Raw genomic sequence first — 117736 nt, forward strand, 5'->3', positions numbered from 1 at the left:
ATAAGAAATAGGAGCAGGAGTGGGCCATCTGGCCTGTCGAGCCTGCTCCACTATTCAATAAGATCATGGCTGATCTGGCCATGGACTCATCTCCACCTACCCGTCTATTCCCCATAGGCCTTAATGCCCCTATTGTGCAAAATTCTGCCTGTTTCTTAATATATTTGATGAGGTAGCCTCTACTGCTTCCTTGAGTAGAGAATTCCTCAGATTCTCTACTCTCTGGGAAAAGCAGTTTCTCCTCATCTCCATCCTAAATCTATTCCCATGAATCTTGAGGCCATGTCCCCTAGTTCTAATCCTACTCATCAGTGGAAATGGCTTCCTATCTTTATCTTATCTATCCCTTTCATAATTTTACATGTTTCTGTAAGATTCCCTGTCATTTTTCTGAATTGAGTATAGTCCCAGGTGACCCTGTCTCTCCTTGTAGGCTAATCCCCTCATCTCTGGAATCAACCTGGTGAAACTCCTCTGCACCACCTCCAAGTAAGGAGACCAGAACTGCACGCAGTACTCCAGGTGTGGCCTCACCAGTACCCTATATAGTTGCAGCATAACCTCACTGATCTTAAGTTCAATCCCTCTAGCAATGAAGGCCAGCATTACATTTGCTTTCTTGATAACCCCTTGCACCTGTAAACCAACCTTGTGATTCATGCACAAGCACTCCCAAGTCCCTCTGCTCAACAGCTTGCTGCAGTTCCTCACCATTTAAATAATCTGATGTTCTACCTTTCCTTCCAAAGTGGATGATCTCACATTTACCAACATTGTACTCCATCTGCCAGACGCTTGCCCACTCGCTTCACCTACCTCTGTTACTCTGCAGACCCTCAGCATCCTCTGCACACCTTGCTTTTCAATTTAGTGTCATCAGACTTGCATACATAAACTTTCAAATCGTTAATGCATATTGTGAACAGTTACAGGTACAGCACCAACTCCTGTGGCACTCCACTCACTACTGATTCCCAACCAAAGGAACAGCCATTCACCTATCTCACCTATAACTACTCATCTTTTTCCTACATCCTTTTTAAAATAGTGGCATGACATTCACTGACTTCTGATCCACCAAGACATGCTTGGAGTCCAGAGGATTTTGGTAAATTGTCAAAAACGCACCTAATCTAACATCCGTCATTTTTTTCAGTATGCTGGGGTGCATCCCCTCAGAACATGGAGACGTGTCTACCTTTAGACACTAGTTTGCTCAGCACTAATGACAGTCATTGTATCAATGGCCTCCCTTTCTATCTCATCGATAACATCTCTCTTTGGCATGTTAGATGTGTCCTCAACTTTGAAGACTGACAGAAAATAGTCATTCATGGTCTCATCCATTTTTGTATTACCCAATATCAATTCCCCATTCTCACCTTCCAAGGGATCTACATTAAGTTTAGCCACCCTTTTATATTTTATATCATTATCAAAACCTTTACCATCTGTTTTTATATTTTCTGCTAGTTTTCTTTAAAATCTATCTTCCCTTTCCTTATTGCTTGCTTAGTGGTTCTTGGTTGCTTTTTAAAGCTTTCCCAATCTTCCAGTTTTCCTCTACTCTTGGTGACTTTGTATGCATAAGATTTTAGTTTGATGGCTGCTTTTATTTTCTTAGTTATCCAAAGCTAGCTCCCCCACCCTTACTGTCCGAAACCGAAATATACCTTTGTTGAGCATGTGAATAACCTCTTTGAAAGTCTTCCACTGTTCCTCAACTGTCCCACTATATAGCTTGTGTTCCCAGCTTACACTATCTCCTCACTCATCCCATTGTAGTCTCCCTTGTTTAGGCATAAAACACCGGTTTAAGATCAAACTATCACACCCTTCATTTGTATGAGAAATTCAGTCATACTGTGGTCACCCTTTCCAAGAGGATCCTTAATTACAGGATTGTTAATTTTATCTGTCTCATAGCCTATGACCAGATATAAGGTAGTATTTTCCCATGTAGGTTCACGAGCAAGCTGTTCAAGCACATTATCACAGATGAAGACTGCCACGACAAACTTAATTCACCCAATCTATGGGCAAGTTAATTTCCCCATGACAACTTCCATTCCGTTCTTACATGCATCAGATCTTTCTTGGTTTATTGCTTGTGCCAATGTACTGATACTATTCGGTGGCTTATAATAACATTACAGAGGCATAAGCGATATATAGACAAAAATATCGAAATTCAAAGTAAATTTATTATCAAAGCCCATATATGTTACCATATACTACCTTGAATTCATTTTCTTGCAGGCATTTATAGGGAAAAAAAAAGAAACAGAACAGAATTTCATGAAAAACTGCACTTAAACAAAGACTGACGAGCAAGCAATGTGCTAAATAAGACAAATGTGAAAATTTTAAAAAGTACGGACAAGAAGAGAAATATCTGATGCATGGGGATAGTGCAAGAAAATGGCTTGCAGTCATTAAAGATAAATGGTGAAGGAAGTTAGAAAGGCCAAACGGCCTACTACTCTAGCCATTATTTCTTACATTCTTAGCACTGTAATAAATTGACTAATGCATTAGAAAAGACAGGTGTGAACTTTAATTTTGTAGTTTGGTCTTGGTCAGGGGTATTTTGATTGACATTGGACGTCTTTGTTCTTTAGGTAAATGTCATGGTTCTTAATCTGGACACTAGGTGGAGCACACGAGCAGCCGAGCAATTGGTGATAGCAGAACTTTGAGGGAAAAGCAGTTGGGTCTACCATTTGGTGCTTCTCAGTTAACACAGGTGCTTGCAGAGTAATGCAAAGGTTAACTGCACACTAGCAGTGCATTAAATTTGCTGGAGCCGTGCATGTGTTAATTCAGCAATGGCCAATATTGCATGAAATGTCATGGAGATGTCAATGAAGATGCATGGACTACAGCTCAGCATTCAACACTATTGTCCCCTTGAAACTCATCACTGAGCTCCAAGACCTGGGCCTCAATACCTCCCTGTGCACTGGAGTGCATCTTTGATTTCCTCACTGCCAGACCCCAGTTAGTATTGGTTGGCAACATCTCCCCCACACTCAACATCAGTACCCAGCTGTGTGCTTAGCCCCCTGCTTTATGCACTTTATACCTATTACCGTGGAGCTAAAATATTACTGTTGTATATTTGGTGACCAGGGTCTTGAAATGGACCACCAGGCACATCTTTCCCTCCCCTCCCCCACCTTCCACAGGGATCGCTCCCTATGCGACCCCCTTGCCATTCGTCACTCCCCACTGATCTCCCCTCTGGTACTTATCCTTGCAAGCAGAACAAATGCCACACCTGCCCCCTCACTACCATTCAGGGCCTCAAATAGTCCTTCCAGGTGAGGGAACACTTCACCAGTCGGTCTGTTGGGGTCTCTACTGTATCCGATGCTCCCAGTCTGACATACTGTATATCGGTGAGCAAATGGAAAAGTTCTAATCTGGAAGATTTACAAACTAATCCTTTGAGTGGGAGATAAGAATAAAGATTTCCTTTCAATAAACACTCTTTATTCAGTTTAAGACATGGGTCCAAATGAAACAATCAAGACTGGTTATATGCTACCGGTTTTAGTGTTTTTAAAAAAAGAGCTGAAGATGGTAAGTACATGATAGGCTAGTATCTGGAAGGCCACATGTCTTCAGTACACAGTCTGTTTCTCACATTGTACTGAACAGCTAGCGCACAAGGAAGGTCAGCTACGAGTTCTGCAGATAGAAGCAATGCCTTCTGAAATAGATACTGGAAATAGTCTTCCCACACCGACATCAGTCATTTAAGTAGCAATGTGTTCAACTCTGGACCTTCTGTTCTTCTGAGACAGGACCCTGCATGAATGCATACATTTTGAAATTACGTTGTTCAGTACGGGGAAGAAAATGGAAGCATATTAGTAACAAACTGTACAATTTTGAACAATTGCATTATCCATGCTTTAATAATAATTTATCGTGACCTAAGATTATAAGGGGGTTGATGGAGAGGCAGAGGGAAGGATAAAGTAGTTTGAGTTATCACTTACGTCATCCAATTTTATCCAACTCCAGTCCTACATCTCCAGTCCTGCAACCTATTCACACACACCCATCAACATCTGTTTGATCCTTTCTGTCACTACACCACAGTCAATTTATACTCACCGATTAACTTTTGCTCGAACGAAGTTTCACCTCTTGGTGATGATGGGGCCGGGAGTTGGGTGACTGAGCAACTTAAGTTCCCTGATTTCATGGCATTATCATCGCTGAGGCCTGACCTGGTTATTCTGTCCAAAACCTCAAAGCAGGTGGTCATGATAGAACTGACAGTGCTTTGGGAAGACCAGATTGAGGAGGTGTTCGGGTGTAAGAGAGCCAAATACCAGGAGCTGGTAGAGGAGTGCCAAAGAGAGGGGAGGAGGCCATGATGTGAGTTTATAGAGGTGGGGGTAGAGGATTTGCTGGCTGCTCACCCTGTAGAACCTACTCTCTCCTGGGCATTATGGGGGTTGCAAAGAAAAGAGCATCGGACCATCACAGAGGCTGCTGAGCGAGCCTCCAGATGGCTGTGCATCAAGAGGTGTGACCTGTGGACCAATGCTGCTGGGTTACAAGCCGGGGCCTGATCAACCCTGGCTGGGTCACCTGGGTGAGGGTATCCGATGTTGAAAGACCTGAAACGTGGTGATACCAGGTTACGTCACAGATGATGTGTCCCAGCACATCCTACAATGCATCTCAGCATCTAATGTAGCCAAGCGTCCAACTGTTTCAAAACCTATCTTCAAACTATAGATTTTAGTGGAACAAAAATGTCTGGGTTCTCCAAACAGTGGATAATTCACTTTGCCAGATTATAGTCCAGTTGATCTGAAATGATTATCAGTATACCTGGGACCCAGCCTCTGGGATTTATAATTCCCTGTTAGTAGGAGCTTTGCCACCCGGATGATATATCGGCTGTGGCCATGCACCCTCGATGACCTGCTGTGGGTTCACACTGTTGACATTGATGGACGTGGAGACGACTTCCAGTGACCTGATGGAATGGCTGGCAGCCAACAACCCCATCCTGACACACGTGTGGGTCTCCTGCCCTGTCAGGATGCCCGCAATTAGTCCAGCAGCAAAACTGTAAGGAAAAGCAGAACATTATTCAGCAAATGTCAAAAAACTATTTGAGTTGATTGGTAACTTGCCAAGAGCCACAGACCTGGAGGATGACTCCTGGTTGAAATGAATAATGATATTTCAAATGTCAGCTACCTGCTGTACTGTATGTGAGAGTTTCACAAAGTCACGCTCTGGTTGTGAATTTATGCACAAGGGTCACCATATCATGAATAAGAAGGTGTGAGAGATGCATCGTCTGCAAAGGAAGGCAGGTTAACCTTGGGGCAGATGAGCTTAATAAGGCACCAGAAATGGTCAAAAGATTCAAGAACTTTTGATGCACGTATAATGCAAGTCGAAAGAACAGAGGGAGTTGCTATTGGTGAGGGAATGTCTGGAGCTTAAATGATTAAATTGGGTCCTGCAGCATCTGTTAATCATAACAAGAAGAGATGGGATTTGTGCTCCCATACAGGGCTCCTTCTCTGAGGCACACCAGTAGATGGGTGGGGGTTGGAGAGGGTGTCGGGGTCGTGGTTGGAGAGGGTGTCAGGGTTGTGGTTGGAGAGGGCTGTCAGGGTGGGTCCTGACATATCAATTCCCTTCTGTTAACAACACACATTGAATGCATAAACTCTTCAGGAAGAGATGTGCTGTTGCTGGTGATGCTGATGTGGTAGCCTTTTATAGCCTGTAAACCCTGCTACAACTGATGGCTGTGGTAGCACACACCGTTGGAAATACTTACACAGTAATAGTAACTAACGGGAATGGTGTACTTATAGTACACCTTCATTAAAATGTATCAGAATGCTTCAGAATGTGCCATTAAGCAAATTGACATCTAATGCTGTGACTTTCAAGGATTTTGGACTGGTACACTGAGGTCCCTCTGTTCTTCAGCACTCCCTAGGACCGTTTCACTCCTGCTGCATGTGCTAACCTCTTTGATAATCCCAAAATGCATCACTTCCCATTCAGGGATTAAACATTATTTCCCTTTTCTCAGCAACACACGCACACAAAATGCTGGAGGAACCTGGCAGGCCAGGTAGCATCTATGGAAAAGAGTATATAGTTGAGTCCCCCCGGCATTTTCTGTGTGTTGCTCAGATTTCCAGCATCTGCAGATTTGCTCGTCTTCAGCCCACTTCACCATCACATCAATATCACTCTGTAGCTAGAGACTGCACCCTGTCAACATCTCCATCAAGCTTTGGGCCAATTTTTAAAATAGTGAACCATGTTTTTGGTTTCTCTACAAGAGGAAACATCATCCGCACATGCACTCTATGACAACCCCTGAGGATCTTAGCGAGGACCTGGACAGAGACGAGTGGAAACAAAAGGGATACCACAGTGGAGAGAGACCAACAGATAGTTGACTGATGGGCGGGGAGCAGGCAGAAGCAACTGAGGAAGGTGAACAGGTGATTCAAAAAACCAACAATCGAAGTATTCCAGGGAACTCCTGAGAGATGGGCAAGGGTGGAAAGAATGTGATGTTGAGGAGGTAAATAGCTGCACATTCCCCCACCTGATGATACCAAATGGCTGCTTCTTTAAGCTCATCTGTGGAAACAGCTTAAATTCCTCTCTCTAACGTCTCTTTTTTCTTCTTCAAGGTGGCTGGGGTTCTGTCGGTCCACAACAGCAACAGCACTCAAACTACAGTTTTACATGGCAAATGAGTTTCTGCACCTGGAGCTCACTGCCTGGCCATTTCCCAAGTGGCCTAAAAGAGGCGCCCCTCTGGGGTGTGGCCCTGTGGACGACTGATCGCAGGCCAGTGTCACTAGTTGAGGCATCGCGGGGGAGGGAACATGATGATCTCACGGTGGCGGATGCAGGTCTCTGTTGTTGAGCAATCAGTCTCTCTCTCCCCTTTCTCTCAATGATGGGGAGAGCTTGCTGCCGATTCTCAAGTCAGAGAATCTCAGAATAAAACGTGATGCGGCAGATTGTAACACCATAACAGTGACTGTTCACCAGTCTCTTCTTTCGCTGTGAAATGGATGATATCTCTCTGTCTTGAGAGAGTGAGAGCGCGAGCCTATGGCAAGTTGAACTGTTGGGTAAACAGCAACTTTTGTTGACTGCAGATCACGATCTCCCTTTGGGGGCTTTGCTGCTGTGTGTGTGGTCGAGGGGGAGAGGGGGCTTTGGGGTTCTAAAGTGTTTCTGTCATTCGTTCTTTGGGGTTTTTCCTCTGTTTCTGTGGATGTCTGCAAAGAGTAAGAATTTCAGGTTGTATACTGTATACATTCTCTGTTATTAAAATGGAGCAGATGGAGTTTAATGCAGACAAGTGTGAGGTATTGCATGTTGGAAGGACAAACCAAGGTAGAACATACAGAGTTAATGGTAAGGCACTGAGGAGTGCAGTAGAACAGAGGGATCTGGGAATACAGATACAAAATTCCCTATAAGTGGCGTCACGGGTAGATAGGGTCGTAAAGAGAGCTTTTGGTACATTGGCCTTTATTAATCAAAGTATTGAGTATAAGAGCTGGAGTGTTATGATGAGGTTGTATAAGGCACTGGTGAGGCCGAATCCGGAGTATTGTGTTCAGTTTTGGTCACCAAATTATAGGAAGGATATAAGTAAGGTTGAAAGAGTGCAGAGAAGGTTTACAAGGATGTTGCCGGGATTTGAGAAACTCAGTTACAGAGAAAGGTTGAATAGGTTAGGACTTAATTCCCTGGAGTGTAGAAGAATGAGGGGAGATTTGATAGAGGTATATAAAATTATGATGGGTATAGATAGAGTGAATGCAAGCAGGCTTTTTCCACTGAGGCAAGGGGAGAAAAAAATCAGAGGACATGGGTTAAGGGTGAGGGGGGAAAAGTTTAAAGGGAACATTAGGGGGAGCTTCTTCACACAGAGGGTGGTGGGAGTATGGAATGAGCTGCCAGACGAGGTGGTAAATGCGGGTTCTTTTTTAACACTTAAGAATAAATTGGACAGATACATGGATGGGACGTGTATGGAGGGATATGGTCCGTGTGCAGGTCAGTGGGACTAGGCAGAAAATGGTTCGGCACAGCCAAGAAGGGCCAGAAGGCCTGTTTCTGTGCTGTAGTTTCTATGGTTCTGTGGTTCTAACTATTTGAACCATATGAAACTCAATGAATACTAACTTAATAAAAGCCTTTGCCTTGTTATTTTTCACATAGTCTCTAATGTTGAATTTTACATACCTAGGAACTGAAGAAGAAGCATTTTATAAACTTTCAATATTGTATTTTACAAAATGCTGTTTTATTAATAATTGCAAGATACTTAAATTTCTGAAAATGAGAAAACTAGCTGGACATCAGTACCAGGTATTAAAATATTGCTTTCCCCAGTGGTGCGGAGGCTACTGATCTGAGATTATTGTCTGAGGATTTAACAAATGTATGCATAAATCACGCTGACTTTCATACTTTTGAAACCACAGGTATATTAGTTTCCAGTGAATAAGTTCAGGTTGATTGGAGCGATTAACTAAAATTGCAGGCTTAATCAGAGCAAACTCCGTTGCTATTGCTGCAAAGACAAACAGTGCAAAATATTAGCCATAATAAGAGAGGAGACATCAAAAAAATGCCTTTGAGGGAATTAAAGAGGAGAAATGTACAGGGAGGAAAAAAAAACAGAGGACTTAAGGCATGCAACCAGAAATGTTCTTGTCTTATTCCTTATCATTGCTGCCTAAGTATGCCTAAATGACTAAGATGAAAATATGTGGTCACTGCAATTCAATTTTAAGTGTTTAATTCTATGTTTCATGAATTAGTGAATAGACATTACATGTATCAAAAGTTCAGACATCATTAAAAATGTAATTAACATTCAATTTATTTGTCCTAAATTGCAAAACTGCTACCTGGGCAACTTGTTGCAGTTTGGCCAACTTGGGTCCATTTGTTTTGAGAGTATTCTGGGGTGCAAACCACCGACTGGCTTGTACCAAACAATCGTGTCATTAACTGAAGAAAGGGGAGATGGTGAATAAACAAACTGGGCAGCAGAGATGAAATTTCCAATGTGCTGGGTATTAGGTCTGACCAACCCCATACGTCGTTCACCAGAGGTAAAGCAATGTGGCTTAATACCAGGCTTAAGGACAGCTTCTGTCTCCCTATTTTAAGACTACTGAACAGTTCCTTAGTACAATACTCTTCACCTGTTATCCACACGCACCGCAATTTCTTCGTTACTGTAACACTCCGTTCTGTATCCCGTGTTTGTTTAAGTTGGTACTACTTCAATTCATTGTTGTAATAAATTGTTCTGTATGAACAGCATGCTGATCTTTCACCATAACTCAGTGCATGGCAATAATCAGAATCAGAATCAGGTTTACAGGTTTCCCCCGCCATCCGAAGGTGGAGCGTTCCTGTAAGCCAGAATGTCGTAAAGTGAAGAAGCAATTACCATTTATTTATATGGGAAAAATTTGTGAGCTTTCGCAGACCAAAAAATAACCTACAAAATCATGCCAAATAACACATAAAACCTAAAATAACAGTAACATATAATAAAAGCAGGAATGATATAATAAATACACAGCCTACATAAATTAGAAATACTTCAACAATTGTTTGCACTGTCCACCGTAGCGAAAATCTCACACAAGCGCTCTCCAGTAACCTTTAAGCTATGAAGCTGCCAAATCATACCAAATAACACCTAAAAATACACTGCCTATATAAAGTAGAAATAATGTATGTACAGTGTAGTTTCACTTACTGGAATTGGGACAGTGCCAAACACACTGATGATGGTGTGTTAGGCTGAGTTGGAGGTTGGGGTGGGGCAGTAGCCCCCACCCTCCGGGCAGCGACCCGATACCGATCCGCGAAGAATGCAGCAGTCCAGCGGTAGCCGGGACGCATCCACACATCTTTAAGAAAAAGGCCGAAATAAACAAGCTAATTGATTAGGTACCGCCCGGCATGTAAATGTTGGCCCAGATCAGAGGCAATTGCCGATTACGTAGAGCAAGTGAAATCGGCAATCGCTTCTGATCTGGGCCGACATTTACGTGCCGGGTGGCACCTAATTAATTAGCTTGTTTATTTCATCTTTTTTCTTAAAAACGTGCTGGGTGCCTCCCGGCTACTGCTGGACCGCTGCATTCTCCGCGAATTGGTATCTGTCCACGGCCCGGAGTTTGGGGTGGTGGGACACTGAGGTTTTGATTGTTATCCTTTCTTCTTCCAATTGCATCAGCTCTTCATCTATCAGTTCTTGGTCATGGGATGCCAAAACCTCTTCAACATCATCTTCATCAACTTCCACAAGCCAAACTCACTTTGTCCTTATTTCGTTCACCACGATCAGAACGCTTAATTATGTCTAGTTTTATGCTAAGTGTAACACTCTTACGAGCTCTTTTAGGCTTTTCCGATACCTAGAACTCATCTTGCTAACGGCTGCTCACAGGCACGTGTTTAAGCAATGCCGGTGAGAATACCGTTCCTGGGGAGAGCGGCTGCTCGGGGCGCGCGCTGATTTTTATTGCACGCTGCTTTTTTCATAACAGTGAAAACACCTTCTGTTAGCCGAAACAGGGAGCTAATGTAGGTCTTTCGTAACAGTGAGGTTTCGTAAAGCGAACGTTCGAAAAGCGGGGGACACCTGTATTATCACCGGCATGTGACATGAAATTTGTTAACTTAGTAGCAGCAGTTCAATGCAATACATAATATAGAAGAAAAAAATTAAAATAATAATAATAAATAAATAAGTATATCAATTACATAATACATATATTGAATAGATTAAAAACGTGCAAAAAACAGAAATACTGTATATTTTAAAAAGTGAGGTAGTGTCCAAGGGTTCAATGTCCATTTAGGAATCGGATGGCAGAGGGGAAGAAGCTGTTCCTGAATCGTTGAGTGTGTGCCTTCAGGCTTCTGTACCTCCTCCCTGATGGCAACAGTGAGGAAAGGGCATGCCCTGGGTGCTGGAGGTCCTTAATAATGGATGCTGCCATTCTGAGACAATGCTTCCTGAAGATGTCCTGGGTACTTTGTAGACTCATACCCAAGATGGAGCTGACTAGATTTACAACTCTCTGCAGCTTCTTTCAGTCCCGTGCAGTAGCCCCTCCATACCAGACAGTGATGCAGCCTGTCAGAATGCTCTCCACGGTACAGCTGTAGAAGTTTTTGAGTGTATTTTTTGGCATACCAAATCTCTTCAAAGTCCTAATAAAGTATAGCCGCTGTCTTGCCTTCTTTATAACTGCATCGATATGTTGGGGCAAGGTTAGATCCTCAGAGATCTTGACACCCAGGAACTTGAAACTGCTCACTCTCTCCACTTCTGATCCCTCTATGAGGATTGGTATGTGTTCCTTCATCTTACCCTTCCTGAAGTCCACAATCAGCTCTTTTGTCTTACTGACGTTGAGTGCCAGGTTGTTGCTGCGACACCACTCCACTAGTTGGTATATATCATTCCTGTACGCCCTCCAGTCACCACCTGAGATTCTACCAACAATGGTTGTATCATCAGCAAATTTATAGATGGTATTTGAGCTATGCCTAGTCACACAGTCATGGGTATAGAGAGAGTAGAGCAGTGGGCTAAGCTCACACCCCTGGGGTGCGCCAGTGTTGATTGTCAACGAGGAGGAGATGTTATCACCAATCTGCACAGATTATGGTCTTCCGGTTAGGAAGTCGAGGATCCAATTGCAGAGGGAGGTACAGAGGCCCAGGTTCTACAACTTTGCAATCAGGATTGTGCAAATGATGGTATTAAATGCTGAGCTGTAGTCGATGAACAGCATCCTGACGTAGGTGTTTGTGTTGTCCAGGTGGTCTAAAGCCATGTGGAGAGCCATTGAGATTGTGTCTGCCGTTGACCTGTTGTGGCGATAGGCAAGTTGCAATGGGTCCAGGTCCTTGCTGAGGCAGGAGTTCAGTCTAGTCATAACCAACCTCTCAAAGCATTTCATCACTGTCGATGTGAGTACTACTGGGCGATAGTCATTAGGGCAGCCCACATTATTCTTCCTAGGCACTGGCATAATTCTTGCCTTTTTGAAGCAAGTGGGACCGTCCGACCGTAGCAGTAAAAGGTTGAAAATATCCTTGAATACTCCCGCTAGTTGGTTGGCACAGGTTTTCAGAGCCTTACCAGGTACTCCATCAGGACCTTCCACCTTGCGAGGGTTCACTGTCTTTAAAGACAGGCTAACATCGGCCTCTGAGACAGAGATCACTGGTGATCAGGTGCAGCAGGGATCTTCACAGCTGTAGTTGTGTTCTCCCTTTCAAAACGGGCATAGAAGGCATTGAGTTCATCTGGTGGTGAAGCATCGCTGCCATTCATGCTATTGGGTTTCGCTTTGTAGGAAGTAATGTCTTGCAACCCTGCCAGGGTCGCTGTGCATCCGATGTCACCTCCAACCTCGTTCGAAATTGTCTCTTCACCCTTGAAATAGCCCTCCGCAAATCATACCTGTTCACCCAAATTTACCCATTTTAATACCGGATACTAGTTTTAGACAGAATACAAGCGATTTATTTTAGTATTGTTTAGTTATATGCAGCCCACCTTTGAATATGCTAATGATTGCACCGCTAATGAGCTGCATGGACTGTACAGCTCTCATTAATGGAGAAGCCATGTGGTCTCGAGGAGGTGACACAGTATACCCTCCTCAGCAGGCAGATGGAACTGCCACGCCACACCCATGCCCCCAACAATACTTCACCGGGGAGCACAAACCCAGACCGCTAAATCACAGTAGTATGACGTCAGATGTGGAAAGCGCTAATGGACTTTGCAGCACTGCACACAGGCCAAGGCAGAAACAGCAAAGCTACTGAATGCTCAGGGTATCTGTCAGCGCAAACTTCCTTTTCCTTAACTCAGTGCAGTCATGAACTTCCTGGAAACAGGTGGTGGGAGGATCTGCCCGGGTAGACTGCCTGGCAATGTTTAAGGGGTATGCACGTGCCCAGGTTAATATTGAAAAGGAACACGTGGGCCGGCTGCTGGCGCAATGACATCAGTGCCGGGCTCTGGAATGGAGGTTCCCGGGTTCGAACCCAGCCAGGTCCACCCCCGAGAATGCTTTCCATCCATGCCGGGTTGAGTGTCGAGATCGCAACTCGACCTCATAAAATAAAGGGAAAAATACTGCGAAATGTCTGTGTCTGGAGTGGCACACCACACAGTCTTTCTCTCTCACTCCGTGCCTTGTAAAGGCATGAAAAAGACATCGTCCCGCCAACATCGCACACGCACAGACGCATGCACACGCACACGCCAAAAAAAAGGTACACGCGCAGTCCACGGGGACCTTAAAGGCATTCCGGGGCCGTTGGGCTTTGCGGGGTGTAATTGCCATCATCGATAGAGATGGAAGCATTTTGGTTTAATTTGTATTGTCTATTTGTAGTGAAGTAATTGTGTTAGTCATTGTTTTGTATATACTGTACAGCACCAAATTTGTAATAAAGAAAACTTTGTAACAAAAAAAGGAGATAAATGGGTAATGAGTGGAACTTTTGCTTTTTCCAACGCACCACTAGGTTCTTCACATTGAGAGTAAACCTCAGTCAAGTCTGCCCCACCAGACACCTACCAATTATCACAGAGAGGTACTTGCTCACTCTATTCTCTGACACTTTTGCAAATGACTCCTGATAAATGGCCTTGTGGATCTTCTCAAATACAGTGCCTATAAAAAGTATTCACATCCCCCCCACCCCCCCTCCACCTCACCCGGAGGTTTTCATGTTTTACCATATTGAATTACAGTGGATTTAATTTGGCTTTTTCGACACAGATCAACAGAAAAAGACCCTTTCGTGTCAAAGTGAAAATAGATCTCTACAAAGTGATCTAAATTAATTACAAATATAAAACACAAAATAATTGATTGCATAAGTATTCACTCCCCTTTAATATGACACACCAAATCATCACTGATGCAGCCAACTGGTTTTAGAAATCATATAAATAGTTAAATAGATATATTTATGGAGACCTGTGTGTAGTCAAGGTGTTTCAATTGACTGTAGTAAAAATACACCTGTATCTGGAAGGTCCAACTACTGGTGAGTCAGTATCTTGGCAAAAGTTACATCATGAAGACAAAAGAACACTCCAAGCAACTCTGCGAAAAAGGTTATTGAAAAGCACAAGTCAGGAGATGGGTACAAGAAAATTTCCAAGTCACTTGGAGTACAGTTAAGTCAATCATCAAGGAACGGAAAGAATATGGCACAGCTGTAAATCTGTCTAGAGCAGGCTGTCCTCAAAAACTGAGAGTGATCGTACCAGAAGGGGCTAGTGAGGGAGGCCACCAAGAGATCTATAGATGAGTTACAAGCTTCAATGGCTGAGATGGGAGAGATTGTGCATACAACAACTGTTGCCTGGGCAGCTTTATGGGAGAGTGGCAAAGGGAAAGCCACTGTTGAAACAAACTCACGTGAAATTTAGTTAGAATTTGCCAGAAGGCATGTGGGAGACTCTGAAGTCAGCTGAAAGAAGTTTCTATTGTCTGATGGAACCAAAATTGAGCTTTTTGGCCATCAGACTAAACACTAGATTTGGCATAAGTCAAACATCGCACAACATCAAAAACACACCATCCCTACCATGAAGCATGGCTGCTTACTGTGGGGATGCTTCACTGCAACAGGCCTTGGAAGGTTTGTGAAGGTAGAGGGTAAAATGAATGCAGCAAATCACAGGGTAATCCTGGAGGAAAACCTGTTGCAGTCTGCAAGAGAACTGAAACTTGGGAGATGAATTGTTTTCAGCAAGACAATGGCCCCAATCATGAAGCCAAAGCTGCACAGGAATGACTTGGCCACAGGAGTCCAGACCTCAATCCAATTGAGAATTTGTGGCTGAACTTGAAAAAGACTGTTCACTTATGGTCTGCATGCAATCTGACATAGCCTGAGCAGTTTTGTAAAGAGGAATGGGAAAAGATTGCAGTGTCGTGATACGCAAAGCTGATGGAGACCTATCTACACAGAATCAAGGCTGTAACTGCTGTCAAAGGTGCAGCTACTAAATACTGACTTGAAGGGGGTGAAGATTTATGCAATCAATTATTTTGTGTTTTATATTTGTAATTACTTTAGATCATTTTGTAGGGATCTGCTTCACTTTGACACGATGGAATCTTTTTCTGCCGATTAGTATCAAAAAAGCCAAACTCTGATTCAAAGTTGTAAAACAATAAAACATGAAGACTTCCAAGGGGAGTGAATACTTTTTATAGGCACTTCAGACAGAAACTTAATAAGATGTAAGGTGTTACATTTGCTCTAGTTCATTTGTAATAATTCACCCAGAAATGCAGTGGAAAGACAAAACTTATGGATACATAATGTTTTTAATAAAAGGAAAACCACTCCTATCTAATCAATCTAGGTACAGGAATGGTATCACCAAAAGAGCTCATTTCATGTACTGAGAAGAGGAAGACTGATAATTGAACCTGCATTACACTAGCCCCATAACAAGACTGATGCAAAATAACTGGAGAAGTGTCTCACATTTGCCGTGTATGTAGATTAATCTCTCTTGCACTGGCTTCTAAAGTGCACTGAATATGCTGGAAGCATTAATGTCCAGTTAAATTTTGACTTAAGTTTGCAGGAATATTTCGCAGGTTTGGAACAAGTTCATGAAATGATTCTGTGAAGTGTCTAGTGCCTGTGCTGGCCCTTGGAAACAGCTAATCAAATTAGCACTGTTCCTTTGTCCATTCTCACTAACATAGCAAAAGTTTCCCACTCTCAATATCCAAGAAACCCCACCAATGAAGTAAAGTTCTGCAACACTATAACAAAATTATGAAGTACATATGTCCTGTGTGCCAAAATGGAGCAATGCTTGTGCACGTTTTGGGAGTCATTTGTCAAATTGAGCCTGTTCGGTAAGATGTGCCTTAAATTCCTTATATATAAGCTGAGAAATAAATCTCCCTTCTTCCCTTCCCTCCAATTCTTCAAGGTGGGAATTCCCAATCTGAAACAGATCAAATTGGTTAACCTAGCAGTTACTTGGCTTGTTCAACAACATTACAATTCAGTACAAAAGCCATTTAGTTTAATTCTTCATGAGAGTAGTAGGAAAAGAAAATCTGTCCTCCTGGGAGAGGACAACAGAATGAAATCTATCCAATCAATTGATTAGTGATTACACCACACATACAGAGGGGTGAGTTGGATGTTGGCGGAGTCGGGAAAGAAAATGCCCTACGATGAGAAAGATAGATGGGCACTCCCATAAGTTGAGCAAGAGGAAGATTCCTTTCAAGGGTGCGCTGGCAGTCCGTGATCAAAGTCGGAGGTTGCCACGCAATCTCCTTGCTACTAACGCAGCAGACATGAAAGAACAGGCTTGCAGTGAACAGCCTGGATGGCACGCACACGAGGTTGACAAGTTTCTGCCGTACACAGCGGCAGCCTTACACCTTTGAAGACAACTAATCCAGAAATGTGGACAAAAACTACCTTTGGCTTGGCCATGCTTCTTGTCGTCTATGATTGACAATCTAAGTAGCTCGTTAAACGATTCTCTGTTCATTTATTCTTGTACAGCATCGTCCTTCGCATATTTTGTTAATTCACCAGTTCTGCACTAATCTGCACCATCAAAGGGAATGCCTTGATTTTTAGCACTAATCCTTTCAAACTGTCGCTATTGTGTGATTAGGGTGGGCAGATGATAGATTCGGCTGCCACAGAATGGGGTGAGATTAGAGGGCAGGTTAAGGATTTTCACCTTCTCTTTGAGTATGCTTATATGCAGTATTTCTCTTCATGCTTCAAGGAGTTTCCACAAATGCAAAATCTAAGAATCCTGCATTACAGTATGCGGTTTCAAGGCTTGTGGAGAATCTCACTTGTTCCACTATGAGACTTGATAGTGTCGTTTCAACTGATCTGCCTTGGCTCAGAGTGACTGCTCCAATCAGAACGTGCAACAAATGAAAGATGTGCCGCTGTCTGCAGTACGATGACAAAGAATGCAATTATTAACGTAGTCCGGAGCCCAATCATTATTTCCTAGCTTTACTCTATTTGTGGGGATTTGCTGAAATACCTACTGTTGATGATCACTTTTTTCCAGTGTCCCGGTTCAGTCGGTCCTTTGAAATCCTTACTCTGTGATTAATTATGCTATTTTCACATATTCTCCCAGCCCACCATAATACAAAGAGGCTGTTACCGTGATTCGGCAAGAACCTGTTCACTTCTGGACCATCTTGAGCAGGGGTCCCCAACCTTTTTTGCACCATGGACCGGTTTAATATTGACAATATTCTTACGGACCGGACAATCGGCGGGGGGGGGGGCTGGTGTTCAAGTAGGATTAAACTCACCTCAACGTGTCTTTTACAGTTAGGGTTGCCAACTTTCTCACTCCCAAATAAGGGACAAAAGTAGCAGTCAAATACGGGACACTTGGGTTTATCCTGAGAAAGACTACCATGACCATGAAGCCTTGCGCGGGCACCTCTGTGCGCATGCGCGTACGTGCCGATTTTTTTCCACAAATCGGTTTTGGTTTAATCTTCCCAACTACACTGTACACACATTATTTCTACTTTATATAGGCAGTGTATTTATCATATCATTCCTGCTTTTACTATATGTTAGTGTTATTTTAGGTTTTACGTGTTATTTGGTATGATTTGGTAGGTTTTTTTTGGGTCTGGGAACGCTCAAAAATTTTTCCCATATAAATTAATGGTATTTGCTTCTTTGCTTTACGCCATTTTGGCACGAAAGGTTTCATAGGAACGCTCTACCTTAGTGGGGGAAATACGGGACAAACCAATTTAGCCCAATATACGGGATGTCCTGGCAAATATGGGACAGTTGGCAACCCTATGTTCAAGTTCAACAGTGCGTGACAGGGAATGAGGAAAGGTGCAGCTGACTCATATCGTTTCCTCACGGCCTGGTAGCACATGTTTTGTGGCCCGGTACCAGTCTTGAGGTCAATTTCACTAGCATAGTCAAGAGATTAACTCCAAGATTCCCTCAAATACGACTTAGTTATCTGAACAGCTGGAAGAAATACAAATATTGTTCAGTCACACACCTCTTGGAGGAAGTAGCTGAACTGTGATGGTCACAGGGAGCAAACAATGTTCATAAATTTGTTTCCAGCGCCTGGAAGTCAATGCCGCAACATGAGGTGCTGATGGGACCAAACACAACCAAAGCAGGTTGATCAATGCAATTGGCCTGAGCAGACGGAATTCATCTTCCTGAGTTGGACCTGACAATGATTTGAGGCTTTGTTCATTGGCCAGTGTTCCTATTGTCAGGTTGCACAGATCTGGGTAAAGTCAGTGCAGCTCTCTTACCTGTCACCAGCTCCAGACACGTTCAGCATTTCTTCTGGTCTGATACTAATGGCAGGGTAGTGGATGGCACAAAGATCACTGGGTGACATCTGGGAGAGAGTAAAAATGATCAAGTAGGTTAATATAATCAGAGAAACAAAAGGCGCTCGTGGAACTCAGTGGGTCAGGCAGGAACAAAGGAGTGCAATGGACAGGCAGTGTTTTAGGCTGAGGCCCTTCCTCTGGACTGGAAAAAGAGAGCAGAGATTGCCAGTATAGAAAGGTGGAAGGAAAGGGGTTGAGCAAGAGCTGGCAGGAGATAGATGGATCCAGGTGAGAGAGGGGGGAATTGCAGGTCATTTGAGAAGCTGGGGGGTGGGAGATAGGAAGTGACAAAGGGCTGAAGGAGCTGGAATTTGATAAAAGAGGGCAGTGGAGCATGGAATAAAGGGAAGGAAGTGGGGTTGGGAATCAGTGTGTGGAATGTGTCTGGGTGATGGGCAGATGCAGATGGTGGGGAAAGAGTAAACATGGTAATGAAGGCCATGGGATCAGAAGTAAATATAGAAGTTGGGGGGGCGGGGAGTGGGGGGGAGGGACAGACAGGAGTGGTTATCAGACACTAAAGAATTTGATGTGTATGTTGTCGGGCTGGAGTTGTTTTGCCTTGCTAGAAGAGTTCCAACATCTCCAGTCTCTACTCTCCTGTCAGCCACGATCTGGAGGAACTGGGCAGACATTACAATCTTCACAGAGGAGAAGCAGATCAGAGGATGAGGTAAACCGCAGCCATACTCTCCCTGTTTCACTAACGCGATCCCAGCCCTGTGTCTGACATTTCCCAGCAGCTTGTATTGTAACAGAATGGCATTCTTTGGAAGGGAAAGTGTTGAAGCTGTAAGCATGCTTGAGAAAGCAGATATCTGTTGGTGGGAACAGGAACCTACAAAAACTACAAACCTGCAATGGTGGTGGAAGTGGGGGGAAGTGAGAGAGGAACCCAGTGGGGCCAGGTACCAGTAGAGAGTGAAATCTGGAGAGTGTGAGAAGTCCTGAGGATGAGAGGAGGACCCACAGTGAGGAGAGGAAGAGGGGAACTCAATGTAGGTGACCTAGTGTGTGAGCAGAGATCCTAAGATCGAAAGGGTCTTTTGAAGACCCTGACCTGGAGTTACACTCTGACTTTGGTTCTTTGCGGGAATGGGTCCCGCCCTGAGGGCCTCACGACCAGCCACTTTTTGATATCCCAAGGATGTGGCCTGGAAGACAAGAGTGCCTTCAGGGCTCTGGGATTTCCTGGCTCTGAGGACATGCTGATTCTAGGCTGCTGCCTCTGACTGAAGCGTCACGGGAGAACACGGACCATCGGGAGCAGCAGGTTAGATGCCAGGGGTTGTGTGTCCCGAGAGCAGTGCCTTTCTGGTGCCAACTCTCTGGGCACAGAGCTTGGAAAAAGCGACGCAACAGACTTTTAACGTCGTAAATCAGTGAGTTGTTTGTTATGTCTCCCCTCTCACTGTGAAACGGGGACACCTCTTTTTCCTCATTAGGGAGAGAGAGAGCCTGTGGTATGTTGAATACCTGGTGAACGAGTAGTTTTTGGCTACTGCAAGTCTATGTCTTTATTGATGCTTTGTTGCACGCTTGAGGGCTCGGTGGAGGGTGCTGTTGCTTTTTTGCTGCTGGGGGAAGGGGGTCTTTGCCTTGCTGCTGCTTGTGCATGGGAGGGGGAACTGGGGGAGGACTTTGGGGTTCTAACGTTTAACTGTCATTCATTTTTAGGGGCACTGTATTTTTGTGGATGTTTGCAAAGAAAAGAATTTCAGGACGTATATTGTATACATTTCTCTGGTGTTAAATGTACCTATTGATGCAGGGATGGGAGAAGGAGCTTGAACACCTGCCAAGAGTACAGAGTTGACATTGTGAAGCTGAGTTCTTGGCTGGGTGCTTGTTGCAGTCTCGTCAAGGTTAAGCTGGAGTAGACAAGTGAAGGAGTTGAAAGGATTGGAAACAGGAAGGGTGAATGTAATTATAACTATTCACTCACAGCACGGGATGTTTGGGCCAAATGTGGGAGAACCTCAAAGCCAGGCTCCACTGTGCACCAGTGGCTGAAGACGTAGCAAAGACTGAAAACTCATCGTGTGGAAAATTATCAAGGTCCTAACCTGCAGTGAACCACACAGTGACTTCATCCAAAGAGCTGGACAGTTATCTGCTTAGTTTGGTGGTAAAAGGGGACAATGAGAGACTTTAGAAGCTGGAAGCTTGACATTCGATGGTGGCCGAGAGTTTCATGCTGACCTGAGAGGCTTTCCTTGGCTGAAGAGAGATTTCTCCGTCTTCACATCTGCTGCAAAGGAGCACGCCGTGCCTTCCCAGAGTGACGATCACACACTGCAAGTGTTTCAACAACGGCCGTGACATTCTCAATGCAACCTCAACAACTTCATCCACCACGGAAGGCAGCTCTGCAGTTAAGGAAGAGTAGTGTTAGTGCTACAGGCGTCAACTTGAGTTTAAAATGAACATGGGTGCTAAGTGTTATAGGTCACACCTCTGTCACCTCACACTGACAAATAATCCTCTCTATGAGACTCTGTGTCTGCACTGCTGGATAAAAGAACACTTCATTTTTGGTGAGCAACAGACACAAAAATGCTGGAGGAACTCAGCACATTAGGCAGCATCTATGGAAATGAATAAATCGTCGACGTTTCAGGCCGAGACCCTTCTTCAGGGAGCAAAAGGAAGGGGAAGAAGCCAGAATTAAAAGGAGGATGGAGGGGAAGGAGGCTAGCTGGAAGGCGTTCGGTGAAGCCTGGCGAGGAAGGAATCTGATCGGAGAGGAGAGTGGACCGGAGGAGAAATGGAAGGAGGATGGGACCCGGGGGAAGTGATGGGCAGGTTAGAAAAGGCCAGCGAGGGGAACAGAAGAAGAGAGGAAGGGGAGGGGAAGGGTTTTTTTCCCCGGAAGAAGAAATCGATAATCATGTCATTGAGTTGGAGGCTACCCAGATGGAATATGAAGTGTTGCTCCTCCACCCTGAGGGTGGCCTTGTCGTAGCACAAGAGGAGGCCATGGACCGACACGATGGAAGGGAAATGGGAATCGGAATTAAAATGCTTGGCTACCGGGAAGTTCTGCTTTTGGCGGATGGAGTAGAGGTCCTCGATGAAGCAGTCCCCCAGTTCCTGTCCGGGCCCTGGGATTCTGCATTCAGATGCAAATGCTCCTGAGCAGCAGGGCAGGACAGGAATCTTAGACTGACTCCTGGTTCAGGAATGGAAACCTAGATATGGGACAAAGATCCTCCATTTCAAGAGAGGAACGTTTTCTTCATCTGTTCAGTCTGACAGACACAGTCACAGTTCCCAGTGGCAAGCTGGGAGGATCAGTCATTTCTGGGCTACCGATAACTGTGTGGCAAGTACTTACACAGCATTCATTCAAATCAAGCTTCACTTAATTGGAACATCCCAGTGTTCCTGTTTGGTTGAACCCCAAATCGTACCAACCCTAGACGTGTATTGCCTATGAAGGGTGGCCTTTTCACCACCAGGTCACGTGGCTGTCAGCAGAGTCGGCTAACAAGCCAAGTTGGTGTAGGAGCCCCGGTGAGAGAGTTGCACAAGTATAATTTGATATTAATTCAATCCTTAAGAGGATTCATCCATTGAAACTTGCTTGACATATGTTACAAAGTACACTGCAGGAAACGTTTACCTGTGGGTACTGGTAATCCAAGTGCCTGGTTCATTGCCCACAGTTCCATCAGGTTGGGTGACGTGTACGTTAGAGATTTCCAGCTTTCTGTCTTGAAAGGTTTGCAAGCACTGGAGAAGTCTGCGGGCTCGAACAACACTGCAAACAAACCAATGGATAAACAATGTGGCTACCTTTCTTTGGAATATCTCATCCCTGCGCAAATGAAATTGTGGGCACTGCTCCCGTTGCATGTACAGATTTAGCTGCCGGCACTGAAGCTCATGTAGGTAGCATTGCCTCGTTAGCCCTGGTGAAGCAGTGGGTATACACTCTTTCGTCTCTGCGCCCCAACGGGCTGCACGAAGGATGGATTCCAAACTAAGCGTAGCACCGTTTCACTGGGAAACACTGAGAGCACGGCTGCTGTAGCTGCACAGTGTGGTCACCAGCAGATCAAAGAGGGTAATAGTACTGATTAGCCAAGTTTTATCCTGAAATGTGTTGGTCTGCCCGATGCAGTCTGTTACCTGGAACACTGCGCTCTTTCGCAACATTGCAGACGTAATGGATGGTCGATGCGGGAATATTCCCATCCAGGCACACGAATGAGGCTGACCGGATTTGCTCCTCAAACTTGGAAACCTAACAAAAGACAAGCAGTCCAGAGGATTGCGTTGAGGGAAGCATGATGAGGCCCTCCACGGGAAAGGGAAAACAGAGTTATAGTCTCACAGAAATTATTCTAGTTCTTAGTGCTGAGCATATAAGGGGCAGGCAGGCAAAAATGCTTACCTATTAATCCTGATTTTAACTTAAGGTGACCAACGGGAACCAGTTAACTCCGGCCACATCAATTTCTCTAACTGTTGATAATTTCTCCCCTCTTGCCATTCTCTCTTTTCTCTATTCCCCATTCTGCCTCCCCTCTTACTCTTTCTCTCACCTGCCTACCACCTCCTTCTGTTCCTCCTCCTTCCCTTTCCCCCACGGTCCACTCCTCTCCTATCAGATCCCTTCTTCTTCAGCCCTTTATCTTTTCCACTTATTGCCTGCCAGCTTCTCACTTCATCCCCTTCCCCCACCCACCCACCTTCCCCTCATCTGTCAGCTTGTACTCGTTCCCTTCAAACCCACCCACCCACTTTCTTATTCTGGCTTCTTCCGCCTTCCTTTCAAGTCTTGATGAAGGGTCCTCGGCCCGAAACGTTGGCTCTTTATTCCTTTCCATAGATACTGCCTGACCTCCAGCACTTCACATGCATTGTCCTTTTTAACCTCTGCTTAGCTGAACAGACGTGATTGGACAACATTGAGCGGGAACCAGGCTGGGGCCTTCAGAGCTCAGTTCTGGGCCGCATTATCGTCTAAAATTATACCCTCGATTAAATTACTTTCATTCTCCCTCTATCAACTGTGCAGTTGAAGAGTTAGTCTGAAGCGCTGAGAATCAGGAGCCTGGTTTAAGGATCTCTATCACCCAGGACATGCCCTCTTCTCATCGCTACCATCAGGAAGGCAGAGGAGCCTGAGGCCTCAAGGTTCAGGAACATCTTCTTCCCTTCAGCCATCAGATTTCTGAAAGGACATTGAACCCATGAACACTACCTCACTGCTTCTTTTTCTCTTTTTGAACTACTTATTTAATTTAACTTTAAAATACAAATATAGATACTGTATATATACTTCTTACTGTAATGTACAATTTTAATTATGCATCGCATGTACTGCTGCCACATAACAACAAATTTCATGACATATGCCTGTGATATTAAACTTCTTTCTGATTCCTTACATACTGCGCTGTTATCTGCAGGTGAATGTCCATGTCTCCAAGGCCCAGATTCAGCTCTCCTGAAGGTGCAATGACTGCACAGTACACGGCTGTGTTATGCTCCTGTAATATTGCCACACCGCTGGTATCCTGGAAAAAGGGATTGAAGTTCTTTAAAATGAGCACAGCCTGGTAACAATGCACAAAATATAGTTGGCAACACATTCTTCTGCAGCAGCACAGACATGTATAGCAGGTGAAGTGGAATGGGCAAAGCAAACTTTGCAAGATTCAACTGCACCCTTGCCCCAAGTGGGTGCGAGCAGTAGCCCAGACCCTGCACACTTAGCGTGCAGAATTAGCCCCACCACCGCGGATCTCGGCAGTGTTCAACAGCGGCTCACGATGAAGAGCCGCAGGGTGAAGTCTGGTGGCAGGTACAGTTGTGGCTTTCAGCTGATGGCGAGAGGGTGGAGTTGGGATCTCAGCTAGCTTCATGTAAATTGGGGTCACATTCGCGGGGAATCGGCGTCATTTATGTCCAGTCTTACAGATATAATTCTATCTGCTAGTGAGGCCGAAGATTGTATGCACAATAGAATGCCTAGGTCATATCCACATGTGGACTGAAGACCCATACTTTCAACCTACCACCAGACGGTCAGGGGCCAGTCATCCATTGTGGATCAGTTCCACTGAAAGAACAGGCAGTTTTCAACCCACACTCAATGCCCTCTTTGCTCAAAGTAGAGACACCTGGCAAATATAACCTGGCAACAAGCACTATGCAACAATATTAAGTGATCCCTGATGCACAATTACATGTACAAAGTACAGCAATCCCATTGAAAATACAAATAAATTATGGGTCAGGAACAACAGCCAATGGGCTCCCTCCTTTCACACCTCCGGCATCGGAAGGAAATGTAGCATCCCACGCTGTGAAGCTCATGGGTCAACAATTGGGACTGGTGTATTTATAGCACAAGCTATTTCTAATAAACAAGGTGGAACAAAACCAACACAGGCTTCACTGATTCACACTCTTCATGGACTGGCCATGAGTTGTGCAAAATGTGTGTTCAGCCCACCAGGCTGCTGGGATGGCTTCTGCTCACCACATTTAGACCCAGTCACAATGGGGAGATTTTGAGAAAGTGTCAGAGTCTTGAGTAAAGAGTGGAAAAAAGTTTTAAAAAAACATTTTAAACTCAATAGAATCTGCAGATGCTGGAAATCAGAGCAAAATGCTGGAGGAACTCAGCAGTTCAGGCAGCATCTATGGAGATGAATAAACAGTTGATATTTCAGGCCGAGACCTTCATAAAGACTCGCGGTCGAAATGTTGACAGTTTATTCGTTTCCACAGACGCTGGCTGACCAGCTGAGTTGCTCCAGCATTTTCTGAGTGTTGTTAGAAAGACATTTATTCGTTTTTGGGATCTGGACACCTGTGTTAATGCCAGCATTTGTTGCCCATCCTGAAATGCCCCCAAGAAGGTGGTGGTGAACTGCCGTAGTCAGCAGCTGAAGGCACTTCCCCAATGTTGTTGGGAAGGGTTTGGACCCAGCAAGGCTGAGGTGTTTCCAGGTCAGGATGCTGCTTGTCTTGGGCTGGAATCGGCATTTGAAGCTGCTTTCCACATGCCTGCCGCTCTTTCCTTCTAGGTGACCGACGCTGAGGGTTTGGGAGTGTCCGAGGTGCGTATCGGAGGACATTCAGTGGATGGTAACAACCGTGGTCACGATGCACACAGACCACGATGCGGCAATGTTGTGCTTCCGCGCCACCTGCTGGTGGCTTTTCATCTTGCATCTGCTCAGCTGAGGTTTGGCCATGCTCAGCAGGTAGAAAAAGACTCCTTTACTGAAAGGAAACTTTGCGGTCAAAAGGCAACCCAGAACAGTAAAATTATTTTACTCATCACTTCTAACTAAACATAAAACTTAATAGTTTACCATGTGACCACAAAAGTGTCGAATTGTCTCCCCATTGATATCAGTTCCGATGGCTGAGATGAACAATGGATTCATGTCCAGGCGGCTCAGGCAGTCTGAAGAACAGATAAAGCACGCATAGTAAATGTGCAGTATACCTTTCTTCACCATTACTGAGAGATAGTTAGTTAATGCCAATATTTAGATTAGATTAGATTAGATTATGAGGACACTCAGTCCTCGTTTACTGTCATTTAGAAATGCATGCATTAAAAAATGTAAGGTTTGCATGAAGCTTAAAGTAGGGTCAATATACTGTGGAAGCAAATACGCTTAATTGACAATTTTGACCAAGTTTTTGCTTTCTTTAAATTTGACAAATAGAATGATATGAGTGGAAAATACATTCTGCATGAAGAAAATGGAGAAACCATGAATGCAAGGGTTAACATGTGATGGTTCTTCAAAATAAAGTCATCACAACTAGAAGATAATGCTACCATTAAAGGAAGGAGACATGTCTTCTTTTAGAAATAGAAATAATTGCTTCATCATTCTTCACACGGAAGAAATCAAATAATTTCTTTTGAATCACAAGTGATTTGTATTGATGAATCCATCAAAATGCCTAGTTTAGCAACCTTATATTTTCTCATAGTTGCCATTTTTAACTTCAGTGCCATGTGACATTTGCTCTCTATCTCACAATGGATTAAAAAAATTATAATTCTGAAGAGTAATGTCAACAAATGTGGTCAGAAGAGCGTTAATAACTTCCATATATCATCACAGATGATCAGATTTCTGTCTGCTTTTTGTGTAATTTGTGTCTTATTGCTCCCAGATGCTCAATCCTAAATGACGATATGCTGAAAGATCTACTCACCAGCCAGGTTTCTGCCAACACCCCCTATTGACTGACGTACAATGCTGCGGTTTGTGGGGCCACCAAACTACATGTAAGAAACAGCAAAGAGTATACTTCAATAACAAACATCATTGTTCCAATTTCAGGGGTCAACCTTGCTATGTGGAAGACGGATTAGCCAGCAACTGCAGTCTGTGCACTCAAACACCAGCACCCAACCTGAGCAGAGTCTTCTGGACCGACACTGTGTGAGGCATGAGAGAAGTAAATAATTCTGCCCATCATCCTACAAAGACCAGAGAAGACCTTCAAGTGAAATGGCCAATAATTTTCACTTAAGGAACACAGGAGGTGATTATCAAGTCCTTTTCTGATGACAACATTACAATTAAAGAACTTAATTGGCTGTAAATCTTACTTAAAAATCTTGAGATTATGAAAAATACTATTTAAATGCAATCTTTCTCTCTCTTGTTACTATTGTGTTAGTCTCAATATGAGACCTTGACGTAACTAGTGAACCTGTATTCTACACTCCACTGTTCACCAAGACAGTCTGCCCGCCTCCCACTATTCACTGAGACTGTAATCTGCCCCTCACTGTTCACTGAGACTGAAATCTGCCCCCTACAGTTTACTGAGACTGTAATCTGCCCCCACTGTTCACTGAGACTGTAATCTGCCCCCTCAATGTTCACTGAGACTGTAATCTCCCCTCACTTTTCACTGAGACCGTAATCTTCACCCACTGTTCACTCACTGAGACTGTACCCTGTTCCTCTTTGCAGCCAGTGAGTGTGCAGCCTACTGTCTGTCTGCACCCCACATCAGATATCGTTGGTGCTGACCGACTTTCTCAGCATAAGTAGCGTCTGACTGAGGCAGCTAGGACTGACTGGCAGTGTCTTTCTAAACTGGACGAAGTGAAACACTGGGGCCACCTTCTCACAGTGCTGTTCAAATTCGTGTCCTCATGGTGTGGAAGTCTCTCTGGAGGAACCGCTGGTGGAGGTGAAGTTTGTGGAGGGTGTAACCTGCAGCCATGATGGCTGGAATAAATGCGGACATGGGGACTTTATAGCATGCCACCACCATCTTAACTGTTCACTTAAACAGTTAAACATCGCAGCCTTGCAAAGCCAAAACTGCCTACCCCTAAATACCTTTAACACAATGCCAGAAGTTTACCTCGCACCTCTGCAGTCCCTCCTGTGGAGTCCCCTCACAGTGCTGTTGGGGGTGGGGTGGTGCACCAGAATTTAGACACAGTGACAGCGAAGCAATGACAATGTAATTCAGGATGGGGCAAGTGCAGGTGGACTGTGTGACGAGACCTTTTGCTGTCGTCCTTGGTGGGCAAAGTCATAGGTTACTGACCTGCGGTTCCAGTAACTGCAGTCTATTTCATTGATGGCAAGCACTATAACCGCTACAGTAAAGGGAATGAACCTTTAGGGTGGAGAACAGGGTATCAAATCAGTGAGTTACATTTTTCCAACAGTGTAAAAGGCCAGAGTGGTTTGGGGAGTCGGAAGGTTAGCCAGTCACTGAAGGTGCCCAGCTTCCAATCTAATTTTACAGTCACAGTACATATGTACATGGGCCTTGTCCAGGTAAGTTCTGGTCAAAGTATCTGTCATATTGATAATGGTGGGAGATTCTGTAATAGTAATGCCATTGAACGCTGAGGGTAGATGGTTAGGTTCCTCTACCTGACGCCTACCAAGTGGGGGAGGAGGGAGGAGTGGACAGTGTTCTGTACAACCTCATAAATAAATATCTTTTGGCATCTTCATCCAATTAATCTGTGCTTCAAAAAAATTCTCATATTTGACAAGTCATGTTTTTGATTAATCTATGTGTCTTGCAAAAAGTTTAAGTTTTACCCAGCACCATATTCGAAATGAGTATAATTTAATAGTTTACAGAGTACAGAGTCACTCCCTGAACCTCACTCCTGCTGGTAGTTTTGTACATATAACCCCCGAATGCACATCCAAATTTAGCCGGCTATAGATTCCCAGGATAGATAGAAACTCTCCACACAATTACACTGCAGATAATTAGAAGGAAAATACTTGAAACTGTGGAAATCAAAATGCAAACCATTATCATATTTTTTGGGAATGCCCCGTTATCAAAGACTATTGGAGTGGGATACATAATGCCCTACAAGACAGCTTTAAATGTGAAATACCCTTAGAGAGTAAAACCATATATTTTGGATATATACCTCAAGAATGGCTAAAGAGAGATAAATATTTAATGAATATACTGCTGGTGGCTGGTAAAAAGACCCTTACCAGGAAATGGTTATCACAGGAGAGCCCAACTTTAAATGTATGGATGGAAATTACAATGGACATTTACAAAATGGAGAAGATAACAGCATCTGTTAATCATAAGTTGGAACAATGTTTTTCATACTGGAAAAATGGTTTAACTATATAACACCTCATAGACCTGATTTTATTCTCACAAGTCAATGAATATGTTGTAAAGAAAATCACTCCCTACTCTGTATATAGTTTTCTTCTTTCGATTGTTCTTTCTTTCCTCTCCTTTCTATAAGTGTATACCTCAGATAAATATTATGTGGAGATTTGTGACAAAATATGATTATATGATATATATATATATACAGTTTCTGGTATACATCTTATGGAAATGTTTGTTTGATGATGAAATTCAATAAAAAATAAATTACAAAAAAAAAGGAAAATTCTTCCACTTTCATTTAAAAACCATCAAGTCGAAATGCAGCTATTGATCAAGATTTCCTGTTGCCGAAAACTTTGCACTTTTATTCGAGCTCTGGCTTGGTTTCAATTTAGTGGTGAAGTATTCAGTTAGTGAGAGGTAATGCTGACTCCAAACGGCAACAGACTGGGATGCAAAGGATCAAATGCCTTTTCAAGCAATTCCTCCCACACTGGATTGATTATCAATGTACGGTTCTATCTCGGAAGGGTGCTGCAGATTTCAGATACTTCTTTGTAATTGCAAAAGCAGTGAACTCTCAGGAGTATGGTTGTCTTTTTAAAAACTTCTGCTAATATCATTCAAGTTAACAAATTTATCCAGAGAGTTTCCTTCTATGCCATAAAAAATACAGATGGTTATCCACCCATAATACATATCTGAGGAGGGAGGAAGGAAGAGAGTAATCTCAGCAATATTTTTGCAAATTATTAATAATGGGTTAAAGAGCTAAATGTTATAGAGAATCATTGCTGTCAAAAATAAAGCAATATCCAAGTACAGGTTGTTGAACATTTGCACAGTTTTATTGCAGTGCTCACCTACCATCATATCGCCATGTTCCACCTTGATAACATAATCAATATTGCAGCCACCAATCACGACCTGTGGAAATGGAAAATAGGAAACGGGAACAGGTGAGGAAAATGTGATCAATTCATTCAGGAAAAAAGGATTTGGCTTTCGTTTGATGACAGCTGAATTTTTTGCATTGCTGTTCCTGATACCTTTATTTTACGCTAAGTTGATTGTTGCAATGACACAAATCAAACGGAACTAATGAACCCAACAAGAACCTCACAATTTTAGGTTCTTTTTGTTTTCTCTATGAAAATAGACCAAATGCTCAATCCATTTTTCCAGCACAAGTTGTTTCCTTGACTTCAGGGGGAAGAATGTTTCTGCCAAATCTGAAGGCACCTAGATGGCAAAGGCCATAAAATGATAAGATATAGGAGCAGAATTAGGCCATTCGGCCCATCGATTCCACTCCGCCATTTCATCATGGTGGATCCATTTTCCCACTCAGCCCCAATCTCCTGCCTTCTCCCCATTATCTTTCATGGCTCGACTAATCAAGAATCTAACAACCTCTGCCTTAATTATACCCAATGACTTGGCTTCTACAGCCACCTGTCACAACGAATTCCACAGATTCACCACTCTCTGGCTAAAGACATTCCTCATCTCCATTCTAAATGGATATCCCTCTATCCTGAGGCTGTGTCCTCTGGTCTTAGACTCCCCCATCATAGGAAACACCTTCTCCACATCCACTCTATTAAGACCTTTCGACCTTTGATAGGTTTCAATGAGATTCCCCCCTCATTCTTCTCAATTCCAGTGAGTCCAGGTCCAGAGTCATCAAACACTCCTCATATGAAAAGCCTTTCAGTCCTGGAATCATTTTTGTGAACTCTCCAATGTCAGCACATCCTTTCTTAGGTAAGGGGCCCAAAACTGCTCACAATACTCCAAGTGAGGCCTCACCAGTGCTTTATAAAGCCTCAACATTACGTCCTTGCTTTTATATTCTATTCCTCTCGAAATGAATGCTAACGTCGAATTTGCCTTCCTCATCACAGACTCAACCCGCAACTTAATCTTCAGGGAATCCTGCACAATGACTCCCAACTCCCAAATACCACAAAGGGCAGAGCAGGCAAACAGGAAGTGCATCAGAAACCAGACATAATAATATCTCACTGCTCCAGCGAGTCAGGTGCAATCCTGACCTCCTGTGTGGAGTCTGCACGTCCTCCCTGTAATCGTCTGTTTCCCACATCCCAAAGACATGCTTGCACATTGGCTGACTGCTGTAAACTGCCCCTGGTGTAGGCTAATGGCAGGAGAATCATGGGGAGGAGTGGGGAGGGAAACAGATGAGTAACTGAGAGAGGAAAAGCTACAGGGAAATAAATGATATTGGATTGATTGGATTGGATTGGTCTGCACTGAGAGTCAGCACAAACTTGATGGGGCAAAGGGTCTCTTCACACATGAGAAATTTGAGGATTTGGGATTGCTGTTCCAGACCAGAGACAAAATGGTAAACAGAATTACAAGTATATTACCATCTTACATGGCACATTGACAGCATTTTAACCGGTGCTTTGCAACCTCAATGATTTACAGCCTGAACATGCTCCAAATATGGCTTAGCACATTAAAGTTTTCAGTGAGAAGTGTACTGCTTTATTTTCAAACATAATACAGTCTCGAAGTTCTCTCCAAGTCTCTTACTGTACTGTTACTCCCCTGGGCTTCTACTGTGCCAGCCTCCGACACTTTCTCGAATGTGATAAGGGGTCTCCTGATGAGTTTCAATAACATCAACTCATGGCTTCATTTCATGTATGCATGTCACAATGCATATAAATATAAGACCATAAGAGATAGGAGCAGAATTAGGCCATTTGGCCTATCACCTGCTCTGCCATTTCATCATGCCTGATCCATTTTCCCTCCCAGACCCAATTTCCTGCCTTCTTCCCGTATCCCTTCATGTCCCGACTGATCGAGAATCTATCAACCTCTGCCTTAAATATACATAAAGACCTGGCCTCAATGGCTGCCTGTGGCAAAGAATTCCACAGATTCACCACTCTCTTGCTAAAGAAATTCCTCCACAATACCGTTCTAAAAGGACGCCCCTCTATTGTGAGGCTGTGTCCTCTGGTCTTAGACTCTCCCACCACAGGAAACATCCACTCCACCTCCACTCTATCAAGGCCTTTCACCATTCGATAGGTTTCAATCAGGTCACCCCTCATTCTTCTGAATTCCAGTGAATACAGGCCCAGATCCATCAAATGCTCTTCATATGACAAGTCATTCAATCCTGAAATAATTTTCATGAACCTCCTTTGAATCCTTTCCAGTTTCAGTACATCCTTTGTAAGATAAGGGGCCCAAATCTGATCACAACACTCCAAGTGAGGCCTCACCAGTGCTTTATGAAGTTTCAACATTACACCATTGCTTTCATATTCTAGTCCTCTTGAAATGAATGCTAACATCGCATTTGTCTTCCTCACCACAGACTCAATCTGTAAATTAACCTTTAGGGAATCCTGCACAAGGACTTCATATATTAATATATGGTGTTTTAATGTAGCAAAATGTCTGAATGTGCTCAATCAAAGGGATATCATTAAAAAAGAATATGACACTTAGCTACAAGAGAAATTAGAACAATTAGTTGGTCAAAGAGAAGGGTTTTTCTTTCTATTCTTTTTAAATCTTTTTATTAATTTTCAAAATTATAAACACCGTAACAAAGTTGATACAAAGAGATTGGAATAATCTTAATAAGGATTTTAAGTAACATAGGTATAATAGACTTCCAAACTCATAATGAAATTAGTCATCAGGAAAAAAAGAAATAAAAAGAAAAAAATATATATAAACAAAGAAAGACCCCCAAAAGAAAAAGAAAAAAAACCCCAAAAAACAGAACAAAACAGGGCTAGACCAATATCTTGAATCAGACATGTTCAGTAATGCCGTCAACTCCGCTCCTTTATTCATATAATTTAAGTTAATAAAAAAAAGATTTGGAAAGGTCAAATTACATCATATGAAAATGTTGCATAAAAGGTTTCCAAGTTTCTTCAACTTTAACCAAAGGATCAAAAATATCACTTCTAATTTTTTCTAAATTTAAACTTAATATAGTTTGAAAAAACCATTGGAATGTAGTAGGAGGATTGATTTCCTTCCAGTTCAACAAAATAGATCTTCTAGCCATTAAAGTAACAAATGCTATCATCTAACAGGCTGAAGAAGACAAAGATCTATGTTCTACCATTGGCAATCCAAAAATTGCCGTAATAGGATGGGGTTTTAAATCAAAACATAGAACTGTTGAAATAATATCAAAAATATCTTTCCAATATTTTTCCAAAAGAGGACAGGACCAAAACATATGAGTTAAAGAAGCCACCTCAGAGTGACATCTATCACAAATAGGGTTTATGTGGGAATAAAAACGGGCTAATTTATCTTTGGACATATGGGCTCTATGCACTATTTTAAATTGTATTAATGTATGTTTAGCACATATAGAAGAAGTACTAACTAATTGAAAAATTTTATCCCATTTCTCTATAGGCAGGGAAAGTTGAAGTTCCCTTTCCCATTCATTTTTAATTTTATCAGATATACCTGGCTGTAATTTCATAATTATATCATAGATAATTGCTATTAATCCCCTCTGAAAAGGATTCAAACCTAAAATTTTATCAATAATATCAACAGGATTTGAAATCGGAAAGGTAGGCAACGTAGTATTTTAAAAATTTCTTATTTGTAAGTATCTAAAAAAATGGGATCTAATCAAATCAAATTTCTTAGATAACTGCTCAAAAGACATGAAACAGTTATCTAGAAATAAGTCACGAAAACATATTATACCTTTCGTTTTCCATATCAAAAAAGCTTGGCCCATAACTGAGGGTTGAAAAAAGAAATTAGATATAATAGAACTTGATAACATAAATTCATTCAGGCCAAAAAATTTACGAAATTGAAACCATATTCGCAATGTATGTTTAACTATAGGGTTAAACATTTGTTTATTCAATTTAGATAGTGCAAAAGGCAGTGAAGTTCCTAAAATGGAAGCTAAAGAAAACCCTTGTACAGAATGGCCTTCAAGGTTTACCCAATATGGGCTTGGAGTTATATTCCAATCTTGCGTCCAAAATATTAAATATCGAATATTAATATTTAGTTTGATATTTATTTCCTGGATTAAACTGATATACTTTACCCCTTTGGCCTCGGTATTTACTAACAATCAAAGATCCCCTTTTTTTCATTTATTCCGTGCTACTAGGCAGGGTTGCCCTCTTAGTCCACTACTATTTGATATTGCCTTGGAACCTCTAGCTATTACCATTCGTGACTCCCCTAATATATTTGGTATTACCCGTGGAAATGAGACTCATAAATTATTGCTATATGCAGATGATCTACTATTATATATTTCTAACCCAGGACAATCTATTCCGGCAGTATTAACTTTGCTTGCTCAGTTTAGTAGTTTTTCTGGTTATAAACTGAACCTAGGTAAGAGTGAACTCTTTCCATTAAATATGCAGGTTTCCATTTATAGAAGCTCTCCATTTAGAGTGACTACTGACTATTTTACTTATCTAGGAGTTAAAATTACTAAGAGACATAAGGATCTATTCAATTTCAACCTTTTTACCGTTAATTAATCAGGTTAAATAACTGATTACTAAGTGGTCCCCATTGTCTCTATCATCGATTGGCCGAATCAATGCTATTAAAATGGTTACTTTACCTAAATTTTTATATTTATTTCAAACAATACCAATTTTTATTCCTAAACCCTTTTTTGATACTATTGATTCTAAAATTTCCTCTTATATATGGCAAAAAAAATCCCAGATTAAGTAAAAAATACTTACAAGAAAGAGGGTGGTTTGGTATTGCCTAACCTAAGATTTTATTATTGGGTAATTAATATTTGATGGTTTTTTTCAAGAGTATCTAAAGAGAGTGAGTCATTCAGAGGGAGAGAGGTTTCAGAAAGGATTCATAGTCAGATTTATTTCTCACATGTACATTGAAGCATATAATGAAATGTTCTGTTTGCGTTAACAACCAAAACTCCCAAGGATATGCTGGGGGCAGCCAACGAGTGTTGGAGACATAGCATGCCCACTTATGTTCAGCGGAACAAAGCAATAACAATAAAACAAGCCCCTTTCCCACCCTCCCGCCCACCCCCTCACAAACACAGACAGGCTTCCCACCACAAGGCAGGCCACCTCAAGATCCCCAGAGCTTAGGGCCAATGAATGGCGAACTGAAGCAGCCCAGAGCATTGTGGGACAGGAGCTGATTATGGAGTCAGGGAGTGCTGAGGCTCTGGAGGGTCAGGATGCAAATTTTAAAGTGAGACACTGTAGCACTGAAGGCCAGTATCAGTCAGGAAGCACAGGGTGATGGATAGATGAGACCATGTGAATTAAAATACAGGTAGAGATGTTGGAGTGGAGGTGGAGTTTATGAGAGGTGGAATCTGCCAGTCAGAAGATCACTGCAATAGTCGAACGCTACCATGGCAGGAGAAGGTACTTTAGAAGTGGCAATGGGGAAGAAACTTATATCTGAAGAACCATCTCAGCGTCAGATACAACAGTGTGGTTCAGCATCAGATAATTACCGACATAAAGTGCTGCCCCGTTGTTGTGCTGGCCAAAGCAAGTGGCTTCAGTCTTCCCAACATTTAGGTGGAAAGATTTTTATTCATCTGGAACTGTGAGTTGGTCAAGCATTTGGTAAATAGGAAACAATAAGGAACCGACTATCTCGGAATTGGAAGAATAGGGAATTTCCTCTCCTCATCTACGTTTCCTTGCATGGCCTGCAGCTGTGGACATGACCGTCTCCAAGTCTCCATCAAGGCACTTGTGAACCAAGTGGAGATCCTGTTGGTAAGAACAGGAAGCAGTGTTTACTCTTCTGAGACTAAGAAAGAAAATGGGATTGCTTCTTCATCTCATTTTTGTCTCCTTTCTCACTGATGAGCACATCCCTACTCTACAGCAACATGGGGAGAAATGTAAAGATGCAGCTCCCATCACAAGTCATTAAGACTACACACTCTTTCAAAATTATTTTTACTTCTCAGGGATGTCACAAGCCAGTCAGCATGTATTGTCTATCCCCAACGTCCTTGCATCGTGGCTTAAAGTCTTGAACACTGCAGCCGGGGTGATACAGGTACGTCCACAGCACTGTTAGGCAAGCAGCTACAGAATTTAGATGCAGTGACAGCAAAGGAACGTGAGCTGACCCACATTTTATGTCGTGTTAGTTGGAAGGCAGCTTCATATACTGTATGAGATCATGGGCTTGAATAGTGTTACCAAATATTTCTGAGCAACCTCACTGAAACTATTATTGATGTACATATGCAGATGTCACATTTATCTTTTACAAATCAAAACTACAGAATTGAATCTTTTTCAAATATTTTGTTCCATTCGAGAAGAAATCCTTTCTAAGTGCTGTCCATCTTAGAAATGCCTTCTCTGTTAGGACTGCAAACTACAGATGACCGCCTCATGAACTAATACTAAAATTTCGACACAATATACTCAGGCTAGAGGGTCCAATTTTCCCAGGATGTACCGTGGAGAAGGTCCAATGCCTTCATCTTGCAAATGGAGGGAAACACAGCTGCAACTTAAGAATCCTCCTTTGCATATGAGCTGTGTCATTTTTGGCTGAAATGCACACTGCTATGTTTGGATAAAAATGGGCACTGCACACCAACACCAAAACCTCTATCCAGCTGTGAAGTATGGTGGAAGGAGCATCATGGTTTGGGGATGCTTTGCTGCCTCAGGGCCTGGACAGCTTGCAATCGTTAAAGGAACAATGAATTCAAAATTGTATCATGACATTTTACAGGAGGATGTTAGAGTAGCAGTCCGTCACCTGAAGCTTAATAGAAGGTGGATAATGCAACAAGTCAGTGATCTGAAAGACAAGAGGAAATCAACAACAGAATGGTTTAAAAAGAAGAAAATTCATGTTTTGGAATGGCCGAGTCAAAATCCTGACCTTAATCCTGTAGAAATGTTGGGGAATTTCTGAAGAAAGTTGTTCATGCAAGGAAACCCACCAACATCCCAGAGATGAGGCAGTTTTGTAAGGAGGAATGGCTTAAAATTCCCCCAAGCCAATGTACAGGACTGATCAACAGTTGCCGAAAACATTTGGTTGAAGTTATTGCTGTACAAGGGGGTCACACCAGTTATGAAAAGCAAAGGTTCACATACTTTTTCCAACAAATACATGTAATATTGGATCATTTTTATCAATAAATAAATGAACAAGTATAATTTTTTGTGTTATTTATTTAATTGTGTTCTCTTTGTCTAGTTTTAGAACTCACATGAAGATCTGATCACATTTTAGGTCATATTTCTGCAGAAGTAGAGAAAGTTCTACAGGGTTCACAAACTTTCTAGCGCCACTGTACTGCTGAGTTCCTTCAGCATTTTGCTTGTTACAATACATTATGGATGCCACTTACTGGCTTAGCAGGAGCTCTGTCCTTCTCTTCAGATGGTTGTGATGGAGGGTTGTATCTGCGTGTCTTCTGCCTGGCCAGTGCACATGCTATACGACTGCCCACCTTTGCATTGGTTTTGATGAGAGCAATATCTTTGTCAAAGTTAAGGATTAGGAGTGAGTCAAAGATTGGCAAATCTAAGACTGAAGTATGAGTGATCCAGCCATTTTCTTCACACTATGGATCTGCCCAAACCATGACGCACAATAAGATGACTAAACAGATGAGAAACCTGTACAATGTTCATGACCACAAACAAATAGACATTTGCAAAGCTTATCTACAATTACAGTTCTGACTAGGTACATTCCATTGGTTGTTTAATCATTGCCCCAACAACATAGAAACTGCGGCATTTCATTTAAATGGAGCTTCTTCCCACGGTCCAAAGATGTACATTTAGGAGGTTCATTGGTCTTTGTCAATTGCCGTGTGATTAGACTAGTGTTGAATAGGTGGGTTGCTGGACGATGTGGCTAATTGGATCAAAAGGGCCTGTTCCACGTTGTGTCTCTAGATAGTTAGATAAATAATCATATTAAAAGGCCCCAGCAAGGAGTCTGAAAGTTTGCAGGCCATCACTCTGTGAAGGGAAATTCCAAAAAACTCTGAACTTGAGAACAGTACACTTCATCAAGTACCTCACCTTCCAGATGTTAATAGAATTCCAGAATGGGAAACTAGTGCACATTATCCCTTCTTCACTGTATCCTGAGATCAGGTCAACCTGTAGCAAAAGGAAGTCTGTTCCCTTCTGCTCAAAGAAAGAGTGATGGAATCCAATGTCTGAATTACATCAACATACATCAAAGTTGCTGGTGAACGCAGCAGGCCAAGCAGCATCTACAGGAAGAGGCACAGTCGACATTTCAGGCCGAAGAAGGGTCTCGGCCTGAAACGTCGACTGCGCCTCTTCCTATAGTTGCTGCTTGGCCTGCTGCGTTCACCAGCAACTTTGATGTATGTTGCTTGAATTTCTAGCATCTGCAGAATTCCTGTTGTTTGCGTCTGAATTACATAATCATCTGAGGGATTCATCTGCCAAACTAATTCAGCAGGGTGAGAAAAACTTCTTCCAGGAAAAGGGTTGCCCATGTTTGGAGTTTGCAACAGGGAACTAGAATGACTCAGCTGACCCTAATAAATGAACCCCTTAGGAGAATAGCTTGAATAGTGAGGTAAAGAAGGTGATATTTGAAATACATACCATTTTGGTATGTATTCCCTCATCCCACTCCCAGCTCCAGTAACCCAATCCAGACAGGAATTCATTCCGGTCTCACAAATATTCTTCAGCAGTATGACAATAATGCAGCTGCTGTTTGCACAGTGGGTAGCTGTTCAAAGTGTTGGTACCAATTCATGAGTACTAATCTGCTACTACCAACACGTTGGGGGGGAAGACTATATGGCAATTTAATCTTCTAAACCATCAACTGGTCTTGCTAGACCTGCTTAGTTCCTCTGTTCTCACATTCTTGTCCATTTGAAATTCGATTTAAAGTGAGCTACAGATACAATATGGTCCATATATGAAGGATACTGGCAGTCAAGGAAACTCCTCGTGTGAGCTCATAAACTCGTGCTAGAATAAAGGGAGTGACATTCTTGCCCCGGATACCTTTAACCCTGATGGAGGAAAAATAAGGAAAGTCACATCATATTTAGTTCATTCCTCCAAATCAGAGACATCCAAACACATGGTTTCATGGCCATACCAATGGGCACACTTGCAGGTTTAACCTCCTGCTCCCATTTATTAGCATATCTCCTGTCGCTAACTCCCAACACATAAGGCAGCAGTCTTTTCAAGTCTGACCACAGTTAATCAAGACCGTAAGACATAGGAACAGAATTCGGCCGTTCAGCTCACCGAGTCTGCTCCACCATTTCATCATGGCTCATTCATTTCGCCCTCAACCCCATTCCCCTGCCTTCTTCCCGTAACCTTTCACGCCCCAACTAATCAAGAACCTATCAGTCCAGCTGACTTATCTACCTTCAGACCTTTTAGTTTCCCCAGCACCTTCTCCCTAATAATAGCAACTGCACTCACTTCAGTCCCCTGACACTCAAATTTCCAGCATATTGCCAGTATCTTCCACAGAGGGATGCAAAATACTTATTCAGCTCGTCCACCATTTTTCTTGTCCCCCATTACTACCTCTCCAGCATCATTTTCCAGTGGTCCGACATCTACTCTCACCTCTCTTTTACTCTTTATATATCTGATAAAACGTTTAGTATCCTCTTTTGATATTGTTGGCTAGCTTACCTTCATATTTCATCTTCTGCCTCCCTCCCCCCCATTATGGCTTTTTAGTTGCCTTCTGATTGTTTTTAAAAGCTTCCCAATCCTCTATTATATGCCCTCCCTTTTGCTTTTATGTTAGCTTTCACTTCCCTCATCAGCCATGGTTGCATCATCCTGCAATTAGAACATTTCTTCTTTGGGATGTATCTATCCTGCCCCTTCCAAGTTGCTCCCAGAAACCCCAGCCATACTGCTCTTCTGCCGTCATCCCTGCTAGTGTTCCCTTCCAATCAACTTTGGCCAGCTCCTTTGTCATGCCTCTGTAATTCCCTTTACTCCATTGTAATACTGATACATCTGACTTAAGCTTCTCCCTCTCAAATTGCAGGGTGAATTCAATCATATCATGATCACTACCTCCATATTATTTTAAGCTCCTTAATCAAATCCTGTGTTGCCCTTAAGGCATTTATTTGACTTTGTTGGGTCTACGCTTTAAATGATTTGTTTGTAACTATTTTCTAGTTAAAGTTAAAGGTTGATAACTATGTTACAGTTTAACAAAGGTAAATTCATTGTCTATGGTATAGCCCACATCCTGGCTACTGTTCAGGGGCCCATCAGGGTCTTTTTACCTTTGCAATTTCTTAACTCTATCCACAAGGATTCTACATCTTCTAATCCTATGTCACCTCTATCTAAGGATTTGATTTCATTTTTTACCTACAGGGAAGATGTAAACAAAGTTGAAAGAATGCAGAGAAAATTTACAAGGATGTTGCCAGGTCTGGAGGACCTGAGTGATAAGGAAAGATTGAATAGGTTAGGACTGTATTCTTTAGAACATAGAAGATTGAGGGGAGGTTTGATAGAGGTATAAAAAATTATGAAGGGTATAGATAGGCTAAGTGCAAGCAGGCTTTTTCCACTGAGGTTGGGTGGGACTACAACCAGAGGTCATGGGCTAAGGGTGAAAGGTGAGATGTTTAAGGGGAACATGAGGGGAAGCTTCTTCACTCAGCGGGTTCTGAGAGTGCGGAATGAGCTGCCAACACAAGTGGTGCATGCGAGCTCAATTTCAATATTTCAGAGAAGTTTGGATAGGTACATGGATAGTAGGGATACGGTGAACAGTGCAATTTAAATGGAGTTGGCGTGGACGAGATGGGTTGAAAGGCCTGTTTTGTGGTGTCGTTCTCTATGACTGTAAACCCTGAACGAATGACTCAAACGAATTACCGGGCACTTATGATTCTTTTTGCTGAAGTTGTGGAGATTAGTGAGGATATTTATTATGGAAATTCAACACAAAATACAACTTTTATGAGTATTCTTGTCTTGCTCACCTTGCCTCTTCCACAGCCTGGCTGATCGCATTATCAATAACCAGGCTTGATGCAGCCTCTTCCTCTGGAATAGGGACGCCGATCAGCACTCCACTATCCTGGCCAAAATGATGGAGGGTGGCTGTTCAAATAAAAGTAAACGCTTTCACTTTATTAACCAGCAACTCACATCCCCCAGTATTGACTGTATTTGTCCATCTTGCAGTAAGGCCCAGTCACCTGCGTATGAATGACACTAGGAACATTTTAATGTTGTTGGTATACACCACCATGTCAAGCATTTAATGCAAGTTACATCTACTCTTTTAATATAAATAGAAATAGGGAAAGATTAGACATGACATGATATACACTCTTCAAAGCTCTTTACTTAAGTCCATGGTTTTCAAACTATGTTCCTCAATCTCCAAACAATTTCGAAGAGGGCTGCAAAAACTGAATTGCTCTTCCTGAATCTCCAAATAAAGAGAGAGGGCTGGCTTTCAAACTGAAACTGAATGTGTCACATTCCAAACTATTTGATACCTTGATTTTACAACAGAACTTAAAGCTGGCAGCCTTGCATCAACTACTGTGTGAACAGTGAAACCAGCCCGGCCATTCTGAGTAGAGAGAAAGGAACGCAGAGGACAGCAGCTGTCGACTGGACTCAGAGAATTTATCATGCTTCAGGGCTCTGTTCCTCAGGTGAACTATATCAGATATTAGGTTGGAGAAGGTCTTACTGGGAAGATTTTAACAACTGTGATCTACATCGATAAATTCATATACTGGTAATCACTGCCTTGACAACACAGTCATTTTGTGACCCCCACTTCTGATTTTAATTTCTTCCTGGACAACTGCATCCAATGTGCAATCAGTTTATGGTGTTTTCTCAAATCGGCGTTGGGCACGTGGCCAAGTGGTTAAGGCGTTTGATCTAGTGATCTGAAGGTCGCTAGTTCGAGCCTCAGCTGTGGCAGCACGTTTGTGTCCTTGAGCAAGGCAGTTAACCACACATTGCTCTAGTCTGTGCGAGGAGTGGTGCCCCACACAGACTTCCAATCTGCGCCTTGTAAGGCATGAAAGTGCCCCACGCAGGCCTCTCATGGTCTGAGTCGACGTTCCCTCCTCCCTCCCTCAAATCAGGACTTAGGGGCAGAAACTTACCAATAAGTTTTGCTGCTTCCTCTTCATCTGTGACATTGTAAGGAGATTGAAAGCCACTTCTTGGAGTAAAGAATGCTGGGAAGTCACGTGTCTTGCCAAATGTAGCCACACATACCCCCTGTGTCTCCTAAAGTAACCAATATATAATGTTAATTTATCCAAAATGAGAGTTCCAACTTTACTATCATCCTTCATCACTCACTGATACATCCTTCATGTAGAGACAACTCCCACTGCTGTTCTAGAACTGGTATGAGGAGATTACAAGGTGAACAGCGGAAAGATTTGAGAACATGCTTGCAGCTTCTTTGAAGAAATTCCCGATGATCACTGAGACCACTTGAAGCAGAGACGGGGTGCTCGGCACGGCGTTGAGAACCTCAGGATCAAGCACAGGGAGCCCCGTTCAAGCAACGGAAGGAGCCCCACACCACTTGAGACTACCCAACCAGTTGCCCTCCTCGGGAGGCACAAAAACAGAATGAAAGAAGCCCACCATCAATCCCGAGGGAGGGCCGAAGGGGACAAGGAGTCGGTATAGGAAAAGTAGGAAAGGGAAGGAATAATAAGAATCAGAGAAGAATTGAAAAGGGAAAGAACATGTGTGTATGTGAGGAAGGAAGCCGAGTGAGGAATATCAGAGTGGGAAATATGAAGCAAACGACCACTTGTACAATAAAAACAAAATAACTGAGAAATCAGCTTCTATCTATTATGTACCGGGGTAGTGAGTTTGTCCCAAAAGGCTCAAAGGGGCAAAAAAGTTCTAAAGGCAATGGCATTTTAGTTATCAATTCACCAGAGCTACATAACTTACACAGTGCTTTCTCACACATCGTCCAGAAACAGGCTCAAACTGAACTGTTTCGTTCCAGCCATCTAACGAAGCCTCCTGCATCTATGCTGACACTAGATATTTCATCCCTAACCTTAGTTATGTGGAAAGTTCCTTTCAGAAGATTATTACATATACTTGCCGTTTTGCAGCTGCGATTACATTCATTCTTATGATTAAAACAAACTTCTCCTTTCCCAAGGATAGAAAGCAAGATTCATCCGTCAGAATAGGCTGACGTCTACCTAAGTCAGTACTATGTCTTTAGGAATAATTGTATCAGAATCGGAAGTATTCCAGTGTTCCAAGTGTACCAAGTATTCCAGTGTTCGCCCAATATCCAGGATGGATTTGACTCCTGCTGAAACCACGGCCACAGGGGTGCGACCCAGTTCCGTCAGATCCGAACTGATATCCAGTGCTGTAAAAATAATAACAACACGTGTGAGGTATAGGCCAGTTACTTTGTAGCCGGTCTAATAGTATGGTGGGATACCTTCAAGAAACAAGTGCAAACAAAACAAATGAAAAAGACTCAATACGGTTTAACTGCCCGCTTTATAAACTGATGTTCCTCCGGAGGATGGAAAGTTTCGCAAGTTATTTCTATCTCAAACACATGGTTGTATAAGAGATCTGGACCATTAATCTGAAATGATGGTGTTATAAGCTCTTCTGGGCTGAGTAATTCAGTGTTGCAGTAATTTCTTCTGGACTGCATGTATCAGCACAGTAATACTCTCAACAGGATTGTGAATATCGATAATAAAACATGCTTCCCTGGCTACAGTATCTCACCACATTGAATGGATTTGTAATGTAGTACACCACACAATTTATCATTTTGATACTTTGATGTGCTATCACAAAGTTAACTGACACTAGGATATCCTCCCCTCACCCCACCTTCTTACTCTTCCTTCCCTTGAAGAAGGGCCTTGGCCCGAAATGTCGACAGGTTACTCTCTTCCAATATGCTGCTAGACTTGCTGAGCTCCTCCAGCATTTTGTGTGTGTTGCTTTGGATTCCAGCATCTGTAGATTTTCTTGTGTCCGGGATATTTCCCCTGGATTGAGGGCATTGATACTGTAATGTATCCCCTCAGAGAACATGAATACTATAACACTTCCTTCCAGAGAAAATTTACTGTGATATTCCCTGCTGGGTTCATATCAGATTGAAGATATTCAATTCTACAATACCCTTTGCATGAACTATACGGACAGTTAAAACTACCTTTGAGTTTTACCGGACTATAATGCACACTCCCAAACAGAGTAAGGTCACACTCTCTCCTGGACTGAGTAGACTGAAATGGCCCTTTCGTGGTGGTCAGTGGGGAGAGCGACACACTGAGATGCTGGGTAGTTTGAAATCATAAAAGGAGGGTGAGGGATGATTGATGAGAGGTGGAATTGGAGTGAACTGTTGGAGATCCATGTAAGAGTGGATTAGTCCTATAACAACCTCTCGCAGGTTGCCTGTAATAGCACTGTACCATTATGGTAACACCTATCTCTACCTAGGTGAGTTCCACCTGACTAGAATGTCACCATGAACGTTTTATATACGCACAAAGACATCGTTATTCTCTGACTGAGAAGCTAGACAGTCATTGTCCTTAACATTCTTTAATGAAGAGACTGCTGTAGGCCGGCTCTGTCATTATATTAATGAAACTTGCTTTGTGATGTAACAAACGTTTGTTCTGGTCTTGGATCTTACAAATCTCTTACTGTTTTGTCCTTCCCGATGGACGCCTCCGATGCCCCCAGTCACAAGCAGAGGAATGCCAGCTTTGTGTGCTGCTATTATGGAGACTGAAACGGTGGTACCACCAGATAAGCCCTGAGAGAAAATATCCAGCAAAGCAAGTCCGTGAACATCCTCTTTGCTAAATGTTTAAAAAGTCCAAAACATCATGAGATACAAACACCAAAATATTCTGTAAAATAAAAGTGCTTGGAACAAGATTCCTGCTATTTGTATAGCTTCTTAACTTTTAATTATCTACCCTCAGCTTATCAGAATAAAAACTGGCTTCCTTGATGCTTTTTTAACCAGGCCCTGAAACTGATTATTTGAGAGGGAAGACTCGGCTTCAATTGGATTGACAAATTTGAATGTGGGATAAGAGAATATCACAGAACAAAACCCATTTGCTAATGAGTGAGTACGGCTGGAGGTGAAAGCACAAGATAATGCACAGTGGGCAGATCAGTTAGTGAGGGCTGTTTTAACCATCTGGGCTGGAGATTGGAGAATTAATGAATAAAAATACTGGCAAAAGAAAACTCTTAAGTAAAAGAGTAAGTGACTGTGTAATATGGTTTGGAGAGATCTATTAGTATCTTTTGAGGAACAACCCCTGGAAAAAGCATCCATGATTTTCTCTTGTTTCATGGGTAGAGCATGTTTGGACAATCAGATATTATATCTGTTTACAGTATATGCAGCTGATTGACTTAAATTTGTTTTTTTTTTAACCCAGCACAAGTTGAATGAACAAAGCTGTTCTGAAACGTATAATGATGAATCAAAGGTTAGCAAAATGGGGCTGTTAGGATGGAGGGATAATTAGGCCCAGTTTTTCAGGCTTTTTGGCTTTCATTGTGCTTTTTCCATGAAGTAAAGGACTTGCTCTGTATTTAAGGTTTAAAACTATTTACAAAGCAAGGGTTCGTGGCTGCAGCTCTTCAATTTTTGGGTGTATTTAAAGCTGAAAGGCCCTGCCTGAGTTAGACTAGATGCAGTGTCAATGTAGGCAGGTTAACCAGATGCATCCGCATGAAGTTTTAGAAAGATACATAAACGTCCAGGAGATTGAAATAGCACTAGGAAACAGTGAAAGCGAGAGAAACTAATGGCAGGCGAAGGAGGTTTAGAGCAAGCATGTAACTGTTGGAAAATTGTGAATAATGTGTCTGAGCAGCAGGCAGAAATAGTCACATGAAACTATGAGATTGTGCTATTACAATGAACTGGTACACGTAAGAGGAAGAAACTATCCGAAACGATGTGGCCATCACCAGTGGCCTGGACTGTTACTACACCAGCCACATAAAACCGTGGCTGCTCTGACAAACCATATATATATGTTGTAACTGGGTTACCTGCCTGGACACGCCCCTCTGCTGACTGCTCCTGTGGCTCCTCCCACAGACCCCTGAATAAAGGCGATTGTGCCATTGCTCCTCTCTCAGTCCAGGGCAGACTCTCAGCAAGGACGAGACCCATTTTACTGTTAATAAAAGCCTTTCAGTATTTACTCTACTTCCAGTCTTTTGGAGTAATTGATAGTGCATCAGCTGCAACCACACATCACCCTGCAGTGATTATTTCATCTCCTGAATAGTTCTTCTGCCACTTATGGTAGGAGTGTGATGGGACTCTACATTTACCTGGATGACTGTGGATCCAAGAACACTCCATAAGGTTGACATCCTAGAGAATACAGGCCTCTCGACTGGGGTGGAGAGGAGAGGAAGGGTTGGTTTGTAAACACGAGCTCTTACAAATGGGAGGACAGGCTGAGAGGCCTACTAAAAAGTCATGTTTGTGCTTTGATTTATAAACAGATGGAGTGCAAAAGCAACAAAGCAGGAATAAATTTCATTTAAAATGTCGATTACAGTTTAGCTGAAGTATTACAGCAAATTTTGAACATCACACTTTAGCAAAGATATCAAGGTTTAGGCTTAGGAGAGAGGTTTACAGGGAAGTTACTGAAGAGATTTGCTATGAACCTATGAATGAAAGAGTGCTGTGTTGTGGCAAAAATGAAGAAGTTGGCATTGTTCCCTGGTCATTCTCCGTACAACAGTGAAAATTGAGAGATTTAGTAGAGTTCTCCAAAATATTAAATGGTAAATGAGTCTTTATATTCCTGTTAAGTTGAAAGGAAAGGTTAAAAGTTTGAGAGAGCCATGGTTTTCAAGGGATGTTGGAAACTTGGATCGGAAAAAGAGAGAGATCTACAATAAATATAGGTAGCTTGGAGTAAATGAGGTGCTCGAAGAATATAAAGAATATAAAAAGAATCTTAAGAAAGAAATTAGAAAAGCTAAAAGAAGATATGAGGTTGCTTTGGCAAGTAAAATGAAAATAAATCCGAAGGGTTTCTACAGTTATATTAATAGCAAAAGGATAGTGAGGGATAAAATTGGTCCCTTAGAGAATCAGAGTGGACAGCTATGTGCGGAGCCAAAAGAAATAGGGCAGATTTTGAACAATTTCTTTTCTGCGGTGTTCACTAAGGAGAAGGATATTGAATTGTGTAAGGTAAGGGAAACAAGTAGGGTAGTTATGGAAACTATGATGATTAAAGAAGAGGAAGTACTGGCGCTTTTAAGGAATATAAAAGTGGATAAGTCTCCGGGTCCAGGACCTTGAGGGAAGTTAGTGTAGAAATAGCAGGGGGTCTGACGGAAATATTTCGCATGTCATTAGAAACAGGGATGGTGCTGGAGGATTGGCGTATTGCTCATGTTGTTCCATTGTTTAAAAAGGGTTCTAAGAGTAAACCTAGCAATTATCGGCCTGTGAGTTTGACGTCAGTGGTGGGTAAATTGATGGAAAGTATTCTTAGAGATGGTATATGTAATTATCTGAATAGACAGGGTCTGATTAGGAACAGTCAACATGGATTTGTGCGTGGAAGGTCATTTTTGACAAATCTTATTGAATTTTTTGAAGAGGTTACTAGGAAAATTGATGAGGGTAAAGCGGTGGATGTTGTCTATATGGACTTCAGTAAGGCCTTTGACAAGGTTCCACACAGAAGGTTAGTTAGGAAGGTTCAATCATTAGGTATTAATATTGAAGTAGTAAAATGGATTCAGCAGTGGCTGGATGGGAGACACCAGATAGTAGTGGTGGATAACTGTTTGTCAGGTTGGAGACCGGTGACTACTGGTGTGCCTCAGGGATCTGTACTGGGTCCAGTGTTGTTTGTCATATACGTTAATGATCTGGATGATGGGGAGATAAATTGGATTAGTAAGTATGCAGATGATACTAAGATAGGTGGTGTTGTGGATAATGAAGTAGGTTTTCAAAGCTTGCAGAGAGATTTAGGCCAGTTAGAAGAGTGGGCTGAAAGATGGCAGATGGAGTTTAATGGTGATAAGTGTGAGGTGATACATTTTGGTAGGACTAATCAAAATAGGACATAGATGGTAAATGGTAGGGCATTGAGGAATGCAGTAGAACAGAGTGATCTAGGAATAATGGTGCATAGTTCCCTGAAGGTGGAATCTCATGTGGATAGGGTGGTGCAAAAAGCTTTTGGTATACTGGCCTTTATAAATCAGAGCATTGAGTATAGGAGTTGGGATGTAATGTTAAAATTGTGCAAGGCATTGGTAAGGCCAAATTTGGAGTATTGTATACAGTTCTGGTCACTGAATTATACGAAAGATGTCAACAAAATAGAGAGAGGACAGAGGAGATTTACTAGAATGTTACCTGGGTTTCATCACCTAAGTTACAGAGAAAGGTTGAACAAGCTGGGTTTTTATTCTTTGGAGTGTAGAAGACTGAGGGGGGACGATAGGGGTATTTAAAATTATGAGGGGGATAGATAGAGTTGATATGGATAGGCTTTTTCCATTGAGAGTAGGGGAGATTCAAACAAGAGGACATGAGTTGAGAGTTAAAGGGCAAAAGTTTAGGGGTAACACGAGGGGGAACTTCTTTACTCAGGGAGTGGTAGCTGTGTGGAATGAGCTTCCAGTAGAAGTGGTAGAGGCAGGTTCGATTTTGTGATTAAAAAAAAAATTGGATAGGTATATGAACAGGAAAGGAACGGAGGGTTATGGGCTGAGTGCAGGTAGATGGGACCAGGTGAGAGTAAGCGTTCGGCATGGACTAGAAGGGCCGAGATGGCCTGTTTCTGTGCTGTAATTGTTACTGGTTAAACATATTCTCTCAAAAAGGTATCAACCAGGATGTGAGACGCCTCCATCAGTTAGGTCGACCATGGATGTTGCATTTTAGTTGTCCAGATATGCAAGTCTGGGCAGCACCATATAGGGAACAAGCTGTTGCCATGTAGCAAGCTTCCCTTATGTGGTTATATGGTTAACCGAGGGAACCTGTTTCCAAGAGTCAGTGAACAGAGGACACAAAATTAAGGGACATGAGAAAAGAACCAAAGAAATGCCTTGGCCCCTCATTACAAATTTCACCTTCTTCCCTCACCCCAATTTTCCTGCCCCACCCCTTAATTTATTTAATTAGCAGAACTTAACTTCCATTCACTGTCTGGATTCCTATTCTAGGGACATTACCATTACATAAACGACTCAGATAAATGCAAGATTCTCTGGTCATAAAACATCTAAAAAATTAATCAAACCATTGAAGAAGCTATATTCAAAAGCACCACGTTTGAGGAAAATACACCATGTTGCTTTTCGAAAACTATTTCTTAGGCCATCATGCATCCTAGATTATTTTGGTGGCAGCATTTTATTTCACATATGTATTGAAAGAGAACTCAAAGCTATCAACAAAAAATTAACATCATTTTGTAATTCTTTGTGTCAAACTCTAAACGCTAACTGGGCGCAAAGAAGGATGGAAGTCAGTTGGCCCTTAGGGTCATGCTGATCCTGGCAAAACGTCTTCCCAATTCCCTGCTTCTCCCTTGTGGCTGTCACCTTCTTCCTTCCCCTTCCTGAGCTGGGGCCCAATAATCTAATAACCCCTTTTTAAAAAAAAATCTTCTACCACCAGTTTTTACATGTGGTGGTAATTACTGCGAAGAAATTACACAGAATTTAACTCGCTCTCACCTTGCTAAGAACATATGGGAGATCTCTGCGCGACACTTTCAGTGTTTCCTTGCTTTCAGCCAGGTGCTCCAGCTGGCTCTCTGCCAGCCCCACATGCACCTTCCCCTCGATGATGCCAATCGTCGCAGGGACTGCATTGTGCTCTTTTACTATCTGTTCGACCTCCCTAGCGCAACTGAAACAAATCAGAGAAACCTTGGATCAAACCATGGCTCGTGTTTATCTCAAGGAAGCAGCACCAGGACACGGAAGGGTTTCCAAACCTCTGTACCAGCTCTTCAGACACAAGTCAGGGTCAGGATGGGACAGCTGGCGTTAGATACGACTTGTGCCCTTCACTCCGTCACACAGCACCCTCTCACGTGGCACAAAGTAGGCCCAGAATACAAAGAAGATCGATATGGTTTCCAATGCAGCCTCCCAGCTTTTGTGCCCGGTCCAAAGCACATTTTGATTAGAACTAAATGAGGTTTCTTTCCTTGTTTGAACCGTACATACCTTCTCAGCATCTTTATTTAACCAAATGATTTAACTTACATTGTTACGTACCCCGTAACTGGGTTGCCAAACCAGTAGAAATGGATCACTCAGTTGGAGTCTGGATTACTAGAACTAAGAAAGTTTTATTAAAGAAACAAGCAACGCAGTACTCTAATCAAAAGGATAATAAATGCAACAGTTCAGCAATGATAAACACACATGTACACAGAATTAGGATAACAGGATCAATCAAGCTCTATCGTCGTCTAGGGGTAAATGACCAGTTTCAAAGTGACGCAAAGTTCAGTGCAATTGAGTTCAGTTCAGTTCACCGGAATCACTGCCGTGGGAGATGGACAGTGGGGGGAGGGAGAGAGAGAGCAAAACGAATGAATATTCAAACGGCTTCCACACAGACCTTCGATATTCTTTGCAGTCAGCTTTCGGGCGAGCCCTTTGTGATGTCTTCTGAGGTCACCGACCGTGACCCCTCCGTTTCCAGATACGATCCTTTCTCTGCGGTGAACCTGGCACCCAGGCAAGGGCGGACACACACACCAGGTTCCCGCTGATCGTGCCTTTCCACCCTGTGCGTCTATGGCTTGGTCCCGCGACCAGCCCTCTAAAACTTCCCACCGACTTATGGGAGGCGCACCGCTTCCAGGGTCTCGTTACCTCGGGGTGTCGTGTGTGTCTTCCCTTAGCGAACCTGTCCCTTTTTATCCCCCTGCTGGGGTATCGCCTGTCCATCACTTCAAACAGTTCAGGGTTCAAAGGGGGAGCCGATCTTGACAGCTCTCCTTCCGTTAAACTCTCCCGTCCCTTCATTAACATCTCCAAATGCTGCTCCATTGTTTTCCTTATCTCTCTTTCTCCTGAAGACAGGTGGCAGACCAACTGCTGATCCCACTGGTGCCAGCACAGGACAGCTAACATCTTAATCTATGTGTATTCTCGTCACACCTCCCACCTTTAAGGATTTTTACCGGGGTAAAAATTACAAACATGAATACATTATTTGATACACACAAATATACATCTTTATCAGCTATTTGGCTAATACAGCGAATTTTAAGTTGTCAACACCTGACAGACAGTCAGCCATCACATTTTCTGTTCCTTTCATATGTGTTATTAATAATCCCTTAGACCAGGCTCCAACTTAGCAAACTTCATAGTGGCCAAAAACACTGATGAATTGCGATCAGTGTAACCTCTCATTGGGTTTCGTCCCAGACCACAATAACAAGGGTCGTCCCATTCCGACTTAGTTTCCTCTCACAAGGGCTTAGTAGGAGGGGGAGGGGTAGTAACCGCAGAGTTATTGCAAAACTTCCTACAGTACCCCACCATCTCCAAGAGCCTTCTGAGGGTCCTCTTGTCTGTCGGGGTTGGGATGTCAGAGATAGCCCGCACCTTAGCTTGCATCGCTGCCAGCTGCCCGTGTCACCACAATTCCCAGATAAGTGACCTTCGTGTGGCCAAACTCATTTTTTTCAAGGTTCACTATCAAGCTGGCTTCAGACAGCCGTATTACATCACCGATACACACCTCTGTGTTCGTCAGCCCGTTCGTCACTGAATTACTCATTCTATAGGGATGTTGCTCACTAGGCTGACCTAGCATAACAAACACCACCCAGCGTCCCTGTCCTTTGCATCGCCTCAGGACAATCAAACACACGTGTGCGAGTCGTTTAATTACTTCTCCTAAAGAGTCACTTTGTTCGGGGATTAAGGGAGAGACCTTATCAGCAGAGCTGGCCAAAACAATAGCCTTCTCCCATCTGGTCAGTACCATACTCATCTTTTCAAAATGGTTTTCTTCTCTTATCAGGGGGCCCCTAGCTTCATTGATTTCTGCGCTAACACCGACTAGGTTTGTTAGCATATCAAAAGCCTGTGACCGTCTCAGTTCGCGTCTGCCATAATCAATAATATCCTTCCTCCTGTGCAGCTGGTAAACCTCTTTCATGATTCCACCAACTGTTTCCTCCAGCACCGCAAAATGTCCACCGGGGGGGTACCTTGTGGGCCAGGTTAAAAATCTTATCCCCATAACTCTTTTGCACCACCCCCCATTCCTCATCTGCGGGTACGGTACTTGGTTTCCCTTTCTTCCTTAGCACTTCCTCCTCCACACAATAGCCTACTGGTTCCCTTTTTAATTCTGCGTCAGAGAGAGCTGTCTCCGCCAAAACCATCAGCCCCTCGTCTCGCTCCTGCGCCTGCACAAATTCCTTCCTGGCTAAGGCTAAGTCTGTCTCAGCTCCCTCACTACCTCTTGTTTCACTACACTCCTTCTTTTCACTTTCTACCCCCTTCTTGTACAAGGCTGGCAGAAACGTCTCAGCTAAATTTACTTCGGCAGTCCTGGGATGAAACTGTGAGTCCATGGGTGGGGCCTCAATGCTGGCAGGCTGACCTGTCAATCTCACGGCTGGGAACACGATTCCCCCGGTGAGGTCATTACCGAGCAAGACTTCCACGCCTTTCATCGGTAATTTGGGCCTCACCCTGATCATGACTAGTCCAGAGACCAAGTTGCTTTGTAGGTGTATCTGGTGCAAAGGGACTGCCTCTGTCCCTCCCCCAATACCTTTGACCTTGACCTCCCCAGTCTGGGTCTCTGAGCTAAACTCTAATACACTCTTCAATATCAATGACTGACACACTCCCGTGTCTCTCCAGATCCGCACTGGAACTGGGTTTAATCCCTCCTTCACTGACACCAATCTGGCCGAGATAAACCTCTCGCGCCCTTCCTGAACTTTGGCAGACCTGTCCTCTCCTAGCGGTTCGTTTACCAGCTCGATATAGCCAGTCAAAATCGCCGTTTTTCCTTTCCCCGTCTCCTTCTTTGGGGCAAAGCACCTGGACGCAAAGTGTCCGACTTTCCCACAATTATAACAGACGACCCCAGGAGACTTCCTACCAGACTGCTCCCGGTCTACCTTATCCTTCTCACTAGTCCCCGGCTTACTTTCTGATTTTTCTGGCGGACTCTCCCCGCCGTCCTGACTACCCTTCTGGTAGCCTTTACTCAGGGCAAACTTCATTTTATGCGTCAACGCATACTCATCCGCTAACTTAGCAGTTGCGGCTAACGTGGCTGCCTCTTTCTCATCTAGGTAGGGTCTCATACCCTCAGGGACACAACCTTTAAACTGCTCAATCAGGATCAGCTGTAGCAGTCTGTCATAATCCCCCTCTATCCCCTTCGATGCGCACCAACGCTTACAATATGTCTGCATCTCACGGGAAAACTCTAAATACGTGTGGTCCCACTGCTTCCTCGCATTCCGGAACCTCTGCCGGTATGCCTCCGGGACCAACTCATAAATCCTGAGGATGGCCTCTTTCACCACCTCATACCTCTGGGCATCTTCCGCGGACAAAGCTGAGTAAGCTTGTTGGGCTTTCCCTTTCAGTACACTCTGAAGCAAAACAGCCCACTTATCCCTCGGCTAGTCCTGACTTGTAGCAACTTTTTCGAAATGGAGAAAGTACCGATCCACATCGGTATCGTCAAATGGGGGAACCAGCCTAACCTCCTGGGTCGCCCGGAACCCTCCACCTTGGTTCGGCACGGGCCCCTGCTCTGCCCTTATCTTTAACTTCTCCAGCTCAAATTCCCTTTCCCTCTGTTTCTCCTCTCGCTCCAACTGTCTCTCTCTCTCTCTCTCTCCTGCCTTTCTAACTGCTTCTCTTCGTGTTCTAACTGCCGTACCCGGAACTCGTGCTCGAGTCTCAGTTTTTCAAGCTGTACCTGTACCGTGTCTCCAGCAGGTTTTTCAATAGACATCACCTCCAGCTCCCCTTGGGGAAACACACCTTTAGATACATAGTGCTCTACGATAGCTCTGTGTATCTCCTCTCTCCTCATTGTCGACTTCCCCTTAGCAAGATTCAATCGTTTGGCCACAGCTACCAATTCCGATTTCCTGGCATCCTCTAATGCCTCCAAGGTCGGCGCCTTTATAAATTCCTCAACCTCCATTTCTGCTGTTTGTCTTTTCTTTCTTTCAGGAATTTTAACCCAATCAATTTACTCCGTCCAAAATTTAGCATTCAAAATCGCGGACGAGAACCCCACTTATGTTACGTACCCTATAACTGGGTTGCCAAACCAGCAGAAATGGATCACTCAGTTGGACTCTGGATTACTAGAACTAAGAAAGTTTTATTAAAGAAACAAGCAACACAGTACTCTAATCAAAAGGATAATAAATGCAACAGTTCAGCAATGATAAACACACATGTACACAGAATTAGGATAACAGGATCAATCAAGCTCTATCGTCGTCTAGGGGTAAATGACCAGTTTCAAAGTGACGCAAAGTTCAGTGCAATTGAGTTCAGTTCAGTTCACCGGAATCACTGCCGTGGGAGATGGACAGTGGGGGGAGGGAGAGAGAGAGCAAAACGAATGAATATTCAAACGGCTTCCACACAGACCTTCGATATTCTTTGCAGTCAGCTTTCGGGCGAGCCCTTTGTGATGTCTTCTGAGGTCACCGACCGTGACCCCTCCGTTTCCAGATACGATCCTTTCTCTGCGGTGAACCTGGCACCCAGGCAAGGGCGGACACACACACCAGGTTCCCGCTGATCGTGCCTTTCCACCCTGTGCGTCTATGGCTTGGTCCCGCGACCAGCCCTCCAAAACTTCCCACCGACTTATGGGAGGCGCACCGCTTCCAGGGTCTCGTTACCTCGGGGTGTCGTGTGTGTCTTCCCTTAGCGAACCTGTCCCTTTTTATCCCCCTGCTGGGGTATCGCCTGTCCATCACTTCAAACAGTTCAGGGTTCAAAGGGGGAGCCGATCTTGACAGCTCTCCTTCCGTTAAACTCTCCCGTCCCTTCATTAACATCTCCAAATGCTGCTCCATTGTTTTCCTTATCTCTCTTTCTCCTGAAGACAGGTGGCAGACCAACTGCTGATCCCACTGGTGCCAGCACAGGACAGCTAACATCTTAATCTATGTGTATTCTCGTCACAACATAATTATATATTTATTTCTGGAGTAACTCAGTGAGTTGAGCACCATCTGTGTGAGAAAGGAATTGTCGATATGCGAGTCAAAATCCTGCATCGAGACTGAGACAGGAGAGGAGTGACAGCCAGTGTAGTATACAGAGGAGACAGGAAGAGATGACACAGGGGCCACAGGTAACTGATGGACTGAGGATGGCTGAAGGATAACAGCCAGACGGATGATAGGTGGAGGCAGACAAAACAGAAGGTAGATGGAGCCATGTGGCAGCAGGAGATTACTTTTGGAACTAATTGTAATGTTGATTATACCTATTTCAATGGCCAATGTTTCATAATCTTTATACTGAATATAATGAAACATTAATTTTTGTACAATGGGATTGGTGAAATATTCTACTTTGAATTATCACCTCTTCTTCTCAGATGTGGATGATGAGATTGTGATGTTGTGAGCTTGTTGGTGACAACTTTAGAACTTCTGCAAGGATATTATTGGTTACAACTGGCGCCACTGAATTATGATGATTGATTGACATCTACTACGATTTTATCAGATAGGATTTCCCAAAATTTCTACTGGTGAATTTGCAATTACATTCTGTAAATCATTATTTCTCGTGATCTTAACCCAGCTCAGTACCTCTTCCAATCAATACATCTTATAAATGTTACATCCCTGTGTTCATATTTCACAATGAGCTAACTTGATTCTTGCATATTTGGCTTTCCTAGATAGAGGATTCTTTTTGCAGAAGAATACGTGTTATATTACAATCCGAGCACTAGTGTCCATCCCAGATACCTCAAGTCCAATCGCTCCTCCTAGTCCACTTACTTCAGGTTCTGAGGATACGGCATGCCATGTGTGACGATTGTGCTTTCCAAAGCCACTACAGCCTTCTGACTGGCAATTGCTTTTGATACTTCTGGGTGGACCTTAAGAAGTCCATCTGCAAAAGCGAACCTCAAACATTATTTTCATAATTCACAATGTTTTATTCAGTGTCATTTCCAAGTTTATGCAACAACAGATAGACAATTCCCAAGCCTACAATAATCAGTTCAAGCTCTTGGGAGACGGAGCAAAGTGATCCAAGATGCTCAAATGTTAAACTGAAGAATATTAAAGAGTTAATGGTTGAGAAGGTTCTTCAATATCTGTTTTAGGGGTTCAATGAAGCTAGCCAGATGATGGCCTTTTGCCTCACCAATCCTTTTGCAACAAGTAGTTGGGTCCCATTCTCACACACTATCCTCTTATCTCTGCCAATTACAGTACTTTCTTTCAACTGTCAAACTAATTGTCTTTGAAAGCTCTCTCCCATCATTCATGTAGGAACAAGATCCAGATCATAACCAGTCTCTCTTTAAGAAAAGCTTTGCTTTACAGCTCCCTGTGTCTTTTGCTGTCATTTTGAGTCTAGTCCCTTGGATTATCCACTAATGCGAAAGCTCCTATTTACTCTCCATATGCTCATCCATCACAGCTTTGCACAACTCCATAGGGTGCATAAAACCACTATGTTTTTTTTGAGGAATTAACTCAGAATTGGAGACACCACATTTTAATCAGAACCTCAGACTGGGACCACACCCGCCAGTTTTGAGGAAGCAATACTGAAACAAAAAGGAGATTCCATGTGTTTTACTCAACATTCCGCTGGGAATGTCATGAACTCACTTGTGGTTTGTGAGTTTGAGCACAAACCCCCACAACAGAAAATTGAACTTAAAATGCTTTGGTACATTCAAAAAAATGTCTGAATAAGTTATGTAGACTAAGGGGTATACAAGAGATTAAAGTCTTGTTCACATGATTCAATGAGGTCAATTCCAGGTTATCTATTTAGCAGGGGTGTTCTTGAAAGAAAACGTATTCCCTTTATCTCCAGAATCTATTCTGTATTTTTTTTCCCTGTACATTATTGTAAAAGGAATTTATAACAGCAGACATCCCACCTCTTCCAGAAGTTCTGGGAGTCTCCCACATATTAATAGTGGCTCCCTGATGCCCGCAAATTATATACAATATCACGGAAATCAATTTTTTGACAGCGAGCGAGAGAAAGCAAGAGAGAGCGCGAGAGCAACCACGAGAGAGAGCACGCACGCACGAGAGAGAGGGAGCAAGAGAGAAAGCAAGCAAGAGCGCACGAGCGACCATGAGAGAGAGAGAGAGAGGGCGCGAGCGAGAGTGCGCCATGGCAGAGTGTTCCAAAAAAAAATAAAACATACGTCACCCCAGACTACACTAAAGTGTACCCCTGCCTAATAGGGGTCAAAATAATGACAGTGTTGCTCGCTGCACTGTTTGCAACAGTGACTTTTCTATTGCCCATGGTGGATTAAGACTGTAAAAAACATGTTGAGGTGAGATTACCAGGTGTCATTCGTTCATTAGCATAGCTAACGTTATTTAAACTAGCTGGCTCGCTGCTAAGGAGCTACTCTATTGCAGACATCCCACCTCTCCCGGAAGTCTCCCACAAATTGATGGTGCTATCTCTCTGAAATGAGTTTTTGCAGGATGGGATGTCTGTAACAGGCAGACATGAGAGTGAAAGCACACTCAAACCACACCAGAGTCCAAAATTCCACAGGGAATGGAACTGAATAATACAGTAGCTACAGGTTGCAAAATGCAAACAGCATATTGCACCAGAAAGGGTAATCCTGCTCAGAACTGAGGCAGTGTTCACTGCAACAGAGCTGGAGAGTTTTTACTCTGCTCCTTACCTCTTCACATCATACAGTTTCCTTCAGAAAGCCGTTCCATCTTGAACATATAAAACATGTTTAATTACAATTAGAATTGAGAGAAAAATGACTGTAAGCTACTATGGCAAAAGAAAATTTAAAAGTTTGACTAGTTTACTAAAAGAAATTAGGTCTAAGGGACATAGTCTAGAAATAGAGCAGAAAACAGAGACACTGGGAAAATGGTTTAGAACTTTGTTACATAAAGCACAATTGATGCTGGGTCACTTGCTAACACTTTGTTGCCCAAAACATTGAGTGAAGGGGAAAAGTCAGGTGCAAGGAGTTGTATTACATTCTTCAGTGAATGACAGACAGGTTCAAGTGACTAAGTAGACTTTTCCTGTTCTAGTTTCTTAGATACGGTAAAAGTGATTTCAACAGCAAAAAGAATCATGTGGGGGGGGGGGGAACTGCTAACTAACCATGAAGAAGTCTTCGGGCAATGGCACAGCCCCACCGTATGTAAGCTGCATGTGGGAAAAGAGTTATGCATTTCCACATTCTCCAGTGAAGATAAGTACTGAAGGGAGACACAAAATCAGAACAGTGATAAGTATCTCATTAACTCCTCCCGTCTTTACACAATCCAAAGGACATTGATAGCCTTAGCAGAGGAAGCAGTAGCAGTGATACATCTCTTGCATGCAGCTCAGAATTTATTCACTCTATAATTTTGGATTACACTTCAGCTTTTATGTTGCTAAAACGTTTATGGCAAGAACCAATTTTTGTAACTTCTGGGAATAATCACTAAACCTGATGATTAAATATTATTGATGCTTGGTAAGTTGTTAATTTTAAATGTAATTAGAGATTTAAGCAAAACACTTGAAACATATTTGGCCTGACATCTTGGCTAATAGATTAAAATAGCTTGTGTCAGAGTGATTAAACTATGCCAAATTATCTTGCGATTTTGAGTACTTCATAAAAATATTCACAAGGAGGTTTCTAAATTGGTGAATTGGTTTATTATTGTCACATGCACTGAGGTACAGAGCAATTCATTACAACAGTGTATTGGTGTCGTACATTGTAGAACGGCAACAGTGTGGAAAAAGTGTTCAGTTCAGTGCAGGTAAACAATAAGGTACAAAGGCCATAACCAGGTAGATTGTGAGGTCAATAGTCCAACATATCATGCTAGGGAACTAGTCTTACAACAGCTGGATAGATGCAGTCCTTGAACCTGGTATGTGTCATGGTCCGGTCCGTGAAGTCCGTATTCCGGTTCATGGTCCGGTTCATCGACCCTTGCTCCAGGTTTTCCTGTCTACCCTGTTTCTGTTCTTGTTGAGCTCTAATTGAGGCAGTTGATGCTCGTTGGGGCTGGCTGCATAAATACCTTCAGAGACCAGGGCGTGGCTGCTGGATTGTTCTTGTCCTTACTCCTTGTATCCCTTCCTCTGCCTTCTGTTTCCTTGCCTGAAGACCTTGCCTTGTCTTGCCGGTAACTCTCGCCTCGCCTGAAGTTCTCGTTTCACCTTGCATTGCCTGAAGCCTTGCCTGGTCTTGCTGGTAACTCTCACCTCATCTCGCCTTCAGTCTTGTCCTGGAGCCACCCCGTACCTAGCTCCCTTCCTGTCCCTTGTCTCCGCCGGGTAAGTCAGGCTGTCTTGCCGTTACCCTGCGGCTGATTCTGTCCCTTCCTGTCCCTAGCCTCCATCGGGTAAGCCAGGCCGTATTGCCGTTACCTACGGTTGGTTCTGATCCTTCGTAACCTTTGCCTCCGTCAGGTAAGCCAGGCCGTCTTGCCGTTACCTGCGGTTGGTTCTGTCCCTTCCTGTCCCTTGCCTCCGTCGGGTGGAGAACCGCACCCTGCCCAGGAGAACCGCCTCCTGCTTCCTGCCAAGCCTCGCCTCTAGTCTCTAGCCTCCAGCCTCCTGCCAAGCCTCGACTCAAGTCTCAAGTCTCTAGCCTCTAGCCTCAAGCCTGAAGACTCCAGCCTCCTCCCTCCTGCCAAGCCTCGCCTCTAGTCTCTAGCCTCAAGCCTGAAGACTCCAGCCTCGTCTTACCTGCCAGCCAAGCCTCGTCCTTGCCTAGTTCTGGGGTCCAAGCCAGAGGCAAGACCCAGGTACTGGGTCCTTGTCCAGTCTCTGGCTCAGAGTCCAAGCCCAGGCTCCTAGCTCTCTTGTCCAGTCCTGTTCCGGGTTCCCGGTTTTCGTGTCCATGTCCTTGCCCTCGCCCTCACCCTGCATCCTAGTCCTGTCCCTAGTACTTCAGTGTCTGTGTCTTGCACTTGGGTCTGTTCCCAGCCACCTCCTTATGACAGTATGACTTTTGGGCTTTTGGATCTTCTGTCCCATGGGAGATGGCAGAAGAGGGATTGTTCAGGATGGATGAGGTCTTTGTTGTCTGCATTACTGAGGCAGCAAGAAGTGTAGACAGAGTCCACCAAGGGAGGCTGGTTTAATGACGTGCTGAGCTGAGTTCACAAAGCTGCAGATTCTTGTGGTCATGGGCAGAATAGTTACCAAAACAACCTGTGAAGCTTCTGGATAAGATACTTTCTATGGTTCATCAACAAAAGCTTGTGTTGTCGAAAGGGACATGACAAATTTCTTTAGAGGCACTGGTGATCTTTCCTGGCAGGGCCACCCACATGGTTGGACTAGGAATGGCTTTAGGTGATGTTCACTCCTAGGAGTGCGAAGCTCTCAACCCTCGTGATCTCACCACAGTTGATACAAACAGGAGCACGTGCACTGCTCCCCTTCCTGAGTGACCAGCTCTTTCGTTTTGCCGACATTGAGGGAAAGGTTGTTGTCGAGACTAGACTCTCCATCTCCCTCCTGTACTCTGACTCATCATTACTTGACATATGACCCACTAGAATGGTGTCATCAGAGATCCTGTAGAGGGAGTTAGACCCAAATCTAACCACACCCTGTGAGTGTAGAGGGAGTAGGGGGCTGAGCTGCAGCTTTGGGGGGGGGGAGGGGGGCATTGGTGTTGGGAATAATCATGGGGGAGATGTTGCTGCCAATCCTTACTGACTGCAATCTATGGGTCAGGAAGTCAAGGATCCAGATGCAAAGGGAGGTGCTGAGGTCTGAGATACGTTTGCTTGGAATTACAGCATTGAAAGCAGAGCTGGAGGCAATAATGCAGGTGTCTTTACTGTCCGGATGCTCCAGAGATGAGTGTAAGGCCGGGGAGATGGTGCCTGCTGTAGACATCTTTCAATGCTAGATGAATGATCGTGGATTGAAGTTGTCTGGGAGGCTGAAGTTAATGTGTGCCGTGACCAGTCTCCAAAGCACTTAATAATAATGGATGTCAGAGCCACTGGGCACTTGTCAATAAGGCTTTGGATACTGGATTGATAGCTGTCTTCTTAAAGCAGATGGATAGCTTAGATAGAATCAGGGAGGGTATCTGGCCCCATTCGGACCAGATGCTTTTCATGGGTTCAATCTCTGGAAGACTGATCTTACATCTGCAAAGGTGACTGTAGGTTCAGTTGCATCAGAGGCAGTCCTGGAGGGTGGTGACATTCTAATCCCCTTCTGTTCAGAACATGCATAGGATGTATTAAGTTCATTCAGAAGGGATGTAGGTTTGTTGGTGATGCTGCCTGGCCATTTTGTAGCCTGTTATAGCATGTACCCCTGCCACAACTGACGGCTGGTCTCATCAGTCAACATTTTGGGCCAAGACCCATCTTGGCCTGAAATGCTGAGTCTTTATTCCTTTCCATAGATGCTCGCTGACCTCCCGAGTTCCATAGAACACACAACGTAGGGGGTATTATACTGAATTGGTTATCAGACAGAAAGCAAAAGAGTGACAATAAATGGACCTTCTCTGGTTGGCAGACTTGGCTAGTGGGGAAACACAGGGATCATTTTCTTTGCACTCTACTATTGATGATCTAATTACAGTCATTTAACAATTAGGCTGAAAGAACTAAGTGTCATATTTCTAGGCTTGGTAAAAATATAAAACTACTCAGGTCTACATATAGGGAGGAGGTTGAATCAGCTCTTCAAAGGGATACAGGCAAGTTGAGCAAGGTTGCAATATAAAGTGGGAAAATGTGAAATTATAAACTTGTACTAAGTAGAATATAGGCTGGATGGTGTCACTGTTAAAAGGGACGCAGGTGTCCTGGTACAAAAGTAATCAGAAACCAATATCTAGGTGCAGAGAGTGATTAGGAAGGCAACTGGTGCATTGGTTTTTATTATAGTTATACCAGGTCCTGCTGAAAGTACAACAGTGTGCAATTTTGAACTCCTTACCTAAAAATATACATGTCCTAGAGTGAGTGCGGCCAGATTCACGTGACTGGTTTGCCATAGATGGAAAGATAAGGTACACTCCAGTTTAGACCAATGGGCAAGGTAGTTAGAAATGACTTCTTGTTGAGGGTGGTGAATCATTCAGAACGGGCATCAATACATTTCCATGGTTATCCAGGGACATGGGGGCTAATGGAGGAAAGCAGCAGCATCGAAGGGCCGAATGGCTCTCCCTTGTGTTTGTAAGAGAAGGGAAACTGCAAAAGGTCAATCACCACTGTAGGCAAGATTGGCGCAGCGTATTCCCAAAGTAGCGACGACACCAACGGATAAATAGGATTAATAACGGGTATAGAGGGCAGGAAATTAAACGTTAAGGTGAAATTCACTGTAACCAAATGACAACATCGATTATATCAATAGGGGAGAACTGTGTCCCGGCCCCAGGAGAAAGCCCTAGTCCTGAATGGTACACAGAAACCAGCCGTCAGTCGGGCGCCGAACTGCCTCCCGCTAGTTCACGGCACCACAACGCTCCTGCTGCGGTCCACCGTTACACTCTGTCCTGTTGGAGCAGATCACTCATTTACTAATGATTTTAATATTAACTGTTGCAAAGTCAGCACTCTGCGGGACAAGGCAGGGGTTTCCACGTTCTGCTGATCACCAGTCCGTCAGTGACTCCCTGCCCCGTCCCGGCGGAGTATCCAAGTCTTTTCTTTATCTCGTTTCTAACTTACCTTCCAAAAACGAACTCTAACACACTGGCTTGGCCCACATATCTTACCTTTTTAATGCCTCGGGAAAAATATGTTATGAACTTTGATCGGCCTCGACTGCAGCCCTTTAACCTATCAGATTACGAACTATTCTGAGTGCAGAGTACCCACCCTCCGCTAGATTTACCATCTGCTGAATGTAAGCAAACTCCAATGTTTCTTTTACTTAACCCTTTAAAGACCAATGATTTCGTGGAGAAGGCTGTGGTATTTTCTTGATGTCTTTTGATCCCTGCTGAGACGAGCAGCAGAATTGGGCCATTCGGTACATCGAATCTGCTCCACCATTCGATCATGGCTGATTACTATCTCTTTCAAATCCATTTCCTGTCTTCTCCCCAGAACCTTTCACGCCCTGACGAATCAAAAACCTATCAATCTCCTCTTTAAATATTCTCAATGACTTGGCCTCCACAACCATCCGTGGCAATGAATGAATTCACCACCCTCTGGCTAAAGAAATTCCTTCTCATCACTGTTCAAAATGGATGTCTCTCTATTCTGAGTCTGTGTCCTCTGGTCCTAGACTCCCTCACTATAGGAAGCATCCTCACCACATCCGCTCTATCTAGGTCTTTTAATATTCGATAGGTTTCAACGAGATCCCCTCTCATTCTTGTAAACTCCAGTGAATACAGGTCCAGAGCCATCAAATGCTCCTCAACCGTTAAAACTTTCATTCCTAGAATCATCTTCGTGAACCTCCTCTGGACCCTCTCCAATGCCAGCATGTCTTGTTTGCCTTCTAAAATATGCAAAGTGTCCATTTTGGAAGGACAAGTGAACCAAAGTCAATGCTGCTGCCAGGCCAACATCTTGTGCAGTGAAGCCAATGTTACTCCCAACTGGCTGCATTCGCCAGACGCCAGATGCCTGGAGTAGGGAGCTCTCTTGCGCGAGGAGATTTACAGAAGACAGAAAAATAAGTTGAAAATAGGCCGCTGCTGAAACCTTACTTGGAGAAGCGCAGGATCCCTCTGACTCCTAGAAAACTCTGGCCAATGAAGGAGAATGAATGATGGTATTGTGAAAACCAAAGGCATACAATAGGTGCCTACAGAGACCTGTAGTATGGAGGAAGGCAGAGTGTCCCTTAAACTACTCTCCTAGCCTTCACCTGCTTCAGCGGTCAGAGAACCTGCAGTTCTCAAAATGGACTGAATAGCTCTTCATTGCCCTTTAGGGGAAGTGATGACCCCCTCCTTTTAGACTGTTTTTCATTCTTTCTACTTCTCTTATAATATTAATATCTGTGTACTTATAATGCTACTGTGACACTATAATTTCCTTTGGAATTTATCTGTTAGAGCAGAAGATCCAGATGTTCCTGTTTCCTCCTCCGTCCCAAAGAAGTTCAGGTTAGTCCGTCAATTGGCCTCTGTTAAATTTCTCTGATGTGGGTAGGTCTCAGGAGAATTGGTTGTGGGCAGGAATGGGAGGTGTCGATGTGGATGTAAGTATCACAACCACGTATTCAGCAGCACATCAGATTCGGTAATTGCGCTGGTGAATGTGCACGTGTTGGCTAATTATTATTTCATTGTGGTAGTATTTAACTCCATTCATTCTGTCATAGTTTTTGTTGAGACTTGGACATAGCTACGCTTTGTTGCCTGCATTCTGCCTTGCCTGAGAAATTGGACTGTGGAGTCAACTGACTCTGAAGACTAGTGGTATTCATTTTATTCTTAGTTGCTCTTTTCAGCCGCAGTGTAGGCTTTGTTTTCCATTTGAGTGTTTTAGTTAATGGCCCTGTTTGGCCTAGTGTTTATAGTTTACTTTTCCCTTTTACATTGTTCGCATTAAAGTCTGTGATCTATCGACCTGCTTCAGTGTCTCTCACTCCGCACTTGGGCCATATCCAAACCTGGTGACAGTGGGAGGAAAATGGACTTATTAAAGATAGTTACATGCTTGGACTCAATAGGGACAAATGACTTGTTTCCATCCTGTATAACTCCATGCCTGTAATATCCTATCCTAATCAACTCCATCTCCTCTTCCAATCACCCCCAACCATCTATCCTGATCACACATTAGTATCTCCTCTGATGGCTTCATATTCAGTCATTCCTATCTCTATCCCTTTACTATCTCCCTCAATCAAAACTTCTCCTGATCATTTCTTGTGTTCCCCCCCACCAAATCATTCCCCCTCCTGATCATCCCCTCTCAGAAATCCCCATCATCTCCTATCTCCTCTCAGCTTGTCCCATCATTCCCAATCCCTCCACACATCATCCTTTCCCAAATGTGTGCATTGATCATGCCATAATTTAAGAAGGGAGGGAGGCAGAAGAAAAGGAATTATGGACCAGTTAGCCTGATTTCAGTGGCTGGGAAGATGTTCTCCATTACTAAGGATGAGGTTTTAGGATACTCGGAATACATGATAAAATAGGCCATAGTCAGCATGGTTTTCTAGAGGAAATCTTGCTGTTATGGTACACATGTGCCCATGCCAGGCGATTCTCTGGAGAATGGATAACTGCTGCGGTCCCTTCAAAGATTCAGGGCCGCTCCATAAAAATGGTGGCCTTGTTTTGGTGCCAAAATTTGGATATTTGAAGAACACCTGAACTCAGGTTTGGTGCTCAATTGTCAGCTCAACTTTGGTTCACTCTGTGATTGAATTTAAGATTTCTGTCCTGTTTGGATTCTTGTCTACTCTCATCAGGTTCTCATCTAGCACCTACTCAAGAACCCTGCTCTCGTCTCAGACTTGAGATCGTGTCTTAATTCTAGTCTTAGATACTCCAGCATATAGGTCCTTACCAAACCTGCCTTGGCCTCTCGTCTCAGTTGCCTGTCAAATCTGTTGGAATTCTTTGAGGAAATAAAAGGCGGGATAGACAAGGAGAGTGAGTGATTGTTGTTTTCTTGGATTTTCAGAAAGCCTTTGAAAAGGCTCTACACATGAAGAACACAATTAGTTCCCATGGTACTACAAGATTGGCTGACTGACAGGAGGCAAAGAGTGGGAATAAAGGGGGCATTTTCTGCTTGGCCAGCAGTGACTAGTGGTGTTCCACAAGGGCTGGTGTTGGAATTTTTTCTTTTCCCATTATATGCCAATGACTTTGGATGACAGAACTGATGTCTTTGTGGCCAAGTTTGCAGACAACGTAAAATAGGTGGAGGGGCAGACAGTTTTGAGGAAGCAGGGGGTCTGCAGAAGGACTTAGACAAATAAGGAGAACGGACAAAGAAGTCGCAGTTTGTTTGTTTGTTTGTTTATTTATTTATTTTGGTTTTTTCCTTTTTTTCTGTCTTTTTTCTCTCTGTCCCTCTCACAATAACTCCTTGCCTGCTCTCCATCTTCCTTTGGTGCTCCCCTCCCCCTTTCTTTCTCCCTAGGCCTCCCGTCCCATGACCCGCTCCCTTCTCCAGCCTTGTATCCCTTTTGCCAATCAACTTTCCAGCTCCTAGCTCTATCCCTCCCCCTCCTGTCTTCTATCATTTCAGATCTCCCCCTCCCCCTCCCACTTTCAAATCTCTTACTATCTCTTCTTTCAGTTAGTCCTGACGAAGGGTCTCAGCCTGAAATATTGACTATGCTTCTTCCTATGGATGCTGCCTGGCCTGCTGCGTTCCACCAGCATTTTGTGTGTATTCGATGGAATATAGTGTAAGGAAGTGTATGGTCACACACTTTGGTAGAAGGAATAAAGGCGTAGACTATATTCACAATGGGGAGAAAATTCAAAATTCAGAACTCCAAAGGAACTTCGGAGTCCTTGTGCAAAATTCCCTAGAGGTTAACTTGCAGGTTGTCAGTGGTAAGTAAGGCCAATGCAATGTTAGTATTCATTTTGAGAGGACTAGAATATAAAAGCAAGGATGTAATGCTGAGGCTTTATAAGGCCTTGGTCAGACTGCACTTGGAGTACTGTGAGCAGTTTTGAGCCCCTTATCTAAGAAAAGATGTGCTGGCGTTGGAATGGGTCCAGAGGAAATTCTCAAGAATGATTCTGGGAATGAAAAGGTTAATGTATGAGGAGTGTTTGATGGCCCTGGGCCTGAATTCACTCAAGTTCAGAAGAATGAGGGTATCTCACTGAAACCTATTTAATATTGAAAGGCCTAGGTAGAGTGTATGTGGAGAGGGGGAGTCTCGGACCAGAGGGCACAGCCTCAGGATAGAGGGATGTCCATTTAGAACAAAGCTGAGAAGGAATTTCTTTAGCCAGAGGGTGGTAAATCTGTGGAATTTATTGCCACAGAATGGCTGCACAGGGGAAGTCACTGGGAATACCTAACCAGAAGTTGATAGGTTCTTGATTAGTTAGTCAAAGATCACGGGAAGAAGGCAGGAGAATGGGGTTGAGAGGGACAATAAATCAGCCATAATGGAATGGACGAGCAGACTCGATGGTCAAAGACCTAATTCTAGGTCTTATGGTCTTTGAATGCACATAGACATAAATTAATCACCTGTACATGCCCTTAATGCAGCTCTTCCATATGCCTTTAGCTGTACATTTGCTTCTAGTCACTGACCCAACACTCCCTTTACCAGAGGCTTCAGCGAAGCTTGAGAAACCTTTTGATTTTAAACTTGACTCATTACAGGACTCACCAATACAGATAATGGTCCTGTTACTCCCTTTACAGCCTCAGCTAGATCCATCATTTCTTTTCTCACCTCTTTAGCATCGCTGTCATTTGATATCTCCTCTCCTCCTTCCCCTTGCATTTAAGCTCTGTAATGTAAAGGTTTTAAAAACTGAAACTAGCTCTGGTTTTTCACCACCTATGTTGCCTGATTTGATTCAGATTCAGATTTATTTATTGCACGTGCAACAAAATGCGTCATTTGTGTTACGACCAACACATCCAAGGATCGCTGGGGCAGCCCATTAGTGTCACCGCGCATTCTGGCATCAACACAGCATGCCCACAATGCTCACAGAACACAATGAAACCGAACACAGCAAGCAACAAAACAACAGCAGCAAAACAAACCCCTTTCCTCCCTCCTCTCTCCCCCCACCCCCCAACACTGACTTGTAGAGCGTTTCCAACACTTTATTTTTGATTTCCAGCATCCATATTGCAGGCTGAGAACTTTTTATCTGAAATTCCAAAATCCGAATACCTCTGAAATCTGAAATTTTTTTGAGTACTGACATGACTTCACAAATGGAAAATTCCACAAGGTGCTGGGAAGGTTCCCAGGCGATGTGCAGGTCTCTGAGAAGTGACCTCACATATGTAATGAACAGATGTTAATGAAAAATAGAAAAGCGATGCCAGGCGGGCTGCTGGCGCAACGACATGGGCGCCGAACCCGGGAGCGGAGGTTCCTGGGTTCGAAACTAGTCGGGTCCGCCCCCGAGTACACTTTCCATCCGTGCCCGGTTGAGTGTCGAGATCACAACTCGACCTCATAAAACAAAGGGAAAATATGGCGAAAATGTCTGTGTGAGGAGTGGTGTGTCCCACAGTCTCTCTCTGTCGCTCTGCGCCTTGGAAAAAGCCATGAAAAATCCATCACTCATGGACGCACGCATGGACACGCAGACACACACGCACGCACACGCACAGACTCGCGCACATGCAGGCACACACCAAAAAAAAAGAAAAACAGAAAAGCACTGCATAAAGCAAAAAATCAGGATCTCAATTGTGTATTGAAAGAGTGGATTCATCAGCGCTGGAGAGAACATATGCTGCTTAACAAGATGCTGATCATGAGACAGGCAAATGTCTATCAGGAAGAACTGAAAAATTGAAGGTAACTGCAAATATTCAGCAGGCTGGTTACAGAAATTTAAGAAGAGGCACGGCATTAAATTTTTAAAGATTTGCGGTGATAACATATCTGCTGATCACCAAACAGCAGAGAAATTTATTGATTATTTTGCTGAGATCGTCACTGATGAAAATCTAATGCGCTGAATGGCTGCAACAGTACACATGAGTGATGGACAAGTGTAATGGAAAGACTGATTACCTGTAGCACCTAGTCAAAAATGATAGCGATCCCAAGCGATCTTATCATATATTCCAAAATCCGATAAAAATTCAAAACACTTCTGGCCCCAAGCATTTCAGATAAGGAGCAAATAAATCATGGGATAGGGTAGGAAAACAGCAGGGGTTTATTCATTTTAATTATGTGGGATGGGTGCCTCAGGGCTTAGAGATGGTATCTATCATTCTTTCTAATTTACAGGAATTAATTAAATTCAGAAAAAACTGATTCATGAACTAGGGAGCTGCAGTAGAATTAAAGAAAGCATCCTAGAAAACAGAGAATAACTTAACAAAATATATGGGTGGGTAAAATAATGGCTTGTGGAAGGAAATTAAGATGTCTACATTTAATTTATTGGGCCATTATTTGGATCACCTAGACCTATGGGCAAAACGCACTGCACAAACAATGTGAAATCAGGAATAGTGGTCATGAAGATGTGTGGTTTCTTGACTGTGGTTGACTGAGGGAAATGTTTCAGGAACACCGAGACAGCTAAGTAACCATCTACGGTTAATCAACAGAATCCAACAGACCTGAAAGTCCCCTTAATAAATGAGAAATTTCTTCTAAAGCTTTCTGCTCACACTTAATAGATAATCAAATTCTAGCAAGGCCATTGGATTCTCATTGCCAGTGGTGATCATAAATCTTTGTTCTAGACATCTAAATTGTCAGATTTTTGTACTTCTTTTGAAGATTTGCAGTTTTGTAAGCATGAGTCCTCTCTGTTGTTACAGACTAGCAACACACTCCACACATTTTGTTTCTCCATTACCAATATGTGCACAGTTGTTAATCAGCATTTTCAGCTCTCTCTCACACACACTTATCCATCCACAATTTGTAATTAGTGGCATTTCTCAAATGCATGCAGAACAGAATACAGAAAATTGTTCACTGTTCTGGAAATTATCTGCATTGCCTTTCCTTGAATTCATGCAGACGGCAAAACAATCCTTAGTACTTTGTGATCTTTTCAAAACTTCATTTGTGAAATATTTAGAAAATAGCAATCCACCTGAAAGGTAGGAGTTTTATTAGTTTGGTGACAACAGATCTCAATAGATGTAGTTAGGTGTTTGTTGATTTTAGTCATTTAGATTCAAGTTAAAATTATTCAATAATTCAGTAATCAGCATGGCTTTGTCAAGGGCAGGTCATGCCACCTCCAACGGGATCCCATCACTAAGCACATCTTTCCCTCCCCCCTCTCTCTGCATTCCACAGGGATCGCTCCCTACGCAACTCCCTTGTCCATTCGTTCCCCCCCATCCCTCCCCACTGATCTCCCTCCTGGCACTTATCCGTGTAAGCGGAACAAGTGCTACACATGCTCTTACACTTCCTCCCTTACCACCATTCAGGGCCCCAAACAGTCCTTCCAGGTGAGGCAACACTTCACCTGTGAGTCGGCTGGGGTGATATACTGCGTCCGGTGCTCCTGATGTGGCCTTTTATATATTGGCGAGACCCGACGCAGACTGAAAGACCGCTTTGCTGAACATCTACGCTCTGTCCGCCAGAGAAAGCAGGATCTCCCAGTGGCCACACATTTTAATCCCACATCCCATTCCCATTCTGACATGTCTATCCACGGCCTCCTCTACTGTAAAGATGAAGCCACACTCAGGTTGGAGGAACAACACCTTATATTCCGTCTGGGTAGCCTCCAACCTGATGGCATGAACATCGACTTCTCTAACTTCCGCTAATGCCCCACCTCCCCCTCGTACCCCATCTGTTACTTATTTTTATACACACATTCTTTCTCTCACTCTCCTTTTTCTCCCTCTGCCCCTCTTGAATATACCCCTTGCCCATCCTCTGGGTCCCCCCCCCTTGTCTTTCTTCCCGGACCTCCTGTCCCATGATCATCTCGTATCCCCTTTTGCCTATCACCTGTCCAGCTCTTGGCTCCATCCCTCCCCCTCCTGTCTTCTCCTATCATTTTGGATCTCCCCCTCCCCCTCCAATTTTCAAATCCCTTACTCACTTTTCCTTCAGTTAGTCCTGACGAAGGGTCGCGGCCTGAAACGTCGACTGCACCTCTTCCCAGAGATGCTGCCTGGCCTGCTGCGTTGACCAGCAACTTTTATGTGTGTTGCTTGAATTTCCAGCATCTGCAGAATTCCTGTTGTTGTCATGCCTTATGAGCCTGATAGAATTTTTTGAGGATGTGACTAAACACATTGATGAAGGTAGAGCAGTAGATGTAGTGTATATGGATTTCAGCAAGGCATTTGATAAGGTACCCCATGCAAGGCTTATTGAGAAAGTAAGGAGGCATGGAATCCAAGGGGACGTTGCTTTGTGGATCCAGAACTGGCTTGCCCACAGAAGGCAAAGAGTGGTTGCAGACGGGTCATATTCTGCATGGAGGTCAGTCACCAGTGGAGTGCCTCAGGGATCTGTTCTGGGACCCTTACTCTTTGTGATTTTTATAAATGACCTGGATGAGGTAGTGGAGGGATGGGTTAGTAAGTTTGCTGATGACACAAAGGTTGGAGGTGTTGTGGATAGTGTGGAGGGCTGTCAGAGGTTACAGCAGAACATCGATAGGATGCAAAACTGGGCTGAGAAGTGGCAGGTGGAGTTCAAACCAGATAAGTGTGAAGTGGTTCATTTTGGTAGGTCAAATATGATGGCAGAATATAGTATTAATGGTAAGACTCTTGGCAGTGCGGAGGATCGGAAGGATCTTGGGGTCCGAGTCCATAGGACACTCAAAGCTGCTGCGCAGGTTGACTCTGTGGTTAAGAAGGCATACGGTGTATTGGCCTTCATCAATCATGGAATTGAATTTAGAAGCTGAGATGTAATGTTGCAGCTACATAGGACCCTGGTTAGACCATACTTGGAGTATTGTGCTCAGTTCTGGTCATCTCACTACAGGAAGGATGTGGGAGCCGTAGAAAGGGTGCAGAGGAGATTTACAAGGATGTTGCCTGAATTGGGGAGCATGCCTTATGAGAATAGGTTGAGTGAACTCTGCCTTTTCTCCTTGGAGCGACGGAGGATGAGAGGTGACCTGATAGAGGTGTATAAGATGATGAGAGGCATTGATTGTGTGGATAGTCAGAGGCTTTCTCCCAAGGCTGAAATGGTTGCCACAAGAGGACACCAGTTTAAGATGCTGGGAAGTAGGTGCAGAGGGGATGTCAGGGATATGGTTTTTACTCAGAGAGTGGTGAGTGTGTGGAATGGGCTGCCGGCATCTGTGGTGGAGGCGGATACGATAGGGTCTTTTAAGAGACTTTTAGATAGGTACATGGAGCTTAGTAAAATAAAGGGCTATAGGTAAGCCTAGTAATTTCTAAGGTAGGGACATGTTCGGCCGAAGGGCCCGTATTGTGTTGTAGGTTTTCCATGTTTCTGTGTCCATTTCAAACAAAATGAGACATTTTAGAAGTTTTTTTCCTGGACTCTTAAACCTTTGTGCAAATTAAGGTCCTTATATTTGGGACAAGTTGTGTCAATTATGTATCAGTTACCACAAACAACTGACCAATTCATTGCACTATATATGAATTTAAAAAAGACACAATAAATGACTGTTTCTTACTATCTTTAATTTTTCCCTTTTATCATTTTATCATTATTCCTCTCTCTTGATTTTGTTTACTTTTACAAATTCAAATGCTGACAGATATACACAGCTTATCCAGCAGTTCTCATTTATATTTAGAATTCAAAATAGTTAACATAGAATAAGAAAAACTAACAGATTTTCTTGCGTAAGAATTCACACACACGGTTAGTGGGAATGGAATTTTCACATACAGATCAAAGTTCAGGAAATTCAAGGGGTCGCTGGCAAATTTTCAGTAGGTTACAATCTCCTGTTGCACTACTTGCATTAAAATTTGCAGTTTGGCAGTGAAGAGATCTGCAAAAGTAAGCAGATTTACTTTTAATGATGTTGGACGTATGAGGCACTCAGTCATCACATGACACAAACAAAAATATATTAATGGTCATTTTTTACAAAAAGAATATCAATGAGCCCAGTTGTTTCTTCACCTGATAACCTTGTACTTGGACTGACTGTAGCACTCAACAAGTAATGTCAGAACTGAGTATAAAACCCACTGTGGGAAATGGCGAAACGTAGTTGAATGATTCAGATCCTGCTGGCCCATTGCCATGCTGGCAATTGTCCAGGCTCACAGGACCAAGTTCACTGATTCAAATTATCAGTTTGTTCTCATCAGGACTCATGCCAGTTGAGTTACAAGGACATTGCGCAAAGGGGCTTAAAGCTTTAACAGGTGTCAAAATCTTTGTGCCACCTTTAAAAGCTAAGCACTGTGAGAGAATTTTGATATTTTAAAAATATTGCTTACATTCAGAAACATTGAAAAACTATTAAAATTGAAGCAACCACTTAAAAGACTAGATTTTTTTCTGTTACTGAAACATTTAATAATATTCATTTTACATGAAATTAATTCTAGAATTAATTTCTATATAAATTCCCACTTGATACTGGGGAATCCCAGAAAGACTGGGTCCAGCACTGGACTCCATGCAGAATCCAGCAATGAAATACATTTACAAATTCAGTCTCCCCAAAATGGTTAGCAAGTTTGAGGCTTATGCATTTACAGTGCACGCAAATCCCAAAACAACTGCTGTAAAATGATTAAATGTAGTTGTTGCATACAGCACTGATGACATTTGACATTGAGAACCAGCCCGATAAATCTTTGCATTTTGAGTTTGCAACACAATGAAAGACGGGAAAGCTGTAGGACTCATACACAGAGGCAACTCAATCACTGTTGTGAACTTGTTGGAGTGGTAGTCCTGATGTAGGGTCTTGACCCAAAATGTTGACATACACCTTTTGCCTCCACAGATGCTGCTTAACCTGCTGAGTGTGTATTTCCCCCAGGATCAATAAAGTATGACTATTAGTGTTCTGCTTTATTTTTCAACTACTGCAACACCTCAGGTTAATCATGTTCTTTGGATCCCCATTTTTTTAGTCCTTATCACACAGGTAAAGTTTGTGTCTTGTTACTTACTAAGTGCTTTTCTGTACCAGCCTGGTTGCTGTTGTCTGTTTATCAGCAGGTAATAGACAGGTACACCAGAAAGTGTTAAAGCACAGCTAATTCCAGTGCTGAGAGGATCAGAGTAAAGGGACATCACCACTATGAACAGACACAGTGCACTAAAGACTCCAGGTATGATCATTGGAACCTACGGAGATAAGAATTTTTAAAAATCAGATCATCTTTACGTAACTTTTAACATCAGTACCATTTACCTGCTTCAGAACATAGTCATAAAATACATAGTCATAAATTCTGTCCTCATACCGTCCATGCTGCCCATTTTGCCCACTCGCACCATTCCCAATTGCCCACATTAGATCCCTATCCTTCTCTGTCTTGCCTGTTCAAATGCCTGTCTAAATGCCTCTTAAGCACATCTGCCTCCCAAATGGCATTGAGTTTCAGAGATCGACTACTCTCTTATAAAAAGTTACCCATCAAATTTAAAGCTTCTCCCTCTCACCTCTAAACTACATTCTCTTGCCTTTGACATCCCTACCACGGGATCTTTCACCTTTTACTCATAAGTACAGTATATATACAGTATATAAAATATACACAATGTGAATACAACTGGAGCTGGTAAAGACTTGATGGGGCAAGCAACCTTCTGTGCCTTAACAACTCTTTGATTTAATATGACATATTCTGAGGTTTATTTTATAAATAATATACAAGCATCCATCCTCGTAATCCCAAAGTAATGAGGGTTGTATTTTATTTATGAGTACAGAGAGCTGGGGATGACCTCATCCAATGTTGAGAGCTTGGTCCAGTTCCATTATAAAGGGTTTCCTGCACTGGAAGGATGTGCAATGGGAGTTCATCTTTGGATTGCAACATGAAAACTGACAAGCTAGTAACACTAAAGGGTCTGCTGCTTTAAGTTAAGGGAAATTCTATTTTACAGTATACAACAAAGGGTACATAACTGTTGTTTTCATCCACTCTACAAATGTGGTGAAAATTTACCATATTTGGGGATGAAACTATCAGTTGCAGGCAAGGATTGTGTTGTTTGGTGAAGTCATCTCATTTTTAATGCTCAAACAGTAGGCTGCCTGGATGGTTGCAGCTGAGTATGCAAAATCTCAAGTGATATTGGAAAAGGCAATTATTCTCAGTGAGATGACACTTCAACCAGGCTGAAAACTGGTTTAATACTCCATATCCTCCTTAGCTCTACCTGGTTCAGGGCTGATGGATGGCATCTCCCTGAGATTTCTAACTAGAGAGGGATCTTCACTGGCACCGCAGGAAGCTGGTACTCCATTACCAGGAGATGAAGTGAGTTTCTTCAAGAGGGCACAAGTGGCTGAAAACTGAAGGGCTTAGTAGAGATCAGGTCTACCAATAGCCAAATCATGAGGGACTGAATGGGTGACAAGCCTTCACAGAGGCTTCTAAAAATAGTCTCACAAAATGAGCAAGTTCTGGGCTGGCGTATCATACTCTACCTTGAATGGACGGTGTAGATCAGGCTGTTTATAACGGTGCCGGATGAGTCCAAGGGTTACCAATCCCATAAACAGCCAACGAGGAAAGCTGTTTAAATTCAGCAAACCATACAGATCACCAATGAAAATCATCAGGATGACCAGTGGATACTGAGAAAGACAGAAATAACTTACAGTAACTACACTCAATAGTTAAGTTACAAGTACCACATGTATCTGAAAGATAATGTTCACATAAAATTAAATCAGTCCCATGAGAAAAAAATAATGAATATTATTTTCAATAAAGAGAGTTATTAGATGTGTGCTGCCCATTCTTATGTCTGGAGTTGGTCAATTGAAGGTCTTTTCTGCACTAATCTGAAAATGTTGAACCATGCACAAGAATGAGTTTTAGTTATTAAATAGAAATGTTTGATGCTTTTCCAGAAGAGAGGCTGTAACTCAGGTGTGAATAATATTGAGATGAGGCACAGTACACGTACTGTCCACTTTTCAAAAGGAATAATAATCTGATCCCATGCAGAGACCACACAATGATGTCTTTTTTTTCATGATTGGTTCATTTGAATTGTAACATCACTCTCCCAATATTTAGTGCAGATCAAGTTAAGGGAGTATGGATATCTCTGCAAACACGAGGAAATCTGCAGATGCTGGAAATTCAAGCAGCACACACACAAAATGCTGGTGGAACGCAGCAGGCCAGGCAGCATCTATAGGAAGAAGTACAGTCGACGTTTCAGGCCAAGACCCTTCGTCAGGACTAACTGAAAGAAGAGATAGTAAGAGATTTGAAAGATTCGTCAGTCTTGACGAAGGGTCTCGGCCCGAAACATTGGCTGTACTTCTTCCTATAGATGCTGCCTGGCCTGCTGCGTTCCACCAGCATTTTATGGATATCTCTGGGCTGCCAGGATCCCATTGATACGTTCAACTTTTTAAGTGACGTACATCACTAATGAAAAACTTCGAAGTGTCCAGTTCTCATAGGGATTTGACATGAAATAGAAAACACATTTATGATAACATTTTGGCAGCAAATCAATTGTGACCAGGAAAAGATGTTACAAATCTTTTTCAGTGATCTTACCTACAGTAAAGCAAATGTAAACATCATTTGTTGCAGAATACGGTATTTTTATAAGTACATTTATTAGACATTGATGAGAGAAATACAGATGCCACCTGCAGTCTGTACTCACTATCAGAATTACAGCTGGAAGTGGGGTGTGGTGTTGGATGTGGATCATGGAGAAGATTGTTGGCCACTGGTTTTCTCTTGAAGCCACAAAGAATACTCTTTGAAGGACAGAAAAAGTACATGTTATCAAGAACATGGCACAATATATCTGTAGCTGTTATTCACAAGTTGGTATCTCTAGCATGGCCTCCAGCCCCAATTTCCCTTGTATTGGCTAGCACGTCGGGTAATTTTTGAGGCTAGTTGAAAAACCAATGATGTTTTTGTGATCCAGAGTCACAGTTAGAGCAGTCTGGATGCGGAGCAGATTTTCTTCCCTAAAGGACATCAGTAAATCAGCTGAGTTTGGAGGAGAATTTGTCAATTTCGTGGATGGCTTTTCAGAAATTCCTTCTGGTTAAATTTAAATGTCCATGTGGGTTTGAACCTACGTCTCTGAACCCTCAGTTCAGTGGGTCACTAATTAAACAGTTTAACAGCTGTAGCCATGTTTCAGTGTCAGCTCCTGGTCTCCACAGCAATGATCGTTTAAGTAGTTCTTTGACGCTCAGGCAACAGTAACTCTCTATAAAGTATGAGATTGTATGCATATAAACTGTGAATACAACACTGTCCAGAAATCATTGTCACAATAATTAAGTTGTCTGGTTGACACAAACGCTTGTGTTTATCCTTTGCATCTATACCTACTGGACAAATAAACATTCCTTCACCATGGAACAGACCATAACATTTGAAGCAGATTATTTGAAATATAATTAAACAATTGTATAAATTTAATGCAGCAGATGTAATTACAGAACCTCTATTCTCTACCTTCTTAAACATTAAAGCAACAAAGGATCCTCTGTATTTTCCTTTCTCAGCAATGCTAAACCCACACTGGTATTTACAACAAATTGTTTAAGTAATGGAGTCAAAAGGTTAAAGCAAGCACTTTCTTATGGCACATGTCTTCACTAAGGAGGACATGAATAATCTTCCAGAACTAGTAGGAGACCGAGGGTCTAGTGAGATGGAGGAACTGAGGGAAATACAAGTTAGTAGGGAAGTGGTGTTAGGTAAATTGAAGGGATTAAAGGCAGATAAATCCCCAGGGCCAGATGGTCTGCATCCCAGAGTGTTTAAGGAAGTAGCCCAAGAAATAGTGGATGCATTAATGATAATTTTTCGAAACTATTTGGATTCTGGATTAGTTCCTGAGGATTGGAGGGTGGCTAATGTAACCCCGCTTTTTAAAAAAGGAGGGAGAGAGAAACCGGGGAAATTATAGACCGGTAAACCTGACATCGGTGGTGGGGAAAATGCTAGAGTCAGTTATCAAAGATGTGATAACAGTATATTTGGAAAGCGGTGAAATCATCGGACAAAGTCAGCATGGATTTGTGAAAGAAAAATCATGTCTGACGAATTTCATAGAATTTTTTGAGGATGTAACTAGTAGAGTGGATAGGGGAGAACCAGTGGATGTGGTATATTTGGATTTTCAAAAGGCTTTTGAAAGGTCCCACACAGGAGATTAGTGTGCAAACTTAAAGCACACGGTATTGGGGGTAAGGTATTGGTGTGGGTGGAGAATTGGTTGGTAGACAGGAAGCAAAGAGTGGGAATAAACGGGACCTTTTCAGAATGGCAGGCAGTGACTAGTGGGGTACCGCAAGGCTCAGTGCTGGGACCCCAGTTGTTTACAATATATATTAATGATTTAGACGACGGAATTAAATGCAGCATCTCCAAGTTTGTGGATGACACGAAGCTGGGCGGCAGTGTTAGCTGTGAGGAGGATGCTAAGAGGATGCAGGGTGACTTGGATAGGTTAGGTGAGTGGGCAAATTCATGGCATATGCAATTTAATGTGGATAAATGTGAGGTTATCCACTTTGGTGGCAAGAACAGGAAAACAGATTATTATCTGAATGGTGGCCGATTAGGAAAAGGGGAGGTGCAACGAGATCTGGATGTCATTGTACACCAGTCATTGAAAGTGGGCATGCAGGTACAGCAGGTGGTGAAAAAGGCGAATGGTATGCTGGCATTCATAGCAAGAGGATTCAAGTACAGGAGCAGGGAGGTTCTATTGCAGTTGTACAAGGCCTTGGTGAGACCACACCTGGAGTATTGTGTGCAGTTTTGGTCCCCTAAGCTGAGGAAAGACATTCTTGCCATCGAGGGAGTACAAAGAAGGTTCACCAGATTGATTCCTGGGATGACAGGACTTTCATATGAAGAAAGTCTGGATTGACTAGGCTTATACTCGCTGGAATTTAGAAGATTGAGGGGGGATCTTATTGAAATGTATAAAATTATAAAGGGATTGGACAGGCTAGATGCAGGAAGATTGTTCCTGATGTTGGGGAAGTCCAGAATGAGGGGTCACAGGTTAAGGATAAAGGGGAAGCCTTTTAGGACTGAGATGAGGAAAAACTTCTTCACACAGAGAGTGGTGAATCTGTGGAATTCCCTGCCACAGGAAACAGTTGAGGCCAGTTCACTGGCTATAATTAAGAGGGAGTTAGATATGGCCCTTGTGGCTAAATGGATCAGGGGGTATGGAGAGAAAGCAGGTACAGGGTTCCGAGTTGGATGATCAGCCATGATCATACTGAATGGCGGTGCAGGCTCGAAGGGCTGAATGGCCTACTCCTGCACCTATTTTCTATGTTTCTATTCACACTCAGTCAAAAATATGTCCCCAAACCTACCTGGAAGCAGAAAACAGTCCTACAGTTACAGCTCCAAGACATGATAGTGACACCAGAATTTGAATGACTGAGGAAAATCCACTCAGTGTCCGATCTGCAAAAGTCTAATTGAAGGAAGAGTATCATTATTTGCAAACAGTTTCCACTCTCAATATATATTACACTGAAATATTGGTGAACAGTCCAACATCATGAAAGGATGGTTTGGTTCAAGGTAGGTGTCCAATACAAAAATCTAAATCTTGCAGAATCTTCTCTTTATGAAGACCCAAGTGTGAGAATAGAAACATCCCAAATCTGATTCACTCAGTTCATTTTGGCCAACAGCCTGCACATATGTCCTGTTTGTGGATGTAAAGGAGTTAAGGAGTGGAGATGCAAAAAGTTAGGCTGAGGCTTCTGAAGGTTCTCCTGATAAAAACAGAGCCGGAGAATGGCAGGGTTGTGAATGTAATTCAGAGCATGTTCACTAAAAGGTGTGGAAAGAGATACAGAGATGTAAGGGGCTACAGTGATTGGCTAAGATATTGTTGCTGATTATGTTTTCCTTTTCTATTCGTGTCCATTTGATATTCTTTTTAGAGACCCGTTAGCTGGAAATTTCTTGTTCTTATTGTGCTTCCACTTCAATTCTGGTGGGACAACAGTAGAAGAAGATGTAAACTAGGCTTGACTAAGATATAACAGAAATAAAATTGGTCCACAATTTCAGAACCTATGTCACCTACAGCAAGACTGGGCAGGACAGAATCTGAACTTCCTTCCCCCAAGAATCCCACTACAGTGGTAAGTAGGGCAGATGAAACCAGGCTGCAAATAGACGTAGGCCTGTCATTTAATTTGAACGTCGCTAAAGACAGACACGATAAATTGTTTTTAGGCTATTTCTTAAAAAGAGATCTTGGCAGAATGGGGCCAAATAGAATGCTGTTGTGTTCATGTGGAGTCATGGGGTCAAAGAGAGATACAGCATTGAAACAGGCTCTTCGATCTATCAAATGCTCACCCACCATCAAGCAGCCTTTTACACAAATTCTACTTTAATCCCAATTTCTTTATATATATCATTCCCAGGTTCTTACTAACTCCCTCTAGATTCTATCACTCACCGTCACATTGGAGATAATTTGCAGTGGCCAATTGATCTATCAAGCCACGTGTCTTTGGAATTTGAGAGGAAACAAGAGCACTCTGAGGAAGTCTACACGGTGACAGAGAGAATGTGCAGACTGCACACAGGCAGCACTGGAGGGGCTGAGAGCTATACTTCTGACAAACATGCATCTAGACAAGCTTGGTCACAATTCACACTCAACAACTGAACAAAGAAAACAGTAGAAGAGAAACAGATTCTGGTGTTACCAGTTACCTACCACAGCTACTGCACCAGAGGCCAACACTTCATCTGCTGTCAACACAGTGTAGTAAGCCACATTTACAAGCAGATACAATACCGTAATAAGAATCAGAGTGAAGATAATTGCCAGAGGAATAGTCCTACAAAAACACAATATATAAATTCAAACTTCTTCATAGATTTCATTGTGCTTAAAATTCATTATAAAATGTGACGAATTATAGCATTTTGATATAATTTACGTTGGAGTATTGGTGGACAGCACTACATGCTGAGAGGAAGTAGACATACAGTATTTAACTTGGAAAGAGTCAAACAGTAGGAAGAGTTTCTGTTCCAATTTGTAGTAATTTTCCTCTCTTTCTCTCCACTCCTGCTGAAGGGTCTTGGCATGAAACGTCGACTGTACTCTTTTCCATAGATGCTGCCTGGCCTGCTGAGTTCTTCCAGTGTTTTGTGAGTGTTGCTTTTTATTTTCCTTGATTTCTTTGAGAAATTGACATTCCAAGCAGAGATACATTGGACTTAGACTTACAGAGGGCGGATGCAATCATCTTCCAAATAGATGTTGCCATGATAAGCCCGATGGGTCATATTCAAATGGATGAATTAAAATGGGCAGAGTCGTCTTCCTCACCCATAATTAGTTCATACGTGGAAAGGAGACCAACATTTAAAAATGGGGTAGGAATAAAGTAAAAATATAAAAATCTGTCATTAAGTAGGATTAGTGTTTTGCAAAGCTTTTGTTAGCGTCTGATAAGTGGATAAGGAGTGAATGGAAAGTGGCAATTACTTGCTTGAAGTTCATTTTCTGCAAATCCTCTGCCAAACGTGCATCTCCTCATGAGGGAAACAGACAAAGCATTTACTTTTGCCTTTTTATATGAGAGGCCAATGATGAGATTCTCAAGGTGAGATTCTCTGCTCTTCAAATAATGCATACTTCTACATCCAGGTACACCAGACCTTGCTTTGACAATCTTTGCCCAAAAGATAATGTGAGACCAAGACTGAACACTTCAGTACCTGTAATCAGTTTTAGATCATGACCTTCTGAGAAAAGGATTAGTTAACTCTTCTTCGATTTGTGCTAGTCATTCTCTAATTCAGTTTAAGATTGTACATCGTTATTATTTGATAAAGGAGAGATTGCCTAAAATATTTCCTAATGTTAGTAGTCAGTGTGATAGATGTAAAACTGAGATAGCTATATTGACACATATGTTTTGGTCATGTTCTGTATTGAAACAGTTCTGGAAATCTACTTTTTCTACAATTTCTAAAGCTTTAAAAATCAATTTACAACCTAATAAATTGACAGTTTTGGTTGGTATAATTCCTCAATATATTCACAGTATTTCTATATCAGACCAATACATAATTGCATTTGTCACATTATTGGCTAGAAGGGCTATTTTATTAAAATAGAAAGATGCCTCTGCTCCCACTTTGATACGATGGTTCTCTCAGGTGATGTTATGTCTTAGTTTGGAAAAAATCAGAAGTCGAACTTTTGATCCTAGATTTGACTTTGAGAAAAGGTGGGGCTCTTTTGCCCGTTACTATCATTTGATTTGAGTTAATTAAGATGGTCCTCTTCTGATTCTTGGGTAAATGGATTTAGTTGGCGGATTGATGTCTTTTTTTATGGAAGCTTGTATGGTGTATAGCTCCAGGTTTGTGCTCCAAATGGGTTTCCCCCCCCAATTTTTTTGTTATTAGGGGTTTTTTTGTTTTAGTTAGTAGGGGTTCTTTTTCCCTTCTTTCTTTTTTCCAAAAAAAATAGCTTTAACATTTTTTTTTCATATTATTATTGATATACTGTTTAGCTTGGTTGATAGTTTAACTCTTATTATACATATTGATATGTTGTCTTGATTATTTTGATGTATTTTTCTTTGTTGTTGATTTTCAATAATAATTATTAAAAAAGATTTAAAAATGAAAAATGAAAAGGATTATATATTTAATTGAACGTCCTTACATACTGACACAGTGTCATTGCGTACCTTTCTGGGTTAATCACCTCCTCGCTGAAAAAGTTCACATAAAACCTAGAAGGAAAATACACAATTCATAGCACTTGAATAAACACTAATGTATAAAGTACAATCTGCTATTCATACAACTTTCAAGAAACCCTCCTCTAGCGACAAATACAACTTTCATGTAAATAAATGCACAATTGTTCTTACGTTGTCACAGAAAACAATTCTCAGAATGCACCATAGCCCACAGCCTCTCCAGGTCCAACCGTACATCCGGTCATGAGAGGTGGAAATGGGTAAGGCTGGCAAACAGGGCTCTGGTGAAGCTGTGTAGGCCAATCCCCCGTACAGTGGATACAATGGGCTACAGAAACATTGATGAGTTCCAACCCATACCATTGACTTTGGACAATAGAGGCGGGAGGGCATCAATGGCCTATAGTCCACTGGGAGCTAAGGGCCCATGAAAAAGACCAGAGCTCACAGACCTTTTATATTATCAAATGCTGCCTCCCACCCCCACCCCATATTAACAGATTCCAATCATAAGCATCTTACGTATCACAATTTAGTCATGTTTTTACCTAGGATGCCAGCTGTACATACCTCACGTGTAACATTCATTACTTGACATACCAGAGGGAGTTGGTATTACCTACAATCCAGGCTATCAGCAGCTTGGACACAGGAACCTCCTGCTTCACGCCCATGCATCAGTTCAAAGCGGGTTGTTGTGGCAAATGGAGGCAGAGGTAGAGTCCCCAGGAAAACTGATGCTGGTCCTAGGAGGTGGCAGAGGGGCAGCACAAATAAACTGTATAGTTTTGGTCATATTCCAGAGGAAACACTAGAAGATAAGATATTAGCAGGAAGTTGCCTGGATTGGAGCAATTGAAGTATAAGGAGAGACAGGATAGACTGACTTTTCTGTAGGGTGGAGGAGGCCAAGGGGCAATCTGACAGAGGTATAGAAAATTGTGAGGGGAGATAAACAGGGTATATGGTGAAAACCTACTTCTCGTGTTGGAGGTGTTAAGGAAAAGAAGCTACGGGTTTAAATTGTGAGAAAGGAGGTGTAGAAGGAAACTGAAGGGGAGTTCAAAGTTCAAACTACATTCATTATCAATGTACATTAAGGTCACCATAACAACCCAGAGGTGCACTTTCTTGCGGGCATACTCAATAAATCCAATAACCATAATAGAATTAATGAAAGACCACACCAACAGGGTGGACATCCAGCGTGCAAAAGAAAACAAACTGTGTAAATACAAAAAGAAAAAAAGGAAATAATTATAATACTAAATAAATAAGCAATAAATATCGAGAACATGAGATGAAGAATCCTTGAAAGTGAGTCCATACGTTGTGGGAACAGTTCAGTGATGAAACAAGTGCAGTTGAGTGAAGTTATCCCCTCTGGTTCAAGAGCCTGATGGTTGAGGGGTAGTAGCTGCTCCTGAACCTGGTGGTGTGAGTCCTGAGGCTCCTGTACCTTCTTCCTGATGGCAGCAGTGAGAAGAGAGTGAGGTCCCTGATGATGGATGCTGCTGTCCTGTGACAACACTTCCAGAGTGTTTATTCACCCAGAGGATTGTTGGAGTCTGGAATGAATGCCAGAAGAGGTGGTGCAGACAAATGTTCTCCCACATCTAAGAACAGGACTGCTGACTCTTTTAAAAACGGAGGAGGTGGAGTATGTTTAATGATTACTTCATTGTGGTGCACTGATATGCTGGTTCTGTCTCCTATCTCACTCTAGCAGTCAAATGTTGTCCGTTTTATCTGCTGAGGGAGTCTCCTGCCATTATGCTGGTAGTGGCGTACATTCCACTCAGGCTAGAGGAGCTGAGCTCTGTTTTCAGTCAGGAAATAACACACCCTCATGTCTTCCCAATTATTGAATGGGGCTTCAACCAGGCCAACTGGAAGTCTCTGGACAACTGCCCCCAGCAAACCACCTGTGGAACCCGAGGCAGCAACACATTTGCCACTGTTACATTGCCATCAAGAACACTTTCCTTGCCATTCCATGCTCACACATTGAAAAGTCCGATCACCTAGCTGTACACGTCCTCACAACTACCAAAGACCATGGAGAGGACCGAGAAGATATGGTCAAGGGAGGCAGAGGAGCGCTTACAGGACTGCTTTGAGTTGGTGCACTGGACCGTATCCGGGGATTCGTCTTTGAATCTGAATGAATATGCCATAGTTGTCACTGACTTCATCAAGACTTGTGTGGACAAGTGTGTGCCTTTGAGAAGATTCTGGACCTACCCAAACCAGAGGCCGTGGCTGAACCAGGAGATTCAATGTCTGCTGAGGGGTAGATCTGAGGCATTCAAGACCGATGAGTAGGAACTACGCAAGAGGTCCAGGTACAACATACGGAAGGCTATTTTAAGAGCAATAAAACAATTCTAATTGAAGTTAGAGATGGAATCGGATGCACATCAGCTCTGGCAGGGTTTGCAGGCTGTTACTTCCTACAAAATGAAACCTAACACCATGAATGGCTGTGATGTTTCACTCCTAGATGAGAGCAATGCCTTTTATGCACATTTGAAAGGGAGTTAAAAAATATACCTGAAACACCTGGTATCCCTGTGATCTCCTTCTCAGAGGCTGACATCAAAACATCTTTGAAGAGGGTTGAACCCTGATATGGAACCTAGTAGGACATTGAAAACCTGTGTCGCTCAACTGGCGGGAGTGTCCAAGGACACTCGATCTGACTGCTGCAGTTAGAGTTTCCCACCTGCTACCAAAGGGTGGCAATCATACCAGTGCCCAAGAAGAGCTGGGTGAGCTGCCCCAATGACTATCACCCAGTGGCACTCACATCTACTGTTAAAGTGCTTTGAGAGGTTGGTCAAGGCCAGAATCAACTCCTACCTGAGCAAGGGCCTGGATCTGCTGCAATTTCTCAGCGCTGTCCAGAGTGTCTAAAGTATGGACAGCAGCTATACTTTATTAGGAGTTTGAAGAGATTTGGCATGTCAACAAATACACTCAAAAACTTCTATAGTTGTACCATCGAGAGCATTCTGACAGGCTGCATCACTGTCTGGTATGGAGGGGCTACTGCACAGGACCGAAAGAAGCTGCAGGAGGTTGTAAATCTAGTCAGCTCCATCTTGGGTACTAGCCTACAGAGTACCCAGGATATCTTTAGGGAGTGGTGCCTCAGAAAGGCAGCATCCATTATTAAGCAACTCCAGCACCCAGGGCATGTCCTTTTCTCACTGTTACCATCAGGAAGGAGGTACAGAAGCCTGAAGGCACACACTCAGCGATTCAGGAACAGCTTCTTCCCCTCTGCCATCCGATTCCTAAATGGACATTGAATCTTTGGACACTACCTCACTTTTTTTTAATACACAGTATTTCTGTTTTTGAACGTTTTTAAATCTATTCAATATACGTAATTGATTTACTTGTTTATTTATTATTATTATTACTTTTATTTTATTTATTATTATTATTATTTTCTCTGCTAGATTACGTATTGCATTGAACTGCTGCTGTCAAGTTAACAAATTTTACGTCAGATGCCGATGATAATAAACCTGATTCTGATTCTCCTATCGTTACAATAGGTCTCCAGTAGATGCAATCTAAAGGCCAATTTATACTTCTGCATCAAATCTACGCCGTAGGTACGCCATAGCCGTGTACCCTGCCCCGTAGCCTGACGCGCACCTCCCCAAAAATGTAACTACGCGTCGCAGCAACGCAGACCGAACAACTGTGATTGGTCTGCTTGGTAGCATCACCTTTCCTCCTACGCATTTCCGGTTGCTTCTTCTCGTCAAATCGTCAAATCTACCTGCTGACATCCGAAAATATTTGAAATGCATTTCCTCGTCCATGTCGCTCAGTGGCCGGACAAGCACAGAAAGTTCACCCTCCTCCTGCCTCAATCCGTTCAAAGACGTATACACCATCTCCTCCAATGTCTTCTCTCTTTTCTGCATTGCTGTAATTTCAATAAAAGTAACTCTTGTTCAACATCTACTTGCTCCAACTCCAACATGATGCGCTCAGTTTCAGTCGCCATTGTTTGAAGTACACAAAGAAACTCAACACGGAGAAACTCAACACAGTGGCATAGAAGCCCCACTGCCAACTAGCAGAGCGATGCAGACACACCAACGCACAAGTATAAATGCTCACAATGGCGTAGGCCACTTGCGTAGGCTACGGCGTAGAGCCTACACAGAAGTATAAATCAGCCTTCACTGGCTTTCCAATCGCCCTTGGATCACCTGGACAATAGCCATATCTATATCAGGCTGCTGCTTATTGATTACAACTCAGTGTTCAACACAATCATACCCTCAGTTCTAATGAACAGGGTCCAAAACCTGGGCCTCTGTACCTCCCTCTGTAACTGAGTCCCTGACATCCCCATTTGCCAAAGACACAGCTATTGTTGGCAGAATTTCAGATGGTGAAGAGGAGGCATTCCGGAGTGAGACAGATCAGCTGACCAAGTGGTGGCACAATAACAACCACTCAGTGTTAGTAAGGCCAAGGAATTGATTGTGGACTTCAAGAGGGGAAGTGGAGGCAACACAAAACAGTCTTCATCAAGGGACCATCAGCGAAAAGGATGAGCAGTTTCAACTTTCTGAGTATCAACATCTCTGAAGATCTGTCCTGAGCCCACTACATTGATGCAATTACAGAGAAGGGACAACAGCAGCTATATTTCATCAGGACTTTGAGAAGACTCGGTATGGCACCAAAGACTCTCGCAAATTTCTACAGACACACTGTGGAAAGCATTCTAAATGGTTGCACCTCCATCTGGTATGAAGGGGCCACTGCACAGGATCGGAAAAGGCTGCAGAAAGTTGTGAACTCAGCCAACTACACCATGGTCACCAGCCTTCCCAGCATCGAGGATAACTTCAAAAGGTGATGCCCCAATAAAGTGGCATCCATCATGAAGGACCCCACCATGCAGGACATGCCATCTTCTCATTTCTGCCATCAAGGAAGAGATACAGGAGGGCGGGGGGAAGGGGGGGAGAGAGAGGGAGAGGGAGAGGGAGAGAAGGAGAGGGAGAGAGGGAGAGAGAGAGGGGGAGAGAGAGAGAGAGAGAGAGAGAGAGAGAGAGAGAGAGACACACAGACAGAGACAGACAGACATCACTTTAGGAATAGCTCTTCTCCTCTGCTGTCAGATTTCTGAATGGACAATGAACCCATGAACGCTATAATATTTTATATGGCTCTCTTTTTGCACTATGAATTTATTTATTTTAAATATATTTCTTATTGTAATTTTTAGTTTCTTAAATTATTATGTATTGCAACATACTGCTGCCACAAAACAACAAATTTTACAACATAAGCCAGTAAGATTAAACCTGATTCTGGACACCTAGGCCAATGCTTGATAGGCCAACGTGCTGAAGTCCAATGCAGGAAAAATGGAATCTCAAATAACAATGAGTCAGAGTACAGGAAAGAGATCCCCTTATTTTTAATTTGTTGAATTCAATGTTTTGCCCTTGCTGACAGGGAGTTATCTTCAGACTTTGTCATTCTGATGTCAGTCTTAGATTAATAGTTCTTAAAATATAACTAAAAGAGATTAATCATTTTTCCTATTCAAACTGAATCAGCACTAAACTTTAATGTCAACAAATTCCCCCAGTTGATGTTCAATTGATAAGTTATACTATAACAATTTGAATTTACATAACACCCCTAACAGAAATAACAAACGGTCCGAACCATATGTACAATAAAAATTGGTAACACAGGAAAAGTAGTTACGACTGAGTGTTTAATAGGATCGGTCGCAACTATAGTTAATTAATTGTAATGTGCAAGTTTGCTAAGGGCAGTCTCAAAGCTGTGGTGGGGCAGCAGTTAGGAATGGGGCATTCAGACAAAGAATTGTGGAAAAGAACAGGCCCCATTTTAGGAGGGATCCCAATCCTGAAGCATTTTGGATATGAAAGAGGTAAAAGTAGATCGTGGTTCTCAAGGTCAGAATCTTGCATTGCACAGTGGAAGGCGGTTGTGATGAGAGGTCAATCATCTCATTCCCAGGGCAGTGATCTTCGAGGCCCATCTACCTTCATTGGAATCATCAGTGAACCTGCCTCCTTCAAACAGTCAGACGTGAAGGTATTCATTCCATCTGTAACGGCTTAAATAGCGAAGTGGCACATGCCTGTTTTCACAAGGTCATTCATCAGATCAGGAAAATGGTAAGTGACATGTAACATTCAGGCCACAATGTCCATGTCCAATTGGAGAATGCCTTAACTCTCTCTCCCTGACTTGCTGGGACATTGGTATCATCAGGTTCCCACTATGCCTCCATATTCCAACGGGATACATTACTGAATAAAAATGTAACTGACCAACTGTGGCTGCAAACAAAAGTTTGGATCTCAGTACGTGCCAGCAAGTGATTTACCTCCAGACCGTCTGAATCCTTTACACAATCCATAAAACACAAGACAGGAGTGTGAGTGAATACTCACTACTTGCCTGAATGAGAGCAACTTCAACAAAACTCAGGAAATTCAACACCATCCAGGACAATTTCAGCCTGCTTGACAGCTTCCCACCCACAATTCAAAATGTTAATTCTGTCCATAACTGGAACTTAGTGGCTGCAGTATACCCAGTCCTCAAAATGCACGGCAGTAACTTGCCAAGTTGCAGTCAAGGTGTAAGAGTAGATCGCCTGGCTCGTCAAGCATGTCCTGCTATTTATAATGATCATAGTTCATTGGCCTTGAACCTCACTTCCTCACAGCTTTCAATCCCCTGATCTTTTAAAAAACATACCTACCACCTCTTTAAATACATTCAGTCAACCAGCACTCTCTATCCTCTGGGGTAGAAATGTGTAGGAATTCACCGTGTGCGGGGAGAAGGAACTCCTAAATAGTTTAGTTTTAAATAACCGTCACCATATCTTAGAAGTATGTTCAAACATTAAAGACTTTCCTTAAGTGGCAACACCACTTTCTCACATCCCCTTAGGATCAAAAACATTTCAATTTCAATTCAGTCCTCGTTCTTCTAAAGTCCAAGAATACATGTCAAGGACAAGGGAAGCAAGTGTATTGAAAGTGTATTACCTCTCCTTCACTGAAAAAGAATCAACATCAACAATGGCACGATGCAACCCAAATACCCACACTGGTTCAAGAAGGTGGCTCACTCCCATGTTCTTAGAGGCAATTAACACTGGCCTTGCAAACAATGTCCAGGCCCTCCCAATGTAATCACAATGTAATTCAGAGGTAATGTTCCAGACAAGTTCTGCATGAACAAGCTCATTCGTAAGGCCAGTGAGGTTGTGGAGATGGAACTGGACTCTCTCACGGTGGTGTCTGAAAACAGGATGCTGTCTAAGTTGCATACCATCTTGGACAATGTCTCCCATCCACCACATAATGTAGTGGTTGGGAACAGGAGTACATTCAGCCAGAGACTCATTCCACCGAGATGCAACACAGAGCGTCATAGGAAGTCATTCCTGCCTGTGGCCGTCAAACTTTACAACTCCTCCCTTGGAGGGTCAGACACCCTGAGCCAATAGGCTGGTCCTGGACTTATTTCATAATTTACTGGCATAATTTACATACTACTATTTAACTATTTATGGTTCTATTACTATTTATTATTTATGGTGCAACTCTAACAAAAACCAATTTCCCCCGGGATCAATAAAGTACGACTATGACTATGACTATGAGCTGAATAACCAGCGGGCTTTAATCTCAATGTTTAAATTTGGTTTGGTTAAAACAATTTAAAATAATTACAGCACCCAAAACATAAAGACAAAAAAAAAATTAAAAGCACATAAATTTTTAAATTATCTATTAAATACATTGTAGTTAACTCAAATAATTAGCAAGATACCTGAAACCTATCTGATTGTCTGGAAAGCCTCCTCACCACTGAAATGAATCAGACGTTAACTCAGTGCCAGCTCCGACCTGCTGCAGGTTCAGCAAAAACATTTCCTAGCAACTGCAGTGAAACTGCAGGAAGCTGGTGCTCATGAGGGCTGCTCTGCAGTTGCAGAGAGGATCTCACAGGAAGCTCGGGGCTTTTCTATACATGCGAGTTGTTTTCAGAAATATTTTACATTATCAATCCTCTGAAGTTGTCTGTTAGTACACATTGAAGACAAGACTTTGTCCTAACAGCCACCACCTGACTGGGAAAAATAGCATTGATGTCAATGAACTTATGGCCCCCTCCAAGCTGTGGAAGGAACTTCCGAACACACACAAGAACATTATTTTGGACACTTTGGCAAAACTTCACCAAAACTGTTTTCAACTATTATTCAAAATTTTCAACAAAACAGGGTTAGTGCTGTGCTTTTCAATTTATAGGAATGACCAGAAGATTTTGACTGTTTAGACAGAGATATGGTGGGGTGGCAGGTGGAGGAGGGGGGACATCTTGCTCAGAATGAGGAATATGAGGAGAGTATGAGTCTAAACCACAGTCACAGGAGAGAAGGCAAGGAGAGGGACATGAGCTATTTTTTTTCCCTGAATGGGAGTGGCTATTGTGTGAGTGGGCCAGTGTTAGAGTGGAAAGTTTAGGTTTTGGCTCACTGAGGCTTCAGCAAAGAGAGGCGGAGGCTATAGGTAGATTGATTCTTTATTTCCTTCTTTCTTTCTTTTACTTTCTTTCTTGTTAGAGCAGTGGGGATGCCAGGCAGGATAGTGGAACGCTCCTCTTGTTCAATGTGGGAAGGCAGGGAGACCTCCGGAGTCCCTGATTACCACAACTGCAAGAAGTACATCCAGCTGTAGCTTCTTACAGATGGTATTAAGGAATTGGAGCTGGAGCTGGATGAACTCTGGATCATTTAGGAGGATTGGGGGTTGATTGCCAGGACATACAGAGAGGCAGTTACACCCAAAGTGCAGGACACATGTAACGGAGGGACCGTCAGAGGAGGACAGATGATAGCTAGTGCAGAGTACACCTGTGGCCATTCCCCTTCATAACAGGTATACCACTTTGGATACTGTTGGAGGAGAGGTAATGATTTAGCAGAGGAAAATCACAGTGGTCAGGTTTCTGGCACTGTCTGCCTCTGTGGCTCAGAAGGGAAGGGGGAAAAGAGGCAAGCTGTAGTGATAGGGTATTCAAAAGTTAGGAGAACAGATAGGAGGTTCTGTGGACAAGAATGAGATACCTGGATGGTATGTTGCCTTCAAAGTGCCAAGGTCAAGGACATCTCAGATAGAGTCCACAGCATTCTTAACTGGGAAGGTAGGCACCCAGAGATAGTGATCCATGTTGGTAACAATGACATGGGTAGGAAGTGTGACAACGTCCTCCAAAGTGAGTTAGATGCTAAGCTGAAGGACAGGATCTCCAGGGTTATGATCTCAGGACTGCTACCAATGTGCCATGCCAGTGAGGCCAGAAATAGGAAGAAAATACCATTTAACATTTGGCTAAGGAGATGGGGCAGGAGGCGGGCTTCATGATCTTTATGCTAACTTTGAGGGAAGGTGGGACTTGTACTGGTGGGATGGTTTGCACCTGAACTGGAGGGTGATTAATATCCATGTGGAAGGTTTGTTCATGGTGCATGGTACTTTAAACTAGAGTTGCATGGGATGGGAACCAGAACACCAGAGCAGATAGTGGAGTGGTTATGGGAAAGATGGTGTTAAGCCTACATACAAAGTCAGATTACAGTGGTGGATAAATCCCCAGGGCCTGACAAGGTGTTCCCTTGAACCCTGTGGGAGGCGAGTGCAGAAATTGCAGGGCCCTGAGCGGATATTTAAAAAGTCCTTAACAATGGGTGAGATGCTGGGGGATTGGAGGATGGGTAATGTTATTCTGTTTTTTAAAGAAAGGTTTTAAAAATAAGTTGGAAATAAAAGGCTGGTGAGTCTGACATCAGAAGTAGGTAAATTATTGGAAGGTACTCGAAGGGTCTGGACATACAAGTATTTGAATAGACTGGGACTGATTAGGGGTAGTCAACATGGCTCTGTGTGTGCTAGGTTATGTCTAACCAATCTTATAGAGTTTTTTGAGGAAATTACCAGGAAAGTTGATGAAGGCAAGGCAGTGGATGTTGTCTGCGTGGACTTTAGCAAAGCCTCTGACAAGGTCCCACAAGGTCAAGAAGGTTCAGTTGTTGGGCATTCAGCATGAGGTACTAAATTGGACTAGGCATTGGCTTTGTGGGAGAAGCCAGAGAGCGGTTGCCTCTCTGACTGGAGCATGGGACAAGTGGAGTGCCTTAGGGATCAGTGCTGCGTCCATTGGTGTTCGTCATCTGTATCAACAATCTGGTGAATGATGTAGTAAATTGGATCAGCAAATTTGTGAAGGACAAGGTTGGGACTGTAGCAGATAGTGAGGAAAGCTGTCAAAGCTTGCAGTGGGATCTGGACCAACTGGAAAAACGGGTTGAAAGATGGCAGCTCAAATTTACTGTAGGCAAGTGTAAAGTGTTGTACTTTGGGAGGACCAACCAGAGTGGGACTTACACAGTGACTGGTAGGGCACTGAGGAGTGTGGCAGAACAGAGGGATCTAGGAATGCAGATACAGATTCCTTGAAAATGAGTCACAGGTAGATAGGGTTGTAAAGAGAGCATTTGACACATTGGCCTTCATAAATTAAAGTATTGAGTGCGGGAGTTGGGATATTATGTTGAAGTTGTGTAAGATGTTGCTGAGGCCTAATTTGGAATATTGTGTGCAGTTCTGGTCACCTACCTACAGGAAAGGTATCAATAAGATTGAAAGAGTGCAGAGAAAATTTACAAGGATGTTACCAGGATTTGAGGACCCGAGGGAAAGGTCGAATGGGTTAAAACTTCATTCCCTAGAACATAGGAGAATGAGGGACGGTTTGATAGAGGTATACAGAATTATGAGGGGTACAGATAGGGTAAATGCAAGCAGACTTTTTTCCCCGAGGTTGGGTGGGACTACAGCTAGAGGTCATGGGTTAAGGGTGAAAGGTAAAAAGTTTAAGGGGAACATGAGGGGAATCTTCTTCACTCAGAGGGTCATGAGAGTGTGGAACAACCTGCCAGCACAAGTGGTGGATGTGAACTCGATTTGAGCATTTAAGAGAAGTTTGGATAGGTACATGGATGGTAGGGGTATGGAGGCCTATAGTTCCGGTGCAGGTCAATGGGTGAGACTAGAACTAGAGTCATGGGTTAACTGCAGATGCTGGGGTGAAAGCAACACTCACAACACGCTGGAGGAACTCAGCAGGTTGGCCCGAAACGTCGACCGATCTTTTCCACGGATGCTGCCCGACCTGCTGAGTTCCTCCAGCGTGTTGTGTGGTTAAGGGTGAAAGGGGAACTGTCTGAGGAACATGAGAGGAAGCTTCCTCGCTCAGAGTGTGGTGAGAGTGTGAAAAAAGCTGCCAGTGGAAGTACAAGATTCAGTTTCGATTTCAACATTTAAGAGAAATTTGGAATAGGTACATAGACGGGAGGGTATAGAGGGCTATGGTCTGGGTGCAGGTCAATGGGACTAGGGAAATTAGTGACCTGTGACCCTAAAAGGTACAAAACATCCAACCCCCATCAGGATTCCTGTACCGCATGTGACCTCTCCTTTGGTCTTTGGACCATTCTTTGACAAGTGTGTAAATGACTTGTTAACACGTTAAGTGCTCATTGCTGTTAAGAGCCTACACCTGGTGTTCTGTTAAATTGGGTCAAGTCTGCATTTAAATGTCAAAACTCCAATTTCTGATCAGTACTTCCAAACAAATTCAGATTACGCTAATCAGTGATGAAGACCAAAACTAGGCAATAAATCTTAACTTTTAAATGGGCTAAATTTTAGAGCACTGTACCCATTTTATATTTTGCATCTTTTGGCCAAAGTAATTTTCATATCTATTCTGACGTTTTGAAAAATGAAGTCATAATTAAAGTGAAGATCCTCTTTTGTATTAAAAGTACTTATTCAGCTGGATTACATTAAAACTTAGTCTATGTAATGAAAACAATGAGATTTTTTCCAGAGCTTTAGCTCCTTGTGTGTGGACCAGAATCACTGAAGAGATCCTGGAGTCTCACATCACCACGGTTGCCTCCTGAAGATAATGCTTTAGGTATTCTACAGATTTGTGTCTCATGCAGAAGGAATTCACTTTAAAAAGCTTACTGATGATGAACTTCATCAAGCTTAAGTGGAAACAACAGGAAGAAATACATTTAATTGAGTTGTCCCTCAAAACTGTGAATATCAGTCTCCTCTTACTTTGCCTTGCACATATAGAAAAGGGTCAGTGTTTACGTACCAGCCACTGTAAGCAAACATGCCTGAATAGAAGGCCAATGGAATTTTGTCTAGCGTGACGAAACTGCTGTTAAAAGCATTTTGAAAGTTTTCATTGCGACCTGTGAAAAGAGAAGCAGCACTCTATTCAAATTCATCGCTCTCAGTCTTCATAAACTATACCACATTTTGGTTCAGCTGGTTCAATATTTATTCATTTATCTAGAGATACAATACGGTTATAGGCTCTTCCAGTTCTTCGGGTCACACCGCCCTGCAACCCCCAACAACTCTGATTTAACCCTAACCTAATCTGGGACAAATTACAATGAACAATTAACCTACCCAGTATGTCTTTAAACTTTAGGAGGAAACTGGAGGACCAGAGGAAAGCCCACGCATTCGACAGTGAGGATGTACAGGCTCCTTACAGGAGATGCCAGATTTGAACTCCAAACTCCAGCATCTTGAACTGTAATAGTGTTGCGCTACTGATAGCAGTGCCAAGTTTCATATAATCACTGATATAATAAGCACTCGTCCATTACATATCATGGGAAACTTTATGTATTGCTTTTAAATTTATAGATTGATGTACTTGGTCAGATGAAATTGAAATGGTCCATGCACAAATCTGGATTGTGGGTTACAGAATAGGATCATTCCATTTATTTATGTTGCCTATATATTAGTACAACAAAAAATGATTCACTATTTACTATTTGGAAATGAAGTGGGTTAAGTAGATTGTATAATGGTGACAAGTTATATACAGTAACACATAAAAATTGCTGGTGAACGCAGCAGGCCAGGCAGCATCTATAGGAAGAGGTACAGTCAACGTTTCGGGCCGAGACCCTTCAGGCCTTCTGCGTTCACCAGCAATTTTTATGTGTGTTGCTTAAAATTCCAGCATCTGCAGATTTCCTTGTGTTTGAGTTATATACAGTAATTGGTCTTGATATACTGTAGGAACTGAAATGTGAGAGTTTAGTAGGTGAAAGAACTGAAAGATTTTCCTCTCGACTTCCCTAGTCCTATTTCCTCCTTTCAGGAGCTCTTTAAAATCTGACTTGTTTGATTGAGTTTGGAACATTTGCCCCAGTTTATTTGTGGATTGGCATTACTTTGGTCGGATACAATTCTTTTGAAGTATTTCAGGATTTTAAAATAATTATTGTTGTTATTATTGTAGAGTGCTCTGGATAAATAACGGACAGTGTAGATAAAACAAATGCTACACAATGTATGTAAATTCAGGAGATTATGTGGTACTTTGAAGATTGTTGCTAGGCAAAATGAGTAGGAAGTTGATTGAACAATTTATTTTTTAAAAGGGCAGAAAAATTGATGTCTCTATACTATAAATTCTATTTATAAATATTGTATGTGGGATATGGTTTGGCATGGAACTTTGTGGCCTCCTCACCAGGGAATAGATGCATCATAACCTCGGCTAGGTAAAGGCTTTAGACATGAGGAAAAAAAGCTTAGGGTCATAGGGATCAAAGAGGAGGGGATCTGATGCAGATTTTCAAACTCGGGAGATTTTGATAAATTGAGAACATTTCTTTCCATTAATTTGGTTGTCAGTAATTAGATCTAAATCTGAAGTTTTCATATTGTAAAGGACGTTAGGGGATTATTTGCATATTGGTTTGTTAGGGGACTTGACAGGTTTAATGACAGGTTTTAATGGAAGAAACCCCCAAAACAGGTTTTCCAAGAAATCAAATAATTCTTTAAAGTGAAAAATTAAAATGAATGCCAAAGGTTTAGATGAATGTGATTGGGCTGATAGGTCTTTCAGCGTACTTACACACGATGGCCTCCTTTTAGCGAGGGTAACTTTGTATTGTGAATCTGTTCCTGGATAATTCATACCTTGGGCCAAAGCAGTTATCCCCGGAGTGATGATCAGTCCCAGTGCCACCAGTTTGGAGAGTGTGAGAAAGATCTGAATTCGGGCAGTCCAATTCACACTCCACGAATTTATGCATATTACCACAGCTGCAGTGAATTTAAAGAAACTTTGTTAGGTTTGTATTACACATCAAATGAAAACAACTGTTTCTTTAGATTCCTTTCAAGGACAGCAAAGCTAGTTCCTACTGGCCAGCTCAAGCTGCCTTTCAGAGTGAGGTCACAGACCTGCAGTTTGAACTATTGGAGAATCCAACAGAAATGTGACTATCAACGTATTGCTTATGAACCCATAACATTCTCATATTTAATATTTCCTGTTCAGGCCATCACATCTACATTGACTTACTGAATTTATGTCCAAAGGATAATCCCTCATCCCCAGAACCCACCTAATAGCTCGTCTGCCCTGAATGTGACTGTGTCCATTGCAAACATGTCTCAGGGTTTGAGTTCCTCACACTTCAAGGGACAAACTATAAGCCCATGATTTGGGTGTGCTGAGTTAATTTATTGCACTGGTAGCCAGAATCCTAGGCCATTTGTCCAAAAGCTCAAGTTCAAATCCCACCTTGCCAGTTGTGGAATTTAAATTCAACTAATGACGTACATCTTAAATTAAAAGAGTAGGTGGCCTTAGTCATGGTAGGTACTGAACTACTGGAGTTTTCTTAAAATTCTTCTGGTTAACAGAGTACTTCAGGGAAGGAAATCTGCAATCCTTACTTTGGCTTGGCCTACATGTGAAACCAATGTGGTTGCCTCTTTACTGATGCCTCAGCTTAGGGACAATTAGGAATGGGCAATTAATCCTGGGCTTTGCCAATTATGTCTGTACTCTAAGTGAGAGTCATTGCCTCCATTGTCGACTGCGTTGGTGCGGCTTCATGGACTCCTGCTGAGCTCATCAACTGTATCACTAACTTCTAATGTAGCCTTAAATTTACTTCTTCCATTTCTGACATCTCTCTTTCCTTTCTTGATCCCTCTGTCTCCATCTCTGGGGACAAACTGTCTACTGACATTTATCATAAACTAACTAATTCCCACGGCTACCTTGACAATATCTCTTCCCAACCTGTCTCCTGTAAGATTTTCTCAGTTCCTTCGTCTCCACCACATCCCAAGGTGAGACTTTCCTTTCCAGAACATCAGGGCTGTCCTCCTTCTTCAAAGAACAGGGTGTTCCTTCCTCCATCATTGATGCTGCCTCACCTGCACTCCTCTAATTCCTGGACATCTGCCTTCAGTCCATCTTTGCACCATCTTCACAAGGGTGGAGTTCCTCTTGTCCCCACCTACCATCCCATGAGCCTTCACATCCAACACACCATTCTCCACAAATTCCACCATCTTGAATGGGATCCTACCATCAAACACATCCTTACCTCCTCCCACCCTCCGTTTTCCTCAGGGATTGCACCCTTCGTGATTCCCCTGTCTATTTTTCCCTCCTGGCACATGAACCTGCAAGCAGAGGTGCAGCATTTGCCCTTTCACCTTCTCCCTCATCTCCATTCAGAGCCACAAAGCATTCCTCCAGGTGAGACAACCCTTCACCAGCAAATCTGTTGGGGTTTTCTACTGCATCCAGTGCTCCCGATGTGACCTCCTCTACATTGGTGAGACCTGGCATAGATTGTGGGACTGCTCTGTCAAACACCTTCACTCCATTTGCAAACAGGAGGACTTCCTGGTGGTCAATCATATTAATTCCAATCCCCATTCCCATTCCGGCTCCTATTGCCACAATGAGTCCACTCTCAGGGTGGAGGAGCAACACCTCATATCTTTCTGGGTAACCTCCAACCTGATAGCATGAACATCGATTTCTCTCTCCCCCTTCTCTCTTCTTCCATTCCCCTCTCATCTCTTCTCTTCTCCTCACCTGCCTATCACTTCCTTCTCCTTCCCTTTCTCCCATGGATACTCTCCTCTCCTATCAGATTCCTTCTTCTCCTGCCCTTTACCTTTTCCACCTATCACCTCCCAGGTTCTTACTTCATTCCCCCTCCCCTACCCACCTGGATTCACCTTTGGGCTTGTACTCCTTCTCCTTCCCCCCACCTTCTTATACTGGCTTCTTCCCTTTTTCTTCCCAGTCCTAATGAGGGATCCCGAACCAAAACGTTGATGTTTTAATCATTTCCATGGATGCTGCTGGACCTGCTGATTTCCTCCAGTATTTTGTATGTGTTGCCTCCATTATTTCTCTCTGAGTAAAATGCACTTGGTGTCCTATCTATTAGGTACCTCCTGCATCTGATATAGCGGTTAATGAACGCATGTTCGTGATCTGCTGCTGTAGCCCATCAACTTCAAAGTTCAAGATGTTGTGCGTACAGAGATGCTCTTCTGCAAACTACAGTTGTAACATGTGGGCATTTGAGTTATTTTGTCTTTCCGTCAGCTTGAACCAATCTGCCCATTCTCTTCTGACCTCTCTCATTAACAAGGCGCTTTTGCCCACAAAACGGCCACTCACTGATACTTTTTGCTTTTCATACCATTCTCTGTAAACTCTAGAGACTGTTGTGCGTGAAAATCCCAGGAGATCAGAAGCTTCTGAGATACTTAGACCACTCCATCTGGCACCAACAATCATTCTACAGTCAAAATCACTTAGATCACATTTTTTCCCCGTTCTGATGCTTGTTCTCAAAAACAACTAAATCTCTTGATCATGAAAGCATGCTTTTATGCACTGAGTCGCTGCCACATGATTGGCTGAATAGATATTTACATTTAAGAGCAGGTGTACCACTAGGTGTATTTTCTGCCCTATCAAACAAATTACCGGGCATGCTCTGACAAGGAAGTTTTTCTGTTTGCATTGTTAATTCCTCTGTTTTTAATACATTAGTTTAGGAGCTTCAAGAATGTGCATTATTGGCAAAGAATCATTAATTGCTCTGTTTTTTTTTCATTGATACTGAAGAAAGAGAAGTTCCCGGACTTACAGACCCAAACATACCTGAGCACTGGATTTCCTCTATTCTTGTCCCTTGTCCAATAGTAGAGTAAGGTGGGAATTCAATTTAGTCAAGATCCCTCCTGTCCATCATGGTTTTAGATAAGCAACTATTTCACTAATTGAGCAGCTTGGTGCCTAGGCTGGGGCCAGAGCTGCAAAAGTACAGTACGTTTTAACTATGTTCAATTTGCCCCTGGACCATCCAACAATATATGTATTTTAATTTTTTGTTAAATTTCCCCTTTTCTCAAAATGAGCCCCATTCAGTGCAATTGATTAAATTTTTTAAAATGCCATTTATATTTTAAATAGCTGCTCTTTTACTGCCCCTAGCAATATTTGTCATTTTAAACATGTCACACGTCAGCTGAGAACAATGCAGCCCAAATTCTGGACCTCCACATACAAAGAATTCCATTTCGGTACTGAAAAATAAGGGGAAATTCAAGGCTGTATCTTTTAATTATCCTTGCTACAGATGGACTGCTCTTCTGAGACGTTCATGTAAAATAATGTTACTTACAGACTCCACAAGCTGTGAGAAGTTTTACTGCCAAAGGTGGAGCTGGACAAGGGGCAAAGAATGGTTCAACAATGTAGCGTCCAAACGACAAGCCTACAATAGCAGTGACTGCTGGTCTGTCAAAAGAAAAAGATCTGTGAATAAAACGTCAATAAATGTTATTCATGAGTTGAATGAAAGCTTTACAAAGAACATGTGTGATCTGATTTGGTGACAAAGGGGAGAGGACAAACTGCATTCTTTTTTTAATTATATGGTTCAGCTTTGTGAATTTTCGTAATTGGGATACACATGTAATCAAGGAATCGTGGAAGTAGGATATAACAAGAACTGTATTTAAAACTGAACAACAGCCATTATAAATTAGCACTGAAGTTTGTGAAAATCATCCTTACAACGTAAATTCTTCTTCTCTCAGAGTATTTTCATTTTAAATGATAACTTTGAAACCTGCAAAGTAATCGTCAGAAGATAAGATCTGTCCAACACAACCCACCTCAATCCAGCAGCAAGAAACGTTGTGGTCGAGGAACTCAGCAGGTCAAGGAGTACGTTCCTCTTATGTCTCTACCAGTCTGTCGAAATTACTGTATGTCTATAAATTTGATGTATCTCACTGTCTCGTGGTCTATCTTTCATCACCATCTTGTTTGGCGATGTTCTGCCATCTTATTCAGTGAGTAACCATCGTTTTGATCTCTTACAACATCTTTCTACTATGGCCGATAGGAATTACTTCCCTTGGACGAGTTCCAAAACTAAAATGAAATGTGAGGGAGGGAAATGCAAGGCAGAACAACTCAAAATCTGAAGGGTAAAAGAGACAGTTGTTTGGAAGAACTCATTCTCCATTGACCTGTATGGGTGAAAGAGTGATTGGAGCAGGTTGGGATAGGGTCTGAGGGATACTATATTAAGGAAAGGGGAAAAAATTGACTGGAATCTTAGTCCCATCTCTGAAGCGTCCTGTAAAAATATTCTCTGTCTGTAGGAGTATTAGTTACTTTGCATTGGGTTTATTCCAGGAGACCAAAAGGAGAATCTCTTTTATCTTTCTGTCTTTAGATTATAATTGAATCAAGAATGCCAGCAGCATTCTTTCAGTGCTGTCAATAAATATATTTTCTTAGCCATGAATGTTAGTAGCTGGGAATGAAAGTGTTCGTAGATTTTCTGCTGTGGCCATCTTCACTTGTCTGAAGGAAATTACAAATTATCCTCATGCAGCCATCAGGCACAAGAGAACCAGCCAGGAGCATTCCATAAGACCATAAGACATAGGAGCAGAATTAGGCCATTCAGCCCATCGAGTCTGTACTGCCATTCCATCATGGCTGATCCCAGATCCCACTCAACCCCATATACCTGACTTCTCACCATATCTTTTCATGCCCTGACCAATCCGGAAACTATCAACTTCCGCCTTAAATATACCCACAGTCTTGGCCTCCCCCGCAGTCTGTGGCAGAGCATTCCACAGATTCACTGCTCTCCAGCTAAAAAAATTCCTCCTTGTTCTGTTCTAAAGGTTGCCCCTCAATTTTGAGGCTGTGTCCTCTAGTTCTGGATACCCCCACCAAAGGAAACATCCTCTTCACATTCACCCTATCTAGTCCTTTCAACGTTCGGTAGGTTTCGACGAGATCCCCCCTGCATTCTTCAAAGTTCCAGTGAGTACAGGCCCAAAGCTGACAAATGCTCCTCATATGTTATCCTTTTCATTCCTGGAATTATCCCCGTGAACCTCCTCTGGACTCCATCCAATGACAACACATCCTTTCTGAGATATTGGACCCAAAACTGTCAACAATGCTTCAAGCATGGCCTGACTAATGTCTTATAAAGGCTCAGCATTATCTCCTTGCTTTTAAATTCTACTCCCCTTGAAATAAATGCCAACATTGCATTTGCCCTCTTTACCATTCATTAAGTGAAAAGATTTAATTCCATCAACATTCACCACAGCGTGATCAGCAGGGTTTCTTTATCAAACAACAATCACACTTGTCTACCACTCTCCTTCAGTACTTACCCAGGGACAAACACTTTCCAGTTGGCCTTCTGCCACTGGAGACATAGAGGCTTTAATGGACTCCATACAAAAACATGTTCAGTGATCATTTGAGGCGTCTAACGCATTGAGATTGGTAAACTGGCACTCTTGCTCATTACAGACAGATTTGGCAAGCTCAATGTGTTGTTCTCTGGCATCAGCAGGAGCCCAATTTACGATTGCGCAGTTAAAAATCATCTACTCTAAAAGCTGAATTTGGAGTTTGGACTGTGTAGATAAGTTGCTCCTAGCCAGCCTGATTAGAGAGGGGCTGTTGTCACCACCCCACTTACCTCCACATCTCCACAAGCACTTACTATACAGCTGGTGCGAGGCTGGACCCTGAGCCCTCATGACACTAAGATCGTGCAGCACAGAGCAAGCTATCAACATCTTCACATCTACTATCCCCATTCCCCATTCATCAGTGGTTTCACTTCTTGCCTTCCATCTGATAGAGCACCTCAGCATCCTCTTGACCATGATACCAAAACGAAAGCTAGCATAACATTAACGTTCCAAATGGGACAAATAAATCAAAATGTCACAACTTGCACACAACTTACGGCCTACTGCTGCAATAGGTCCACAGCAGACACAATCTGATCGGTTCTCCACCCTGCCTTGGTGCATCTAGACAACAGTAAAATACACATCAGGCTGCTTGGAGATCAATACCATCATCCCCTCAGTATTAATTACCAAGCTTCTAAATCTAAGCCTTTGTGCGGCCCTTTGCAACTAGATCCTCAACTTTCTTTTCAGGAGACCACAGATGGTAATAACAGCACCGAGAATCAACACGGGCACACCTCAGGGATGTGTGCTTTGCCCATTCTTTGCCCATGTGGACAAGCAGAGCTCAAGTGTGATTTATAAGTCTGCAGATGACAGCACTGTTGTTGGCAGAATCTCCGACTGCGATGAAGAGGTATGTAAGAGAGGGATAGATCAGTTGATTGAGTGGTGCTGCACCAATAGCCTTGGACATAAGAACATAAGAGCATGAGTAGGCCATCTGGCCCATCAGCTCTGCTTTGCCATTCAGTAAGATCATGGCTAATCTAACCATGGACCTATCTCCACCTATCTGCCTTTTCCCCATAACTCTTAATTCTCCTATTATGCAAAAATCTATCCAGCCTTGTTTTAAATATATTTACTACGGTAGCCTCCACTGCTTCATTGGGCAAAGAATTCCACAGATTCACCACTCTCTGGGAAAAGCAGTTCCTCCTCATCTCTGTCCTAAATCTACTTGTTAGAGTGCTTTTTGGGTTTAGGTCATTTACAGTTAGCAAATGGTTTTGGCTACCAGTCTTCTGCCTCTGAATGTGTATTCTGGATTTTATTTGGAGTGCAGGTCTGAACAATGGGTTCCTAAAAGCTGTGAATCTCAGACCAGTCAATGCTGATTAAAATTCACTCGGATGTCTATAGTGTGTATGCAAAAAGAGAGGGGTGACGTTCATATGTAGTTTCAAAAGAAAGCATGTCTGTACTTTGTAAATATAGAGTTATCCTTTGTGTTTGGCCCCATGCTGGGCCAGCAGACCTTTCCACCGAAAGTGTCTCCATATGATGCCTCAACACGGGGAATTCTGCAGATGCTGAAAATTCAAGCAACACACGTCAAAGTTGCTGGTGAACGCAGCAGGCCAGGCAGCATCTCTAGGAAGAGACGTTTCGGGCCGAGACCCTTCGTCAGGACTAACTGAAGGAAGAGCTAGTAAGAGATTTGAAAGTGGGAGGGGGAGGGGGGAGATCCAAAATGATAGGAGAAAACAAGAGGGGGAGGGATGGAGCCAAGAGCTGGACAGGTGATTGGCAAAAGGAGTATGGGAGGATCATGGGACAGGAGGCCCAGGGAGAAGGAAAAGGAGGATGCAGATGACGCATTTCACTGTCTGTTTCGATGTACGGGTGACAAATAAAAGTATTCCGATCTAATCTCAATCATTTAGAGCAGTTCCTTTCTCCTGTGCTATCAGATTTCCAGATGGTCCTTGAATCCATGGATGCTACTCTGCTATTCCTTCTTTTTTTCACTATTTATTTACTTTGTAATTTGTAGTAAGTTTATGTACTTCTGCCACAACAAATCTTATGTCATATAAATCAGTGATAATAAACCTTATTCTGATTGTACATTGACATTAGTTAATTAACCGTGTATTTGTTGAGCACCACTCTACCATATACTCTGCCTATATAGAGGAGGGAAGGAGAAGATGGTGATGCGATGCAGCGTGTGCAGCCACTCTGAAATGATATCGGTATTTGTTAAGTAGGTACCGTGCACAATCCTGATTTGATGGAGACAGACGTGAGAAGCACGGAGGAACATCTGGAGAAACTTCTGAAATGCCTGCTTCACTGCCGCTGCTACTGTGCGATCGAGAATCTCGGGAGGGGAAGGCACCAAATCCTTGGCTTTCCCTATTGCCTGTTGCCTGTTGCCGGGGCCGGGGTCGAAGTGCTCGGCAGAGATGGTGTTCGGTGCTCCATGTCGGAGGGCTGGTCAGAGGCTCGAAGTTTTCGGACGGACTCAAGAGTCGGCTGTGGTCGGGTGCTTCCAGGGTGCTGCATCGCAGGTTTGCAGTGCTGGAGGTTCATGGCAGGGAGAGTTTTTTTTCCTTCTACCGTCTGTGTGAGATGATGGGACTTTCGAGAGACTTTGAGACTCTTTTTTTACCGTGCCCATGGACTGTTCTTCATCAAATTACAGAATTTCTTTGCACTGTTGTAACTATATGTTTTAATTATGTGGTTTTTGTCAGTTTTTTTAGTCTTGGTTTGTCTTGTGTTTCTGTGATATCATACTGGAGGAACATTGTATCATTTCTTAATGCATGCATTACTAAATGACAATAAAAGAGGACTGTGTGTCCTCATAATCTAATCTAAAAATCTATATTGTGCACCTATAGCACACTACCCAGTAGCAACAGCAATACACTGTTGAACGTCAGACCAACCTCGCCCATCTCCAGGAAGCATAGCTTTGGAAAGTTATGGAGCAGCACTGGCAGATTCATGAAATGTTGTTATTCTCCTGAGGGAGAGTGCAGCAGAATTAAACTCCGCAGAACCACCGGCACTCCGAGGCTTCGCCAGGCGAGCTCAGCAGCAGACTCAAAGTGGTTGGCTTTGTCAGGTTTCATGTGGCACACATTTGTTGTAGCTTCACGTGCTCATGTTCACCAATGAGTCAAGTAACAGGTCACCTGGATGCAGTTCTCAGTGTCCAGTGAACACCTTCCTGTTGCCAGGGTTATTCAAATACAATTGACATGGTGAAAGAAGGTGTTATTTTGTCAGGATACCAAGTAATAACGTGCATGAAGTGCAGTGAATAACGGAAGGAACTATTCACTCAGTCTTTTTTTATAAAGGCTACTTTGCAAGTGTAGAAGAAAAGGGGATAAAACTGTGAAACCTTAGCAAATGCTGAACATGCATTATCTATGGCGCTAAACGGCGACTCCTTTGCTTACATCTTCGGAAACAGCTCTATTTCTATCTTTGATATCTCTTTTTTCCCTTTTCAACGTTGTTTTGAAGACCCTGGCCTGGAGTTACACTCTGACTTCGGTTCTTTGCGGGAATGGGTCCCGCCCTTAGGGCCTCATGACCGGCTGCTTTTCGATATGCCAAGGATGCGGCCTGGAAGACTAGCGTGCCTTCAGGACACCGGATTTTCATGGCTCTGGAGACAGGCTGATGCAAGGCTGGGAGAACACCGAACATCAGGAACAGCGGGTGAGCTGCTGGCTGTGTGTCTGGAGACCCGAGCCTTTCTGGGGCCGGTTCTCCGGCCTCAGAGCTTGGAAAAAGTGATGCAACAGACTTTTAACACCATAAATCAGCAAATCGTCTTGTTATGTCTCCCCTCTCACTGTGAAACAGAGACATCTCTTTTTCCCTTATTAGGGAGAGAGAGAGCCTGTGGTATGTCAAATACCAGGTGAACGAGTAGTCTTTGGGGTACTGCAAGTCTGTGTATTTATCAATGCTTTGCTGCATGCTTGAGTGCTCGATGGGGTGCACTGATGCTTTTTTGCTGGTGGGGGTGGGGGGGTCATTGCCTTGCTGCTGCTTTTGCATGGGACGGGGGACTGGGGTTCTAACCTTAAACTGTCATTCATTCTTTGGGGCACTCTTCTGTTTTCGTGGTTGCTTGTGAAGAAAAAAAATTTCAGGATGTACATTGCATACATTTCTCTGACATTAGATGTACCTATTGAACCTAAAGATAATCTCTAATGCTCAACAGTGGGACAAACCTTATCTGTGATTAGACAAATAAACAAGCAAGAACACACCTAGGGCAAAAGAGACGTGGGAGCCATGCAAGGCAGCACTGAAATGATGGGGAATGGAAGGCAGGAGAAGAAGTGTGAGGAGGGGAGGTAATCTGTGATAGATAATACTGGTAATGCCACAAGGACAAGCTCTTTTATCTTTCTGTTTATAGGTCACAGACGGACCAAAAATTCAGCAGTGTCCTCTCTGGTGCTGTCAATGATTTTTTTTATTCTTGATTTCTCCTAAGCTGCGGAGGCAAAGGAACATAAGAACTTAAGAAGTGGAAGAAAGGTTATGTCATTCGTTCCTTCGCCCTGCGCTGCATGAACATCACAACTGATCTCCTGCCTCAACATTTTCTCGGCCTATCCCCACAGCCTTCAATTAATTTAGGGTCCCGATATCTACTGACCTCTGTTCTGAGTGCATTTGATGGCTGATTCTCCAGGTCGACAATTCTAACAATTTATTATTCTTGAAGTGAAGAAATTTCTCTTTATTCTCAGTTTTAAATGGCTTGCACTCACTCTGAGATCATGACCACTATTTCTGTATCTCCTATTCTTCCTAATATCGACTCTGATGATCCCTCTAAAAACACTACATGTCTTAGTGAGGTCATGTCTCATTCTTTTAAATTTTAAAGAATGAAGGCCTAATCTACTCGGAATCTCCTGATATAAGATTCACCAGAGTGGTTGTCATCCCTGCAAGAAGACAGCTGAATCTTTGCAAATTCTCTCAATAGCAAGCATGTTCCTTTTCTTCCACAAGACGACTGACACTTTATACCATTGCCAGGTGTGTCCCTAAGTAATTTCATATTGCCTAGGTAAAATTAACCATCGCATTACTATGAAATATTAAACGTGAAAGCACCAATTCAGTAATTATATCTCTGAAATGAATGATGCAAAGTAAGATAAAAATCCAAAACTAATTTAGCTGCCAACCCGTCTCTCCAAGACAATAAATATTCAATCCCAATACTGTAATCACTTCCTCAAAACATTTCATTTCACTAGTTGTCTACTTACTCTCAAATCAGTAAAGTTGCCTCTACTCATTAGAAGTTTGCAAAGGTTCGACATGATACTTAAAACTTTGACAAATTTCTATCGACGTGTGGTAGAGAGTATATTGACTGGCTCCATCACAGCTTGTTATGGAAACACCAATGCCCTTAAATGGGAAATCCTACAACAAGTAGTGGATGCTCCCAGTCCATCACAGACAAACTCTTCCCCACCATTGAGCACATCTACACAGAGTATGATTGCAGGAAAGCAGCATCCATTATCAAAGACACCCCACCATCCAGGTCATGCCCTCTTCTCACTGCTGCCATCAGATAGAAGATACAGGAGCCTCAGGACTCTCACTACCAGGTTCAGGAACACTCGTTGCCCTTCAGCCATTAGGCTCTTGAACCAGATGGGATAACTTCTCTCAACTTCACTTGCCCCATCATTGAACTGTTCCCACAACCTATGGGTTCACTTTCAAGGACTCTTCATCTCATGTTCTCAGTATTTATTGCTTACTTATTGACTTTTTTTCTTTCTTTTTATATTTGCAGTCCGTTGCCTTTTTCAGACTGGTTCTCACCCTGTTGGTGCAATCTTTCATTGACTCTATTTTGGTTTTTGGATCTATTGCGTACGCTTGCAAGAAAATGAATCTCAGTTTGTAAATGGTGACATAGATGTACCTTGACAATAAATTTACTTTGAACTTGAACTTTGACAACAACCACTTAAGCCTCATTTTAAAATTTCTACAATGGTCATATTGTGACAGCATAATGAAGGAGTAGAATTTCTTTCAACCACCTCTCTCACGTACTCTCTCCCTCTTTCTTACTCCATATGTAGTGGTTAGAAAATGATAAGAGCCCTGTCTGTGTGAAACTTGTACGTTATCTCTGTGACTGTATGTTCCTCTTGGATTCTCTGATTTCCTACCTTCTGAAAGATGTGCGGGTTGGTAGGTTAACCGGGTACTGTAAATTTCCCTTCAGTGTAGTGAACAGTAGAAGCTGAAAAATACTGATGGAAATGCGGGGAGAATAACTGAGATTAGTGTAAATAGGCAACTGGTGGTCAACACAAACTCACAAACTTTCCAGCTGCGGGATTGGAAGAAACTTGTCAAAGTTTTTCAGTTGACTCTCTGCTGAGCCAGTAGAAAGTGTTAGATTAAGGTCTCCTGTTTAACCTGCAAAATATGTCCAATGACTTGCATCTTTCATCAATAAATGAAAGTTTCCAGCAAATTGATTGATTCCACACAGTCTCACTCCATGATTCCCAGGAATATATAAAAGGATTAAAGATGGGTGAGCAATCAGAGATACAATCTTTCATACCATGGACTTTGAAATCATCAGCGGCATGAAACTGAGGTACATGTCAATTTGAAGATTCCTCCAATCTTTCCCGACTCGTGAATTGACTAAGAAGGTAACCAGGTGAAGGTGATCTGTGTTGATGTGGAGGTAACCAGGTGAAGGTGATCTGTGTTGATGTGGAGACTAAGAAGACTGTTCACTTTTGGGCTTATATTGAGCAAATTTTTAGCCTGATCTAACACAACCTGGATGAAGCATTAAGCTCCTTTTAGCATGCTTCAGAAAAGAGGCTTTTGAGATTCTTGACAATTGGTAAAACTCTCAGGAATTTGCGTAAGAGCTTAAAAGATTGTACTTAATAACAAAACACTCTGATAAACTTTAGCCTTCATACCTGAAGACAGTGAAGAAAGTGATTCTTATAAACACCATTAAATTTAGGGACTATTCATCCATTTTCTGGAAAATGTCCATTAACGGCACTTCATGCCCTTAGATAGTTATAAGGGATCGAAAGGAAATTGGAGTTAGAAAGGGGTGGAGGCAAGGTTAAGCAAGCACAAAAAAGAGCACGGGTTAAGGCCCATTACTTGGATCTTAGTAGATCTTCTTCAGATAGGTTCAGTACTACCGCTAGGTCTCTAAATCAGTGTGGATAGCCAGAGTCAACGGGATGGGGTTCTGGCACTGGGTGTCAAGTATCCAGAAGCAGGGGTGGTGTTTGGAGATGAGTGGACATGGGTTTCTAGCACTGGGATTTGTGGAGAGGTGAGTGGGAATCTCAGGCAATTTGACATACTGGGCACTATTTTTGAAAGACACTTCTTAAAAAAATCTCTGGTGTGATTTTTTTTTCCAGTTTGCAAGAAAAATCAAAACATTATGAAGAAAATACTTTGATTTGCAAACACATGAATTGCAATTAACTGATAGAACAATGCACTGTCCATATGTTTTCTAATATTTTGATCCTGATAAGGATATTTCATTCTTTCTTTTATAATCTTTTTATTAATTTTCAAGTTCAGAAACATAATAACAGAACTAATACAAAAAGATTGGGATTACATTATTGGTAATTGGCATATGCAAATTAAAACTACAGATAATACAAGTATAACAGACCTCCCAAACTCTTGATATAGTTAACCATGATAAAAAGAAAAATGAAAAAAATATCACGTGCAAAAAAAAAATCCCCAAAGGAAAAAATTCTAAACTAAACTCAACCAAAAACTGATCTAAACAAAACAAGGCTGGGCTAATATATTACATCGAATACAATCATTAATGTCGTTAACTCCACTCCTCTATCCAAATATTCTAGGTTAATAAAAAGGATTCGGAAAAGGTCAAGCTACATCATATGAAAGTGTTGAATAAATGGCCTCCAAGTCTCTTCGAATTTAACCGAAGGATCAAAAGTAACACTTCTGATTTTTTCTAAATTCAAACATGATATAGTTTGGGAAAACTATTGAAATGTAGTAGGGGGATTGGTCTTTTCCCAATTCAATAAAATGGATCTTCTAGTCATTAGTGTAACAAATGCAATCATCCGACGAGCTGAAGAGGGTAAAGAACTATGTTCCATCATTGGTAAACCAAAAATTGCAGTAATAGGATGAGGTTGTAAATCAATATGCAAAACTGTTGAAATAATATCAAAAGTATCTTTCCAAAATTTTTCCAAAAGAGGGCAAGACCAGAACATGTGAGGTAAAGAAGTTACCTCAGAATTATATCTGTCACAAACAGGATTTATATGGGAGTAAAGACGAGCTAGTTTATCTTTAGACGTGTGGGCCCTATGTACCACCTTAAATTGTATCAATGTATGTTTAGCACATATAGAGGAAAAGCTAACTAATTGAAAAATGTTCTCCCATTTCTCTATAGGTACGTGAAGTTGAAGTTCCCTTTCCCATTCATTCTTAATTTTATCAGATATACCTGGCTGTATTTTCATAATTATATCATAATAGTTGTTATTAAACCCTTCTGATAAGGATTTAAAGCTAAATTTTTCCCCGAGATATCAGTTGAATATGAAGTCAGAAAGGTAGGTTATGTAATATTTAAGAAGTTTCTTATTTATAAATATCGAAAAAAATGGGATCTGGGCAAATTTTATTTATTAGACAACTGTTCAAAAGACATAAAAGAGTTATCCAAGAATAAATCACGAAAACATATTATACCCTTCATTTTCCATATCACAAAGGCTTAGTCCGTAACAGAGGGTTGGAAAAAAATTAGATATAATAGGGCTTGATAAAATAAATTTGTTCAAACCAAAAAATTTATGAAATTGAAACCATATTCGTAATGTGTATTTAATTATTGGGTTAACCATTTGTTTATTCAATTTAGAGGGAAGCAAAGTTCCTAAAATAGAAACCAATGAGAACCCTTGTACAGAATTACATTCAAGCTTTACCTATTGTGGGCTTGGAATTATATCCCAATCTTGTGTCCAAAATATTAAATATCAAATATTAATTGCCCAATAATAAAATCTTAAATTCAGCAAAGCCAAACCACCGTCTTTTTTGGGCTTCTGTAAGTATTTTTTACTTAATCTGGGATTTCTATTCTGCCATATATAAGAGGAAATTTGAGAATCAACAGTATCAAAAAAGGATTTAGGAATAAAAATTGGTACTGCTTGAAATAGATATAAAAATTTAGGTCGAATAATCATTTTAATAGCATTGATTCGGCCTATTAGTGATAAAGACAATGGGGACCATTTAGTAAACAATTGTTTAACCTGATTAATTAACGGTAAAAAATTGAGCTTAAATAAGTCCTTATGTTTCTTAGTAATTTTAACACCCAGATAAGTAAAATAGTCAAGGATATTTCATTCAGCTAAAATTTTTATTTCAGCTCTAATGAAATTTCATTGACATAAAATATTAATTAAAGTTTCTCTCCACACAGTTACATTATTTCTTATTTTTATTTCAGACTCCCAATATCCACTTTTTGCTTTTGAACATCACTCTAATACATAACGGTAGTGTAGTATAAATATGTCTTTAATATAATGCTTATTCTAAACGAATTGGAGCTATCTAAGTTTGTTTATTTGAAGGTCTGTCTGTTAGGAATCTGTAAACTTCATTCGGGGGAAAGTTCAAATTGATAATAATAATCATTGTATTCTACCTGATTATGATGACTTCACTCCATAATCGAAGGAAGGCTGGAAGTGGGCCCAAAGTCTCCAGAATATAGATATAGTGACCACCAGATTTCTTAATGCTTGTTCCAAGTTCTGCATATGACAGAGCTCCTGGTACCCAAGGAGAGACATAAAACATGATAAAGCATTGGCATATTTCACTTTACATTCTTCAATTTACTTATCAGTGTTCATTTGTCCTTATTTGCAGTCCTTAGGATTCTGATATATTTTTTGTCTCTGATATTTATGGAATGAGAAATTGTTGATATCCTGTATTATTACTACTCTCTTACTTTCTCCAACTCCATGGGCATGTTACTGCCATAGTTGGATGCATCAGCAAGGGAGATGAGGCTGAGTACAGGGCTAAGGTAGGAAACTTTGTCACATGGTATGAGCAGAATTATCTGCAGCTTAATGTGAAAAAGACTAAGGAGCTGGTGGTAGACCTAAGGTACCGGTGACCCATGTTTCCATCCAGGGGGTCAGTGTGGATATGGTGGAGGATTACAAATACCTGGGGATACAAATTGACAATAAACTGGACTGGTCAAAGAACACCGAGGCTGTCTACAAGAAGGGCCAGAGCCGTCTCTATTTCCTGAGGAGACTGACGTCCTTTAACATCTGCCGGACGATGCTGAGGATGTTCTACGAGTCTGTGGTGGCCAGTGCTATTATGTTTGCTGTTGTGTGCTGGGACAGCAGGCTGAGGGTGGCAGACACCAACAGAATCAACAAACTCATCTGTAAGGCCAGTGATGTTGTGGGGATGGAACTGGACTCTCTCACGGTGGTGTCTGAGAAGAGGATGCTGTCTAAGTTGCATGCCATCTTGGTCAATGTCTCCCATCCACTACATAATGTACTGGGTGGGCACAGGAGTACATTCAGCCAGAGACTCATTCCACCGAGATGCAGCACAGAGCGTCATAGGAAGTCATTCCTGCCTGTGGCCATCAAACTTTACAACTCCTCCCTTGGAGGGTCAGACACCCTGAGCCAATAGGCTGGTCCTGGATTTATGTCATAATTTACTGGCATAATTTACATATTACTATTTAACTATTTATGGTTCTATTGCTATTTATTATTTATGGTGCAACTGTAACGAAAACCAATTTCCCTCGGGACCGATAAAGTATGACCATGACTATGACTATGACTATTAAATGGTCAAAAGGAACAAAGCAAGTTTACTCTTCCAGCGTATGCACCATTCAATGAATTGATGTTTGGCTATTGAACAAATTTCAAACAATTATCCTGCCTCCTATTCTTCAATCCCTCTGTTAAAAGATCCAAAATTTGTTATCTTCTAACCTCAAGATCTCATACTAAACATAGATGGAGGGTATCTTGGGGAGTGGGGATGAGCTGATGGAAATTTTCAAGACATTGAGTGGACTTTGTTGAAGTCAATAGACGGAGCCATTCTACTATGTTGCTTTGCTGTTTAGAAGTCCTTTATTACAACGTCATTAGATTTGCACGTTATCATTTTAAGTATGCCTTCTGACACTTCTCAGTGAATAACATTTGACCCATTCTTCCTAGTGATGGTTGCAATTCCAGGCAATGATCTTGTTATTCTTAGTGATAGATATTTCTGCTATTGTTGCTGGGCCACTTCATAACATAATGCCCAGTTTTGGCTACCAGATCTATTCTGAGTCTATCCCATTTAACATACTGTACTTGTAATGTCACATAGCATCATGGATGGCGTCTGCGTGGTGAGGAGTGATTTTGTCTCCACAGGAATGTGCAGAACTCACTTCTAGCAAAACTGCAATGGACAGATGCACTGGACAAAGATAGATCGGTAATCCGAATCAGAATCAGAATTAGAATCAGGTTTATTATCACTGGCATGTGACATGAAATTTTGTTAACTTAGCAGCAGCAGTTCAATGCAATACATAATATAGAAGAGAGAAAAAAATAAATAATAAATAAGTAAATCAATTTCAGTATATGTATATTGACTAGATTAAAACGTGCAAAAACAGAAATACTATATATTAAACAAAAGTGAGGTAGTGTCCAAGGGTTCAATGTCCATTTAGGAATCATATGGCAGAGGGGAAGAAGCTGTTCCTGAATTGCTGAGTGTGTGCCTTCATGATTCTGTACCTCCTACCTGATGGTAACAGTGAGAAATGGGCATGCCCTGGGTGCTGGAAGTCCTTGATAATGGACACTGCCTTTCTGAGATAACGCTCCCCTAAGATGTCCTGGGTACTTTGTAGGCTAGTGCTCAAGATGGAGCTGACTAGATTTACAACCCTCTGCGTCTTTCGGTCCTGTGCAGTAGGCCCCCCGCCCCCATACCAGACAGTGATGCAGCCTGTCAGAATGTTCTCCATGGTACATCTATGGAAGTTTTTGAGTGTACTTGTTGACATGCCAAATCTCTTCAAACTCCTAATGAAGTATAGCCGCTGTCTTGCCTTCTTTATAACTACATCGATAGCTTAGATCCTTAGAGATCTTGACACCCAGGAACTCTCTCCACTTCTGATCCCTCTGAGAGGATTGGTATGTGTTCCTTCATCTTACCCTTCCTGAAGTCCACAATCAGCTCTTTCATCTTACTGACATTGAGTGCCAGATTGTTGCTGTGGCACCGCTCCACTAGTTGGCATATCTCACTCCTGTACGCCCTCTCGTCACCATCTGAGTTTCTACCAACAGTGGTTGTATCATCAGCAAATTTATAGATGGTATTTGAGCTATGCCTAGCCACACAGTCATGGGTATAGAGAGAGTAGAGCAGTGGGCTAAGCACACACCCCTGAGGTGCGTCAGTGCTGATCGTCAGCGAGGAGGAGATGTTATCACCAATCCGCACAGATTGTGGTCTTCCGGTTAGGAAGTCAAGGATCCAATTGCAGAGGGTGAGATCCCTCTGCTGGTTACTCCCCACTGCAGACCCAGTCTGGCTGCCATGTCCTTCAGCTTGGACAGCCTTGCATCACTTTCATAAAATTAAAGGTAATACCCAGCAATTGTAGGCAGAGAAATAGTTAGCATTTATTTTAGTAGCAGTGATTATTTTGTTTCTGCATATTCCACGGGACTCCAGATGGAAAGGCCATAATTGCGGATAATTTCCTGTATCTGTCCCTGATATTTAAATGACTATGGCACATTGACAATGCAGTCACTTAGAAAATACATGAAGTATCTGTTTTCCCTGACAAGCTGGACGATCTCATACTTATCAGTTCTGAAATTGCCATGGTATTGCTAGTAATCTATTAAATCCCCTTTTTGTCATCCCGTTCATCCGGCTTCTATACGTTCTATTAATTCCCTACTTATTTCAACTGGAATAGTCCCCTTGTTAACTGACCTTATTAATTGTCCTTCCCCCACAGTACTGTCACCACACCTACAAAATCCAGCCTTCGCTGTGTCATTCAAACTACTAGCACACATGCAACGTATGTCCCAAAGGTTTGAACTTTGATTTCCTAAAATGCACGCATCCTTCCTAACCGCTGTTTGCATCACTCCATAAAGGTACTGGATGTTTATTTTTAAATCAAAGTTAATAATGTCCTTTTGATTGTGACAGAGTCTCTCTATCTGAATTTATTCTTGTTAAGCTGAAGCAGCCTTTGATGTAGCCGATTACACTACTCAGTCCTGCCGGGGGGTTTCGGCCTGAAACATTGACTGTACTTTTTTCTATAGATGCTACCTGGCCTGCTGAGTTCCTCCAGCATCTTGTGTGTGCCACCCTCCTCTATTGCTTCTCCAGCTGAAAAGGACTTTGCTCAACTAATTCCTTTATCTCATAACCAAAAAATTGTCACTGGAGGAACTTTATTATTTTTTTTTTCTTCTAGTGTCCCAAAACTTTTAGCAAGCTTAAACTAATTTCTTCAATCTGCTCAGCATCTAATTCTGCTTGAGATGCTTTTCTGTACTATGCAAGTGGAAGGGGTTGACATCATCAACATCAGACTCAAGCATGTGGTTCTCTATCTCGTCAATTAAGACAGAAGTAAGTATAAAGAACAGCTGAGGTCCCTGCCCAGCATCCCTAACATCTGACTCTTGTCATTCAGCAAGCTAGCTCAACAATTTTCCCTCAGTCTCACATGCTTCAACTTGAGCTAGCAGTCTCTTCCAGGGAACTCTACCAAATGTTGTCTAAAAGTTGCTGATTCAAAATACCTGGAAAATTATTTTGTTTTCTCTCCTGTAAGCACAGAAGCAAAATAAATATTTAACATTTCTTACACTTCCTCTGCATATCAAGCCAATGTTTTTCCAAAGTCCTCAGTGCTCTGGTTACTTTCTTGCTCTGGACATAACTGTAAGGAGTTATGTTAATTTTGATAGTCCTTACAAGTTTCTTTACATCCCATATTTTTTATTATCTACCCTGTCACATTGTGTTATTCCTTTTTAATCTCCCAGATCCCATAATTTTACAGATTTGGGGAACATACAAATGAGTATCCCCTTCAGTTAGACCTATTTGAATCTTCATTAAATCTTAGTTGCAATCTAAAATTTTAATCCTTCATTAGCTCAACTAAACTTAAAGTAACACTTTAAGATATTTCAAGCTCAAATTCTTTAACGGTGAGTTTGCTGAATTCCCCCAAAACGCTGGAATTTAGAATTTACATTCTATAAATTCTACCTTGTATTTTCATTCTGTTTCTTGTGATATGATATTAGTATTGTGATACAGACATGTATGACTTTAAATGTTTAACTCGTTTTGAATGCAACGATTTGGCCGATTTCCCAACTCTTTTTTTCACATTCCCCTGAGGGCGCGCTTTTCTAGCCAGATATATCTTCCTCCATTAAACATTAATTAAATCCTTTTGCATGAAGTTACAATAAGTCAAAGGAACTCAGTCTAATCTTGTATTTTTGAGGCCTGTATCAAAATTAATGTGATACAGCACTCTCAGTCTGGCAAGGTCCTTGACTTTTGCTAAACCACTTAAAGACAATTAAATACAATTGCACTGACAAGTGATGGAAAGCTATGTTATGTATCTAATTAAAAACCAAGTTATGTGTCTCACTTGAAACTGCTATTTGCTTTAGACCATACTACCAACTTTGGTATGTCACCAAAGAGGTAATAATGGCCAGCAATGTTTAA

The 117736-nt window shown here is 42.4% G+C and overlaps 2 protein-coding genes across 3 annotated transcripts; both read right to left on the bottom strand.

The window, feature by feature from the left end:
* Positions 1-3473: 3473 nt before the first annotated feature.
* On the bottom strand, positions 3474-63320 carry zgc:136858 (uncharacterized protein LOC678543 homolog). Of its 2 annotated transcripts, none has more exons than XM_063059668.1 (20): positions 63237-63320; positions 58628-58725; positions 56281-56395; positions 49967-50141; positions 44906-45017; positions 43483-43589; positions 42334-42460; positions 41182-41302; positions 39125-39210; positions 37543-37673; positions 30009-30068; positions 26721-26787; positions 25856-25950; positions 23918-24046; positions 22653-22767; positions 22144-22281; positions 20721-20887; positions 18435-18523; positions 4855-5095; positions 3474-3813 (listed from the first exon to the last, which is right to left on the bottom strand). In XM_063059668.1, exons 2-19 carry the CDS (start codon positions 58704-58706, stop codon positions 4876-4878), a joined length of 2133 nt encoding a protein of 710 aa, XP_062915738.1. In that variant the 5' UTR covers positions 58707-58725; positions 63237-63320; the 3' UTR covers positions 3474-3813; positions 4855-4875. The 2 variants fall into 2 exon arrangements, with proteins under 2 accessions (XP_062915738.1, XP_062915737.1); XM_063059667.1 differs by lacking the exon at positions 63237-63320 and adding an exon at positions 63190-63218.
* A 9445-nt stretch (positions 63321-72765) lies between these two features.
* Positions 72766-112732, bottom strand: LOC134352231 (cystine/glutamate transporter-like). The gene is made up of 11 exons (XM_063059524.1): positions 112578-112732; positions 100693-100808; positions 97157-97282; positions 95295-95394; positions 83004-83048; positions 81008-81131; positions 79635-79738; positions 76934-77030; positions 75729-75878; positions 74239-74416; positions 72766-73097 (listed from the first exon to the last, which is right to left on the bottom strand). The coding sequence occupies exons 1-11, from the start codon at positions 112730-112732 to the stop codon at positions 73033-73035; spliced, it is 1260 nt and encodes a 419-aa protein (XP_062915594.1). The 3' UTR covers positions 72766-73032.
* Between the last annotated feature and the right edge of the window lie 5004 nt (positions 112733-117736).

Source organism: Mobula hypostoma, chromosome 9, assembly GCF_963921235.1.
Source record: "Mobula hypostoma chromosome 9, sMobHyp1.1, whole genome shotgun sequence".
Classification (NCBI taxonomy): domain Eukaryota; kingdom Metazoa; phylum Chordata; class Chondrichthyes; order Myliobatiformes; family Myliobatidae; genus Mobula; species Mobula hypostoma.

Bases quoted from the DNA above. Each gene is read 5' to 3' on its own strand.
- LOC134352231 (XM_063059524.1), bottom strand. From the start codon at position 112,732: ATGTTTTATGTCTCTCCTTGGGTACCAGGAGCTCTGTCATATGCAGAA. The intron at 97,283-100,692 runs GTAAGTAACATT...AATTCACTGCAG, and splicing joins TCTCACAGCTTGTGGAGTCT to CTGTGGTAATATGCATAAAT. The intron at 83,049-95,294 runs GTACGTAAACAC...TTTTCCTTCTAG, and splicing joins ATGTTTGCTTACAGTGGCTG to GTTTTATGTGAACTTTTTCA.
- zgc:136858 (XM_063059668.1), bottom strand. From the start codon at position 58,706: ATGTGGAAATGCATAACTCTTTTCCCACATGCAGCTTACATACGGTGG. The intron at 37,674-39,124 runs GTATCCTTCATA...ACTTTGACAAAG, and splicing joins AGGAGTTTCCTTGACTGCCA to ATATTGCTCTCATCAAAACC. The intron at 30,069-37,542 runs GTAAGTGGCATC...CCATTTCCACAG, and splicing joins ACAGAGCTCCTGCTAAGCCA to GTCGTGATTGGTGGCTGCAA.